This window comes from Chenopodium quinoa, unplaced genomic scaffold (genome assembly GCF_001683475.1).
Source record: "Chenopodium quinoa cultivar QQ74 unplaced genomic scaffold, ASM168347v1, whole genome shotgun sequence".
NCBI lineage: Eukaryota > Viridiplantae > Streptophyta > Magnoliopsida > Caryophyllales > Amaranthaceae > Chenopodium > Chenopodium quinoa.
Window position 1 is genome coordinate 9,268,929 of NW_018742418.1, and position 144,179 is coordinate 9,413,107.

General features: G+C 35.7%; 13 protein-coding genes and 1 pseudogene across 16 annotated transcripts; 4 read left to right on the forward strand and 10 right to left on the reverse strand.

Moving 5' to 3' along the window:
• Positions 1-4,388: 4,388 nt before the first annotated feature.
• On the reverse strand, positions 4,389-7,019 carry LOC110713283 (eukaryotic translation initiation factor 5A-like). Its single transcript, XM_021891743.1, has 5 exons — positions 6,782-7,019; positions 5,800-5,922; positions 5,665-5,721; positions 5,503-5,577; positions 4,389-4,752 (listed from the first exon to the last, which is right to left on the reverse strand). Exons 1-5 carry the CDS (start codon positions 6,902-6,904, stop codon positions 4,651-4,653), a joined length of 480 nt encoding a protein of 159 aa, XP_021747435.1. The 5' UTR covers positions 6,905-7,019; the 3' UTR covers positions 4,389-4,650.
• Positions 7,020-8,030: 1,011 nt separating this feature from the next.
• On the reverse strand, positions 8,031-16,707 carry LOC110713270 (mitotic checkpoint protein BUB3.3-like). Of its 2 annotated transcripts, none has more exons than XM_021891730.1 (9): positions 15,656-16,707; positions 15,429-15,559; positions 14,517-14,602; positions 11,034-11,301; positions 10,754-10,814; positions 9,538-9,618; positions 9,383-9,464; positions 9,123-9,223; positions 8,031-8,319 (listed from the first exon to the last, which is right to left on the reverse strand). In XM_021891730.1, exons 2-9 carry the CDS (start codon positions 15,472-15,474, stop codon positions 8,235-8,237), a joined length of 810 nt encoding a protein of 269 aa, XP_021747422.1. In that variant the 5' UTR covers positions 15,475-15,559; positions 15,656-16,707; the 3' UTR covers positions 8,031-8,234. The 2 variants fall into 2 exon arrangements, with proteins under 2 accessions (XP_021747422.1, XP_021747420.1); XM_021891728.1 differs by having other exon boundaries at positions 11,034-11,285; positions 15,656-16,704.
• Positions 16,708-18,186: 1,479 nt separating this feature from the next.
• Positions 18,187-21,085, reverse strand: LOC110713289 (eukaryotic translation initiation factor 5A-4-like). The gene is made up of 5 exons (XM_021891749.1): positions 20,761-21,085; positions 19,433-19,555; positions 19,282-19,338; positions 19,114-19,188; positions 18,187-18,541 (listed from the first exon to the last, which is right to left on the reverse strand). Exons 1-5 carry the CDS (start codon positions 20,881-20,883, stop codon positions 18,440-18,442), a joined length of 480 nt encoding a protein of 159 aa, XP_021747441.1. The 5' UTR covers positions 20,884-21,085; the 3' UTR covers positions 18,187-18,439.
• A 1,218-nt stretch (positions 21,086-22,303) lies between these two features.
• On the reverse strand, positions 22,304-25,003 carry LOC110713295 (cell division topological specificity factor homolog, chloroplastic-like). Its single transcript, XM_021891757.1, has 2 exons — positions 24,733-25,003; positions 22,304-23,245 (listed from the first exon to the last, which is right to left on the reverse strand). Exons 1-2 carry the CDS (start codon positions 24,826-24,828, stop codon positions 22,637-22,639), a joined length of 705 nt encoding a protein of 234 aa, XP_021747449.1. The 5' UTR covers positions 24,829-25,003; the 3' UTR covers positions 22,304-22,636.
• Positions 25,004-26,231: 1,228 nt separating this feature from the next.
• On the forward strand, positions 26,232-33,830 carry LOC110713304. Its single transcript, XM_021891764.1, has 7 exons — positions 26,232-26,746; positions 27,666-27,777; positions 28,682-28,841; positions 30,869-31,017; positions 31,234-31,385; positions 32,950-33,064; positions 33,351-33,830. Exons 1-7 carry the CDS (start codon positions 26,421-26,423, stop codon positions 33,489-33,491), a joined length of 1,155 nt encoding a protein of 384 aa, XP_021747456.1. The 5' UTR covers positions 26,232-26,420; the 3' UTR covers positions 33,492-33,830.
• Positions 33,831-34,201: 371 nt separating this feature from the next.
• Positions 34,202-36,802, reverse strand: LOC110713309 (uncharacterized protein At5g01610-like). The gene is made up of 3 exons (XM_021891769.1): positions 36,494-36,802; positions 34,825-34,879; positions 34,202-34,728 (listed from the first exon to the last, which is right to left on the reverse strand). Exons 1-3 carry the CDS (start codon positions 36,785-36,787, stop codon positions 34,349-34,351), a joined length of 729 nt encoding a protein of 242 aa, XP_021747461.1. The 5' UTR covers positions 36,788-36,802; the 3' UTR covers positions 34,202-34,348.
• Positions 36,803-38,410: 1,608 nt separating this feature from the next.
• LOC110713324 (EGF domain-specific O-linked N-acetylglucosamine transferase-like) lies at positions 38,411-42,752 on the reverse strand. Its single transcript, XM_021891782.1, has 3 exons — positions 42,036-42,752; positions 41,286-41,416; positions 38,411-39,855 (listed from the first exon to the last, which is right to left on the reverse strand). Exons 2-3 carry the CDS (start codon positions 41,392-41,394, stop codon positions 38,606-38,608), a joined length of 1,359 nt encoding a protein of 452 aa, XP_021747474.1. The 5' UTR covers positions 41,395-41,416; positions 42,036-42,752; the 3' UTR covers positions 38,411-38,605.
• A 91-nt stretch (positions 42,753-42,843) lies between these two features.
• LOC110713315 lies at positions 42,844-47,694 on the reverse strand (annotated as a pseudogene).
• Positions 47,695-52,906: 5,212 nt separating this feature from the next.
• LOC110713332 (ATP-dependent 6-phosphofructokinase 2-like) lies at positions 52,907-55,410 on the forward strand. The gene is made up of 2 exons (XM_021891792.1): positions 52,907-53,682; positions 54,253-55,410. Exons 1-2 carry the CDS (start codon positions 53,114-53,116, stop codon positions 55,106-55,108), a joined length of 1,425 nt encoding a protein of 474 aa, XP_021747484.1. The 5' UTR covers positions 52,907-53,113; the 3' UTR covers positions 55,109-55,410.
• Positions 55,411-56,813: 1,403 nt separating this feature from the next.
• On the forward strand, positions 56,814-59,900 carry LOC110714599. The gene is made up of 2 exons (XM_021893147.1): positions 56,814-57,021; positions 58,181-59,900. The coding sequence occupies exons 1-2, from the start codon at positions 56,814-56,816 to the stop codon at positions 59,404-59,406; spliced, it is 1,434 nt and encodes a 477-aa protein (XP_021748839.1). The 3' UTR covers positions 59,407-59,900.
• A 14,143-nt stretch (positions 59,901-74,043) lies between these two features.
• Positions 74,044-78,470, reverse strand: LOC110713341 (leucine-rich repeat receptor-like serine/threonine-protein kinase BAM1). The gene is made up of 2 exons (XM_021891798.1): positions 75,427-78,470; positions 74,044-74,768 (listed from the first exon to the last, which is right to left on the reverse strand). Exons 1-2 carry the CDS (start codon positions 78,023-78,025, stop codon positions 74,320-74,322), a joined length of 3,048 nt encoding a protein of 1,015 aa, XP_021747490.1. The 5' UTR covers positions 78,026-78,470; the 3' UTR covers positions 74,044-74,319.
• A 32,711-nt stretch (positions 78,471-111,181) lies between these two features.
• Positions 111,182-114,954, forward strand: LOC110714609 (transcription factor NAI1-like). The gene is made up of 5 exons (XM_021893158.1): positions 111,182-111,186; positions 112,526-112,568; positions 112,683-113,075; positions 113,978-114,352; positions 114,946-114,954. Exons 1-5 carry the CDS (start codon positions 111,182-111,184, stop codon positions 114,952-114,954), a joined length of 825 nt encoding a protein of 274 aa, XP_021748850.1.
• Positions 114,955-119,311: 4,357 nt separating this feature from the next.
• Positions 119,312-134,971, reverse strand: LOC110713348 (transcription factor bHLH25-like). 2 transcript variants are annotated; one of them, XM_021891813.1, is made up of 4 exons: positions 134,644-134,971; positions 134,258-134,549; positions 122,014-122,346; positions 119,312-119,863 (listed from the first exon to the last, which is right to left on the reverse strand). In XM_021891813.1, exons 2-4 carry the CDS (start codon positions 134,372-134,374, stop codon positions 119,801-119,803), a joined length of 513 nt encoding a protein of 170 aa, XP_021747505.1. In that variant the 5' UTR covers positions 134,375-134,549; positions 134,644-134,971; the 3' UTR covers positions 119,312-119,800. The 2 variants fall into 2 exon arrangements, with proteins under 2 accessions (XP_021747505.1, XP_021747498.1); XM_021891806.1 differs by having other exon boundaries at positions 122,014-122,349.
• Positions 134,972-136,205: 1,234 nt separating this feature from the next.
• On the reverse strand, positions 136,206-139,276 carry LOC110713360 (transcription factor bHLH19-like). 2 transcript variants are annotated; one of them, XM_021891825.1, is made up of 4 exons: positions 139,118-139,276; positions 138,952-139,014; positions 136,751-137,017; positions 136,206-136,574 (listed from the first exon to the last, which is right to left on the reverse strand). In XM_021891825.1, exons 2-4 carry the CDS (start codon positions 138,964-138,966, stop codon positions 136,497-136,499), a joined length of 360 nt encoding a protein of 119 aa, XP_021747517.1. In that variant the 5' UTR covers positions 138,967-139,014; positions 139,118-139,276; the 3' UTR covers positions 136,206-136,496. The 2 variants fall into 2 exon arrangements, with proteins under 2 accessions (XP_021747517.1, XP_021747514.1); XM_021891822.1 differs by having other exon boundaries at positions 138,952-139,021; positions 139,118-139,274.
• Between the last annotated feature and the right edge of the window lie 4,903 nt (positions 139,277-144,179).

A 144,179-nucleotide genomic window follows, 5' to 3' on the forward strand; every position in this document is an offset into this window, starting at 1 on the left:
GACAGCATGAAGGATGCATCAGGCAGAGCGGCGATTGATGATCTGGAACGGGCCCTTGAGTAGTGGCAATGGGCGTCACAGAGGGATTACTGATCTGTGGGCAGTGCTTTTATATAACATTTTGTACATTATCATAGTTGTTTGTAAAAGTTGACATTATCTTTTTAGTTTTTAAAATTATTATTTTAAGTTCTAATTAGTTTGCATGCAAGATATAAATTAGAATACGAAAATTAAATAGATGGAAAAAAAAATAGCAATAACAATACAAAGTCACATAGAAAAGGTAGGTGTACACGGGAAAAACTAAATGGCAACTAGATTGTTCCACTGCTGCACTCGGGCATGATACAACGCATCCCAACCCTCTACGCTTGTTCTATGAATGGTGTACCACTTCGGTATGATCGGTGGGATCGAAAAATCGGATGACAGGTCCAATCGGATGAAATGTCTGTATGACGGCCCCAGAAATCAAATAGCAACCTCTCTTACCGGTCTGGTGACGGTCTCACGCGAACACCAAGGCAGAACCGTGGTACATGGATAATAAGCTCGACTATGCAAACCAAGGCCGAAATGCATGACTGCACACTTGTAGATGTTTGCAACGGCAAAGAGATCAAGTGGCGCGTCGAACCAATGATTTTGACCGCAAGGTCCTCCTCCCCACCGGGTATGCTGCAGAGACCTATCCAAGTCTTGGCCATACACATGGCGATAAACACCTCGGTTTGAGGCGATTTCACTGTACATCAACTGACGCACTAAACCGTAGTTGTCTTCACCCATCTGAAACACATCAGCCACGACCCGAAATCCGCAGTTACCATCAGCGATTTCACTGTACTTGTTTGTCTTGTACGTTAAATCGATCAGAATCACAGATGGCCAAGACGAAATCATATCAGCACAATCAGGATGCACAAGGAACAAATGAGTCACCTCCGATGTGTCTTCATCAGATTCAAACCAGTACAGGTAACCACGTGCTTGTGCCTGGTGTAGAAGCTGCTGTATAAGGTTCCTTCCTTCTTACCGTTCAAACCTCAATTTCTGTCTGACGTTGTAGATGTGTCTTCGGTTTGGCTGGTCTTCAGGAAATTTCTCCAACATAGATGCTAATATTTTAGCAGGTTTCACTTAAGCATCATTCATTTCTTTTACAACTAGTTTCGCAGTAGGATTTAGACCACTTAACTGTCGATGACCCACTTCATATACTATCATCTCATGGTTGTGATACCCCCATTTACCGTAACTCTTCACTTCCCAACCGTCACGCCTTTGCTGTTGTCGAACCTTTACTCCGAACTGACACTCACAACCTTTCCGCTTTGTATCAAACTGAATCGCTTGACTGAAATCTCGTTCCTCCCTTTTGCGATAACGGTCACATCTCAAAATGCGATCCATTCTACCATCCCGTTGAGATTTATGAGTTGCTACTACTAAACAAAAACCTGATTTAATTGCAGCCTATTTTGCCCAATCAATCGCTTGTTGAGCATCTTCGAACAGACCATCATGTACAAAAATCCCACTATAATCATTTCTGTCTCCACCATAATCCTGCAACAATAACATATAAATATAATCACATAAGGATTAAATTAAATTAATACATTTGACACAAAATTAACACAAAAGTAATTTCTAAACTTTAAATTTCTAAATATCATTTCCATATTTAACGCATTATACACTTAATATCTAAATTTACACATAATTAACACAAAACTAACACTTAATTATATATAAAAGTATTCACACACATACAAATTAGAACATACATTTGTTTATTAAAACGTGCAATATGAACTTCAAAAAAGTAAATACAAAATAAATAAATAAAAGAATATACTAATAACGGAAATAAAAAAATATAAAAACATAAAAAAAAATTAACCAATTTGAAAAAAAAATATAAACATAAACAAAACAATATACCAAAAACAAAAAATATAACAAAAAATAATAAAATATAAACAACAAACAAAAAAATGAAAAAGATAAACAAAAAGTATTCACACACATACAAATTAAAACATAGATTTGTTTATTTTTGGAAATAATTAACACATATTAAAACATAATGTCAAACTAAACCATATTTTTGTTTTTTTTTTTTATAAATTATTCACACATATTTCAAACATAATTTCAACTAAAATTTTTTTTTTTTATAAAAAAATTATTAACACACATTAATTTCAAATTTATCAAAATTAAAAAAACACAAAAATCAAAAACAAAAACAAAACTCTAAATAAAATTAAAAATATATATATATATACACGTGGCTGTGGCGCCTGGCTAGGCGCCTTGGCCACGGTGCTGGCGTCCTGGTCAGGCGCCACAACCACGGGGTTGGCTTCCCTGCCAGGCGCCCCACCCACGACAGCGGCTTCCCGGCAGGACGCCAGCCGCCATTTCATATTTTTAAACGGCTACGTACCTCGTTTTCCGGCGACGATGGCGGCTCTCCGGTGCATCTCGCCGACGATGACGGTTCTTCGGTGTCCCTCGGCGATCCAGTGCTGCTCTACATTTTTGGTGAGAGAAAATTTCGTTTTTGGTAAAAATTAAAATAAGGGCAAGATTGTCAAAATTTTACAAAGTGTGGGTTTTAAGTAGAAAAATGTGGGCGATAAATAACAACTCCCATCCAAATTCGGTGTTTGTGAATTTCTAGAATTTCAATATGTGGAATTCTAATCCAACATTACGTTTGAGAAAATAGATCATTTTTTACTACAATTGTAAGGAAAAAAATTAAGTAGAAAAGCAAAAGCGAAGATTAAGAAAAGCAGAAACACTAAATTATATCAATCAACTAAATTCCCAAATTTACAAGACCTAATTTTATTTCTTAAATAAAAAAAAATAACGGCATATGGAGTCCAGCAAATCAAATTTAAGAATTGGAAAAATAAAAGAAACGATGAAAATCGAAGCAAAAGAAAAATGAAAAAGATTGGTAGTCAGAGAGGGAAGAGGAAAGAAAAAAATACAACAATCAAAAGTAAGAAGACGGTGAGGAGAGAGAACGATGAGTACTCCAACCGGTGGTAGGTGTGACAAGGAGAGATAGAACACAGGTGAGGAGAGAGAAACCGTGGATGAGGAGAGAGAAAGTATGGGTATAGAGGTTGTCGAAGAAAGAGAAGTGTAGAAGGTTAGATTAAAATTTAAAATGACAGGATTTGAGGTGTTATTTTAAAATTTTGATTTTGATCTTATTTTTAGATGGGTTGAAATTTAGCCCAAATCTAGAATTAAAAATCTTAGGTTTGTCAGACATGTTATTTTGGCCAAATGAAATCTGTATTCCCAAACAAGCCATATAGTGATTCCAATTGGAGATGAATTTAAAGTTCAAGATCTTTACGTTGAACCGATCAATAATTTGCACTACCCGTATAGCTAAGTTGGCTGTACTTGTCAACTGCCACACCTTTATGAGCTATTTTTTTCTTATAAAAAAAAAAAGAAGAAAAAAAAAATTCCAACTTTTAACAACGGTAAAAGATCCAAAGGGAGTTCCAATAACCTTATTTGCGTAGAATATTTCCACCAAAAGCATATATTTTCTCTGTTTTCTTTTAGTTGAAATATTTTGATTTTCATACTTATTAATGCATAGTTTTAAACTTTTAATCATTTATGTCTTTAATTATACATAAGTAAAAAAAAAAAAAAAAAAAAAACAATCTCTGTAGATTATATTGCAAAAATATAAATTAAAACGAATTTAACAAGATCTCAAACGACTATTTTGCTCAACACATAAATTAACAAAAGTGATCAAATAAATTAATGTGAATAGTGTAAATTTTCAAATATTGCAATTATTCCGTAAAAGAAAATGAAGTACTAGGATGATTTAATATACATGTACGTAGTATAATATTATGACATACTCCGTACTTCGTATAAGACTTACCATTTCATAGCATGGCCCCAAACATCACAACTTGGGACATTATACAATCCACAAATTCCTTAGTTTCCTCACATGGCATAAAAAAGCCCGTGTTTTTCTCCACTCCCCCACTTTTTTCATCAACAAATTCCCTTCATTCCCCCAAGAACCAATTTGCATCGCTATGTTCCTATTATTACAGTAGCTGCACTTGCGGTCCAACAAGTACTGCAATTTATCACTCCCACCTGCTCTACAATTAATCAGCAATTTGACATACAAGATCCAAAGCACGTGTCCTACCACACAAGAATTTACCAACTAAGTTTACTAACATCCACCAGAGATTTTACTGACGTTAACATCTATGCCAATAAGAACAGACACTTCAATCCAACAAGAACGATCCTGTTCGTGACAAAGGACATAGTGCTTTCACTCAGACCCATTCGTCAGAGGAAACTTGATTCACAAATTCATAAGATTTCATATAGATTAACCCAATACCGCAGTACCAATACATCTAATAGGAAACAGTTTGATGATGATAAGAAGTCGACATAAAGAGTGTTAAAAAGAAGAGCTAACATGAGGCTCCATGACAGAAGTCTTTACCAGCATATTCTTAAACACATGAAATCTGAGTAAAGCTAACAATATCAGTATTAATATATTTCATTCCACACTCTAATGCCTAAGGTAACTTGAACCGATCAGAAGTCAATTTACTTGGGTCCAATATCCTTGAGACCACAGATCTGTTCTTCTCCCATGGCACACTGCACACTCACAATCAGGTCTTTTCCCTCGGAAAATCCATCCTTGATCTGTAAAACATAGAGCAATGCATGTTATTAGCAATTGACTATTCCATGAAGATTTTGGAGGAAAAGGAAAAACACAGATCAAATCATATATACAAGCAAAACTGCTCATAAATTTAACAACCAAAGCCGCAAAGGCTGAATCTGATGATGAGCTTACCATAGACTTTAAAGCATAAAAAATTGTTATGTGATGCACATTGCCACAAAGATTATACATCTCAATTCACATGAAAGCAATCCATTTATTTCCACGACAAACCGTTCACTGGTTCACACCCAAAAACACTGAACCCCCTTGCCCCAAAGGGAAAAGGTAAATTACAAATAATTCAGAATAAAAGCAAAGAAAAGACTCCAGTTACTTAAGTTGCAATGGCAGCTTTCTTTCAAACAAACAAAAAAAAAAAAAAAAAAAAGTTGCAATAGCAGCTAGAGGCAGCTCGGGTCATTCAAAAAAATATTGACACCCAATAGGCAAATTGCAAGAACAATTGTAATGATAACCTCTGTCATGACAGCTCGTCTATAGAAATAAACCTAACAAGCCTAGCTACGTATTATACATGTTGAAAGAAGCTTAATTGTAATCAGAATCAGTATAGCCATTCATGAAAGTAGGTTCCCAAAACTGTGAAAAGTTTAAAGATTAAATGATAATACCTTGAAAAAAACAATCACAACATCACTTAATAAACAAATAACAAGGACAATGCAGACTAAGGCAAATAGCAGTATACAGTATACACAGACCTGCTTCAGCAGAGCTTCATCCGTTGGCAGCTTCAAGTCATCCTTAGTGTCTCCACTATCAGTCAGCAGGCTCACCTGAAATAGTACTTGTATTAGACAACAGGCACCCAAATATTAAAGGATCAAGCCAAACAAAATCACATTAGATACTAGTATACTCACAAAACCATCCTCGGTTATGTCAAGGAGCTGGTAATCAGTACGAGTGACATGGGGAACCTGCAAACCATTGGTAAATTCCATTTAGTTCAAGGAAAGGACATTACGACGAAGAAGAAGACATGGATTGGACCATACATCACAATTATGAGAAGATGGAACAATATCCTCAAGCTTCTTCCCATTGAAAATATCAATACCAACAAAGTTACATTTGGCATGGCCGTGCTTGCCGGTCTTAGAGGTGGATACTTCAACCACCTGCAATATCAAAACAAGATTGTGGTAAGTAATTTGATTTCAGTGAGCATTCTGACTTTTTCATTGCAAAAGTATTAACCTTGATGTTATATAATTACGGTTCTTGCTAATAAAAAGAGGCACTGGTACAAAAGAAACTCAAAGTCATCAAAAACTCTTTCAACTCACTCAGAAACAACCAAAATCATGACAATCCTTCTCCTCCTAAAAAAAAATTATAATGAACTACAATCCAACAATGCCTATTCGATAGGATTAGGGAAATAAAACAAAACATAATTTATTCAGGACTGCACATAAAAAAAAGCTCTAACAAATTATCAACAGCTACCCAGACATCGAAAACTTTGCAAGGAAAACGAAGGTTTAATTTATCTTCAATCAACATCATATAAAGTAACATAATAATTCACACAATAACAAACATTTTCACGTCATGTTTGTTTCTCCCAAAACAGCATGAAAATATGTAGCTATCTAATCGTATTTTCCAAACAAATCAAATTACATCCAGAAACATTGAAAATCCAGCTGAACAATAATCTTCGAAACTTACACATATAAGGGAAATCGATTTCTATGAAAAATAACATCTCATTAAAGAAAAAGAAAAAAAATCCAGTCATAATCATATTCAATAGGAATCCATAAAAATATTATCAGGAACACGAGACAGAAATCTGACTAAAAACGCTAAAAAAAGGCGAATCGCAACAGAAATTGAAAGCAATCGTTATCAATGCTAAATAATCTCACTAAAACCCTAAAATCCGAGCTAGAAACAAAGTCAAATGACAAATTTTCATTCTTTCAAAACAAAAATTAAAAAAAAAAAAAAAGCATGAAAATGGAGAAAAACCTTGCAAGGGCGATTCTTGATGACGATGTAACCATTCTTACGGATGGTACCAGCTTGCTGAGGGAAAGTCTTGGAGGCACCGGCATCGGCCTTGGACTCGAACTGGTGCTCTTCGTCAGACATGGTTATGGCGTCTTCCGAGGAGAGAGAAAATTTCAGAAAACCTAATTTTATTTTTTTAAATAAATAACAAGGGACGAGATGAGGTGCGCCGTCCGCGTTTATTGTAAGCAGGAGGAAGGAGTGTGGCCCTTATATTGGATATTTGATATTGGATATAGAGCCATTTTATTCAGGGGATTTTTTTTTAATTTTTTTATTATTGACTTTTTATACTTTTGAAATTTTTGAAACCAAAATTTAATCTCTCATTTATAACCTTTGTAGACTACGGAGTCATAACTCATAAGAGAATCAACGATAATATTATGACTTTGAGGTTGTATATTTGCTCGAGAATAAGAGAATTTTCTTTTCTTTCTTTCTTCATTCTCAAGCGTTAGATCTATATAGCGGGACTAGTTAACTTATGACTCTATAACACTTGCTAATTCAATAAAATTATTTTTATCTATTTAATTTTAATTTAAATGGAATTGAACACGTTCTTTGAATTTCACTTACCGAGTATAATTGTATGTGTATTTAGGTGTAAAGTAATATATATTCTTTTGTAGATAGATTAAAAATGTTTTTTGAGTTTATAAAATATGATCTTTGTAAAAACAAGATTATCGAAAATGAATAGCAGCTTTGTCTAGAGGGAATTTCTTTTATTTGCAGCTTGTCAAACAATAAAAGCTTTGACAAGGCCAATTAACTCTGCTGCATCTTCAATTCTTCATCCCATCATCATTGTAGCTTAGATGGGAATTCACATATGAAACAAGACTCCAGGAATCGACTGATATTCAATGGACAATGAAACTTGGCACAACCTCACAGCAAAACCCCTTCAAAAGATGAAAATCCTTAACCATTAACATCAGATAAAAGATGCAGTCAACAGTTATAAGACAAAAGGATGGCAATCAAGATGAGTCAATTGACCTTAGCTGGCCACTTGCAAGATTGTGGAGTAAATTCAGCAAGATGTGTAGGTTCACAGTCAACGAGTAGCGCATGAAAGTTATGTTTGCAGCATATGATATCAGACAGATTATAGTTGTTAAGATGTGCCTCATTTCCTTGTCAGAAAACCTCAGACCTTAGTAGATGCAGAAAATGAATAAGATGGAAAAAAGCCAGCAAAGAACAAAGCTGTTTCTTAAACAGAAAGCTGTTATTCTTCAATCTAATTGCAAATCATACAAATTATAATTAGCTAGGTAATAAGCAACTTTGAGTACATCGTAGTACAGAAAAGAGAGTGAGTCGCATTCAAAATATTAGTATTGATTACAATGCCTAGTTAAATAAAGAAAGAATCTACATTGTCATTTGGAATCCACCACTATCTCCGAACAGAGCTCCCAACTGCTGCAGATTTCAGATTACTTTCACCCAATTCTTGAATGAATATTTGAGGTTGGTTTTCTCTGGTAAAAGTAAAAGCATTTCAATTTAGTAAGTCTCCACAACCAAATAACTTGCTACATTAAGCAAACAAAACCAAAAATGATGAAAATTAAATGCAAGCAGAACAAGATTTACATTTTCCTAGAATTCAAAAGTTGAAGTTCAGAAGCTGAACAAATGCAGAATCTGGCATTCGTTAGTATTGTTTATGGCTCAGAATGCAAGTAAAACCCCACAAAAAAGAAAATGTTTTTTTAAGAGAAGCTAAACTTGCCAAATAAAACCTTACCCAACATATGATGATTAGCAAAGGGCCAGTAATATTACCACCTCTTACTTTCTTAGGAATATCATTGGCACTAGTGCACTACTCCTTAGTTCCTCAGTCCCTCCATCCCAAATTCATCTTCAGGCTTTTCATTTTGGAGTGTCCTAAAAATCTTCACCACTCTTTTTCCCCATTTATTTCTCCAGCACATCAATTGTTTTCAAAATTTCCCAATACTTTCTCTTACCTTTTCTCACTCTACCCACTTTCAATTATTAATTCTATATATAACTACTATTCTTAACCTCCGAGACAATTTCGAGTGAAGATAAATTTAGGACAGTGGGAATATTTTTTAAGCAACACATATTATACATAACCAATACTTACAGCAGCCCACACATATATCAGCCATTAGCACCATTTAAATTTTTACCATCATTTCATTTATACCATTCCTTGCGACATTGCAACTGTTATTGGAATCTTAAAGAGATGATAAGTTGACAACATACTCAAGGAAAGACATGTAAGGAGGGAGGGCAGAGATCTTACATTTCATTAGCTTCTTGGTATGTATAACATGAAGCAACTGCCAAAAGCTCCCCTGTATGGTTATATGATAACGAAGCCACACTATTTGGATATCTTGTAAGCTGCAAACACAATTCATATGAATTGCTTAGATTATGAGTATCATTTGACTGGTTTATCTGGAAAAAAGCACATAATCCATATGTCTCAAAGGGGGGGGGGGGGGGGACGTGAGAAAGAGAGGGAGTCAACTTATAAGCTTCAAGAGCAGAAGAATATACCTCTAACAATCTCTTTCTGTTTGAACCATCCCATGCAATGACATGACCCTCATTATCACCAGTGACAAAAACACCTGGAAGACTGTTAAATCACCTAATTATTTATAGAAGCTTCAACAACAGAAAAACATAAGCAACAATGGAAGAATACATACGATTGACTGAAGGCAATATCATTCACTGTTACAAGATGATACTTTCCTTTTGTTGATTTGGGAATACATCGAAACGTATACCTGTGAAGATTTCACAGTACAATAAGAATCATGAGACCAAAAATATTCAGCAACTTGAAAAGGCTACAGGCAAAAGGCAGCAAAGACTGGACTGCCCGGCAACTGTATGAAATGAGAGATCAAATAAGGATTATAAGAGCAGACTAGAACCACATCAACCGGCAATTAAATGTTAATTGTTTTATAATACTCCATATATGCAATCTATTATACACAAAAAAAATCACTTAAAATAATTATCATGGGAATATGTTAAATACAGACATATAACCCATGATATAAGCCTTATGTTCAAAAGCAAAAAGACAAAAACATTCTATATTTCCAAATGACATCCAGTAGTAACATGTAAGCATCAATGGCTAAGTTTCCAGGGTTCTGCTATATTTAGGCTCCATTTGTTTTGACAGAAAATTTTCTTAGGAAAAGGAATTTCCCGTTTTCTATCATTTGGTTTGTAAAGAAAGGAAAACATTCCCGAATGTGGAAAATAATTTTCCCAGTAGAGGAAAACATTTTTCTTTTTAAATGAAGTAATGCCAACTTTTTCTCCCTACCAATAGCTATTTTTTCCCCTTCCATCCATCTTCTACCTTCTATTCTTACATTCTTCTGTATTTATAAATTTTTTTGTAAGGAAACTAATTTTACAATTGTGTTTTCTATTGAAAATTGTTTTCCATGAAAAATCATTTTCTCAAAAAATGTTTCTAAAAAGAAAAATTGACAATGAAATCTACTGTATAAGAATAAATATAATGGCATTATTTGAAAACAGGTTTCCAATAGCTACTCTTAACTGTATTCCAATGAACTGAACAATGAGATCAAACTTTACTGATTATAGCATCTATGTTTAATCAGGTGGTTAGAGACTTGAAAACAGATTGAGCATATTTATCTACCGACTACCACAGATATGATCTTACATCAATTTGTGGTACATTAGCTTTTAACATATTGTTTCTAACATCAAGACAGAGCTGCAAATGCTCTAGATGCTGACCAATCTTCAAATGGCCAGTCATCATCAAAGTAGAGATCATAGAGAAAAACAAGGAGAATGGCTCCCTATATTGCATATTGTAACAAACATTCATGCAAAAAATTCCAGCTTTATACACGAGTAGATTACCCCTTCTCTTCTGAATGTGATTGTAGTGTCACATGACCATCAAGCGACCCAACCGCAAAGCCTAAATGCAAACCAAGGGTTCAGTTTAGAGTAAATATGTGATTTCATGATAAGATAGAGATAGAATGGCAGAAAGCAATTTGATAGTATTCCGACAAGGTGACTATTATCCTTCATTCAAACCAAAGATTAATTTGAAAAAGAAAAAAAAATATATTAAAGATGCATGAATTTTTTTTTGCCAAAACTAAATGACTCTAGAACAGCAAACAAAAGATACCTTTCTGGAATGCCATGGAGCGTAGACATCTTATCCTTTTATTCATTGATAAATCCTCTGCTTGGATTGCTTCATTCAGTTTCCGCAAGTCATATTTACGCACCGAAGAACCAATGGCTGCTAACAATTCAACTCCGCATAGTGAAATAGACTCCACATGTGAATTGGAGCCAACCAAAGCATGTGAAGCCTTTGCTAAGCGTGAGTCCCATGATACAACATTTCCATCCCAACCAGCTGTTATCACTTTCCCTAGAGATATAAGCAACTAATATTTAAGAGCTCGTTAGAACTTAAATGAAGGAATTAATTTAGTAATGATAGTGCTATTGCTTCAACAAAGCCGCCAAAATTCTCAAGCATGCTCATACCTATAGACTGTAAGATTGTTTGATTTAGTATCATGTCCAATAATTTCGTTCCTCTAAAACTTTTCAATGAAGAACACAGACTACATACTTCGTAATACAAAACACATTTCACAGCCTGCCTACAACAAGAACTTAAAGCTTTAAAGATGGTCCACAAATTGTATCAGGCTCATACTGTGTATATGGGCCAGCCCTCAGTTGAAGTATTAAATAATAATGCCACAAAGATGCCACCAAGTTCTTACAATCATCTAGCATTACACACATGTGCAATTCACTACAATTTCTTATGATACTAAAACTCTATTAGTGTTATCACAAGTCTGGCATTTCTATATAAAAGTTTTAAGATCATAGAGGGACGAACATGTTAGGTGAGCTGCCATGTAAAACTTGATGGTGAAGCAGCAATAAAGTTCATGGAGATGATTGATGACGAGTATCAGATAACAATACTTTGGAACCTCCCAGTTGTGATAAGGCAAAAGAGAGATGGACAAGCCAAGGTCAATGACATGGGTTTCGTGTGAACTTATTGGGTAAGTATTCTGGGATAGGTTGTACGCAATTCCATTTTCCAAAGAACGTCATAATGATTTATTGTTTCATTTAAATCTCATGAAAACATGTATTATGGTTCTGAGTTAGCTGATTGAGCACATTAAAAGTCCTGCTACTATTCCACTCCTAGCTATATGCCTCTTGACCCTCTTCTGTAGTACTCCCTCCGTATTTTATTACTTGCTCTACTTTCCTTTCGTAGTCGTATTTAATTACTTGCTCCATTTCCCTTTTTGGAAACTTAACAATATTTACTATTTTCCTCCTCACTAGTGGTCCCCTCATACCATATTTTAATATTTTACTTATTCTGTCTCCTCCCTACTTATGCTCACTTTTGCTTTTTTAGATTTTTTTTATTCTTCAACAAACCCCACTTCCATCACATTTTATTATTTTCTATTACTTTCTACTATTTCTCCCAAAACTCCGCGCATGAAGAAATAGAGCAAGTAATAAAATACGGAGGGAGTATCTATTTATTATGCTTTTGTCCTTTGATGCTTGGTTTCCCATTAGTTATGATGATTTAACTCTTTGTTGGGACCATTGCCTATTCATCTGGCCTTTATGCTTAATTAATTTTCATACTGAGCTCTTAGATGAGTAAAATATTGTTATTTGAGTTACAAATCGATTGGCCATTAATAGTATTATCTCAATACCTCACTTTCTGGAGTGGTCTTCTGCTTATACAAAAGTAAAAGAAAGGGGAGAGATAGCACATGTGTTAACGAGATCTTTTGGTACCACATTGCTTTTGATAACTGGACAGACCTGTAAATATGGGGTGCAAACTATTCTTTTTTGTCTAGTGCCATAATTTTAAGGCTGTGCTGTTCTCTAGGTTCTTGAAATGAATTGCAGGAAGACTAATCCATATCTGATACTAGGAGCAGAGTCATTTTCTTTGCTATCATAATCTGATTCTGGTACATTCACAGTCCAAATAATGGCTCCTTTTTTCCTACTTATGTTGAAGTATTTGTGACATTGATAAATCAGATAAGATGTTGACTTGGTGCAAATTGTTACTTCAGTTGTGCCAATTTCATACTTTATTAGCTGGAGTTGAAATAGCTGCTTTCTGATGTGGATTACAATCCTTCTCAATACCCTTCTTACTATCACATATCAGAAGTTTTAAGTACTATTAACTGTATGCAATAGGGCTAAGGCATTAATGTGCTATACTAGCTATACTAGATAAGACTTAAGAGATGTGTGTTGTGGGGAGGTTGAGATAAGGCAACAAACTCTTAAGGGGTCTAGGGCATCAAGATCATATAATTTATTTATAATTATAAAAAAAATTATTGATCCTTGAATAGTACAGTTCGGTGTCTATCATCATCCCATTATGAGCGGCAAGCCAGCAAGTGGGCTTGATACAGAATAAGAGGAAATTGCCTTCTAATCTTATTTGATTTTGGAATTTACTGCTTAATATCAACATTGCATCAACTTGACCGACTCTAGTGAAACTGCTTACCATAGTTTTCCTATCAAACTGTTTAGCAAAGGAAAGGGGGAGAACTGCCGAGCTGGAGAAGGAAAGGGTTAGGGTAGGGAAGAGAGTTGTTTACGAGCTTATAGGCAATAATTTGACAAGGGAAAGAGTATGTAATAAGCTAGAATGAGGTGTCATTCATAAATCAATTGGCACTACAGACCTAAGTGATCCAATATACATACCATTTAAGAGAAGCAAAGATGTTGTAAAGAGCATGATTTTAGATTTACAGGGAGTTTTCTATTTACTAAGCTGCTCACTTTAATGTGGTTATTATAAAATTATACATAATCTGATAACTTTATCCTCTGATTAATGCAAGAAAAAGGACTATCCTACGTTTCCAGGATAGAAGAATGTTAAAACTGCCCTCAATTTATAAATTAGTGACCATCACTACTCATTGTTGTTTAATTTCCGTTGTTTTATCTAGCTATGTCAAACCACTGTCATTTCGAATTGGTTTTGGGACTTCAGATTACTAAATTCTAGTATCACTGGTTTAATGTGGATTATGATATTATCACTGGTTTAATGTGCTTATTAATATGATTTTCACTTGTTACTGTGTCTGATCCTTATGGACCTATTTTGGAGTTTCTTCCACATTCTATTATAATGACATGTTAGTATGAGTGACTTATAGAGTTCCTTTTGCTGCAGTACAAGAGCCACAGCAAAGAGGTGTCTAAGAGCTGCATCAGATGTAGTTTTTTCTACTAGTGTATATGCTCCAAGTATATAACCTTTTTTATCACGCGTTTTACAATGACACAAAGAAGATAGCCTTTATCTAGAGTAATGGGCAAATAACACTCTGATTAACTAACCTTTCATTTAAGCTATTTTAACATTAAATCCACATAAAAGCATACAAGTATAAAATTTAACAATTACAAACTAAGAAGGAATTATGAAAACTTTTTGGTTCTACTGACTTAACACATAACGCCTAAATTATCATAAAACCATACCACAAAGCATTTGCCTCCTAAACTAATTTTTATCACATCAAGTGCTCTACCAAATACTACTCACCTGTTTCTGGAGAATACTCAATGCAAGTTGCTGAATCTTCATGTTTTCCAATGATGTCATAAACTCCAGAGTGTTGTAAGTCATACCTAAGAAAATCCAGTCGCAGCAAAGTAATAACCATGTTGTTCTCAAACATAGCATGAAAAGAGGTGTTGGCTTAAATAAATTAATACAAACAAGGGTGAAAATTATGTAGCCAACCGAAAATAAATCAATACACACAAGGGTGAATATACAATTTCCAATCTAACATTTCAGGTAATTTAGTACTTAACATATATAGTGTTCTAAGATTCTCCATATTTAACAAAAACATAGGCAAGCCAATACTACCCCATTAAAGGAGAGACACCAAAAGTCTTCCTTACATTTCAAGTGTTAGATTTCAACCCTTTTCTAAGTCTTTTCACGCATTTTCTAGGCTTGTGTTTGCTAGAAGAGTGTTATAATTCCAAAATAAAGCTCTTTAGTGAGTGATGATCAATGAGCGAGAATCAAAGCTTCCTACCCCTTGCTGTCTTGCTTTAATACTTGTATTATGCTGTAGGCCATTATGACTAGCCTTATTTTAGATCAAAATCCATACTTTATCTTCACATTATTTTCAAACAACCTAAACGAACCGCCTGCGCTTATTAGGGTGTAATATCACAACTCACATATCAAAAATCATTAGCAGGGGTACTAAGAGTACAATTCCACCTTAAGTTCCTCCTTATCTCTCCTACATTCTCTCCCTTTCTCATTGTCTTCCTTCGATTATCATTCTTTCTTACTTTTTTAGGTAAATTTCGACTGCTCCCATGAAGTGGGTAATAAATTGGATAATAATTACAATTTCATTAAGCAACCCTTGAATAATTTTATGCCCAAATTTCAACAAAAAACCAAATTTTCAGGGAAAAAAACTACCTGAAAATGGATCCATCAGAAGCAGCTGAGAAAGCAACAAACTCATTCTGAAAACAGCAATCAAGAACTGCAGCTTCTGTTTGAACTTCTAATCTAAGCTTACTGCTTTCCACATCCACCAACCTAATACTCTAAAAAAATTGAAGAAAAAATTAATTAAATTGAGTTAAATTCAAAAGAAAATTGTGAATAAAAAATTTATGAAGAAGCAAATAATAGTAACTTACAGAATCCCAAGAAGAAATGAGAAGATTGTTGGATTCTGGAGCAAATCGTACACGAGTGATTGCATCTTTAATGGGTTCCTCGAAATTCAAACAATTTCCACTCATTTCCCCCAAAATAAAATTCCCAAAATTGGGATTTTTGGTTTCTAAAAATTTGAGTAAAATTTAGGGGAATGTGGAATCAAGGATAGAAGGATTTGTTTGCCCTAGAAATTTTTTTTACTGTTGATTATGAAGAGACGAACTCCTGGTTTATATTTTTGAATTCCCGCTCAAAAGATCGAGTGAGAACTGAGAAGTGACGAAGTGGGAGCGCCCAAAGGGAGTAAAAGGATGGCAAATAGAGCCGAGCAAAACTACTATTCGTATCAACTTTAGATTTTTTTTTTTTTTTTTTTTTTTTTTTTTTTTTTTTTTGGTGAAGGTGAGGGGCAAGCCCCAAAGAAAACAAGCAAAAACAGGAAACGAAAAACAAAAACAAAAACACCAAAGCAGCCGAGACAACTCTCCAAGTCAATCCACTAAGGTCCTCCAATAAAACAGCAAGAAAATCTTTCGGGATCGCCTCTAGTAATTCAAAGTCTCGATCCAAACACACCCCATAGTTGGCTAATCAATCGCTCGCGCGGTTAGCTTGTTCGTAGCAATGACTAATTGTAACCTCCCATTCCCCTTGAGTTATAAGAGCTTTACAATGTTGGATAAATGCACATACGAAGAGTTGGCGGGAATTTCTTCTACCAACATTTTAACAACCACCTTAGAGTCAACACAGAGTTGTACTCTCCTGTGACCTCCCTCCCATGCTACTTGAAGGCCACGCTAAACAGCACGTAATTCAACCTTAGTACACGAACACTTGCCACGCTTCAATGCAAATTCTTAGTATAATTCACCTCTATGCCCTCTTATAAGCCCTCCTCCACCACCATCTCCAAGATTACCTTTAGTCACACCGTCAGTGTTTAACTTTACCCAACCCTCTCTTGGAAAAATTTACTTCACATACACTTCCTTGTGAGGTCTTCTTCCAGCTTGCCCTTGCTGTAGATCACGTTCCAGAGTCCTTTTAATCTCACCAAGACACCAATCCTTGCAAATATGATACTAACCTGATCAATGGGAATATTAGGCAAACTCTTAAAAATTCTTGTGTTTCTCCACTTCCAAAGCCACCAACACACCATTGAGAGCACCCTAGGCCACTCTTCACCCATCCCAACTTCCGCCGCATTAATATTACAAATATCACGAGTGTTTTTAATTTGGGTCACTGGGTTCAATTTTTCAAGCTCAATTGAGACTAGCCGAATTCGCTCTTGTTCGGATTTAAGTTATGCTAAAATATTTTTCCTATTCAAGTTAAACTATGAATTGGATTAGATTGGATATAGATGGGTCGAGTCAGTTTGATACATATATACTGATTTGTATGACTGTATCAAATTCAATAATTTCATAAATTAAATGCCTATTCAAATAACAATTTTTAAATGACAATATACTTTCTTTTTTTTTTAACCACTTATTGAACATGTGAACTAGTAATTTTATGTTGATTAAAAAAAAAAATCTAGATTCAATCTGTTGATGTAAATGATAAATTGGAAAATAAGTTAAAAGGGGTACAATTAAGGAATATATTGATATCTTACAATTCTTTTTTCTTATTTATTTGGATAGATAGTACTTCGTATTTATTTATTTTTTTAAAGAAAAATACACGAAAGTTAGAAAAGAAAAGTCTTCTTTCAAAACTGTAAATTTAGAAAGATTGTATGGTTTTTTGAGAAAGAGGGTTTAAGGGAGCATTCCTTCAAATTGAATGCTTGTAATGGAATACATCATTCACCCTCCATAATATATCTATAGTTTGTGGGTTTTCTTCTAATAATGATTCTCAGTCTTCTCAAGATAATTTTCTTGTTTGCCTTTCTTTTATCAGACTTGGGTTACTTGCTAAGTTCTCATTAATTTTTAGTAAATACAAAAATATAATCGCTCTCTAAATTTTAATGACAGGCATTAAAGCCAAGATTGATTTGGTGTAGTACTGTAGTTTAGGGTTACACTTATGTTGAAAACTAATTTTTATTTTTTTTTTATTTTTTTTGGTAAGAAGACACTAATGAAACTTAGTTAAACAATCCATTTACTTCATTACTTACTAAAAGGGTGACTAGTTATTTCTTTAGTGATAGTTTATTTAGTTTGAAAAGTTCATGTCAATAATTTTATCTAGGCAAAAATTTGTGCCATTGAATGCAATTTAGCCTTGTTCTTTTACAAAAGTTCATGTCCATAATTTGAGACAAAAACTCGATGTAATTAAGTTTTCTCCTTCCTTCATTTTTCAATCACAGGTAAAGATTAGCTAGCAACCAGCCAACCACTAAGGCATTTACCTTGAACATCGACTGGACTAAAAGTGCTCCGATCACAGATTTATCATAAAATCCAAAGCGTAGAAGCCCATCCATCTTATAGGCCTAGAGCTTAATCAAGGCTTCTAGCCAACAGAGAATCATTGATTGATAGAAAGCACAAGTTTCATATCAGGGCATCAAAAATATCAATACATTTTTAAAGTTGAAACAGCTTGCTTAATTTGATAACAATGGTCAACATAAAGAGTCAAACCTTAAGAGAGAGGAGCTAATATGAGGCCCCATGACATAAATCATTTTCAGCATAAACTCAAAATACATGATATCTCAGAAAAGCTAACACCACACATATTTCATGCTCTAATGCCTCAGGCAACTTGAATCGATCAGAAGTCAGTTACTTGGGTCCGATGTCCTTGAGGCCACAAATCTGCTCTTCTCCCATGGCACTCATCACACTCACAATCATATCTTTACCCTCGGCAAATCCTTCGGTGATCTACAAAAGCATTGCAATATTAATAATTAACCATTCCAAGGATCTTTTAGATAAAATAAAGAGAGTAATACGCTAAAAATTATGAAAGTAGTCCGTAAGGATTACAGCTGCATCAAAAAAAAAAAAAAAAAAATTCTTATGCCATAAAATTGGATGATTTGCTTGTCATAGGAGTTGGAAAATATATGATTGTGCATTATATGATGCACATAAACACAATCATTCTACAAATCAATTCACAAGACACGGCACTTCAACATAACTTTTCAGCTCATTGTGCAGAGTAGATACCAATGAGCATAAACAATCACCAAAATGAGAGTACTAAAAATTTATGTGACAACTAGATGTTGTGGTTTCAGCAAACAATGAACACAGTAATGAGAAGGATTGGAATCATTACTGACATTCACTCATGAATGTAGAGCACAAGCTCCAGACCTTTTGAAAAATGAAGGACTAAAGCTTATAACAAAAATATAATCATTGGCTTATTTTGATTTTTGAGAAACAAAAAGCAGGGACAACTCAAATTTAAACAAGCAGTAGCATACAAAGTACTGTATGCATACCTGTTTATGCAGAGCCTCATCAGTTGGAAGCTTCAAGTCATCCTTAGTGTCTCCATTATCAGTCAGCAGGCTAACCTGAAATGCTTTTGCATCAGACAATAGACAACCAAAAAATGAAGGCTCAAGCCAAACGAAACTACGGAGTACATTCAAATCTATTATACTTACAAAACCATCCTCAGTTATGTCAAGGAGCTGGTAATCGGTACGAGAGACATGGGGAACCTGCAAACCAATGATAAGACCCATTAAGTTTAAAGAAAGAGCAAAATGAAGGAGATACAGGGGATGAAAAAAAAAAAGTAAAATAGAACTGTACATCACAATTGTGGGAGGAAGGAACAATATCCTCAAGCTTCTTTCCAGTGAAGATGTCGATACCAACAAAGTTACATTTAGCATGCCCATGCTTGCCAGTCTTAGAAGTGGAAACTTCAACAACCTGCCATATCCAAACAATAATTGTGGTGAGAAAATTGATGTCCGTAAGCATCCCGACTTCTTCAAGTGCTATTTACAGTAAAAACTTTTACATTGAAGTCACTGTCAATGATTCAAAAACTGCACTTGCCAACAAGACAGCTAAAGACACACTCGAACACAAGAATCTGAATATCTTTGCTAGCAACCATCAACAAATTTACTACAGCATGACAAGTCCCATTAAACAGTCTGAAAACAACTTTTCCTAACAATTTATTAAAAATTTACTACAGCGTGACATAGTAAACTTATAGAGAAAAAGTAAGACAAATTGATTCAAGCATAATTGAACCATCTCAAGACAGCAAACTTATGTACACAATCAACAGTACATTAGTAAACTTTTCAATCAAAAACTAAAGTATCAATATCATAAATTGCACAGAAATAAAATCCACTTTCTAGCTATTAGCTATTTCAATACACAAACAAAATAGTTCAGCTACAAGAACATCAGAAAATACCCAATTCAGATCTACATATGATAGGCCAAGTAAATTACAGTAACGGACATAGTCAGATGACGTTACAAATGAAACTCTTGATAACTAAGACAGATTACATGCACTTCATTAGCAATTAGTTCAATCAGCAATGAATATGTTACTCCGACTCTTCATTTCACCTCACTGGTGTAATATTTTACCACGAGTCACTAAATAAGAAACTAATATAGCACACTTTAGTACTACTACATCTCCAAAAATTCAACATATCCCAACATAATCGTTCAAATGACTATACATCACATTCATCAGAATGCATCCAACAACAAAGGATATCTTACTAGCTATTAATTTATGCAACTTCATGTAAACGGCAACATTACGAACTCATATAATATCAAAATTAATCAATAAAAAAAATCAATGCAAAGTTATCTGACTAAACCCTAGAATGTAAGCTAAAAACGCAGTCAAATGATTCAATTTCATGTTAATACCATTATATATTAAAAGTCAACAAAACAACATCAATAACAACAAAGTATTGAAAACAATCGTCATTATCATTAATGCAAAACAACTTCACTAAAAACCCTAAAATCCGACCTAAAAAACGCACCCAAATCATTCAATCTGTCATGGTGATGCTACTGTTGAATCAATCGAAACCCCTAAAAAATCCGATTCAAAAAAACAAAAAAGGGGGTTATTGGATTACCTTGCAAGGGCGATTCTTGATGTTGATGTAGCCACCCTTGCGAATAGTACCAGCTTGCTGAGGGAAAGTTTTGGAGGCACCGGAATCAGCCTTGGATTCGAACTGGTGTTCTTCGTCAGACATAGCTAGTTCTTCTCCTTGTTCTTCGAAGAAACAAAAATGGAGGAGAGAGAAAATGGAGAAAACCTAGCAAAGGAAGAAAGAGGTGTGCGTGAAATGAAAGCTGAGAGAGAGAGAAAGAGAGAGAGTGTGTTTAAATAGGGATTCGCGTCAGTGTGCGGTGATTCTGGCGAAGTGGCGATGTAGTACGCTACTTGGAGTACTACGCTCATCTATTTTATTCGATAAGAACGAATTGAATTTGGCATTTAACTTTTGTAAACCCCTTTTTCCTCTTAAGGAAAATTTGGAATTTGATTATTCTTTTTTTGAGTTGAAAAATATAACAAAGTAGGTCAAAGATGCAAAAAGAATTTGATTACAAGTTGATATTCCCACTATTTCATGTGAATGAGAAAGGTTTATTTTGATTTTGGATAATATGTTTGAATATGATATACGTGTGTTTGATTGACCTTTCACAAATGAACTAAAACTAAAAATGAATAGAGTTTGATTAAAGTTATTCATCGAAAGTTGTGCAGTAAATTGAAAGAAAGTTGTGTGAACATTAGTACAGTAAATTGAAAGAAAGTTGTGCAGTACTCCGTAGACAGTTTGCTACATTACATTAAAGGTGGCTCTGGCCGAGCCTAAAATTGTAAGACTATGGCCCAAGCACGGCATGAGCCCATGGGCCTTGTGGGATGTCAGGTGTCCGCTCGCGTGCTCATCCATGACAAAGCACACGAGCTATCATCAACAAATCCAATAGTTCTTACGCTTTGTAAATTATGACATAACCTACATATGCAATGAAAAATAAAAGATGACAATTGATCATATAACTCATTTTGTTATTCCTCGTTGTGCATACTAGTAGTTAGTTCAATGTTTCTTTTATGTGTTGGGATATTTTGGTGTAACTTAGTGTTTATCTTAAACTTTGTATTATGATGCGATGTCTATTTTTTTTTTTTTTCACCCAGTTCATCCTTTTGGCTATTACGGGTTCGGAGATCAGTTCTGGGTGGTTAGATTCCAGTCCCCTCCTAATTGTTGTTGCGGGGGATCGAACACGCAATTCTCCCTACCGAGTGCAGTCCCAATCACCACTGCACCAACAGCCAATTGGTATGCGATGTCTAGTTGTACAATGTCTTTTCATGTTCTATTGTGTTTTAATTTTCTTTGTAGTAGTCTATGTATGTCCATAATAACATCATCTTCATTTTGTGTTAGAAAAAATTCAGTTGAATTATCAAAGGTAACACTACAAAATCACTTAATTCTAACAAAACTTTCAAAAGACGACCAATTACAAAGGAAAGGGAACCTTCTGCCTTGTAGAAGGTGTTGTTATGTATCGATTGAGGAATGACATCAACCAACAGCTAGCCTGTGATCTGCTCTCAATTAAGTTCAGTGTAACAGTGTGGAACCATTTATGCACGCCATCAACAACATTGCTAAACCAAGTAAGCAATTACCAGCTTATCAAGAGGGCAATACAAATTACAAAACTCAGTATCCACTAAAAACAGTCATTCCAAAATGATAGCCCAAAAAGGTTAATAGAAGTAAAGAGAAAAAAGATATCTTTCAACCAATTCGGAGAATACATCTTATATTTACAGAAAAGCAAGTTATCAAAATGACAAACCATCTGTAAGGACCCCTAATGCAGAAGCCACGAATTCTGGAGATCTAAGTTGGGGTCAAAAGTTGCCATCCCTGATACATGAAGCAACTAGTTACAGAGCTAACTTCTGTGAGCTCATGTCATTGGGTTTTCATTTGGGAGGTAGAAATCAAATCTGACATCAACAGAACCTGACGTGTCACCGTTATCTTTGTAATCAATATTCATTATTGATCCAGACTCATCGTCCTCCTGATACTCAGGCTTCACTCGCCTCACAGGCACAGTCACAGAACACACAGTCCCAAGATCAGAATCAGTTGAAACATCGAGCTGCACCTTCTCCTGAGAATCAATCTCCACATAATCTGACAATGCACTGACAATGCTCTTCACTATCTTCCGTTTAGCCTCATCACTAACAGCACATCGATCAGCAAACAAGATCATCTTTAACCTCTGCTTAGCAATCATTGCATTGGAGCTTCTCCTAGTTTTTGGTGGGGGGAAAATAATCTTCCAAGCTAAGTTTAAACGATCGAAGAAGCTCATATTAATAGCATTTAGTAAAAAAGTCTCGGCATCTTCACTGAAGGAGTTTACAGATGATTTATCATCTCCAGTGACCCCAAAAGTCAGATTGGACTGGCAGCGAAAATTGAAGTCATTAGACACACTGCTCAACTTTTTCGGTGCATAGTCAAAAATACTAAGCCCACCACTTGGGAAGCTAGAAATGTCTACCTGCATTGAAGAGAATAGAATTATGAATTAAGCTGCTGAGACTGGTAGTTTTAAATGGCTTGTTCTTTTTCAAGTACTCCAACAAAAGCCAGGTTTCACAATTTATTAGACAGTATCAATATTCATTATCAGTCCTGAGAAACATCACAGATTTAATTTAATAGTAGCATTTTACCATTACATGATATGACATACATCACTACTATCCAGCTCACACTGCAATCAGTACCTAGAGCAACAAGTAATGAAACTTATAATTACGCAATTTTCTCCTAGTAAACACAGATCATCTACACTTACATTGAGAAGTTACAGACTTATTGGAAACTTGCCCGCTTCCTAATTGGGCTGATTCAATTTGGAACAAGCTAAATTTTAGGCATGAAAAGAAAGAAAAAGAAAAGAGCAGAAAGAGAGGACTAGTCACTCATTCACACACCCACTTTTCTATAAAAGTGGGCAAAATTTAGGATAGATCAGCAAACTCTTTAAGGAACAAAACGCAAGAGAAGTACCAGTCAGCAAAACGCTTAGAAAAATCAAGGCAAAACGGCAGATGTTTGGCTTACAACAAAGAGAAGCTGAAAGTCATATACCTACAGCATCTTTCTGAGTACATTCTAAGATTAATGATACACTGTCTCAAATTCATCAATAGACTGTTGACCACATTGCCCAGCTAAGAAAAAAACATATAACACCCCTTTGTTGAGTTTTCTTACCCTGGAATCAAGATCTCCCAGAATAATTATCCAAGTCCACTAACCTCTAATATTAGTCCATTCCGGATTGAACTTATCAACACTTACTTAAATATTTCCCGACATTGTACTCTTTACCTTCGCTAACAAACCCTATCTGAGATGAAACTTACTACAAGTATAATACTTTCATGATAACTTCTGTTCTTGTTCTTTATTCCCAAAATCCCATAATCATCTACCACCGCAATCATTGCGTAACATTCATATTAGGCAGCTTATCACTCCATCAATAGCTACTTATCCAAAAATTAAATGCTTCATCCCCCAACACCACCTTCTACAAAGGCAATCGAATGAACTGAAACCAACAAAAACCCAAAATATATCATAGTGAATCGTAGTAAAGATGTTGATGAATCAGCATGATTCCCTCTCTCCATCCTCCTTTGCCACAAAACCCTCAAATCAAACTCCCTTTACTTAATACCAAAAGCTCAACCTTCAACCAAAACATTCTCAAAAACCCAAAATTATACCTAAATCACAAACACAACCTCAATACAGAATGCAAATCAAAAGCTAATACAAACCCTAATCAATTTCCAAATAACAAGCAAAACTCATAAGATCAATAAACCATGAAAATTCCAAAAACCCATCAAAATTCGCAAATTACAGTAACAGATGAAAACAAACCCATGCAAAAAATGATAAATAACGAAGAAAATTGCCAAGAAACATAACAAAAAGTGCGTAAAATTGGAGGGAAAAGGGGGAAATGACCTTAGAAGAAGAATGCGAGGAGGAACGAAAAGGAAGATGATGAGTTCGATGAGGTGCTAGTGTTGCGAAAACTCTCAGATCCCCTGAAATCGCCATCTAATTTTCTCTCTCTTCAGGAATTCACCGGCGCATTCACTCTTCTAGCTTGCTTGTTGAACGTTAAAGCTGAGACTTTGCAGAAAGAGAGGTTTTTGGCTTCTTCGCTTATTACGACAGCGTTTTGGGGTTGTAGACAAGCACGAGACCTACCATTAGGAGAAGTTTTATTGTATGGTCTACACTCTACAAACACAACAATATGATCAATGTTTCATTCCTAACAACAACAATTAGTTACCGTCCTTAGCTCCTTACCGACACTGATTAAGGTTTAGTGTTCTTGATTGGTAATTTAGCTCGTAAATTTGAGTCTATCCTTTATAAAATTGAATCCTTCCAATAATTAGTGTTACCGACTCATTGTTGAGCGTGTTCATTACGTGTTACTTCAAAGTGCAAACATTGACTATAAATTTTATTTTATTCTTATCGAAATGATGGGTCAACCAAATTAGAGAAATTCAATTTTACGCACATCAAAATTTATTATATACATTTACCTCACTATATACTTAATCTTAACTAAATTCACATTCGAACAAACTTAATTCAAGTGAAAAGACAACTTCATGGTTCCCTATCATTTATTATATTACTAGTGTGTTGCTAAAACTATTAGGAAAACTATTTTACCTAGGTATTATCAAACATTGACTAACTATATGAAATGGGAAAATATAGATGAAAGATTGAGCATTAAGATTGCAAACTCAAGTTAGAGAAGAGAAATCACACTGCCCAGAAAAATGTAGAGAAAGCAACAAGCACAATGTCATCAATAGCTCCAATCCCATGAGGATAAATAAATAGAGACAATTTACATTTGTCATTGACGAACTCAAGGGAGAGAATGTAAGAAGCAAATTGTTGTTTATGGAGAGACAAATCATTACCTAAAAGACCAAATTAAATTAAAGCGTCATATAAAGAAGAAATAACCTAATTTATCATTATTCACATGATGAGAGAAAACAAATCATTACAAAATGATAAGGTGCTGAACCAATAAAACCAACACAGTTTAAACTCTCTAAAATTGGCCATACAATCCATCACATTATTCAATTCCTTATATCCATTTATCGAATTTGAAGGGGGCCGCTCCAGTTTCTCAAAATGAGAAACAAAATTTGATTCTCAGGCAAAATAATAAATTTCAAGTAGCAATTTATGGCAAAATCGCTACTTGAACAGTTAAAAAAATTGCATTTATTTACGACTTTGCCATTGAGAAGCATAGTGTCATGTTGAGAAATTTAGAATTTCTCAACTGAAGGCACTTATTAATCTAAATGTTCCCACAAAATCGGCCATTAAACCGGTAACTAATTAATTTTTTTGCAAGGCGGTTCGTTACTCTGATTTAATTACTTGTGCTCGTATCTATAAAGTCACAAGTCAATCTGAGCACTTCAGTTGTATCGTATGTATTGTATACCTGTAGATTTTCCCACAAAAATGCCTAAACCCTGAGAAATTTCTGTTATAACAATAGGAACTGTAGCATTGACACCCAAAAACCCAACTCAAAAGGTTAGTTGAAGTTGATGAACAAAACCAGCATCAACAATTCAACACTATCACAGTGAATGGGGAGATGGGCAGTATACCGTCTCCTCCGGCGCCTAACCTCACTTTCAACCCCATCTTCCATTCCACCACCTTTCTCCTCTATCCGCTTCTCTCTTCTGTGTTCTTCTTCAGATCCCAATACCCTTCTATTTCAGCGTTTTAGGCCATTTTCTTCTGCCCCTTCTTCATCTTATGCTGCTCTTGCTCATGATTATGATTATGGCTTTCGTGATTTTTCCCAGAATTATGTAGATGATAATCAAGATTTTCAATCTCACCCAGATGGGGTTGAAGAAGGAGATGTTTCTAAGATTCCTGTTAAAGCTTTCTTTCTTTCTACTAGGTTTGCCCCCCTTTTTTTTTTTCCTTTTAAAGTTTTTTTTTTTTTTTTTTTTTTTTTTTTTTCCTTTTGGTACTAATGTAGGTTTTATCTATTTATTTTGATTTGTGGCCTTTTATTGGGTTTATTTGATATAGGTTTTGTGAAACATTATTGTATATTGTCCTGTAATATACTATAAGCTTTGGAGATTTTGAATCTAGAATAAGACTAATTTAATTAGCTGCTGGTAATTTCCACAGTGAGTTTTTTTTTTGGGGATTTTGTATAAGGTAAAATGATTGTGAAACTAGTTGCTGGTTGGACATTTTGCTTATTAACATTATCATGTTGTGTGCATTGTACCTCTGAAGACGCGGTCAATATCGCTGCTGTTGTTAATTGATAAGTCATTAACATGTTGAATTTGAGTATTGAGGATTGTTTGTTAATGGTTGGGAGCTCTTGTTGCTCCTTTTTCAGCTTGCTTCTTATAGGTATTTTAATTTGTAAAGTAAAAACTAACGTTTAGGAAACTTAGAATTTCTTTTCTTTGGTAATGTATCTGTTTTTAGTTTATTAATGGAGATAAATGTAGGATCCATATTTGATAGCAATACGAATACATGATGCAAAATAAAAAATTGTAATAAAAGTAGCAATAATGGTTCTTAGTTTGCCCAGAATTTTGATCTGTTGAGAGAGGAGGACATGCTGTTTGCATTGGGATGTAATTTCATTAAAGAGGAGAAAAATAGTTTATTGAAAGTTGTGCTACTCGTTGATAAAAGACGATATCCCTCTTTAATACTTTGTATGTTTTTTTATTCACTTCCACCCTGGTGTGTACTATTTGGAGCTTGATTTCCTCATGCTCACCTTGGCTTATTGCTATGTTCTGTGGTTTTTATCATTTAGCCTCTCAGAATCATGGTTTTGGCAGTATCAATTTGAGGAGCATGCAAGCAGAGAATTCAGGGAATGTCGTTCCACCAACTTCTCGCACCTCAAATTATGTGACGCTCAGATTTTTTGATATACCTTCAGAAATGATTGTAAGTCAACTTATGAAATATCTCCTTTTTTTTTCTTTCCCTCTTTTTTGGGGTTTCATTCTCCTGGAGCTGGCTTCTGTCTTTGTTTGTTCAAAGTAAATGCTATATGCTCTTCTTTGTGTATTTAGTGGTCATAACATCTTGATCAATTGAGCTATTTATACAAAGTGTTCTTCTATTTTTTATGAATCCGTCTTTGTTTAATATATTTGTTTGGAGATGGATTTCCCTTGTTATCTAGTCCACAGCTGTAGTGTTTCTAAGTCTGGCTAATAATCATGGTCTGATCTGAATAAATAATACGATCCTGTACATTATATCAGCACAATTAACCCTAGAAAATGTATTTTGTCTCTACTGCCTTTTACATTCCAATTCATTGCATTGGGCTTAACCACATGCAACTAAATCTGTCGCATCTCTTTGTCCGACTAAAAGAATGATGATTGAAGTCCCCTTTATTTTTTCTTGTGTATACAATGAGAGAATTAGTTAGAGATGACAAAAGCTAGCATCCTGCTGGAGATGGTAAACAAAGGAACAAAAAGCAATGTATCCTTAGGACGTTTAATTTTATGATTTGCTCAGATGTTGAATTGAGCTTCTAATGACCTTTTTTTGTCAGCTGAACTGTTAGCAAACTATTGGTGTCCCAGTTTGGTTGTTTATTTTAGAATGTTAAACAAAATATACTGTTAGCATCCACATAGTTGTAAGTTGGGCGACTTGCTCTAGTGAAAATTACATTTAACATATTCACATTACTCACGTCAGTTGGATCCAGTGAAATTATTTGTCAATGGAATGTGTCCTGATGGTAATTGCTTTGTGCTTTGTTAAATCTAGTCATGTTACTAGTTGCTTTGCCAAATATATGTTTATTTATGCTGGGCCTTTGATTCAGGGCATGAATGTAGAGAACAATGTGATTTGCAACCGCTACATGGTGGTTTTTCAATATGGATCTGCTGTCCTCTTCAATGTTGAGGATCATGAAGTTGATTTCTTCTTGAACATTGCTCGAAGACATGCTTCTGGATTGCTTTCAGAAATGAAGAAAGATGGTAATTTCTTTTGAGAAATTCATAGTTGTAGTCTTGTAGAACATCATGAACGAAATATAAGCAGTGGTCCTGTGGAGTATGGACTTTGATATATCAGCACATTTCTAAAAGAAATTTTAGTTTGGGTAAGTTACAGTGATTAACTATTGGTATGAGGGTTAGGTTTTCCAAAATTCATGAAGTTTTCCTACCTAATTGAAGTTTATGTAGTAACTAAAAAGTGGGACTAGTCTTGTTTAAGGGAATGGATGGATGTTGGAGCTGAAAATAAATTTAAGTTTGAATCTTTCTCTGGATTAGATATAGAGGGTGCACGTAGGATTGTGTGGGGCATTTCATTGTAAGGGCTTGAGAAAATTCTGATATCAGCATATCACGCTAATTTTTTTTATTATACTAATTTCGATCCAAACACAAATCATTAAAGTGAGTTCTGAATTTAATTATCTCTAAGTTGGGTTGGGTTGGGTTGGGTTGGATATCTTTGGGCTGGTATTACGCGCTATAAGAATTAAAAATAACAATAATAACCCGATTTGTGTTGTTAATACGTAGTAGTTTTTATTGAAGTGGGTTCAGATTCGCACATATGTATCATTGATATTTTTTTTTAATTTTTTTTTTAATGAGTGTATCCAATTGCAGCTTCCAATAGGGAATTCAAAGGAATCATATAGGAAACAGTTCTTATTAAACAAAAATGGTGATACTGTTTCTATGTTTTGGAAGCTAAAAGTGATCCTTTCAATTTGTTCTAACCTTGGATATATTTTTTTCTTTGTTATCGACAAAAGTAAAAAAAATTTATACCTCCGAGCTTAGCTCAAATGTCGCATGCCTATTTGTAGTGTATAGAAAAGCCTAAGGTGATAGAGGACATAGGGGTGAAATATTATTTTAAGCTAACCAAGGAGTTTTCAAAGAGAACCATAGGAGGTGCATAACTTTTTTTTCTAAAAAATTGCGCCTCATGCCTTCTCTTTGTATCTAGGGTCCTAGGCTTTAGTATCTTTATCTCCTCAATCCATCATGCAATGAGAATGAGGATAATTATTCTTTTTGATTAATTGATGTCATAATCTATGACTTTCAGGAAACAAAATTTGAGAATTGAGGACATTATCCCAACAAGTACTTCTAGACTTTTCTAGTTCAGCTTGGTTTAGGTTTTCAATTAGTTATCATATTTCCTTTGTTCCTTTGAGTTCCTCTGTAGCTATAGTCTGTGCTTCTCTGTAGCAATTGAAACCTTGGAAGGGAGTTATTGGAAAGTGATTCCCTTTTATTTTATTTTTTACTATAAAGACGTGTTTATTGTAAATTTGGTGGACCCATGTGGTAAAAGGGGATAGAAGAGAGTTTTTTTTTTCCTGTCATGAATGGAATAAAGTGAAATAGGGAAGAACTCAAAGGAACAGACTTTATCAAAAACAAAGAAAGACCTTTAATAAACGAAGGTGGTAGAGCTAGAATCCATTATTTATTCAAGGGTTTGATCGAGTAGATTTCCATCTGAAGATTCCTTGTTTATTATTTGCATCTGTTGACAGAAATTGTCCCTTGTTTCGCTGTTACCTGTTTGTATAATTTTGCATTGATTTGATTGAGATTATGATGTAAATTCTGTTTTGGTGATGACATTGAAAATAATTGTCCTTATAAGCATTTATCATTTTGGCTTTCTTTTAAAATATACTTCAGCTGGTCAATTAGCAGCTCTATGTCCAATCTTTCATGAAGTAAATGTCATCAATTCAAGTCAAAGGAATTGTTTGGCCTCTGATTTACAGATAGTTGACCAGATGACTTAGATGAATATAATTGCCTATTTGCCTTTAGTAAGTTATATATCAATGGATATAGACTATGTTGATATTTTCCCAGAATCCCCAATGAAAGATATGTATTATTGAATCTATCATAATTACTACCTACATTCCACGAAATTGAAAAGGTAGGTTTCCTTTTAGGATCTTTGTTTTGCTTTGGTTTTGTCTTTAATTCTAATGGGCTTCTGTATTCTGCAGACTATATGGTAAAGGAGAAGGCTACACTTGCTGAAGATATGCAGGGTGGTGCTGACTATATAGTTCTTAGACATCTTGACACTGATGGTATACGCATTATTGGAAGCGTGCTTGGTCAAAGCATTGCTTTAGACTATTATGTCTCTCAGGTGATTCTTCTATCTTTGCTATGCATACAGCTGTACATCCATACATATAAATAGTACTTCTCATTAACCCCCCACCTAGCAAAAATCCCTTTTGTACTATGCACTTGGCCATTTGTATGTTGTCATTTCTATGAGACACTGTTGTTTCAGTGAGATTTAACCTGGATTCTTAAAGAATTCAAACGGAACATATTGATTTTTTCTTGCATATTTCAGGTTGATGATATGGTCGAAGAATTTGCAGATATAAATCGTGCAATGGAGAAGACTGGAACATTTACAATGCGTAGAAAGAAGCTCTTTCAACTAGTTGGCAAAGCAAATTCAAATCTTGCTGATATCATCCTCAAAGTTGGTCTTTTTGATAGGTTTATTCTCAACTTATATTTTCTTACATTTGTATGACACGTTAAATTGTGGGTATGCTATGAGTATGCTGCAATTTTAGCGGTTAAATGTCTAAATTTTATTTTAACTGGACAGATTAATTAATGGACAAGCCATTAGAATCATTTAGTTTGTTCGTCACTCTTTTAGTTTGACCACACGACTGTTTGGCTGTTTGGTGGTGGAAGATATTAGTAATATGTGACAAAGATTTCAACCTCTCAGCTTTCTGTCTTTACTTAAATTATTGCCATAGTAAATTCAATGCTAGTTGAAAGCTAGAAGGCCTAACATGTGGTTGGGAACATTCTTAACAAAATCTGAAAACATTAAGTTGCTACGTGTGTCAAATGGAAACTCTTTACAATAGAACTGAGGAAATAGACCTTTTGGTTTGGAACATTTGTGACAAAATTCATAACATCACCCTCCAACTAAATGGGTTGGATTCAAAATTTTAAGGGGAAGAACTCAGAGGAGGCTTGAGAATTTTTGTGCTTCACTTGAGTATGGATTCTACTTCTTCTGACTTTTATTGTAATGAATTTCGATCTGAAAGTGGGAGGATATTTTGCTAGGATATCTGAGCTTCCCTTATACAGTAGTCAACAATGAATGTACTCTGTACTTCGTAAGATAGCCTATCTTTATCAGTAAGGTGTCACTAGGGAAGCTTAAAATACTTGCATTGTGTTATGTCATCGAGGAGAAGTGTAAATTTGAATGGGTTTGTTGCAAATTACTGCCTCTAGTCAACATAGGTGGCTTTTTGGGTTGATTGGGCACTTTTCTACTATAATCAAAGAAAAGGTAAGCAGCAGTTGAGTTCCAATTATGGAAATGGAATTGATAGTAGAAATCCAAGGTTGGATTTCTAAAAAAAGATAGTATAAACAGGATTGTACAGAATTTTTTTTTGAGGCTATGATACAATGTTACTACTATGTTTGGACTGAGGGAGTATGTGAACATATTGCTAGCAATCATGTTCCTGAAACACTAGTCCAAAAAGTTATTTGCTGAACATTACAGTATGCTATATTTAACAGAAACCAGGAATGGTACAGAGAGAAAAGTAGATTGTAAAACAATGGTCATGGTCTACACCTTACTAGTGAATGTATGCCAAATTGCCAATAATTACCCAGATAAGTGAATACTCATTCTCAAATCCTCATTTATTTAGAATGAATCCTCAGTGGAATCGTCAGGAGGACCTGCTTTAAGCTTTGTAAGAAAAACTAAACTACTAATTCTTACAGCTTTTAGCACTGTAGAATACAAGATTATTTTGTCTTTTAAAATAATAGAATCAAATGTCTAGGCATTGTATCCACTGTTAAAAGCTTTATAGAGTTTTTGCTTGTCCTGGACAAGATTGTATTGAAGTATAGCATGGATTTGTCCACTCAGATATGATTTTTGTCAAAAGGCTTCCATTTACACTATCAAACTGATTGTCGCCTACATTTAGTACATTTTTTTTATTCAGCTTATAAACCTGATGGAGCCATTCATTTTTGTTTCTGTTTTTATTTTTCTCAGATCAGAGATTGCTTGGAGAGAAGCGAAATATGCGGAAATAAATGAGTATCTTCGAGAAGAATACGAGGTCACTCAGCGTTTTGGAAATCTTGACATCAAGTTGAAATTTGTTGAGGTATGATGTTTACTTCCTTCATCAGGGAAACAGTTGGGTTAACAAATCAGCATAACTTGTACTGGACACTTGACAGTGGACATCAACTACAATTAGTTTTGAGATACAAGCGATTCATATAATTTACGTAGTAGGCAGTGTATTAAACCCCAAACTAGTCACAATTTTTTGGCTGGGTAACAAAATATTGATCAGACTTTAACCAATCATACTAGCTACATGTTGATAGAACTATTGTTTTGAATGGTTTGTTAAAAGTTTCTGCTTTCTTTCTGGGATATTGCAGCACAACATCCATTTCCTTCAAGAAGTCCTGCAGAATAGGAGATCAGATCTATTGGAGTGGTGCATCATCATCTTGTTGAGTATCGAGAACGTAATTTCAATTTGTGAGATTATACGGGATTCAGCAGCTGGTTCTGTGTGACCTGCTAGCAGAAGATAAATTTTTTGGCAGCAAGCAATTTTGCGAGGTTTTTAACTTGATTCTTTATTTGTTGTATCCAACTATACCAAAGGAAACCCTACATGTTTCAACCACTGGTGCAATATCAGTGAATCAGGATTATTATTAATAGATTATTCAATTGCTATTGTACATATGAATTAACAATCTCCTTTCTGATCGCCAGTCTTGTTGATTTTTCAGTTGAAAATTGAGACTATGATTTTCTCTGCTAGACTAGATGCAGAAGATCTCTGTTGCTGGATTAGTAAACTTGAGATTTGCTCGGGTTTCAGTAAAATTCACAAATTTAATAGAGTACGCCATTTTGGATGAAATTATATTACTTTTAAGCTCTATCTTATTTTAAAATTTCTTTTCAGCGGAAAACAGATTTGCAAAGAGAAACTAGGAAACTTATGTATGCAAGTAATGCAACTTGCATTTATTTTTCTGTCACAAGTACTCGCAAGTAAGGATAATATGGAAAAGTCTACCTTGTTTGTTGCCCTTAAATGGTGCTCACAGTAGCACATGCTTTGACATTGCATCCAGCAAGCTCTCCAATTTGAAGTTTCACTGATGTTATCCAGGATGCGATGATTTTCCTCTCAAGAGGATGGTCTCCTAGACTCGTAGTTGCATTTTTATCTTAACTTAATTTTTAAACAAAGGGAAAAGAAAAAGATTGTGATGAGGAATCCAGAACGAGATCATATAATTATATATATTGTGAAGCACCAACATTTCGTACAACGTGGGGATTGAAGAATTAGAGAATTATAGACCAAAATCATTTGCTTGGCCATACAATGGTTAAATTTAAGGAACCTACAAGCTTAAAAATCTTCTACTCTACGAGCAAAATGAGGGGAATCATAACCATCTCTAGGTCTAGATTTCTTCACTCCTGCGGTTATCCATACTTTGTCAGATTTGGTGCCCTCAACACCCATACTTACAACCTTAACCCACACCAAGACCTTGGTCTTCATTCCCTCAATGCCCATCATCTTGCCTCTCAGCAGGATAGCTTTGACTCGTGTAGCATACCTCATAACTGTTGAGTCCTTAAAACTCACCTCGCAAGGGTGGGGTAAGTATACTATTAGCTTTGCTTTTGTCTCGTCAAACTCAAAGCAAGTTATGTTCTCGGGAAAGAGGCCTGTTGGTAGGTTGTACTCTCTCAAAAGTTCAGGTAAGCTTTTTGAAGGCTTTCCTGCATAAACAAGGCAAAGGCCATATTAATGAGATAATAAATCAAACAGTGTCGATGAGTTAATTGTATCAAGAGCAAAGAGCATTTATGCATTACCCTTTAATTTGTTGAATAACCATTTTGCCTTCTCTTCTACTACATTTGAGACTGCCTGCAGAAACACAAAATTTCCAAACAGCATCAGTTAGCAGCATGAGAATGCTGAATTTTAATTAGACCATGCACAACAGGCATAAAAAGGAAAAAGCCATTAAAAGCAAAATGGATTATACTAAAATTTCCCCTTTTGACCAGTTCAGTAGGAGACTAGGAGGTGATGCATGGTGGTGATGGAAATGAATTTATATGTAAATCTATAAGGAGAGTCTTGTGCGTTGTGCCCATGCTATTGTAGATGGTAGTTCACCCCACCCAAAGTATCTCTTGTTCTTCATAAATTTTTTGTCATATCCATTGAGTGGTATACTGATAATGAAAATTTATCACCTAGAAAAAAATCTAGCCTCATACAGGGTGGTATAAATGTGTATCAAGTCTAATGAAAGCAGCTGTAGTTCTAATCAATCAGACTGATACAAACTACAAAGCTAATGTTTCTCTTGCTTCATTCAATCAACCTTGAATGATCAACAACACCATGACACAGTTGACCTACGTAACTTAAAAGGGCCATTTTACAATGTGCCATGGAAATTTAGAAATGTAAGACATGAGGATTAACAACCTTGTCCGTTGTAAACATTCATTTTCTGTTTCATTGCTGTGGGACACGTATCTTATGCAGGCTTGAAACACCATGACAAGTTAACAGAAGATGGTAGGCAATAGCTTTCATAAAAATTTCAAAATATACTGGTCCTACCCTGACTAGAATCAAGCTGAAATCTACCATTGTTTCAATTAAAGAGTTTAGGGTATTTTTCTAGGAGGAGAAAAAATCAGAATACAAAACATGTTTGGCATAGAGATTTTAGATGGAGGAAATGGATTAACCAATTGTTGGTTGGTATGAGAGGTATAGAAACACACTACATTTCGTAAGGGTAACCATAACCACCCTTTTGTTACCCTTCCCAATCCCGTGGATACCAAAAAGTTTCCCTCCTTAATCCCAAATTTGATACAAGGTATTCAATTTGTTATGTATACCAATTACCAAACAGCATATAATGGTAAATTACTAAATTGGTATCACTTAACATACTCTTTTTCCTTCTTCTTTTCCTATATTCATGATAAACATGCACTAAAATCAGTAGAAATTAATCAAAACTTCAGACCCGGCCTAAGTTCCTCTGATTTGCCAGTGTTTTTTTGAGCAAACACCATTTTGCATAAAAGTTAAATTTCATTTCTCAACATTTTAAAGCGTATTGAGAACTTCAAAGGGCAACAATGTAGACGAGACTCGATCCTTGGTCTTGGGTACCACCCGAATCACTTACCCACTTGGCCCCAAAGGTGAAAGAAGCCATTACATTGCTTAAAAAATACAACAAAATTCCCTTCAATTTCTTTTCTAATTTGAATATACATCTCCCACAGATCAAAGACTAAACCAAAATTAGCAATAATTACATAAAATGCAGTAAAAATTACTAAACTTTAATTCCATAATCACACATAATCTACGACAGATCTTACAAAACTAAAAACAAAATGCATCACAATTGCACAAATAATCAAGTAGTCAACCCACGAAATGCAATGTGTATTAAATAATTGAAGAACATAAAATTGAAGAGAGAAAGATGAAGGAACAAACAGAGAGTTCTTGGGAGATGTCAACGAGTTCTTCCTTGGCCTTCTTAGTAATCCAGAAGCTTCCTGCGGCAGACTTAATGCTCCCTACTTTGGTAAGTGCTTTCTCCATTGTTTCTCTCTCTAGAAATGGTTGAGGAACAAGAATCTTAGAGAGAGAAAGTAGAGTGAGAGTGTGGAGAGAGAAGTGAAGAAAAGCCTCTGGCTTGCCGGCTACTTGTTGTTTTGAAGAGAGAGGAAGACGAGTTGCACTGGAGAGTGTGGGGACAAACATTCCCAGCTGTTGCACACATTCCATGTTCCAAAATTTAAAAAATAAAGGAAGATGATATAATTTCTAAAAAGCTAATACAATCCGTTTCAACTTGTATTTACTTGACGTCTTGATCCATAGCCTTTAGCATAGAGGTGGTCTAAATTTAGGTCAGGGTGGACTTTAACATCAAATCTTATGTCCAAACCTGTAAAAAGTGACGGTTTTGTCGGGTCAAAATGGAATTTTTGGGCTTTAAACTAGCCGAGTTTAGATTTTTAACTTAAAAATTATTTTTTGCTTGCTTAGACCCGCCATTTTTTCGAATCGGATCAGTCCGGGCTAGCAGGTCGGGTCATAGATCATCTCTACGTTGGCATAATATCTAAGGAGAGGAGAGAAATTGTGGTTTGTCGCTGTTATTGTACATGATTTACTTTATTACCCCTACCCCCAAAGGTTGTCCTATATGCACTTTTAAGAGTGTAATTTAGAGAAGTTGTCTCCCAAAACCTTACCAAATATAGTATGAGTGAAGTATTATGCCATTTTCATTTTAAAAATGTTAATCATACACGTAAATAGCAACGGGGAAATTTACACTTTAAGGGAAAAAAAAAAACCCACACACAATCAAACTTATGACTCAAGAACCTAATACGCACAATCAACTTAGAATTGAAAGAAAAAACGTAAGTCTCTTCCCTGTGTTGTCTTTGATGTTTTCATTTATTATGTTGAGGTGTTGACTGTTGAGCCATTGATCAAACTTGACAAGAATGACAACATAAAATTAAATCGATTGTGTCATGAGAGTTTTACATACTTACAATATATGCTAGTATGCTACATATATTGCAAAATTCGAATTAAATAGAAAAATTATTGACAATAATTGGTACTCCGTATAGTCTAAGGTACTCCCCAATCGCTGAGATTAATTGTTTCCTACAATTGTGTTCATTTTCAACAATTTGATGGTTTTTTTCCTCTTAACTTTGCTTTGCATTGCACTTTTGAAAAAAGTGAGAAAAAGAGGAGGCGAAGTAACTTTTTAAAAGAGAGGATTTAATCAGCAAGGCATGATTCCAATTAGCTGCTTCAAAACACAAATTTCATCATCACGCAATCTCACATTGGCTACATATGATGTGCCAATAATAATACAGAATCACAGGTAAGCATTTTTCAACATGGTGGACTCACCTTATTATAAGCCCCTTGGACCTTGGTTTTAGATGCATTTTTTTCATCATAAAAATGATACTCGTACTCCTTTTATTTATTTATTTATTTTTAATATTATTACAAGTATTATTAATGACGAATTAAAATACGAAGGGAGTATAATCCCTCCTTCTCACATAAATAGTCACGCTGACTTAGTCTTACACAATGATGGATTTTAAATAATATACTAAAATTAAGGATGTAATAAAATGATTTTACATTTATATTTGCATGGTCTACAACACAAATTCACCCATCTTTGATCAAATTGAACTTCACACTTGCTTTTCTATGGTCAGTTGACCAATTTTGATAATTAAAAGTTTTTTTAATTAAGCATCAATAAAAATCATTAACATCCAATACTTCTAAAGGTTCAAATTAAAATAATTCTAATTTGTGATAATTTGTAGTAGCACTACACATATTAAAGAAATATAATCAACATTGATGAAATTTGACCTTGAAAAAAAAAACACATGAAATGAATGGGTGGTAAATGGTGAATGTTTGCATCATTAAAATCTCCCATGACAAAATTTTTATAAATTTGTAGCTAAAAATTCAATGGAAGAGAAGAACTTGTGTACTATAAATTGGCTTATGATCAGTTAATAATTTAGTCTAGCCACTTTAGTCTATAAACCTCTTAGCTTTTGAATATGCAATTTCTATATACGTCCTAAACCTATTTAAATCCAACGTAACATCTTGCCCCTTGAGGTATATGCTATCTAAAGCAGACCAATTTCCTCTAATAATTAAATTCGGATTTGTTACAATTGTATGATTTAACCCATATTTCTCAGCCAAGCTACTCTCCTTAGCCCTTATCATGTATTCTACATACTCAAATTTCAAACTATTTGCCAAATTCTTGAAGTATGAATCCGCCAACCACTCGTTGCCAAGTGGCACGATCTGGATGAGCACCGATCCCGGTCGAAGGAAGAGTGAGTGTGTTAGGGCAGCACCATGCACTCCTATCATTCCATGACTTCCGTTGATGAGTCTATATGCATCACACAAATATGTAAATTTTGTTGGTTGAAATAATACAACATCAAATCCTGCCTTGTCCGCGGCCTTAATTATTTCGTGTTGGTTCAAAATTACGCGACCCACTTTTCCTGCACGGCTCATAAACACAAGCCTAGGCTTGCCCTCCTTCAAAGGGGGTGGTGGTGTAGCATGACATTTGCTATAAGCAATCTCTAGCAAGGAACGAAACTCGAGAAATGATGACTTATGGAACGGGTGATCATTAGGTAGTATGGTCATCGGACCATGTGATATGAGTCCTACTGCGGCGGAGGGGAAGCAATGAGTGGATGTTTGGTTGGCAAGGTTCACAATACCATGTTTTGTGAAGGCTCTTAATAAGACCTCATACTTGCTATACCACCAATTGGTAAAATCCGCGATAACAAGAGTGACATCTTGGTCAGGGAAAAGGGTGCTGATGGTTACATAGAGAGGTATAATACCGTCGTTAAAATCATGGAAGAAGTTACCGGTATAACCACTAACACTGAATACTAAGGCCGGGGATTCATGATAGATCTCACAAGGTTTATCAATTGACGAAGTTGTAAGAGTAATTTCACTTACTAGTGACATGGTGAAATTCTCCCATTTTCGAGGGTATGGACGAACTTTCTCCATTATTGTAGGCTTAGTAGTTGAGTTTTGGGAGTGTTGTGATCCAATGCTGTAAAATGTTGTTGAATTAGAGTCTAGTATGGTTGGACGGTTGAGGAAACACCAATCATAGTTGTCATGGGTTCGGTCACATATGATAGGTTCACCTTGTAGTGATTGGATTAATGCCCATGAGCTTGGCAATGAACCGTTGCTTGTTTTTGATGCCAATGCCTCCTTCCCTAGAGTTGGAAAAAAAATGAAAATGAATCAATATCGATCAACAAGCTAAGTTATTAGGAGTTATGGAGTATCAACAAGTTTATATGCGTCACACAATTATGTAAATAACACATGATGAATGGCTGATAGTACGTGACCTAATAATAACAGATAATAGCTTAATATTTCTAATAATTACTCTGATTTAAATAGGATCTTATTTGAATATTAAATTTAGTCAACCCAACCCAAATTTAGCCAAACTAAAAAATAGCATATGAATTGAAATTGACTCAATATTGAATCAATTTTATTCTAATAATCAAACTGAGGCGAACCGAAATCAACCTGACCCAAGTCAATCATTCCAAAAATTAACCTAGTCAAACCTATTTAGAACCTAATACAAATTTTTCCAAACCGAATATGAATTGATCTGAAGATGACTTAACAGATCTTGACTCAAAATTAACCCAACTCGAATGGATGAGGGTTAAAAGGGTAACCATGATCTGAACTAGCCCAACTTATCATGAGTCGAATCAGATTCAATCCGATCACCTGAATTGTTACCCTTCAATAAGTAATGATTCAATAAGCTGCCACTTTGTAATTAATCACTTGCGCACATGGCACATTATATGCACACATTATATATTGCAATTGAGGTTAGAGATGTTGTGCACACTGCAATCACGATCTTTTGCATATTGTAAACGACACACCAATTGAGCTGTGCCGCCTGTCAGAATCATTTTCTAAATTAAATTGTCAGGATATTAAGGAGTAAATAAAGGCGAACTCTCGGAAGAATTTTTGTATATTGACAAATTAATTAATTGTCCAGCTTCGCTTTCCTAGTCAAATTTTTTGGCTAAGGAGAGTGACTAAATTAACTAATGACCATGTTCTCCAAACTCTAACTTCTACATCATGGCATACAATACGAAACTATATTGGATAATGTACCGATAGAAGTAGAATAATACGAGTACGGATTATCTCTTTCGTTAAATAAAAGTCGCATTTAATTTCTACATCAGTGTTTTTTTTGGTAATAATTAGTTAGCAATACATGGTCAATTAATCTTTGAACTTATATTGAACTTTATTGATGTATGTTTGTAGACAATACTTCAATTTTGTAAACTTTTATTGGTTGTTTAATTTATTTTTTCGGAAATTCACTTAATTATAAGTGGAGCAAAACAAAGTCTTACTAGATTTTCTAAACAAAATAAAAGTAAATTGACTTCAATCTCATTGTATTTTTTGACACAGACTTCAATCTCATTGTAGTGAACATTATTCTAACAAAGAAGATCTTCTATGCCATTTCTTGTACATAAATTGAAAACGAAAACTTGAAATTAAAGCTTTTTTTTTTTTATCTTGTAGTCATTGTAGCCATTTCAAAATAATTGTAGTCATTGTAAGTTTTGGTACATACCTTGGTTTGTTGGTGAGGTAATTCTAAATATGAGCAATAGAGAAATTTGGACGGCAACAACTAACATGAAGGCAAAACATAGTTTCTCTGTCCCTCGTGTTTGCTTCATTTATACCGATGGATTCACAATTCTGAAAGCAAAATTATCAAGCGGAAAATTTTCAACTTTTGAAGGGAAAAATGACGGATAAACAAGCTAATATTCTAGCTCATACATATTCAATGCCACAATAGTAATAAATAAGTAATACTCCGTAATATATTGATATTTAAATGACACACATACATACATACCTGATTAATCATCAAAAGTCAACATATGTTGCAAATTGAATGAAAGAAAACGTAAATGATGTAATTATATTTAATTTATATATGGTAATAAATCTGCTAGTGATATACCTTAAAAAAAAAAGGTAGGATTTGGATTCTAAAGATTTCTTTCCCTCTAAATTTACGATCGTGTGTAAGTGTGTTCATATCTAGTGTTTTCGAGATCAAGACTTTGATATTGTTGTTTTTGTTCACAACTAGTGTACAATAAAATAAAATATAAATAAAAAATAAAAAAGGTACCTAAAAATGCTACTACCAAGTTTATAATACATCATCTTCTTTATGCAAATTATTTAAAGCAAAGGATCATAGTATATCACAGTAAAATGCATTGGTAGCTTCAATTATAATACAAGCAATATAATTAAGTAAGATATACGAAGTATTACGTAGAAGTATATGTAGGAGAATTACCGAGTTTTTTTTATTTGTTGCAGAATTATTCATACACCTTTCGGTCGGACCTTATGATCAATTGATCACAAACAGAGAAGGCAATTTCGTTCGGAGAAAGCCAGCTAGTGCGTGCGCGCAAGCCGAAGGGAAGGGGACGGAGGCTAGGAGTGAAGAAGAATAGTTGTGGCCGTGTTTAAGGGATCTCTGAAATTTTATATGGATATAAATGTTCATAAACGAACAACTCAGAATGGACAGTACTAAGCTGGTGAATGTGATTGTTAGAATAAAAGGGGTTGGTGTGATATAAACTGCCTAAATTGTGCTAAATAAAAGGGGCAGTATAAATGATAGAGATTATGCTAACCTGCAAGCATTTAATAACTTATTCTAAATTGGTATACATGACAAAATGAGATCATCATGGCATGTAGTCGGCGTAGTTAATGTTTAATTTCTCTATTTAGGAACGGTTTTTCTAACGTGTGTCCATGGGCTAACAAAATCCCTATAATTATATGATGATGAAGAATATTTTCAATCTTAAAAAAAGTAGGTTTGAAAATTTATTTGGAAAATAATAAAATCTTCATTATTTACTCTACCACATTTTTCCCAAATATTTTATTCAATTATTTTAGTCAATATCCTAATACAACTATTTAGAAAAATGAAATAAAAAATAAAAAAATTAGCCTCACCCACATACTGGTTTACGTACAGTACTACACATAAAACACCACTGAGGATGCTCTAGTATTGCATTTCTCATACTACGTATAAGTAGTTATGCACAGTCGCAAAAAACTCTCAACATTCTATTGAAATTAGAATTTTATTAGTAGTTTAGTACGTATGGTTAACTATTCGTATAGTCGTATATACATCCAATGATCCAAATCTTATCTCTCTAAAAGTGAGACGACAGCTGACTTTCTAGCAACACTGCAAAGTCTCTGTCATTCATCAAATTCAAAAGCTAAATGAATCAATGTCTTTAAATAAACCTATGATCTTTATCTTCGTACCTTTATGTGGCTTATAACATATAGATACATACATGTAACCAAAATTAGCCTAGCTATATAACACCATAAGTATAACTAAACACCGGAGGCCTAATGAATTTCTTGATTTTAGGCCGACGTTTAACGTGCAAACCTTGATGCTCCATTAATCTCTTGGCCTTAGCATAAGCACTCCTCAAACATGACCTGAATCTTCCTATGTCGAGTCGAACGTCTTGGCTTCTCAAGTATATGCCATGTAACGCAGACCAATTTGTACTTGTTATGGAATTTGGGTCTCTAATCGTAATATGATCCTTACCATATTTTTCAACCAAACTACTTTGGTTGAATCTTGTATTCCATGTACTCTAATTTCATTCCTTTAGCTAGATTCCGGAAGTATGTCTTCGCTAACCAATCGCCTCCTAGGGGAACCACTTGGATGAAAGCGGCATCAGGCTGAAGGAAGAGGGAGTGCGTAAGGGCAGCTCCGTGTACTCCCATGATTGCGTGACTACCATTGATTAACCTATAAACATCGCATAGATAAGTGTAGGCTGAAGGCTCGAATATCACAACATCGAAGCCTTCCTCTTGAGCTGCCTTTATAACATTGTCTTGGTTTAGTATGACACGTCCAACTGCCCCTGCTCGACTCACCAACACGAGCCTTGGCTTGCTTTTGATCTTAGGCGGAGGCCACACTAGGCATTTTCGATATCCTTCCTCAAGCAAGGCATGGAAATCGATGAAGCTCTTTCGATGAGGTATTAGTGAAGGGTTAATAGTCATGGGTCCATGAGTTATGAGCCCCGCTACAACAGATGGGAAACAATGTGACACTGTTTGATTGTCAAGGTTGATTATAGGACGGCTCGAAAATTGAGGAAGTATGGCCTCATATTTGCCATACCACCATTCAGTATAATTGGTTATGACTAGGGTAACTTCTTGATCTGGAAAAAAGGTGTTAATAGTGATAAAAAGTGGTACAAATCCGTCGTTAAAATCATGGAAGAAGTTGCCGGTATAGCCACCAATGCTGAACACTAAAGCCGGGGTGTCGTGTACAATTGTACAAGGAGAGTGTGATAGTTTTGTGGTTAAGGTGATTTCACGTATGTTAGACATGGAGTTAATGTCCATTTTACGGGGGTAAGGGCGGACTTTTTCGACTATAGGCGGGTTCATTATTGAGGGTGTCAATGACCTACTAGAGACTGTTGCTCTTTTTGGCTCTAATATGGTAGGACTTCTAAAATGACACCAATCGTAAAGTCGATGGGATCGATCACAATGGATGGATGGTTCGATAAGGTTTGGATTGCTCGACAAATGCCGGCTAGACAACGATGACATCTTTGAACTCAGCTTACTAGCATCATGTTGGACGGGCAATTTAGATATTGGCAATGATGATAGGCTCCTCATTACCTTTGTTGGTCTCCATGTTTTGTGATCTGGAAAGGAACAAAGAAGTAATTAGTCTTAAAAGCATTAAGTATACAAGTTAAGGACAATAATAGTTAACAACATTACAGCAATATGCGGCATGCAAAATCAAAAAGGGCAAAAAAATAAAATTGTGATGCATTAATGTTATATTTTCAAATGCATTAATTGCATATAGAGGGTCGAAACTCCACATACGTCAACCTAAGGCTGTAATTAGTAGGATAAGTGTCCTTAATAGGCCATAATATATTATTTTGGGGTAAACTAAAGAATGTCTTATACATGAGGACGGAAAGACCGGAAAGGCAAGGGATCCCCACCTCTATAAAGTTGTCTTAAAATAGATAAGGGAAAAGTGAGTAGAATTTTTTTTTAAAAAAAAAACCAAATGAAAATAAAGAGTAAATTAAACTCAATACACTTATGTTAGAGATATGAGATCAAATCTTATTGAAAAATATATGTGATATATTTTTCATATTGATATTGTCGTGAGAATAATATATTTAGGTTTATTTAGGTTAAAAATATTATTTAGTGAATATATCTCTACTCCTCCTATTGACATATGGTTTTGGGATGGAATCTCAGCTCCTTTGGACTTGTGAAGTGGGTTCTCTCTTTTCTTTTCTCAATGTGAGACACTTACATGTGTTAATTGGTAAGATATACTTCAAGACTCCCCCTCACATGTAAGGTCCCTTTAACTAAGGATCACTTGATCCAATTCAATTGGCCTAGAATACTTAATGCCATTAAAGGTCCCAAACCTTCGCCTGACAATATACTCAAGGCAAATTCTTAGATCTTATATGCACCCTTGTGCATCTAAGACGGCTGCACCATTCATTAAACACCCCCATTTATCTACCAAACACACATATATATTATGTACTACTTGTATATACTACTTCATCTCCTCCCTCCAATCTTCTTCCTACCTTATTTCTTTCTTTATTTCTTAATTTTTACATATATTTTCTCTTTTCCTAATTCTTTACTTAATTCTTAATTTTAATTGAAATTTTCTCTCGCCTCTGTGTTTGGCATCATCTTCTTCTTTTGAGATTTTCTCTCTCCTCCATTTTTTATATTTTCTGTGATTCGTGTTGGATTTAATTGGAATCATGAAGAGATTGTTGATATGGGTTAGTTTATGTTATTGATTTTGTAATTTGGTTTTATTAAGTTATATTTTTTGAATTTGTGATTGATATTGCACATATAATTTTTTTTTTGATTTCTAATCTATCAAGTTATAGATTGATTATTATTTTTTTCTATGATGAACCAAGATTAGATTTAAGGTGGATTCAAATTTTTTGAGTTAAAATAATTACAATCAAACTTGTGCATAAACTCTGTAAAATAAATGAACACGTAGTACCTTAAAATTGAACGTTTGATACAAAATGAACATTTTTATTTATATTTTTGGTTAGTAATTATATACAATGAATTTGAACCTATATAAAAATATGGAAGATAGCTGCACAAGGGTACAACTAAGACTTATTGATATACTCCAACCATTAGAGGTCCCATACTGTGGGTCTGGCTCTGATACCATGTTAAATATGGGTTTGGGTCGCACCCGCAAACCAAGAGAGAGCCCACTTTACAAGTCCAAAGAAGGTTCCATCTCAAAACCATATAGCAATAGGAAGAGTAGCCCTTAGCCTTATAAAGTGTTTGACTCTCTCTTCTTTTTGCAATTTGGGTCGCACCGGCAAACCAAAAGAGAGCCCACTTTACAAGTCCAAAGGAGGTTCCATCCCAAAACCATATAACAATAGGAAGAATAGCCCTTAGCCTTATAAAGTTTTTGACTCCCTCTTTTTTTCGCAATGTGAGACACTTATACGTGTTATTTGATAGAATATAATTCAACTAACTTATTAAGTTACTATAAAAAATAAAGGTGCCGACATTTACTAAAATTGCTACCACAACAAAAAAAAGAGACTTATAGAAGAATCAAGAATGTAAGGTCGACGAAAATTTCCTCATTTCCAAAAAAAAAATTGCTTATGCTTTGATTAAAAAGCTCTCATAATTTTGATAAAAAAAAAACTGTTGTAATTTTGTCAAAACGGATGAAGTATTTGAATAGGCACCCGATTAACCCCCAACTTGCACGCACAAAAGAAATAGATAAAAGTAAATACACACAAACAGGGGAGCTGGACATCAGGACATGATCAGGTAAAACAATTTGGACAATAGATTTGTTACAGTAAAAAAGCACACGGAGCAATTATTATACCACTAATACATTATCAACGTGACAATTAATTTGAAACACGGATGTAGTAATACTAGCTTAGCAAGTAGTTACCTTGAAGAGGGCTAGAAGTTCTGATGATGAACATGAATCATATTTGGAACGCAAAGAATAAGATAACAATCCTGCATAATCTCTCCTCCTTTAACTTCATTCTTACTCCTCCCCTACTTGTCGGTGCCTACTTTGCATTGCAATGTGAAAAAGTTAGCATATATATTTTGTTCTACTTCTATTAAATAACATACACGAATCAAAAAATACTATATATAGACAAATTATATACAAATACAGAAAATAATTATACATTACCAGATGAAAATGTGTATGCAATGTAGTCTATATATGTACAAACTAGTTAAACTTCTAGCTTTGGAGATGATATGGATAATTATATATGTTTAATAGCTTTTCTTTAAAGGTACGAATAGAGAAGGCAATGATAATGGAGTATTCTCCAAAAATAAAAAAATTGAAGAGAGAAAATGATGAAAAACAGGGGAGAAAAACAGAGGAATTGTGAAAAGAGTAGAGTTGTGCTTAAGTATCAAACTTACTAAGAGAGTTATTAGTCATAATAAGTGGAAATTGGGTCCACTTTTGGTGTTTTGTTTTGGGGTGTGTTAGGTGGTTGATTTTTTATTAAATTAATAATGACAGTTCTATCCATCACTTTCTTTTGTAGTGTGAGTGGTTTTTTTTTTTTTTTTTTTTTTTTTTCCTCTTTTGTATTGAACTTGATACATGTTATGCTGTATGCATGGACATTATTATTTTAAGAGTACACTTTACATCTCATTTCTTGTAGAAATAATTTTAATACTATAATAGCTGCTCTTCCATAAAGGCTCAAGTTTGGTGGAGATGGTGGGTAACTCATCTCGTAACTTCGAGTTTTAAAACCTCAAAAAAAAAAACCAAAAAAAAAAAAAAAAAAAATCGAGTTCCAGTAGAAATAATAGGATAATAGATGTGATAAGAATTTAAAAGCTAATTTATAACGAAAACAAATAAAAAGGTAGATTTGAATTATTTTACTTCGTATGTGAAAAAGGTTTAGCCTACAAGGTTTGATCTAAGTTAGGGGTATGTTCTTCACATTGACTTAACTTATCAAATCTAATACCCTTAACTTTACGTTCTATGTACACTCAATTGGATATGACTATGCTAGATTAAACCATATTAATTACGAGTAGCCTAGAAACTTATTAATAATATCCCACAAGTCTCTTAAATTATTGTTACAAGCTAACAGCACAAGATACTTCCTTTATAACGTTTGTTGATCGAGATACATTAAGATTTATTGCTCGAATGAGTTTCTAGTTATTACCATATTTTCTATTAGTAAATTAAACTGATTAAAGTGTCAGAGAAAAATTGAAAGGCAAAGATTAGTGTAAGATCGAGTAAGTAAGACTAAGTTTTAAATGTAGATTAATTACTCAATTAAACTAATTTAATTAACTTAAGAAGTGGCGTGACTTGTGGAAATTGTCCAAAGGTGAAAACTGACAAGAAGGAAGAGATTCGGTAGTTGCACAACACCTAATTAACAGAAAAAGGGGGATGTAATTAGCATGTAAATGAGTAGCATGTGATTTGCTCTAACATTTATGCAATGTTGGTGTACTAGTATTGGTTATTTTTGGGTATTATCACCTTCTATATTCCACTTGTTTCCTCCTCCTTTCTCTCCTCACCTCACTCTATATATTATGGAAGATTCTTACTTTTAATGTGGGATTGATCCAACTACTTACATGTGTTTGCATTTCAACCCCATGCCACTTTGACAATACACTTGCTTATCCTGGACTATCAATATCATCAATATCCTGGACTATCAATGGTAATCGTTACTTCATATCCGTATTTTTAATTTCAACGTAATTCATTGTTAAATTGATACTGCATATCGAGTACTCCGTATAATTATAAAGCACTGAATTATGTCAAGGTATTTATACTGATTTTAAAAAGTATTCGTACAATTTCTTAATCCTTAATAATCTAGCAAAATTTTTTACAACTATGTACATCCACACTAATGATCCCAACATAATCTTGATGACTATAGTTCAGACTATGCAGGGGTGAAACCAAACTTGTTTGTTGAGGGGAGGGGGGGGGGGGGGTCAGACGATTATGTCAATTGTATTATATACTCAGCTCCTTGAGTACCATGGATCATACATTCATTGATTCATACCATGTGCATGGTGGTCCGAGAGTATAAAGATCGAAATTGTGCGATTAGGTTGATCACACCAAGTAAATTTGGAGGGTTTGATCAATTAATAGAAAAATCCTAAACTATAGTTGTGAATACATGGGCCTTTGGGAATTATGGCATGCATCAGTTCCAACCATGTCTAGCCACCTAAAATGTGGATGAGACACAATGCTTGTGTCATAAGAAGTACTTGTAGAAACTAGTATAGATTTCTATGAAGTTTAATGCCTTACTTAATCTAGTTCTATAATTTGAGGTTGAGGTAATGGAGTCGTAGCCAAGATCATTTATGATATTTTAAAGGCCTTGGGGCGAAAAAATATATTGGGGCCCTATATATCAACGAACATAATTGTATGAGATAAATTCTTTTTATTGCTTTTTGAACAAATTATCTAATTTTACCTGCGACATGTTGTATTACAAAAGTTACATCATATTATTAATTTTTTTTTTTTAAAAAAAAAAAAAATAGGTGTTGTAAAATTTAATATATATCATATATCACTAATAAATAAAGCCCGGGTCTCGCAGCCAGGCCATGAGACAGCGACACTTAAAATTCCAATTTTTCGCCAAGTGTTGCACCACGTAGGAGATAAATAGGTATTATTGTGACACATATGATGCCAAGTAAGCGATTTTTGGATAGATTTTTCAAGATAAAATTGTTACATATAGTTTTATTATCGATAAAATTTAATATTTCATATATATATAATTAATCATAACTTTTAATAAATATCCAATAATTCAATTCTATTACCATCATCAAATTCGTTTTAAAAAGTTCTTTTAAATAAGATCCATTTATAATATATTTAATCACAAAATTTTATACGTAGCTGGTCAAATCGTGTCACCAACTATTACAATATCAGAGTTACTTCTTTAGTGCTATAGGGGTTACTTGGTCAGTGTTATAGTGGTTACTCAATCATGTTGTATATAGGGGTTACTTAGTCAGTGTTAGAGGTTACTCAGTTAGCTTAGTATTACATGGATTACTCGATCAATTTTATAGAGGTTACTTTGTCCAGCCAGATGGTGTGGTTAGCTGCTTACAAAATACATTGTTATTTAATTTATTTAAAAAATATTAGAGAATTAGTAAAATAATTTTTAGTCAGTAAAAATAATTTTGGTTTGATAAAAATACTTTCACTTCAGTAAAAATAATTTAAATTCAATAACAATAATTTCAAGTCCATAATAACATAGATATCTATTTACAAACAATACTACAAAAAGTACATTATTCTATAAATAAGCGATATGATACGTATGTCTAAATATCCTGTATTATCAAAAGAGATTACATGACCGTATTATTGAACATTCAAGCCAAAAAGTTTATCCTGAAATTTTATCAACAATCCGAACATCGACATAGATATATGCTTACAAACAAAATAGCGGTGATCATTGGGCGAGCCGAAGCTAAAAAATTATGCCCACTTCTCGGGCCGGGCCAAGCTTCGAGCCGGAATTTTTGTGCCCAAACCCACCAAAATTTGGTCTTGCCATGCGGGCTTTTCGGGCCATTTTCGGCCTGGGCCTAAAAAATCAACTAAATATGCATAAAAATGCATTCCCAAACCCGCCAAAAAAAAAAATCGGGTCGGGCCCAACCCGATTTGGGGCAAAAAATTCTGCCCAAAATTGGGCTGGGCTAACTTTGATCACTTCTAAAACAAAACTACAAAAATTACACTATTATATGATATTGTAAGTCTAAATATACTGCATATTATCAAAAGGGATTAGATGACCATATTTCACATTCAAGTAAAAAGTTTATCCTAAAATTTTATTATCAATTTGGGCATCGCTCGGGCACAAAACTAGTATATATATAAAGGGGAGTTTTTTCCCGAGTTTTTAGAAAGCCATGTACAATAAAATTTTCTTAAAGCGCCATTTAAGATAATAAATTTTAGTAATAGCCAATCAAATAAGAGATTTGTAAATTCTTTTAGAATTAAATAATTCAAATGCCACATAAGCAAAATTGGCGAATGAGATTTTAAAGTTTAAATTAATGAAATATAATATATTATCTTTTGAAATTAGGAACTCTATCTGTTTAACCGGAAATTCACAATTTATTTTAAAATAAAATATTAACTGATATACTACATACAACAAATAAAATAACAAATTTTATCACGCAAATACAAAAAATATTTGTTTTAAAAAATACAAATAAATCGTGCATCGCACGGGTTTCATCTATTACTTACTATCTATTATCTCCGACAACTTTATGTAAATACAAATGTCTCATATACCAAAATTAAAATAACATTAAGATCGACCCTCTCCAGTAAATGAAATTCATCGCTAATATCTTCATGATCCAATACCTTAGCAATTTTACTATTATAACTAATAATTGTGGTGCAAACATATTTAAAATAATAGAGCAAATAAAAATGATAATTATATTGCTCTCCAGTACTTAAATGAAAATATATCAATAGAAATAATATTAAAATATGTTAATGTATCTTTCAAATTGGATAAAAATTCAAATGTTCAAACAATATATTCCCTCCGTTTCTGAAAGTTCGGCTCACTTTACAATTGCGCGTTTTCCAATGAACATGTTTGACCATGAATAATTCCGGTTGTGTATAAGTGAAGTTTGTAAAAAGTTGATATTTGGATTATTTATAATATGGGGAATCTCATATGATCTCACATGCTAATATATTATATTGTATAGCTCATAAAATGTAATCAAAGTTATTTTATTTTAACCACATAAATAGTAAGTGAGTTGAACTTTCAGGGAGCGGATGTAGTATATTGTATTTCCAATTTCAATGGGTACGGTCTTTGGTAGTACAAGTAAGAATAGTTATTTTAATAAGATAAAAAAGAAAAAAATTGTGTTCTTCAAAAAGAAAATGAAGAATAAATAAAAGAAAAGCTCAAGTATATATATATTTTTAAATTTTTTATAATGAGTCTTTAACCCATGATCTGCCAAAGAGAATATAGGTTACTCAACCACCAGGCCACATGGCAAAACATAAATAATGTTGCACCCAAAATGTATATAACCTTATTCTATAGACTAAAAAGCTAAGAGAAATTGGGCCCTCTCTATTCGTTGGCCTTGAGCAGGTGCCTCGGTTGCGAGGGATCAAATCTCATGGGACTCATTTAAGGGATTTCCCTTTTTTTCCCCCTTAAATGAGCCCCTTTCTTCTTACTAATTAAAAAAATAAAAATAAAAAAAAATAAAAAAAAAAAAATAAAAAAAACTAGTTCTATAATTTACAATAACTTAGGTACATCCATACTTAAAAGTTAAAATTAATCATCCTAACATAATTTGATAGCTAAAGTTATGATCTAGGGTGTGTTCTCTACATCTTAAATAAAAAATTTAATTTCAAATCTAATATCGTGTTCTCTTCACCTTAAAAAAAGATAATATTTAATTCTAATAGGCCCCAATAAACTAAAATCTCTCCAAAATACTCTTTTCCAAACAAAATCTAAATTCGATCTCTCTCAATCATAATTAAGAGGCTTCAAACTTCAGCTTTATTTTACTCCAAATTTCTCCTAACAAAACACCCCGACCGTACCTAAGCTACTCATAATTTATTATTTGAAATTAGTAATGTTCTATATATATATATGCAAAGTTGACTCCAAGAGCTAATACAAACTTTGCATTTTGTTTAACTTTTACGTAAACTTAATTTCTATATATTTCTATTAGAATACAAAATATTGTAATCTTTATAATTTTTATACTTCCTTCGTTTGCAGTTAAAATATGAGAAACGAACACGGAGGGAGTGATAAGTTTAGTTGTTTTTTTTTTTTTTAGACTTTTTTTCATAAAATAATAACCATCTAAAGTTCTTAACATTTAAAAAAAAAAAAAAAAAAGTGAAGACCGATAGTGTATTAGACTTGAGGAGTTGAGGTACTCCTTAATAAATAATCTTAATAAAAACTTAAGTTACGTACATATTTTGAGTGCTCTATTAGCCGCACCGCTAAAATCCATTTCCACCAAAATTAATACATCTAACAGCTATATAGGAAACATAAAAAGTTTACTAGGAATTTTGAGAAAAGAAAAATGGCAGAGGATAAGAAGAAAGACGTAGAAAATGAAGGCGGAGAGAATGAGGAAATTATTCCATTGGAAAAACTATCATTATCCGGAATAAAACTGAAGAAAGTACCTCATCTAAGAGATTACATACCAATTTCCCAACTAAAAACAGTGACTAACCCACTTGAAAACAACCCAAACTACCACCCTACTCAAGGCTTTTACATCTCTCCATCCTCAGACATCCTCCTCAAACAGATCTTGTACGACCTCTCCGACACCAATCAACACGGCTACGGCCAAGCGTACCACCGCGCAGGGCCTTCCAAGGTGGTCTACTTTGACCCTGATAATGTCAAGGCCGCCATTGTTACATGTGGAGGTCTCTGTCCCGGTCTTAACACTGTCATCCGGGAGCTTGTTGTTGGCTTGTCGGACTTTTATGGCGTCCATCAGATCTTCGGCATATGTTCTGGGTACAGGGGGTTTTATTCATGTCACCCTGTGCTTCTTACTTCAAAGATGGTTCATAATTGGCATAAGCAGGGTGGCACCGCCCTAGAAACTTCTAGGGGCGGTTTCGATCTTTGTAGGTAATATTGAGAAACGACTATAATTTTATATCATTATTACTCCTTTTGACCGTAGTGTTTTTCCTTACTCTGCTTTTTCCATGGTATAACTGGTTGTATCATCAACTGATGAACATGCCGCTTACCCAAATAAAACCAAGGTTTATTTTATAATTAGTTGTACCAGTATATTCTACTTCACATTAGTTTTCTACTCTTGACTTATTTTTTTAACTTTCATCCCGTGTGTGTGGTGCAACCGATTACATTATTTAGTACATTATCTCCGTATTTCCTTTTTATCTCATACATGTTCAAGGTACAGCCGATTACATTATTTATTACATTATCTCCATATTTTCTTTTTACCTCATACATGTTCAAGGTACAGCCGATTATATTATTTAGTACATTACCTCCATATTTCCTTTTTATCTCATACATGTTCAAGGTACAGCCGATTACATTATAACCATAATGATGCCTGCTCATCCTTTTAAAAGCCTAAAAACTCATCTATGAACTAAAATTAAGGCTTGTACCATACGAACTACTTATTATGTCTATGCTACTTTATTATTTGATTTACAGAATTGTTGATTCTATTCAACATCACGGGTTTAACCACGTGTACATCATTGGAGGAGATGGCACCATGCGTGGCGCAGTCAAGATATACGAGGAGATTTGCCACCGGAAACTCAGTGTTGTGGTGGCCGGAATACCAAAAACAGTGGACAACGATGTCGGAATCATTGACCAATCATTCGGGTTCCAAACGGCAGTGGAAACCGCTCAGCAAGCAATCAACGCGGCTCATGTAGAGGCCGAGAGTGCGGTTAATGGCATTGGGTTAGTCAAGCTGATGGGACGAAGCACGGGCCACATCGCGCTGCACGCAACCTTGAGCAGCCGCGATGTGGACTGCTGCTTAATCCCTGAAAACGAGTTCTTCTTAGAAGGAGAGGGTGGACTATTCGAGTTCCTAGAAAGGCGGTTGAAAGAAAACAAACATGCGGTTGTTGTCGTGGCCGAGGGTGCAGGACAGGAGTTGATACCTAGAACCGAGGAGGAGCAGCAGCAGGACGAGTCTGGGAACCCTGTGTTCAAAGATGTTGGGGTGTGGCTAAAGTCGGAACTTAATAATTGGTGGAAAAGAGATCATCCGGGGGAATTGGTTACTATTAAGTATATAGATCCGACGTATATGGTACGCGCGGTCCCAGCAAATGCAACTGATAACATGTATTGCACACTACTAGCACACTCAGCGATTCATGGAGCCATGGCAGGGTATACAGGATTCGTTGCCGGTCGAGTGAACGGATGTTATGCTTACATTCCGGTGAAGGAGGTGGCTGTGACAAGGAATGTGGTCAATATCAAGGATCATAAGTGGGCTTGGGTTAGGTCTGTCACGAATCAACCAGACTTTCAGAGGACCTGAAAAGAGCTCCTATATACTTTTGTAGCAGTAAGACAAATAATAACAACTGTTTTGTAGTTTTTTTCTTTTAAGTAAAAATGTAAGGTTCATCTTGTCAAAAAAAATAAAATAAAATAAAAAATAATGTAAGGTTCAATCTGATGAGTGTTATTAAAAAGAGAGAGTTGTAATGATATCATCATATAGTTTTTTTCTTTAAGTAAAATGTAAGGTTCATCTTGTCAAAAAATAAAAAAAAATAATGTAAGGTTCAATCTAATGAGTGTTATTAAAAAAGAGAGAGTTGTAATGATATCATCATATCGATAGTGTGATAGATTAGTTCAAAAAATTATGTAAGTTTTGATATTGACGACTAAATAAATTGATTCTAGTTATATAAATAGGATGAACCAAATTTCATATCTTCATAAAAATCAAGATTTGAACTACATTTACTAAGGAGAATTAGTTGAAGGAATGAGATGAAAGGAAATTGTGGTAATTTTTCTTCATAAATAAAAGGGATTAAGCACTATTGGGTTCATCTAAATTTGTATGAAACTATATACAAGTATATTATCTAAATTCATATTATGTTTAAAGCTTTGAACTTATTTAAACTTAAACTCCATATTATATTGTCGTTTTTTTTTTAACTTATTTTTTTAAAACTTATTTTTCTGATATGATATAAAATAAGTTAAATTTGGGTGAAACAAACAGGCTCTTAATTAAATTAGTGTTTTTAAAAATTTATTTAATACTTGATAGACTCAAAACCAATTTCAATCCAACCTAGACTAATCCCAAAGCAAAAAGACTATGATTAGTTGACTCAATTCGACTGAATTAAACAACCAATATTATTTTTGAAATATATTTTAGGACTTAAATTATTAGGCTGAATAGTATTCATAAGTATGATAATTTATACTAATTGATAACCAAAAATTTTGTAATTTGATAGTCTCTTTTGTAAGAGTTAATCTTTTCTTCTCATTATTTATGAGTCGAGCCAAGGATAGTTCAAACTTGAATCATTGGTATCTAAAGTTGACATAAGCTTAAGTCAAGCTCGTTCAATCCCAGCTTTGATTGAGCTAGTTTTCAATTACTTAGACAAAATATTCAGATAATGGAGGATTTAATTCGTTAGCCGTAACAACAAATGCTACTATACTACTTTCTATATAAATTACATAATGATTCGATTGATCTAAAGTCTCAAACAAGAATCTAATCTAACTCGACCCAATTCAATGCACGCGGTGATTCATAGAAATGAATCAAAATCCAATTGACTTGAACAATTAATTTAAACGTACATATACCAAACCTAAAATGACAAAATCCAAGATAATCTTACCTAAACCCGTCCAAATGACCCAATTTATAAGTCTACACATAGTACATAGAGCTAATAGAAATTAGGACTAATCCCTACCCCATTTTATAAAACACTTTTTTTTTAAAAAAAAGAAAAAAAGTAAAAGGAAACGTTACGAGTTTATTGTTAGTACTCCGTAATACTCCTTGTAACCAACTACCGTCCAATAATCGTAGAAAATAGGAACCCTGAGACGCTCAGCAATTTTCAAACCCCTCCCAAATTTCAAAACCTCCGTTGTTCATTCTCCAAATCCACAAATCATAGCGAAATTCATCAGCGATTAGCGGTTTAGTAAATTTTACTTATTGAATACGCTAGCTTAATTACGTACGCATGCTGTTTAAGCTTATTGATCCATCATCAGTTTTTATGATGAAGAAGCGATTTTCATCTGGTTCATGCAATGCAATGGTGATTCCTTTCATGATGGCTCTATCATTTAGCCTATTCTCCGTGCTTTACTTTTTCTATGGCGACTCTTCTTCCCGATTCAATCACTTCTCTTCCATATCGAAATCGCCTTCATTTGCAAGAAATCAAGGTATGTACTTGATTTCTTTCCTTTGCTATGGATTCCCTTCTTTGATTTCTTTCCTTTTTTTTTTGTGTCATGTAATAAATGAGTTTCGTTTTTTTTTAAAAAGGTTGTTTGTAACACTTCTTACACGTTTTCTAAACTTTTGGGTCAACTTAAAACTGAAGTTGTTACATATGATTTTAGAGTTGAGGTAACTTAAGCACGTAACAAAACAAAACAGTTGCTTGGTTTGAATTTGATTCATGTTGTAATTTTACTATAATTTACTCAATTTAGCATTAGATAGGTCCGGTTTAAATCATACTTACCTCCGTTTTTTTTAATTGACACGTATTCCTTTTTAGAAAGTTTTTTTTTAGTTGATACGTTTTCTTTTTGGGTAAGTTCTATATTTTGTATTTACTAGCTACCCCACTTGCTTTATCATGCTCTCTCACTCTCTCTCCTCTCTTCAATATGTGTGCTTAAATTAAACGTGTCAACTAAATAGAAACGGAAAAAGTATTTGTTGCTAGTGAATGTTTTACAACTTTAGGAGTATAAATAATAGGTCAATTTTAGTCGTACAATATTTTGAGTAAAGTCATTTTCTATTCAGTAAAATTAGACTATTCATTTTGGCCTATTTGGGTGACTTTGAGAGTAAAATTCTGAGGCACCTCATTGAAACAAAAAAAAAAAAAAAAACAAAAAAAAAAAAAAAAAACTCAATTTATAGAAAATAATATTACCTACATTTACATATTAGTTTAAACTTTTGGGTATTATTTGTGAGATTTTTTTATAGATGATTATTATTATAATTGACTATTGTGTTATATTTCTCTAAAAACTTTTATATTTCAATTATCAATAATTTAAAAAACTGAGCATGGGTCGGAAATAATTTAGTATTATTCTAAAGTTGCAACTAATATGTAACAGGTAGTAATCAACTAAAACACAAGACACACAGTTTTTGAAGAGTATTGCTTTACAATAAATACCATGTTAGAAATAAGCATTTAAAATACTTCCTAAAGTGATATTAATTTGGGAATAAATGTCAAAATCACGCGTCAATCGATATAATTAATGTTCATTTTAATTTAATATATCTATTTTTTGTTGTCTTATCCAACGTCCCCGAACGTTCATTAGCTTTTGCCGCTTTTTTGTGTAGATCAAAATCTAAAAAGAGAGAAGTCATCTGAAAGGGACCCACAATATTCCTTCCTTCAAGTTGAATCACAAATCAGCTGTGACCGGTCTCACTATCATTATGATCTTTGTTCAATCAACGGCCCAAATGTTTTGGACCCAATTTCCTCTTCTTTCTATGCTATTGGGCCAACCAGCCCAAGAAATTTTATGCAGAAAATAAGGCCTTACCCAAGAAAATGGGAGAACTTGACAATGTCTAGAATAAAGGAGGTAACCTTAATTTCTGGCCCAAAAGGCCCAAACTGCAACGTTATACACAACACTTCAGCAGTAGTATTCAGTGCAGGAGGATACACAGGAAACTTTTTCCATGATTTTAATGATGGGTTTCTTCCCCTCTTCATCACCGTCGGATCGATGTCTTTGTCCAATCAAGATGTTGTCCTTGTGATCACGAAGTCGCGTGATTGGTGGGTTAGTAAGTATAGTGATCTCCTTGGTGCATTTAGCAACTACCCAATTATTAATCTTGACAATGAAACTATTACACATTGTTTTAAATCTGTTTCATTGGGCCTAGTCTCACATGGGTTCATGACTATCAAACCAAGATTAATGCCCAAACCAACAACGATTCTAGATTTTCATTATTTCCTAAATAAGGCCTATGGAAAAGCCCAACAAACTGATTTTCCAATTCCGATGACTCGGCCCAAATTGATCTTGCTTAGTCGATCCAGTGGGGTGGGCCGAGTGATCTTAAACCAAGTTGAAATCAAGACGATAGCGGAGAACATGGGCTTCAACGTGTTCGTATTTGAGCCCAAGCCCGAGAATACATTGTTTGAGGCTCATGGGCTTATGAATGAGAGTCATGTAATGGTGGGGGTCCATGGGGCGGCGTTGACCCATTTTTTGTTTCTACGGCCGGGTTCGATTTTCATTCAAGTTGTACCCATAGTGATCGATGGGGTTGCAGAAATGTGTTTCGGAAAACCCGCTAAGGAAATGGGCTTGACATATTTGGAGTACAAAATAAGGGTTGAGGAGAGTAGCTTGGTAAATAGATACAACAAATCTGACCCAATTCTTACAAATCCAATGTCCTCTAACAAAAATTGGTGGGCCGATTTAGGTAAGGTATATTTGAAGGAGCAAAATGTTGAATTGGATTTGATTAGGTTTAAGGATTACTTGAAGTATGCATATATTAAGGCTAAGAGGTTCATGAACAAGGTTGGATAGCACTAGTACAAAATTACAAATTATAATAATATTTATACTCTAATACTTATTTAAACAATTATCAAATTGCCTTTCATTTTTTAATTTTCTTTGTTTTTATGGGTTAAATTTCTACTTTCATCTGTTCCTTTCTACTAGTCATCCTGATCTCCTCCAAAAATGAATTTCGGAAGTATTGCTGCTTTGACCCACTTCAAGAATCAATAGGTTTTAAAGGTTTGAGTTGAGACACTTGAGAGTGAGGGATAACTCAGGTGGTTAGAGCTTCCCTCTCGATTCCAAGGGATCTAGGATTTATTCTTATTCTACTATTGTGGCTCTCTAAACACCAAAAATAACAATAAAAAATAAAAAATAAAAAAAAAATTAAAGTTTAATATCTCGATAAAAATCAGAGATTGTTTTAAGAAAATTAAGTGATTGATATCCTTTTTATATGAGAATCGATTTCAGAATCACCTAGAATCGAGAGGGGAGTCCTAACCACCTGAGCTATCCCTCACTCTCAGAGTCATATGCTCATAGTACATACTCATAGTAGGATTGTTAAATACATTTATTAAGTGAACATTGAATAGAATTTTAAAAGAAGAAGGAAAGAAAAAGATTAGTTAAAAATTTATAAAAGTAATTAAAGCAAAAGACAACCTGCCTAGTACGCAACCGAGGCCCAGTTTGTCTTTACTGGAAGACGGTCTTGTGGAATTTGGATCGTCATAGATTGTTGGGTTAAACTTTGTGTAATAGAAAATGTTCCAAACCCCCCATTTTCCCAAATTTCTCTCAATATTTGTGGTATTACGGAGTATATAATGCTATCTAATGGTAATTTCAAAGTTGGAGATTATTGCGTGAATTTTTAAAAGAAAAGTGTATGAAATACGTACTGAAAATGTATGATTTAAATTATAAATATCACTATTATACACTAACACAAATATAATACATTAACTTGGAAAGAAATAAGATCGAAAAAAAAAACCTTGTCCACAATGAGACCCAAGTCATTTAAATTCATTATATGTACGAAGCACGTAAAGTTTTTACCTAAACATATATGTAACATCCACCACAATATCCAACTATATATTAAACGTAATAATGAGACTCGAACCGAGATGGGACTCCACCATCCTATGGAGCTCAGACTTGATTCTTCCCCGTGAAACTAGAATAATAGTTTCAAGAATCAAGAATATGTATCTTTTAGGTATTCATTCATGAATCACCAAAATAATTTAGTGAGTGGGCTCACAAATGTCTTAGGGTTGTACGTATATGAAGACACCCTTCCGTGCATGCAAAATTTAGTGCATGCTATTGCTAACAAAATCAAGATTCCCTTACCTTCCATCAATTTCTCTACGTTTTCTTTCGGTTTTTTGGTCGTCATATCTTTGATAACCAACAAAATAAAGGGATGTTCTGTTTTCTAGTCAGGATAATATTAATGATAACAAAATTAATAATAACAATAATGAAATTACTTCACTTGATTTTTTTACTTGCAATACTTTCACTTGTGTATCCATATTTATTTTCCCTTATCTTTCTTTAATCAAGTTTGATGATTTATTAGTAAAAAGAAATAGTTATTTTAGATCTTGTTTGATTGCCTCATTGCATGCATTCGTTGCTTTCAAAAAATTTATAACAATCGTGAAATGAGAAGTGATGTTGGTAAAAACTAAAGAGACACATAAAAAAGTATATACAAATATACAATAGTAGTGCTATAAAAAGCTACGGAAAATTTTTCTTGGTCTCCAATCATAAAGACAGAACAGTATAATTTCAGCATAGAAAGAAAATGTGTAAACATTCTGTTAGAAATTGAGCCCGTGAATTTTATGGCATGATTAAAGGACCAATCTTTTCAAATTGCATTTCATTTCATTTCATAACATGTCTTTCTTTTTCACTTCCCATCCATCATTCATGTTTTTTTAGCATCTTTTCCACTTGTTTCTATACGATGTTATCATGCCTACATTACATTTTGCTAAATATGATTCTTTTCTCTTTTTAATGATCATCAATTCCTTAAAATACTCAAATTATAAGTGAACAATTATTATTTTTTTGTTTTGAAGAAGATGGTAATATTAGATCAATTAATTTATATACTCACACTTTTTGCCATTTCTGTATAAATGTAACATTTTGACTTTTTATACTATCTACATATGAAGTATTGTACAAGTATAAGTTTTAACTACATTTTATTTACTAATTGTCCTTTCACAAAGTATACCCATGATAACTCAAGAAGACCTCAAATTGTCCTTTTTATTTTTTAAAGAAACCCCCAAATTGTCTATTTTTTTCTTCATAAATTTCCATTCCCACCTAGTACCACCTCTCAAGTGGTAATGGATGGTAATGCAAAGACATGAAGAAAACACAAGTAGTTTGAGGGATGAGATTGTGTTTCCATGGAGATTGTAGGTTGTTTTCAAAACTAAATTACATTTAAAAGTCATTACCATTATCATAATTTATTACCGACTATTAAATAGACCATCAGTGCTAAACTTTCAGACATACAGTAATTTTCAGGCATTTTATGTAAAGCTGATGAAAAGACAACACAATATTATGTGACCCCTTTATTTTTTGTTGTAACACGACTACATTCATATAGACCATGGAATAATAGTATAATACTAGTGACAATATGTCAATATATAGAGAATATATCTATAAACAAGAATATATATAATTGAAGTTTGGGATGAATGATGAATCCAAGGATGGGACTGTTTTGATTGGAAGAAAATTGAGGAGATTCATAGATTGGAATATGGATAGTATGATTGATCACTAGTGGGATAATGATTTTTGTAATGCATGTAAATACTTGCTCCATGCTTTTGCTTTTTTTTTTTTTTTTAAAGAAGAAAAAAAGTTAAAAAAAGAAAAACAAAAATAAGAAAAATTCTACTAGATTAGCTACAAAAAAGATGATATGTCAGATTTGGACTACTTTTGTTACACTTTACAGCCTTTATTATTTTGGTTTTTCTTTGATTGTGTAGTTTGTCCTATGCCCCCCCCCCCCCCCACACACACACTTTACTTAATATTGGATTTGTCAAAGGTTTGCACATGATATAGGACCCCTTTTGGCTCCTTTTTTTACCCGTTAATCCATTACCCAACATGTCTTTTTCCGTTCATCTTGACAAAGTTACAAATGCTTTCTCTAATTTCTGAGGGTGTTAATGAGCCTAGCTAATTCGTGAAATATTCAAGCTCAGCTCGAAATCTTTATGAGTCCATATAATAAATATTGGCTCAAAAATCTGGTAATATACTCAAAATAAGAGTAAAGTTAAAAATAAACATTGGTGAGAAGCTTAAAAAATGAAATAAACATAGTTGTAAAATAGGATAAGTTGTTAGTTTCAAAATCATGCTCATTTTACTATGAGTTATGATACTTGAAATTTTCAACTTGGTGAAGCTCGTAACTTGGCTCAAGATTGAATGGAAGTCTAATGAGCCTAGCTTAATCAACTCAAGCTTGGTCTTGGCTTAGCTCGCTTGATTATCAACTCGTAAATATCTCTATTGTAGGGTAAGCAATCATTTTAGTTAGCTTATAATAATTGGTAATGCAAATTCGATTAATTTCTTTGATGAGTAACAAGATTAGGTTTCAAAGCTTTAGAACGTATGGTGGAGGGATTTTTGTCAAGGATAAAACTTTCATAATATCGTCCCTTATGCAAGTTGATATATAGTTTAAGGTGACCTATAGTAATAAATTAGTGTTCAATATTAGGCTTGCCTTCAAATTTTTGAATCAGTTTTATGAGAACTAAATTTCAAACTAATTGATATTTATAAAACAAATAAAATTCATCAAACTTACAAAAAGGTTGTTAATTCTTTAGGGACAACTCAACTTTTATATGAACAATAATGAGATTTTTTAACAGATTTATAATTAGTATTGAATTATAGATAACCAATTTGACAATACACTTAAATATTTCAACCCAACAATTGCAATTAATTCAAAATAACAACTAATCGAATTAGCCCAATTAAGTAACTTGAATTGGACTAAACCTAATATCTTTGTCTTTGTCATTGTCATTGTCATAACCCTTTTTTGCACGACTTGCTTAACAAAAGCTATGTTTAAAAATTAAAAAGTAAATGTAAAAGTTGTATTTTTAAAGTTAAATTGACCATTTTTCTGATAAAATTACTTCATATAGTACAGAGCTTGTTACCTACTCTGCCTTCACATGTTACACACTACACTTCATTGACTGCAAAATAGGAATTAGACCAATTAGCCTTATAGTAACTTAGTAAGTACAGTAGATAAGTAAGAGTACTATATATAATATGATATATTTCATACTTATATTTCACAATCATGCATATATTTCATAACCTATGGTAATAATTATTTTCTTCAATCATTGAATTAATAAGACTAGGTGAATAATCTAGCTTAGCATACCATAGGTGAAAATATTATTAATGAGGTTTAAAGGACAAAAGGGAGGTACTAGGATTTGTTAGAATAGGGTCACGAATTCAACATAGAGATGATTGGAAAATTATAGAATGTTTTAGTTTGGGAAACTGATGTCAATATAATACTAATTAAGAGTTTAATTACTAATTTTGACTTCAAATGCATGTTATTGGTTTTTATTGTTCAAAAATTTCATGAAATAACTTGTGCATTAGCCAACTATTATAAGACATAAGATTTGCATTTATTCTTTGTGGAGAAATAAACTTTAACTTCAGATTCTTAGTTTCAAGAAAAGAACTCTTAAAGTTGCATAGTTAAAATTGGTGCACATAATTAAATCTCATGATCAATCTAGCTTATCTAACTAGTTTTATCTAATCTACCTTCAAAGAGGATTGAACACATACTCGTTGAGTTGTCACTCTTGTCTACGATAGGATTATAGGAACTATAAATGTTTCATTTGCGAGATATTAAAATCTCAGTAAAATCTGTTGTTGTTGCTTTCATTAATTACTGCCTACCAAACGTAGCGTCGAAAGAAAAACTTCTCTTTATAAATTATAACTCATTTATTGCATGTGGGTCACGTGGATGGCAAATTATAAACAATAGTTTATCAATCCAGCACTACTCCAGCAAATTAAACGGTATGCTCGACCAACATTCCTAGTTTTTCTTCTGTTTTATTTCAAAGATTATCCAATCTGCAATAAACATTAATAAAAGTCAAACATGTAAAACTAGCTACATCATTTACATTCAAAAAATAAGATCTAATGATGCTAATTATATCGAATTAAACACTCACTTGATTTATTAACTTTTGACTTTTCCTTTTAATACTACGTGATATTGCTTTATATCTTGGGTTTGATTTGCTTCAGAGTAGCTGAGCTTTTTGTAATATCTAGGAAATCAAGAAGCTATGGATGTCTCAAACTATGAAAGTAAGTGAAATAATTATATATTTGAGTGAAAGTAAGTGATTGAATTATTATTCTTCATGGATGAAGCTTTTATCTTTAGTTTTCAGATTCAAAAAAAAAAAAAAAAAAAAAAGAAAAAAAAAGAGTGTAATTAACATAATGAAAGATGTAAACTAATACACTGTATTATATCTACCAAACTAATATTGTAATACACAATATCAAGTACGGAGTACGAGTATTATTTTTAGTGATTAAAAAAAATAGTTTATTATTGGTATTTTTTAATACATGGAGAAATTTTTAATACACTATTGAAAATTGTATAAATTTAGGAATTTATGACAAAAACACGCGTGAATCAGTGTAATTAGTATTTATATTTTTATGATTTCTTAAATTTACACGATTTTCTAGTGTGTATTTAATGTTTATATGTAGCTCTAAGGGCTATGTATAGCATTTTCAATATTTATTGATTCTTCATTTTATTTCTCACTAATAATTACAGAATAGTAATTACGGAGTATTATTTTTATGGTAGGAAAGACAAGGGTTAAGCAAAATCATACATAGTGTATCATATTATATGTATACATAAATCAACGAACCTTATAGGCGAAACAACGATGTTGATTGTAGCCTTATGAATTTATGAATATATATGGAATAGTTAACATATGAATATGATTAATGTTGTGCGACAGCGGAAGCAAAGGTCGTAAACAAACAAGAAAACAATAAAGAAATTCAATGCAAACAATAAGAACAACACCAAGAATTTACGTGGTTCACTATCGATGTGATAGCTACGTCCACGGGCACCGAGATCGAATGATTTCACTATAAACTGCAAAGATTACAAAGATGATTCTTGTATTTCTCAAGAACGGCTTTCACTCTGTCTCTCTTAACCCTAATACTGATATTAGGGAGGTTTTATATTAATCCCTAATTAAAAGATACTTGGGCAAAAAGATAATAAAATAAGATAACCTAAAACCGCAAAATCCGCGTTCCGTATTTTTCCTTCTCCGCCCGGTCAGACCGGGCAAGGTCTGCCCGATCGGGCGCGAGAAGAAAACTCCATACGAATGCTTCAACGTATCCAACCCCCACCGCCCGGTCAGACCGGGCAAGGTCTGCCCGATCGGGCGAAGGCTCGCCCGGTCGGGCGAAGGCTCGCCCGGTCGGGCGCGAGAGCAGCTTCTTCAACGAATTTGCCAGGCACCTCTTCTTCTTCCGCCCGGTCAGACCGGGCAATGTCCGCCCGATCGGGCGGACAAAGCTACGAAGTACGAGTCACCTAATATACTTATCAACAATCTCCACCTTGACGAGAACTCGTAGTCAGCAAACGACCCCATCAAGACATAGTGAAAAAACATCTCAAGCCAAACCCGATGCAAGACTCATGCATAAGCCATACATCCCGATAAGTCTTCAACCAAGACCCATCACATACTCGTCTCCAAGTATAACAACTCATAATGCTCCACCTGCATCACAAGCCCCGGGCAAGCTCCACCTTAAGGCCAACACACCTACACCAGGAGCTCCCCAACTTCGCCCCTCAGGGCCTACTACATCACGTAGTAATCAATATTTAACAAGTCTAAGCAATGTTTAAACTTGCTAAACGGAACAGGCTTAGTGAAGAAATCAGCCGGGTTGTCAGCAGTCCCAATCTTCTTCACCTTAATCCTCTTGTCAGTACGTAAGAAATGATACCTGACATCAATGTGCTTCGTCCGATCATGGTGTACTTGATCTTTAGCTAAGCAAATCGCACTTAGACTATCACAATACACTGTAGCAAAATCCTGTGCAATACCCAGTTCACCTACTAGGCCTTTGAGCCAAATAGACTCCTTAGCTGCAGAAGTTAAAGCCATATACTCAGCTTCAGTAGTTGACAACGTAACTGATGACTGCAATGTAGACTTCCAACTAACCACAGAACCACCCAAAGTGAACACATAACCAGTCACAGACCTCCTGGTATCCACATCAGCTGCATAATCAGAATCACTGTACCCAGTGACCAAGCATTCCTTATCATTCCCGTACACAAGACCAATATCAGCTGTCCCTCTCAGGTAGCGAAAAATCCTTTTCACCCCTTGCCAGTGTTCCCTCCCAGGTCGAGCCATAAACCTGCTTACAACACTAACGGCATGCGCAATATCCGGCCTAGTACAGACCATAGCATACATCAAACAACCAACCGCATTTGCATATGGAACTCTAGACATATAAGACAACTCCTCCTCTGATTGAGGTGACATAGACAAAGACAACTTACAACTAACAGTAGTTGGCGTACTTATAGGCTTCGATTTTTCCATCCCAAAACGAGACAAAATCTTTTCAATGTAGCTTTTCTGAGTCAAGAAAAGCTTACCTCTAGCCCGATCCCTGTAGATCTCCATACCCAAAATCTTCCTAGCTGCACCCAAGTCTTTCATGTCAAACTCCGAGTTAAGCATCTCCTTTAATCTAGCAATATCAGATTTATTCTTTGTGGCAACCAACATGTCATCAACATATAACAAAAGATAAATCATGGAACCATTATCCAGCTTACTATGATACACACAGCAATCATATGAATTCCTGTCAAAACCTTGTGAAACCATAAAAGAATCAAACCTTTTGTACCACTGTCGGGGGGATTGCTTAAGTCCATACAATGACTTTAGCAATCTGCAGGCATAGTGTTCCTTTCCAGGAGCTTCGAATCCTTCGGGCTGCTTCATCAGAATCTCCTCCTCCAAATCGCCATGAAGGAAAGCCGTTTTAACATCCAACTGCTCCAGCTCAAGATCAAAATGTGCTACAATTGACAATAACACACGGATAGAAGTATGTCGAACCACAGGTGAGAATATCTCAACAAAATCAACCCCTTCTACCTGACTGAACCCCTTAGCAACTAGCCTAGCCTTAAAACGTATTTGCTCAGTTTCCGACAACCCTTCTTTCTTCTTGTAAATCCATTTACAACCCACAAGCTTCCTCCCTTCCGGTACCTTTACCAGTTCCCACACTCTGTTCTTGTAAAGAGACTGCATCTCTTCACCCATTGCGGCAAGCCATTGCGCAGACTCACTACAACTAATTGCTTGTTTATATGTGGCAGGTTCAAATGACTCTACATCATCAGCTACACTCAATGCATAACCTGTCATCGCATCAACACAGCAATTTCTTCCCTCCATCTCTTCAATCAATCTAACAGGCTTCTTGATAACTCGTTTAGGCATCTCAAGAATGGTGTCAGGTTGACTAGATGACCCCTGATTAGATTGCTCCACCTCATCCCCAGAGTTAGAATGAGTAGGAGTAATCTCAGGTTCAGGAGTACCCGGCACTGGAACATCAGCATCATCATCAATATATTGTACCCGAGGTAAATCAGCAATGGTAGACTGATGTACCTCAAGTACCCCATCTGTCTGTAATAAATTGTCTCCTTCCCTTCTCAAATCTGAAATCTCTGCATTTTTAATTGAATACATGGTGTTTTCATCGAAAGTAACATCCCTACTAAGAATGACCCGACCCTCCGAAGGTGAAAAAATTCTAAACCCCTTCACACCATCCCCGTACCCAACAAAACACCCCTTCTTGGCTCGTGGATCCAGCTTACCCTCAATAACATGATAATAAGCAACACAACCAAAAATCTTCAAATTCGAAAAATTAGGCAACTTACCACTCCAGATCTCAAACGGAATTTTGGAATCAATTCCAGAATGAGGACCCCTATTAATGACATAACAAGCTGTTAACACAGCTTCACTCCAGTACCTCCTCCCAAGCCCTGCATTAGAGAGCATGCATCGAACTCTCTCTAGCAGTGTCTGATTAACCCGTTCTGCTACACCGTTCTGCTGTGGTGTCTTCCTGACAGTATGATGCCGACCTATACCCTCATCTGCACAGAACTGATTAAACTCGTCTTTGCAAAACTCTAGCCCATTGTCCGTTCGTAGCTTCTTGATCTTCCTTCCTTGTCGATTTTCCACCAAAGCTTTCCATTGCTTGAAAACTTTGAAGGCCTCATCCTTTGACTTAAGCAACCTAAGCCATGTGTATCGGGACTTGTCATCAACAAATGACACAAAATAGTGGTAACCTCCCATACCTTCAACTCTAGATGGACCCCAGCAATCTGAATGGATGTAATCGAGCACTGCATCAGTAATGTGAGCACCCTTGCTGAACTTTGACCTGTGTTTCTTACCAAACACACAATGCTCACAAAATTCAAGGTTGGCAACCTTGACCCCGGATAGAAGACCCCTCTTGGACAATAGCTGCATCCCCTTCTCCCCCATATGACCAAGCCTCATGTGCCAAATCTTAGTCATCTCCTGGTGAGATACAGATGCGCAAACCGCAGAACTAGGCAGTGTAACACCCTCAAAAACATAGAGGGTGTTCCTTTTGATACCCTTAAGTACCAACTCAGAACCTCTGAAAATACACAACTCCCCATCTGAAAACACACCATTGTACCCCAATTCATCCAGGGTACCCAATGAAATCAGATTCTTTCCTAAAGCAGGAACATGCCGTACATTAGTCAAAGTTAACCTCCGCCCATCAACAGTCCTCAACCTCATGGAACCAATACCTGTGACCTTACATGGAGCATTGTTACCGACTATAACCATACCCCCATTGCGAGGTTCATATGTATCAAACCAATCTCGACGTGGACACATATGGAACGAACACCCCGAATCTAGAACCCAGTTATCAGATAAATCATCAGACCTAGCAGAACTGACTAATGCTAAATCTTCCTCTGAATTATAGCTCTCATTCGGTTTCTCTTCAACTACAGCAGCCTGGGACTTGTTTTTCCTCACCGGACAATTATTCCTAAAGTGACCCGGTTCTTTACAGTAATAACATGTTTTAGTAGTAGTTTTACTAGATCCATCCTTGCCGTTTCCAGCACCCGACCCAGCATTGTTCCCCTTGTTAAACCCCTTATTCTTTTTAGACTTTCCGGACTTAACAAACAACCCACTACCATTATCCCCATTATCACTCGTAGCTTTCATTCTGAGTTCCCTAGTATGAAGTGCTGCCTTCACTTCTTCTAAGGTTATAGAATCCTTACCAACAACAAAAGACTCTACAAAATTCTCAAAGCTAGACGGTAGAGATACAAGTAAAATCAACGCAGCATCCTCATCATCAATTTTAACATCTAAATTACGTAAATCAAGCAAAATAGAGTTAAGTTTTTCTAGATGTTCCCGTAAGGAAGTACCTGACTGCATCCGGAGGCTAAACAACCGCTGTTTCAGTAATAATTTGTTGGTCAACGACTTAGTCATATACAATGACTCCAGCTTCAGCCACAATCCAGCCGCCGTTTCCTGATCAGCCACCTCCGTGATGATTTGATCATCAAGACTAAGTAATATGGTAGAGTGTGCCTTCTCTTCCATAACTTCTAACTGCGAGTCAGTCGGTCCGTCTCCTGACTCCGAAGTAGTACTCTTTGGAGCCAACGGACGCCATATCTGCTGTTGTTTTAACAGAGCCTTCATCTTAATTTGCCATAGCCCGAAACTATTTTTCCCGGTAAACTTCTCAATTCTTATTGTTGAATCTCCTGCCATTGTTATCTTCAAGAAACTCTCCAAGGATTGAACCTGAGCTCTTGATACCAATTGTTGTGCGACAGCGGAAGCAAAGGTCGTAAACAAACAAGAAAACAATAAAGAAATTCAATGCAAACAATAAGAACAACACCAAGAATTTACGTGGTTCACTATCGATGTGATAGCTACGTCCACGGGCACCGAGATCGAATGATTTCACTATAAACTGCAAAGATTACAAAGATGATTCTTGTATTTCTCAAGAACGGCTTTCACTCTGTCTCTCTTAACCCTAATACTGATATTAGGGAGGTTTTATATTAATCCCTAATTAAAAGATACTTGGGCAAAAAGATAATAAAATAAGATAACCTAAAACCGCAAAATCCGCGTTCCGTATTTTTCCTTCTCCGCCCGGTCAGACCGGGCAAGGTCTGCCCGATCGGGCGCGAGAAGAAAACTCCATACGAATGCTTCAACGTATCCAACCCCCACCGCCCGGTCAGACCGGGCAAGGTCTGCCCGATCGGGCGAAGGCTCGCCCGGTCGGGCGAAGGCTCGCCCGGTCGGGCGCGAGAGCAGCTTCTTCAACGAATTTGCCAGGCACCTCTTCTTCTTCCGCCCGGTCAGACCGGGCAATGTCCGCCCGATCGGGCGGACAAAGCTACGAAGTACGAGTCACCTAATATACTTATCAACAATTAATATAGATTTTGTTGAAATTAGATTTAGGAACTTTGCTGCATGCTTTATTTACTATAAGTACGTACGTCTGCCAAAGGACTCCAACCTACCTACCCCTCCAAGACTTTAAAACAACATAAAAAAAATTTATCGATGGTGACCACGTTGAATTTAGATTTGCCATATATATTGACCTTGGAAGGACATAATTTCTCCTCAATTTTATATTTAAATGACTATATTTTGTTAATGATTGTAGTTAGACATTAACATATGGATGAACGAATGAATTTTGTAGGACCATTCATACCCTATGAGATCAAGGGAAGAGTGGGAGTCTAAAGGTTACTTGAGTCATTTATGGTGATCTTTGGTTGAGAAATGTTGGGGCAAAAGAGATATCTTAGCTTGAATACATATTTAACTAGTTCAAGGCTCTGCTTAGCAAGATATAGTTGAAGAAGCAGTTGTTAGCTGTGTACTTGTGTACGTAGTTGCTACCTAGATGTAGAGAACTATACATTTCCTTGTCAAGTAACAATTAGATATGAATATAAATTAAAGTATGTGTGTTCCGTAAATTATTTACTTATAGATTTCTTTAGCTATAAACTTTTTTCCTTCAATTTAACAACTATTTGCGCCGCCAATCACTATTCTAACCACTATAATGCCATTATATTTAAAGATAGATTAGATAGTGTTTAATTTGAAGAAACCACTATAAACTAGCTATTGCTGAACAAGGCTTAAATCTGTGATTAATGAAAGTGTTTGTTGAAAGTGGACTAGAAAAGAAGTTTAAATATATCCAAATGCTAGTCTTCCCAAACCCCCCCCCCCCCCAAAAAAAAAACCTATCAAAGGGTTGTTAGATTTGGTTAACTTTTGGTTGGATTTGTCATTGGATCGGGTCACATTTGACTCTAGTTGCCATAATAGGGTTGTAAAACGGGTTTATTTAGGCTATAACAGGTTTAGTTTCAAATATCAGCTTATTCACAGATCATTGTCGATCAATTCATAATCACGTTATGATGTATTTTTTGTTACATACTTCCTCCATTCTATTAATATTGCAACAAGGATGAAATTACGCATCCCAAAACACATTTTATATGCTAAATATCTATAGTTGTGTAATAATAAAAATTATAAAAAGTTGATATTGTGAAAGTATTTTATGAGACGAATCCAACAAGATTCTGCATGACTATATTTTGCTTGACGTATATATCATATTATATGGTCAAACAAGAATGATAAATAGTGCAAAAAGTCCATTGTTACAATATTAATATAACGGAGGAAGTATTTATCTTAGTCTATTAGACTATACATATTTACAGGTTGTTGTTGCTTTACTCTGTATTATTGAGTTAATATCATCTCCTTGTTGAGTTATTTTATATATCGTGTTATAAAAATCGGTTGCCACAAAAATCGAACTTTTAATGGGATCATATTGATGACTTGATTAGTCAACAAGATCAATAAGTAAAACTTAAAAGTATTAAGAATCAACAATCTTATAACAGATATAATAAGGTAACAAGCTCATTTTGGACACCTCTAATAACAGACTATATGGTAATAATCTTATAACACATCGGGTGAGATTAGATAGTAATAATAGCATTGTAAACGACTTGATTTGACCTTAAAAAAAAAAAACCAATTCAAATTTCGACTTTTATAGATACAACATTTAGCATGACTTAATTTTGAAATAGATCCGACCCGACCTCATTGAATCCGACCCAAGTAAAAATATAACATTGTTATACCATTGTAATAATCTTATACCATCTAATCCAATAACAAATTTTTTCAGTGCAGATTAAGTTAGATCAGTTTTTGACACCTCTAATTAAAACCAAGGTGAACTAAAAACAAATTTTATTACCATCTACCAACATTAGAGTTTGTATTTTCAACACTAAACCACACCTATATATGATCCGGCCATCCGGGTATGGGTGAATCATTAAAGGTTAAAAAAGTTTAATTAGCAATAATATTAACACTATAATTATTAGCATTACAATATAGTTGTCGTTGAGAAGAGGGCGACCAACTTTGAATATGGAGCAACTGATATCATACTCCCAAGGCATTTACACCTTTCTTTTGACCATCCCAGTATGTACTGGTCCTACTCTTTTAAATGACTTTAATATTAAAAGCATACCACTTTATTCAATCAAATTTTCTATTTTTTTTTTTTTTTTTTTGTAATTTTTATAAATAATTTGTTGTTATTTATTTTCCAAGCACCCCACTGTCTCGGTAATGGGTAGGCAATGGCGCACTGCCCTTGAATCTCAATCTCTATAATCACGGCAATCCAAGCCAGTGTCCTTAGGTACTATCACTTCTACACTAACTAAGTTTATTTAAAGCTCTAGGACCTATCCTTTCTTCTGCATTATTTAATTCTTTAACTGTTTCTTGTACTAGTTTGATGTCCCGTTAATACTATTTTCAAATGTCCGGAAAAAAATTTATCACATTGTTTGAAGCAAGGATGAAAACTTGTTTTACGAGTAGTTAAGTTGATCCATACTATTATAATTTGAAAAAATGACTATTAATTTCGAACGAATGAATTGGTGAGTATAGCTAATTTTCTATGCCCAATTGGCCTACACAGGCGAGCTCTGCTTAGTGGAGTGCCCAACAACTCCACTTTGAAGGATTAGACCGATCTTTAGACTCAAGGAGACAGGGCCATCATTATTTTCTCTCTCCTCCTGTGTATATTTTTTGTACACTGAGACTGAGACACTGAGTAAGCGCTCTGCATCAGAAACTTCAGAGTTACAGCAGAAAAACCAGCAGCATTGTGATGAAACCAGGAAGTAGTAGCCAAAAATAAAAAAATTGAAGACAAATGTTTTACGGAGTAGAAACCTTAATTTAATGGCTAAACCAACCAATACAAAACTGTACAACCCAGAAAAATCTTGAAGCAAACACATTTAAGACCTTAGTTAGCACAAACCAATCTCTCTAACAGTCTAACACTCCCAAACCCCCTTTTATCATTCTTTACCCACCCAAAAAAACATGCTAAAAACACTGAAAATCAAGCTAGCCAACTCTCAACTCTGATTACTTCGAGAGACGTAGCGAAAATTCTAGTAGTACTCGTGTAGAGGAGTAGAACACACTAAATACTAAGAAGATCTGGTGGTGGCGATTTAGGTGGTGGCTGGTCTTCCTTTGCAGGAGAATCTGTGGCATCTGTGGTAGTTTGTTGGGGTGATTCCAAGGGAGAGCCGTCGCCTTGCTTGGCAGATGCTGGTGGTTTTGGGATCTCCAGTAGTATTTGAACCACCTCTCGCATTGTGGGTCGTTCCACCGCCTGTTCTTCAACACACAACATGGCGACATAGAATACGTGCATCACCTCATGGAGTGGAACTGAAGGGAGTCTAGGGTCCAAGATTTTCAGGACTCCTTCCTTGTTCCCGTCAGTCATTTTCCTCACCCATTGAACTATATCAACCCCATCACCAAATTCACCAACTGGCTTCCTACCAGTTATGAGTTCTAAGAGAACCACTCCGAAGCTGTAAACATCACTTTTCTCATCAACCTTCAATGTGTAGGCATATTCTGCATCATTAACCATTAGTAATTAGCAACCAAAATACGCCAAACTATTGTTTCGTTTGGTTGTTATAGCTAATCAATAATAAATGATTAAACTCATTGAATAAGTAATAACAAGTACATATTGGAATATCAAGAATCTAAGAATCCATTTTGAAAAGATCAAAGATAAGTGGACTACTTTAGAGGCTTATCAAAGATAATCTTATATTATTTAATCAATTCGTCACTGACAAGACCCACTGAGACTAATTAGTACTCGTAGTATTTACAGAATTAAGTAAGTTTTGATTATTTTGGGGATTTCGTTACAAAGTAGATCACTGTGCAAAAGCATAATGAAAGCGACAGAATTGATATGAACTACCATTAGGTAAAGTGGGAAACGCATCATAAATGTATTTCCTTTGTAAATTTAAGTCAAAAAAAAGGCTATAGCAACAAACCAGCACTGAGAAAGACATCCAAACAAAATCACAATCAACAACTTAATTCTCCTACACCAGTCAAATATCAGGTACACAAAAATTCAAGTAATTTGACAAATAGTACTACCAAAAAGTATAAAACAGGCCAAATTTAGGCACCATAATCATCATTAAAAGTAGATTTAAGTATCTAAATTGCAAGGAAATGTAGATTAGATTAGAATTATTTATACCTGGGGCAATGTATCCATAGGAGCCAGCAATAGCAGACATGCATTCTGATGTGCCTGAATCTTGCAAGAACTTAGCAAGCCCAAAGTCAGCAACATGAGCCTCATAGCTGGAATCCAAAAGGATGTTGTTGGACTTGACATCGCGATGAACAATCAAAGGCGAGCAATCATGATGGAGATAGCAAAGCCCTTTGGCTGCCTCAATTGCGATCTTATACCTTGTATCCCAATGCAAATGACCGCCTTTCTTACCATGTATAACCTCACCTAAGCTTCCATTAGGCATGTACTCATACACCAACAGATTAGTCTCATGGTTTGAGCAGAACCCTAATAATCTAACAATGTGCCTATGTCTAATCTTCCCTAGAGTCTGAATCTCAGCATTAAACCCATGATCATGAGATGAACCCCTACTCATTGCAGGAAGTCTCTTAACAGCGACTTGATCACCATTCGGCATATTTCCTTTGTAAACAATCCCTGCACCACCTTTCCCAATAATGTTATCTTCCTTCAAGCAATCCAAAACATCATCTGCCGTGAAGTCTAACCGCTGGAAGGCGGTCAGCTTCCACGCTCTAGACTCGCTCGCTTTCTTAAGCGAACGAGCCTTGATGATCGCAGCAATTGCAAAGATTATCGAACACAACAAAAGACCAATGACCAAGAGCAGCTTCAATGAAGCAGATAAGCCTTTACCATGACTTTGGTGTGAAGAACCAACAACCCCATTTTTACAAGGACCCAAATAAGGTCCACATAAATCAGGATTACCCAAAAATGAAGTGTAATTAAAGTAGCTAAATTGCCCAGTTTCAGGTACCAAACCAGTGAAATTATTGTATGAAAAATCAACCGAAGTTAAACTTTGCATATTAGAAATTGAACCAGGAATGCTACCACTCAAATGATTTCTCGATATATTCAAATAATTCAATATCCTCATACCAGTAATCTCCTTCGGAATCTCGCCAGTGAGCTGATTCCGACTGAGATCGACGAATGTAAGCAGCTTACACTTACTAATCTCAGCCGGAATTTCACCGGTAAACTTATTACTACTAAAATCAATTTTAGAAAGCTGTTGCAAATTCCCAATCTCCGGTGGAATACTCCCACTAAACTTATTCCCATCAAGCAATAACTTCTGAACACCGGAGAAGTTACCGATACTAGCCGGTAACTTCCCGGAAAGCTGATTATTCGATATCGAAATTTGACCTAGACTCTCCGCTACTGAACTCCCCGTCTCAGGGAAACCTCCGGTAAGAAGATTGTCCTGCAACTCAACTTGGGTTAACTTAGGAAGACCAAACAAGCCCTTTGGAATTGACCCGTTTAAGAAATTTTCACCCATTCTAACCCGGGTCAATGAACTACAGCTACCCAAACTCTCAGGAATCGGACCAAGTAAGAAATTACCCAATGTAATTAGGGTTTCTAATCTCTCTCCTCTGCATAAATTTGGGGGTAAACTCCCAGTAAGCTTGTTAGAAGAAAGATCTAGAAGCTGTAATTTTCCATTAGTACCCAACTTTTCTGGGATACTTCCTGTAAAATTGTTTTCCCATAGTTGAAGAACCTCCAACTCCGGTAAATCTCCGACAAAATCCGGCACGGCCCCGTGCAATTTGTTCCGAAACAGATTCAACAGAGTTAGATTCTTCAAGAGAGAGAAAGAAACAGGGATCTCACCGGAAAACAGATTGTTCGATAAATCCATTGATTTCAAACTATTTAAGGATCCCAACTCATTTGGGAGTGACCCAGAAAGAGTATTCACCTGAAGAAACAACGTATCAAGCTTCTGGAGTCTTCCCAACTCCGCCGGAAGTTCGCCGGATAATCCACAGTTAGCACCGTCGAATCGAACTAACTCCGTCAAGTTCCCGATCTCCGGCGGAACCCCACCGGAGTAAGCATTAAAGTACCCAATGTAAAGCTCTTTTAACGAGGTTAAGTTACCGATTTCCGGCGGTATTTTCCCTTCAAGCTCGTTGCCGGAAACTGCAAGGTACTGAAGCTTCTCCCATTGGCCGTAATCCGGCGGAATCTCGCCGGAAAAGTAGTTACCACCCAAGTGAAGATGCCGGAGCTCCGACATCTCAACGGCGGACAACGGCAAAGGCCCGGTGAGATTGTTGTTGTAAACATCGAGAACATTGAGGTTTTTAAGGGAAGAGAGAGAAGAAGGGAAGGTTTCATTGAAGTTATTGTTGGATAAATTAAGGTACCGTAGTTCAGTGAGGAGAGAGAGAGACGGCGGAATAGGGCCGGATAAGGCGTTAGATGCTACAGTGAGGTTTTGAAGGTTGGTTAAGAAGCCGATATCAGGGGAGAGGATTCCGGTGAGGTTTAACCCAGAAAGGTTGAGAGAAATGACGTTGGAATGGTGGGTGGTGGTGGAAGAGCAAGTGATGAATGGCCAAGTACAGTGGTGAGTGGTGGTGTTCCAGGAGGAGAGAGAAGCTTGTGGATCGTCTGTAATGGCGGATTTAATACCCAGTAAAGCTTTGTGTTCTGGTAATGTTTTGCCATTGATGAAATGGAAGTGGAAATGAAGAAGAAGGAAGAGAAGAAGAAGAGGGGTTCGCATTATTTTATTTCTGGGTTGTTGTTGTTGGAGTTTTTGTCGGTTGATTTTAATGGCGGAAGAAGAAGAAGAAGGGGGGATTTGCAGGTAGAGAGAGAGAGTGAGGTAGGAGGAGGAAGGGAGGGAGATGGAGCTAGAAGTAGAAGTGGGGTTTTTAAGTGAGTAATTCCAATTTCTGTTGCTTTTTTTGGATTTTGAAATATTTTTTTTTTGGGGGGGGGGGGGTGATTTTTTATTTTATTTCGGTTTTGGGGTTGTTTGTTTGTCGTTTAGTTGGGGTTGTTTGTAATTTTCTCACTATGCCTTCTACCCACATGGAGCATGCATAATTTGCTTCTTACCTAAAAGTTTTCCAATGATTTTTTTTTTTCCTTACGCCCTTCGTTTCATAATATGATTATATGAGTAGTTTAAACGTTTTTTAGACTTATAGTTTAAAGAAAAAATTAGAAAAAATAATCTTAATTTTAGACCATTCACATTAAATTATGCTAATTTTGAATTATTTTTAAATTATTCGAATTTAAAAGGGTCAATAGCTTTTGTTGATCTCATATGACCATTTACTAGATGAAAAGGTTTATTTTTAGTTTGACCTCTAAGATCACCTTTTTTGGAAGTCTTCCCTTTCCCCTTTCCAAAAATTTCCCTTCCTTTCCCCTTCTTCTAGTAGCCCTCCTTTCCTGCCCTCCCCCTCCCTGCACCCAACCACTGATAAAGTTATTCTTCCTTTTTTTCTCCTCTTCGTTTCGGTGTAGAGGAGAAAGGTTTCAATGGTGCGAGATAAGGAGGGGGAGGGTTATCGGCAATGGGGGAAGATAAGGGGCTTCAGTGGTGAAGGAAGAAGATGAGGGTGGTTTTCGATGGTGGAGAGGGGGAAGGGGGGGTTATCGGCGTTGAGGGAAGGGAGGGTGTTCGGTGGTGGATGAAGGAAACGAGGGCAGTTTCGGTGGTGGGGTAGGGAAGTAGGAGGGTTATCGGCGTTGAAGCAAGGGATGGGGTTCGGTGGTGGATGAAGGGAAGTAGGGTGGTTTCGGTGGTGGGGTAGGGAAGGGAGAGGGGGTGGTTGGCGGTGGTGGTTGGCTGGGAAAAAGAAGTTTAATTTCTTTTATATTTGATTTTATTTTAGACCAGTTACGTGTTGACTCATGTTAAGTTTGGTGATCGGTTGGGACATACGAAAGCAAATAACTTCTAATGTTGGGATTAATTTAAGCAAATGGCTTAAGTAGGGATTATTTTTGCCAAGTTTTCTTTAGTTTTGATTGATTTGATGAGGCATTTTAAGGTTGCGACTGCATGCCTTTGTCACTTATAGACTTTATCACCCGTCACGTTTACTACAAGGTCTACGATATTTTTGTAAAAGTGGATTAATCGAAACTTAGCACGTATTGGTATCATTCATCAAGTAATAGTCAAATTATTTTAATATATTTGTCATTCCACTTTCAAAAGTTAGGACTCAACTCCTCTGTACCAAACACTCGTAATAAAACATAATGTTCCTTAGCTCTTAGTATTCAAGCCGATATCGAGCTGTTCACGGATCGGAAAAAGCTTGACTAATTATTTTTAGTTTACTTGTTTTCTATATTAAATTTTTAGTTTTGCGAGTTTATTGTTTGATAATGAAATTACTTATTATTGTGTAATATGATAACATGTAGGATAAATATATATGTTTACATACTCATTAGTAGAAAAACTTAAATGAACACGGCCAAATGCGCACCGAGTTTTAAAAACCGGTGCGAAAAAAATAGGCGGGATTGAGGGAAAGAGTTTTCGCACCGGTTCTAACCAAACCGGTGCGAAAAATTAGTTAATCGCACCGGTTCTAACCAAATCGGTGCGAAAAATGAGTTAATCGCACCGGTTGGTTCGAACTGGTGCGAAAGCTATTGTTAAATGAAAAAAAAAAAAAAACCCAGTCTGTATATATATTCTTTCTTTCTCTTTCATTTCCATGATCTTTCCTCCACTCTCATCTGCCTCTCTCTCCTCATTTGAAGCGTACTCGAAGTTCTCCATTAAAGGGGTTTTTGAGCTTTCTCTCAGCACTTTCCTCAAACTCCTTCTCTCTCCTTCTCCATAACCGCCACTTTCCCCTCTTCCTTCTTATCTTTCTCCTCTCTCCTCTCTCCTCTCTCCTCAAACAAACCCTAATCTACTGAAGAAATCGGCCTTGAACGACCTGCTGCCCTCCTTCGAAAATCGGCGTCAATTCGAACCAAGGACAACCATCATCGCCGCCGCCGTCTATTTCTTGAATCTACAATATTGGAGGTTAGGGTTTTTGGGTGCGTCTATTTTGAATCAGTTCGATGTGCGTGCGTCTTCAACAACAACAGATTCGAATCCATTTCGAACCAAAAATTAGAAATTTGAGGTTAGGGTTTCTGGGTTATTTAGCTTTGCGTTATATTTTGGTCTTTGGTCCAATTATTCATGTTAAATGCTTTGAAATTTTGGGTTTAATTAATGTAACATTGTTCAAAATTTGTGGAAGATGGCTGGAGAAACTGATACCAAGTAACAACACTTTTAATGAAGATAAGAAGCCTGCTCTTGATCAAGCTACTCATATCAATCTCAAGGTTAAAGGTCAGGTAATTATTTTTAATTTTTTTTTGGTGATTCTTTTGATTTTTCTGTGAATTTTATTTTGCTTTTTTAGAATTTTTGTGTCAATTTTGTATTCTCTTAGGTTAAAGGATTTTTGTGTTAATTTTCTATGAAATTGTTGCTGGTTTGGATGATTCGATGAAATTAATTATGCAATTTTGATGTTTTTGAATCATTTTATGACAATGCATGCATATTTAAAAAGAGTGTTAATGTTGTGAAAATTGATTCTGAGCTGTGGTGTCTAGACTTGATACAATTTAAAATTCTATTTTTATTGTTGAGTAAGTGTCATGCAAGAAGAATTTTTTGGTTTGTACAACTTTTGTTCTTTTGATTGTAGTAATTGTATTATGATTCTGTAAGAACTTGAAGTGCATCTAATGTCCAGTCACACACACACACACACACTCCAATTCTACCCGCTTCAAGTCATGATGCTAATTTACCAGTTTGAAGGCTCGGGATATACAATCTTGGCTGCTTATTTTTGTTTTATTTTTACCCTTGTACATATGCAATGAGAGTAAAGTGATTCAAATTTCTCTGCAACTGCATGTTTGATGGTTTTTTGTTTAAAATAATATTGAATTAATTTGACTTTTTAATTTTTTCCACAGGTGTTTGGTCAAAGTTGTTCTGAAAGTCTGCCTTCGTGGCTTCTTCCCATAACAGAATCAGTTATTTTTATTGGAAACATGCAGTCTTTAAACAATTCCGAGATCAGTTGTCAAGAAACTACATTCCAATGTGGGCTATGTGGCTGAACTTGTTGAAGGATCTAGAAATAAGGCACAAAGAAATGGTAAAGAATGGGCCTGAGATAGCTGTGTGTTTCTTATAGAACATTACTCTCTTCTGTTGTGGTTGTTTTTTAGGTCATATTACAGTCTAAGATTAATTGATTAAGGATTCCTACTTGAATTTTTCTTTGGATGTTAAGAGAAAGGATTCTAGTAGTTTGTTATTTCTTTGTGATCCTTTTTTTTTCCTCTATAGGAATTAGAGCAACAAGATAGAACTGAGGAGTATCAGAAAGAAAATGATAAGAAGATGCACACTTAGTTTCACGAGAACAGCCAACACAGCAAAAAGGACCAACAGCAGTAGCAGCCACCAGCAGAACCAGCAAGGTTACAGTATAAAGATGTTGAAGTGCTGGTTAATTGTAATATTACAGTCTTTTTAAATGAAAATATGTAACTTTATATATATGTTAGTGTTTCTATATCAATTTAAGTGAAAAAATTGCAAAAATAAATAAAACAAAAATATTATTATTTTGGGGCATTTTTGGCACCGGTTTTGAAACAGATCGGTGCTAAAAGTTTTTTTTTTTTATTTTTTTGGGCCGATTTTCGCACCGGTTCACAGCAAGAACCGGTGCGAAATCTAAGAATTTGGCACCGGTTTTGAACCGGTGCAAAATCTCCTGGTTTTTGGCATCCCTCAAATCTGGACCGATTCAAAACCGGTGCTAAATGGGGGTTTTGAACCGATGCTCATTATCATTTTTCCCCTAGTGACTACTTATGTTAATTATTATGTGTAACTTTTAAAATTTTCATACCTCACAAATAATACCCTAAAGTTGCACATAATAATAAATGAAAGAATAATCGAGCCTATCACAAGCTTTTCCAGGTGAGCTTAGCATGACCCAGATAAGCTTGTTAAATACTCGAGTCAGACTCAAACCCAAGATAAACCACCACGAACCGAGTTGTGATGAAGACAAGCTTGACATGTTCACGAATAGGCTAGACTCTTTAATCATTACCACCGGCCCCTGTTAGTTGAGACGAACTACTACAAGAGGGTGGTGAATTGTAGTAGGTTCCTAAGTGCTTACTTTTCGCGGAAATTAAAACAAAACTTATAGGAACTTGAAACACACACAGCGATATTTACGAGGAAACCTTCCAGGGACTAACTGGAAGTAAAACCTCGACCAATAGGGAATCTAAGTACACAACCAATTCACTATAACACTCCTAGTTACAACCTTACTATAATAATCTCACAAGTTCCAACTTGAACTTGCTACACGATAGGACCCTGTCCCTGACTTAAGTTCCGATCAGCATTCCTAGAGTACTAGCCTCACAGCTTCACACACGAAGCTCATTCATCGTGTATTAGAATTAAACTCACACACCCAAATCCCAAAACAATACAAAAGTTTAACTCTAATATGTGACTGGAAAGCTACACATAAAATCCGAAACTAATTTAATACGATAAAGCTCTTAACTTTGGCAAACTTACTCTTAAGCGCTTCTAAGGTTTTCGCGCATAAAACTCACACTTTGCTCAGAATATGAGGTCTCTTATTTATAGGAGACGTTCATACACTAAGTAGTGTTTTTGTCAAAAAGATAAACATTGATCAAATTCGAATATAAATCCTTTTAACAATCCGAGTAGAATTGCATCATTTAAGAAAATCATTTGCAAAACCTAATAAAGATGAAGTTTAGAAAAAGATAAATAAGTTGTAAAACAAATTTTAATAAGATAAAATCATAATTAAATCTTTTTGATCATAAACATAAAGTTATCTTTTGTAAAACTTCCGGTTTTATTAGCTTGTCAAGTTTTATCACGTTTCTAATAAGTTTCATGCATATTAGTATATCACATATTTATAACAATCCTATAATAATAAACTTATTATCATTAACCTTAGTATAAAGTCTTCAAGTTTATCTACAGAATGTTGATCTCGAACTCTGCATTGTACACTAGTACTTGAGTTCTTCGCAAACCAGGTTTGGAATCCCGCTATCACTTTTTCTTCAGCAAGATGCTGGAACTCGCAGCCCAAGTTACACTGGAAGTTGTTGTCTTCAATGCAACCCAAGCTAGTCTATTTAGCTTGCTGTCCTGCTCTGGTTAGGAAGCTCCTCTCTGTGTTCCTGTTGAGGATCACTGGTCTATTCCTTATGGAACACTTCTTTTATTCTTTCTAACTTTCCTCTGCTTTTCTTTTATATATTATTCCTAGTTCTGATTACTCTTCCACTTCTTGAGTCTACTTCACCGGCAAACTATTCCAACACTAGAGAAAACTCATTAGATGAAGTTTGCTTTTCTCATCATCAATAAAACTCTTCAAATGTTAACACAACCCCTAGTTCTAGGTTTCAACTTGATATGAAAATACCTATCCAAAAAAAAAAAATTATAATACTTGCTATGAAAGTATCAAGGTTATAGTTGAACTCCGTTATTTTATTACCTTAAAGGAGGGGGAAAATGTTAACATACTTACTAACCAAAATTACTCTATTTATTGTGATTTAAATTTGGAGAAATTGACAGCACCACCCTAATGCAGCGGTTGAATAACCGTTGCCTAATGCCTATCGCAACAGTTTTTGTATCTATGGCAACCGTTTGTAGGCGTTGCCTAAGGGCATTTTTCTTGTAGTGACACTAGCAGTCTTTACTATGACCGGTCTTCTTTAAAAGGTCCTAACTATCTATTAATTCAGGGCGAATTAACTTTAAGGGGAGTCTATTTAAAAAGAATGTCTCAAGTTGACACCGCCATGAGTTAATCGATAGTGTTGGGACCTATTAAAAAAGAATGTTCATGATTAAAACTGATATGGCCAATTTTTCCTTTAAATTTAGATCGAATTTGAGAATTTCAATTGTATTTGAACATATTTTGGCTCACTTCGCGTTGTATGTGGGCAAATGTGCTCATAGAATTCGACTTTTTGTTAGTATGACTGTATGAGTACCTTTGCATTGCCTACCATGAGGCAAAGAGGCATCATCACACTAACAAACACATCAACATTTATAAGTTATTACAATCACATCCTAACTTGTAAATTATTACTCTTTGCTAGCTCATTGAAAATTGAGGACGGTTGTGAATTGTGATGGAGCTCTCTATTCCTGCAATAATGTATCAAAATTTCTATGATTTGCGGCTTCGATTGATCGGTTGATGAAAAATTTCTATGAACTACAATACTCTTAGTTCAAAAATAGTCGCGTTTGCTAATTTACAATGTTATTAAAATTGTCGGCATATTTTTCTTAGATAGTAATAAAACATTGGAATTTGTTTAATTAAAAATGATACAATGTTTTGTAATTACTAATATTGTGTATAAATGAGTTCGATTTGTTATCCCTTAATAACTAACATAACACGTGTTTGTAGTACTTGTGATTTGTATTCATATACTCGTATTTGTAATTATATGAAGAATTAGAGTAATGAGATAAAATATTGGAAAATTGACACAACCCCAAATTCCAGATTTTAATTGTACTTTGAATTAATTGTTTTGAAGCACAAATGACTAATATCAAACTATTTTCTTTTTAAGCAAATTAATCCGACTAAATTGTACCGAACCAACTGGCTCAATAACTTGGCTCACCATAACTTGAACTAAACCCACCTCGAAAATGCTTTCATTTAAATTATTTCCCATCTTAATGAATAATAGTTGTGAAGATGAAATAGGCGTCCACCAACCGCACAAAATCACCAATCTCGTGTGATATAAAAAGAAGGTAAGAAAATCACATATGAACCATTAGATTAGATCATCTACTGAAAAGCTAAGTCAGTCAAATTGGTAAAAAAAATATATTAAATGACATAATTATTGGTGAAATTGCGGTGTGACAATGCTAGCTAGTACCGTTAATCAAAGTGAAGCAAGGACGTGTTCATAATTTTACGACAAAAGACTCACTTTCTAAACACCTTTTACATGCTTTAATAAAGCTTATTTTGGTAATAAGATTATTGCAATGTAGATAACGAAATGTTATAATGGAGCATCCAATGTCCCCCTAATTTTAATTGTATTTCAACTTTATTAGCTTTCCTTTATGGCATGATTGAGTACATAAGCTTCATATTCATCAAAACTATGCATAAAAATAGTAATTAGTTAAAGGGAGAGAACTTTTATCAAGTCATATCGAATATTTGGTATCAAATTTATCTAAATGGATGATTTTAGATATTATGTAACCATCTTTAATTTTTAACCCCAAATTGAAAATATTATTATTATCATATTCTTTTAATTATATAGAATTAATGATCAATTATAATATACTGTGTACTAGGTTTATCTTTTAGTTTTTAATTAATTGAATCATGGAAAAAAATAATAATAAGTACAATAATTTTCATATTCGTGATCCCATATTAAATAACTCTACAAATTTTATCGTCATCACAGCATACATATGTGAGTATTACTTTAATCTCATCTAAATGGGTTATGTTACATACTTGCATGCGATGTATGTATGTCCGTCTTTGTCATCTTAGTCGCTATATATATGATTATATGAAGTAACATTTGTAAGCAATACCATGCCATATAATTGGTCAATGTTCTATATAGACTAATGAAAAAATTAAATTGTGTTATTTTACATGTAAATTCTTCTTTTGTTACAAATAATTGCAACAATTAGACTTTTATATTAGTACATAATAACTTAAGCCGTAAATTTCACGAATACCAATTTTTAAAAAACCTTTTTGTTGGGTGCATGAAAAATCCTAAAAAGCATGGAACAATAAAAGTATACACTTAAAATAGTATTTGAGATGAAATACATTATTACATTACCAACAATTTTTAAAAAGACTAAACAATAATAGTCCTGCCGCGAAACACGATACATTCATCACCCCAAATGTTTAGTGGAGAATTGTCCTGATCAATTTCAACAAGCAAGTAGATATTATACACGTACATCACTGGGGCATGCATGCATAGTTTGCGTTATTTATATAGACAGATTAGGAGAAATGTAATGCACTAGTCAAGCTCCCTTGGGCCATGGATACTAACTATAGATTATGGACGTCCTTATCAATCATAATTTGATGCAAAAATGTCTTCCATTACAATTGGATTCTCTTAAATTGGAATAATTATTTTGCCTCCTCACAACTACTTGTAAGTATGGGCATTAATAGAACACGAGGCAGAAACTTCAAGCTATTTCGAGCTTCCCTTTTAGAGTACGTCCAACTTTCCATAGTAATGTTTGGTCTTAATTTTTATAATTAAGCCTCTCACCATAAATATATTTTAAAATTAACTATTATTTAAGTTAGTTGTTAGTTAAATTAAAATTAATTTTGTGCTATTCACGAACTTCTCTAAGTCGAACTAGCTTGTTGTGCTTGCCTCATGAAATTTTAATTTAGCTCGAACAATTCAAATTACGTAGTCTCAAATGCTTAATAACACCTATACTTGCAATAAGATTTTTTTAACTCCCCAAGAATACTTATAGGGCGTTTGGTTCGGATAATAGAAACAGAATGGAAAGGAAACAAATGAAAGGGGGGAAAGAAATCATTTAACTATTACCTTTTTATTTGTTTGGTTTAACTATGGAAAAGTAATTAGTTACTTTACTCCCTTTGTTTGTGTTAGAGGAGGGTGAGGATATTTGGTACCCTAAGTTTTTGAGAGGTAACAAAAAAGGTAATGGTAATTGTTACCAAACCTTCTAACCAACATTCGATAACGATATTGGTTAAATCGAATCCGTTTCCAATCCAAAAAATTCACTAAGCAAATATGCTCTTAGCCTTCAACTAAGCTTTAAACAGTACTCCTACGTAGCTGTAGAGCCCTTGACTAGGGGCAATAGCACTACTTGGTGAATGGCGATCACTATTGCACGGACAAAGTTACGTACTATACAGGCCTACAGCCTAATAAGCTGCATGAGCATCTGATATTTTGTCGAATATTCTCTTTTTATCATTGCTCTATTCGATTTGAAACTAGAGCAACACCATAAACCTATACGATTGTTTGATTTAATTTATTTTAGATTTAATCCAATCCGTACCGACGAATTTGACTAATATTGATCATATGTCGTTGACAATTACAAAATTGGGTTGAATTAATACACTCAAAACAAAACAAAAAATTGATTGAGTATATGTATAAATCGATATTGGGCAACCATAAGCTTAAGTTTTTAGCTGAGTTGGTCCTCTAACGTGGTATTAAAAGCCAGTGTGACACAAAGGTCACGATTTCAAATCTCATCCACCTCCACTTTCAAGTGAAATATTTCGTAATCTTGAGCTTTAATCATAAGCCTAATCTTAACGATTATACTTACTTTCTCTATTTTTATATACTTGCAACACATTTTTCTGACACATTTATATGGAAGGAAGTGATTAGAAAAGATTTATAGACAAAAATTAGTGTAAGAAAAGTTAACTATAACAATTTCTTTCTTTCTTCTGATCAATGGTGCATTGTAAGTAATTTATCCGTTAACCTATTCTAATAATACCACTTAAAATTATGCACTAAAACGGAATGTTGCAACTTGCAAGAAAGCAGTGAAAGTATAATTTAGGTGAATACTCCGTAATTCTTTCTTTCACAAAAACACATTGATTTTACGATGAAATTTGATAAATTTGTATGTGTTTCGGTAAGAAAACAATGGGACCTTCGGTAGGCCCAATTTAGGTGGAGAAGACGAGTCTCGGTCCAAGTAATGCTGGAGCCAGGGTTTCCTGCACAGCAAAGAACACGTAAACTGGCATCGGGGGTTGTGCCGAGGAAGGCCCCTCCGATGCCAAAGTCAATACGGTACTTTAGAGAGAGAAAGGAAGCTATGAAAGATAATTTGTGCTTGAGGCTGGTTGTAGATAGGTGTAAAAAAGGATGAGGATTAGCTTTTATACCTTTGCTCAATGAGGAGGCTTGGGTCCTTGAAGCCAAGTGGGCTTGTCACTTGGACTGGACCTTGGACTGACTTGACATTTGGGCCGGAGATTTGAACCTTCCCTTTTGGGCTTGAATTGAGTTATTTGGACTGGGTCCAATTAGATGGATTGAATTGGACCCAAACAAATTGCCCCCCAGACCCGATTCGGATGAAAGACGGGTTGGGTTTGGCTTGTGAATTTGAAAGGACAAATGACGACAACTTGAAGCTTGGAGGGACGAATTTAAACAGTTAATGATGTTTAACTGCCATTTAAGGAGATTTAATTAGGGAAGCTTGTGGGTTTAATGGGTAGTTAACTTGGGACGTGTGCTAATACGTGTTTAACTTGGAATTTGTGGGGTTTTTGGCGGCTTAGTGCTCCCGAAATTCTTAATTTCTGGAGCCCATATACAAAAGCGCCCTTTCCACTTTCCTAATCATTTTCTCACAACACACAAATTCTCCCAAAGATTACTGAACCCGCCGCGAACCCTAGCTTTTCTTCGCCCCGAATCCTCTGCAATTACATTGTCGAATCTGAGCGTTGCTGTTGTTACCTGAAGACCGGCAAATTCCGAATCTTTTTAAGGTAACTTTTCCCGAAACTTGCTCAGATTTCATTGATTTTTGACACTTCTCCTTATTCTCGATTCTACCCTTTCTAATCAAAATGGTGAGAGTGAATGCCGAGGGAGAGAGGAATGAAAATGAGGCGATTAACCTTCCTTTAACTGATTTAGGAGCTCGGCGCAATCGCCCTTTGCAGCGCATGCCCCCACTAAGTCTTAGTCGAACCTCCAGATTACCCCGGCTATCCAAGCAAATGGACAGTAGCTTAGGAGCCCCTTTAGCCGCAGTACCTTTGAGTTCCGTGCCCTACCAGGGTTTTGAGGAACCGACCACCTCCACCAGCGGCGGTCTTCATGGCCACAAGAGGTTATGGGAGGGTGCCAAAGAATGGCACAACCCCTCTTGAGAACAGCGGATTGATAATTGTTGCCCCTTGTGATTGGTGGGTAAAGGGAAGTGCCACCCATAGATTTGCCGAGCAAATAGAGATATTCTACGACATTTTGGAGGAGGATGGGTACTGGTGTCAGATGCCAGTAGCCGAGGATAGGATTCACTGACCCCCCGAGTTATCTCAGGGTGTATACTAGACAGCTGCAATTCGGACTTAGGTTTCCACTGCACCCATTCATTGTCCAATTGCTGAATGCTTACAACATCTCCCTCTGCCAATTAACGCCAGTCAGTATCAGGAGGGTGATAACATATTTGTGGGTTTGCCTCTTTTATGGGTATCTACCGAGCCTCCAGGTCTTTCGGAAGCTACACAAGCTGGTGTCGAACCAGCAATCAAATGAGCACCATGGACCTGGATGGTGGAGAATTGAAACCCAAAGGGGTTACTTGTCCACTTGGCCGGACACCTCTGACAAGGATTGGAGGGGTTAGTGGATCTGGGTTCGGGCTCCTATGGAGGAGGATCACCCGAACTTCTATGGCGGGCCGAGGCATTTAAGGAGGCCCGACCTTAAAATGAGTGTTCTCGAGCCGGATGAGTTCACAGCCGAGGAACAGGAGCTGATGAAGCTCTTTAAGAGGGACTCTACTGCAAGGGGGGCTAGCCGATCTAACGGGCTACCTGAAGTTTGGCTCCCTTGTTATCATTACATCTTCCAAGAGAGGATGCTTGCAGCTGTCTGCCTCAGCCGAAAGTACCAGGATGGTAAGGGTCTCGGTTGGGGCCGAATAAGTTAATTTCTTTACAGCTTTATTATTTTATTTTCTTTGATTTCCCTTATGCATGTACTAATCAATTGTTCCTCTGATGGCACAGTGCTGCACGAAGGGAATTGCGGCTTGAACTACGGGCTGCTGGGAATCAACGCATCTAGAGTTGTGACAAGGCGTGATCCTGTGATCACTCCTCCAAACCGAACATCGCTGTCACTGCGAAGTTCTCAGCTGGACATTGTACCACCAGCTGATTACTTGTCTCAGAAGCCTTGGTACAAGAAACGGGACCCATTTTACTTGCTGAGTCCTAATGAGCAGTCTCTAGCTGCTGCAGCTGAGTGGAGAGCTAGTAATTCTGAGTCTGTAGCTGCAACACCTGCTAAGGAGCCAGGGCTGCTGTCTGCTTCAGACGAAGAACTTTTGAAGACTTCGGTAAGTCCTTCAAGCTCTCCTTACTGAATTTCCTTTTACTTTTGTACTTAGAATTTCTGAATTTCAAATTGTGAGTCTCGGCTTAGGCCTCTCTTCTTCTTTTTTTTTTTTTTTTTTTTTTTTTTTTTTTTGCTGATTTGCTATTATTTTGTTGCCCCCTACTCTTCTGCTGCAGTCTGACGAGGAGGAGAAGAGGGATTGCTCAGCTCCGGCTCCCCCCTCCTGCCGAGAATCTTGAAGAAATGGCCCTTGGAGGAAGAAAGAGGAGGGCTGTTGTATGGCCAGGAGAATTTACTCTGGTGGAGTCTGCTGAGGAAAGGTCCCGGTTGGAAGAAGTTCCAGCTGAGAATATTAAGGAAAAGACTCCACCCCCCAGCCTTAAGAAGAGGAAGTTCAACAGAGGATTCGTTCTGCTGAAGTTAGAAATGTTCGGCAAGGAGCCGAGGAATTCTCGTCTGCTGTTCGGCGGGAGACTGATGCGTTCTTTGCGCAGCCTTCCGCTGAAGACGAGGTACATACACTGTCAGGAAGGCCTGATAGTTTGAATGATGATGAGGAGAAGGTGGAGGTTCCTAGTGCTGTTGACGTTCCTTCGTCAGCTGGGGTCTCTTTCAGGACCTTCCAATCCGCCGAGATGGGGTATCAGTCCCCACCACTTGTGGTAGTGCCTGAAGCTACCAGGAATCTGCTGCACCGCCACAGAGCCGAGATAATGGGGCTCTTTGGGGACCTCTCTAGCGCTTCTGAGCTGGAGAGGAACGAGAGACTGTCCAACTTAGCAGCTGCTGGGGCTGCTGAAGTATATTTATGGGTGCCAGATCCTTTTGCTGAGAATAGAAGGTTGTTGACACTGGTAATAATCTTGTTATTTTCTGCATTTCCTTCTTTTATTTCTCTGTCTTTGCTTATTTATTCCCTTGCTTCCTCTCTAAAGCCAATTTTATTTTATTTTATTTTTTTATTTTAGGCTTTGCACAACCATGTCCTAGCTGCTGGCTTTTATGCTGAGTTGCAGTATAGGGCAGAAGAGGCTGATAGTCGAGCTAGGCTTTTTGAGCCTAATTTCCAAAAGGCCAAGGAAGATTCTTCTGCGGCTATTGCCAGGGCTGCTGAAATGGAAGGGCAGCTGAAAGAATTCTGTCTCAGCTTTGAGAAGACCATAATTCCATGGCTTGACGAAGGCCATGCCTTGCTTCAGGAATATGGGGTTACTGATATTCCGGGTTTCAAGGCTCGGATTGAGAAGAAGAATAAGGCTGAGGCAGAAGCTCGTTAAGCCCTGGCTGAGGAACTTGAGCTTGAAAAGGCTAATCGCCAAGCTGAGGTTCAGAGCCTGGTCAACAACCGTGATAATAAGGATGCAGAATTGGAGGTTGCTAACTCCACTCTGCAAGATCTGAGAGTAAGGGAAGCAGCGCAGCGAAAAGAGATTGCCCAATTGAAGAGAGAAGCTGAAAAAGCCAATGCAGATCTCTCGGCTGCGAATGCTCAGCTGGAAGTCCGAGTTTTTTACACGGGAGCAGTATGAAGAAGGCTATGACAACGGTTTCAATGTTGCTCGGCGCCTAGCCTTTCATGTCAACCCCAAAATTAACTGGGACCAAGTGGAAGAGTGGGCAGCTGTGCCCAATCATCCCACTGTCAGGACTCCTCATCTAGCTGAGTCTGCGTTCTTGGCTCGGTTTGCTGAAGCTGAGGCTGAAGAGGAGAGAGTTGAAGCTCCTGCAGGTCCTTCCAATGCCGAAGCATAGAAATTCGGGCAGTCGTCTGCAGAATCATGCGGGTCATCTTGTACTTAATTGTAATACGCCGCATCTGCTTTTTGCCTTTCTTTTGCTTCAGCTTTCCCTTTAATGTACCTTTTAATTTGTTTAAGTACATTTTCTCGGCTGCTGTGTTTCCGCTTGTGGGCGACTGCCGATTTCTAGGACTTTTGTTTTTTGCTTTTCATCGTTTGTAATCCTCAACTCTCAACACTTATGAAATACTTTTTGATTGACTGTTCTTTGTACTTTAGCTTGCTTTCCTGAATTTCTTCAAAATTTCGCTAAGTATAGAACTTCGGCTTGCATTTCTTACAAGGCTGAGGATTAACTTTATTTCGTAGCTCACTTGTCTTTTCTTGCGCTCTTTTTGCCTTACTTGCTTTTGTTCGGATTTTTCAACTTGTGAAAACTTTTCCAAGTGCCAAGCTTCGGCCAAGAACTTGCTAAGTGAGTGCTTCTTGCCTCACCAGAATTCCGAAGATGGCGTCTTCTGAGTTCTGGGATAATTGCTTTTTCTTTTGTTTCTACTTTGTTTCCAAAAGCTCTGATTTCTTGCTCAAGAGCGCTAGACTCTGAGAGCAATACTCTTGTGATACTTTGAATTCATCCGAGGGAACGACCATCCGAAATACCATGCCGGGGCGGCGATTTATCCGAAGTACGAGGCATCACTATGCAATACTTCGGAAATGCAATCACCACTCGGAACTGATTTATCTGAAGTACAAGGCATCACTATGCAGTACTTCGGGGCTTTATCAGTTCCTATTTTTTAGGCTATATTTCAGATGCGCCTGTGGCCTCTTTGCCCAAAGGAACAGATTCATCCGAAGTACAAGGCATCACTATGCATTACTTCGGGCTTTTATCTTTTATCCTCATCTCGACAGGTTTTACGACTTGCCGAAGCACAATGCGTCATTATGCAATAGTTCGAACAAAAACCTTAAATTATTGCAAAAACCGTAGAAAAAAGAATAATTGAAATGCGCTTGAATTGGAATAAATGGTGGCTCAAAGGCCCTTTTCATTAATGATTGCTAATGTACTTACATAGATTGCTATCCCCCCGAGGGATTACACATGGAATTTTTTGAGTACATTAGCGTTCTAATGGTTTTTCAGTTCGGTGCCATCCAACTGCCGAAGTCGGTATGTGCCTCGCTGAAGCTCATCATAGATTTCATAGGGTCCCTCCCAAGTTGTTGAGAGTTTTCCATGGGTTCGGCCTTTTTGCACAGCAGCAGCATTCCGAAAAACCAAGTCTCCGATTTTGAGGAGCCTTTGGTGGACTTTTTGGTTGTAAGATTTGCTGATTCTATGCTTGTATGCAGCCATTCTATCTCGAGCAGAATCTCTGATCTCATCTAGGAAATCAAGGGACTCTTTCGTGAGTTGCTCATTTTCCTCGGCTGAGAAGAGACTAACTCTTAAACTTTCTGAGCCAATTTCCACTGGAAGCACAGCTTTGGATCCATACACCAATTCAAAAGGTGAATGCCTCGTTCCTTCTTTTTTAGTTGTCCGAAGTGACTAGAGGACTCCAGGAAGTTCCTCTATCCACTTGGATTTTTGATCTTCAACTCTCTTCTTGAGAGCGTTGAGGATTTGTTTATTTGCAGCTTCGGCTTAACTGTTGCTCTGCGGATGACAAACCGCGGAATATGCCAGTTTGATGCCGAACTGATCTGTGTATCGGCGCAGCGGCAGGTTGTCAAATTGTCTGCCATGGTCGAAAACAAAGACTTTCGGTATGCCGAACCGAGTTATTATATTTTTCCAGATGAACTTCCTGACAGTTTGCTCGGTAATGATCGAAGCAGCTTCGGCTTCGATCCATTTGCTGAAATAGTCAATGCTGACTATCAGCCACTTTTTCTGGTATGGAGCCTCGGGAAAAGGCCCTAAAATATCCAACCCCCATTGTGCAAACGGGAGAGGATTGAGAATTGGCTGAAGATCTCGAGATGGCCGATGAATAACTGGTGCGAACTTTTGACATTTCTCGCATTTCCGGACCATGTTTTTTGCATTCCAGATCATTGTTGGCCAAAGTATCCAGCCTTTAGAGCCTTATGGGCCAAGGTTCTTCCCCCTATGTGGTTTCCGCAGATGCCGAGGTGTATTTTCCGAAGGATGTAATCAGCATTTGTTGGACCCACACATTTCAGTAGCGGTGAAGAAAAGGATTTCTTTAGGAGTTTGCCGCCGAAGACAATGAACCTTGGGCTAATTCTTTTTATCTTGGAGGCTAACTTCCGGTCCTCGGGGAGTTCATCCCTGAGTTTGTAAGCTAGGATGGGGTCCATCCAGCTCGGCTTCGGTGCAGCGCAGCAGATGGTAACTGCTTCGGCTACACTTTTCTCTCGGCGCACTTCTACGTAAACAGAACGGCTCAACTCAGTCAAGGTTGAACTCGCAAGTTTGGAGAGTGCGTCGGCTTGTGCATTTTGACCCCTTGGGATCAGTTCAATTTCAAAGGATCTCAACTTCGCAATAACTGTTTTGATCTTTGCGAGGTAGACTATCATTGAAGGCTCTTTAGCTTCATATTCACCTCTGATATGATTTTCGACAAGCTGAGAATCTGTCTTTAGGCAGACGTGCTCGGCTTCCAAAGATATGCACAATTCTAAGCCAGCGATTGCAGCTTCGTATTCGGCCTCGTTGTTAGAGGCTTTGAATGAAAATTTCAGTGCATATTCCAAGGATTTGCCTTCGGGAGAGGCTATGACGAACCCTGCCCCCGAACCATTCACGGTGGAGGATCCATCCGTGAATACGGTCCAAACTCTCTTTATCTCGTCGAGTGTCTCTTGATAAGAACACTCGGCTAGGAAGTCTTCCAAGGCTTACGCCTTGATAGCTGCCTTCGGCTGGTAACTGATACTGAAATTGGTGAGCTCAAAGGCCCACTTCGTTAGTCTACCGGATTTTTCCACCTTGCCGAGGACTTTTTCCAGCGGCTGATCAGTTAGGACTACTATTTGATGGGAATCAAAATAGGGTCTCAACTTCCGAGCGGCTACCACTACTGCGTATGCAACTTTTTTGGAGTAGGGGGTAGCGTTTTTCGGCATGCGTCAGAGTATGACTGACGAAATAGATCGGCTGCTGAACTTTTTCTTCTTTCCTCGGCAATACCACGCTTACGGTGGCTGGGCTAACCGCCACATATAAGTACAGGATTTCTCCTTCAGCTGGAGTTGCAAGCGTTGGGAGTTGAGCTAGGTGCTCACGGAGTTGCTGGAAGGCTTGCTTTTGCTCGTCTCCCCAGATGAGTTCTTTTGACTTCGGGAGTTTGAGCGCTTGGAAGAAAGGCAGTCCTTTGTCCGAGGCTTTTGAGATGAACCTGGATAAGGCATCCATTTTGCCGGCTAAGCGTTGAATATCCCTTTTTGTCTTCGGCTCGGGGAGATCCAGAGCCGCTTGTACTTTGGTAGGTTGGCATCAATCCCCCTTGTACTAACCATGAAGCCGAGAAACTTGCCTGACTTCACGCCGAAGACACACTTATTCGGATTCAATTTCATTTGGTGTTTACGAAGGGTGGCAAAGGTTTCGGCCAAGTCCGTAACATGGTCTTCGTTTTCTTTGCTTTTGACGATAGAGTCGTCCACATAAACTTCCATGTTATGGCCTTTTTGCTCGACGAACACCTGATCAACCAGCCTTTGGTATGTTGCCTCCGCATTTTTCAATCCGAAGGGCATCATCTTGTAATTGTACATCCCGGAACTCGTGATGAAAGCCATTTTGGCTCGGTCATCGGGGTGCATGAAGATCTGATGGTATCCGGAAAATGCGTCCATGAAGCCGAGCAAGGCATGACCGCTTGTCGAGTCGACTAACTGATCTATCCTCGGCAAAGGATAGAAGTCTTTCGGGCACACGTTATTCAGATCTGTGAAATCAACGCACATTCTCCAGCTACCATTTGCCTTGAACCATCACCACATTAGCCAGCCATTCCGGATATTGACAAGGTTCTATGAACCTAGCATCCAAGAGCTTTTTGACCTCGGCTGCGATGTTCTGGTTCTTTTCGGCGGAGTAATTCCGCTTTTTCTGTTTAATGGGTCGACTTGCTGTGTCGACATTAAGCTTGTGAGAGATGAGACTCGGATCAATCCCGGGCATTTCTGCTGTCGAGAATGCGAACACATCTTTGCGGGCCCGAAGGAGCAAAATAAGATCAGCACGAACGTTTGGTTCTAGCCCAAGTCCGATGCTGAGGCACTTTTAAGGATTTCCTTCGGCCAATTCTATTGATTATGTCTGATTGTCTAGTTCCATGGCTTTGGCACTGGACTCCTCGGATTCCGGCCTGCTGTCAATATCAGCAGGCTTCCCAGACATCGGCTGATCCTCTAAGTCTTTCGGCTCAGACGAAGAACTAGCCTTTTCACCCCCTGAAGATATTTCTTTTGCCAGGGTCTCCTGGGCCGGAGAACTTAAGCCTTTAGGCCTTTTCGCGCTACGGTCCTTTTCCTTTTCATCCTCATCGTCCTGGTCGCTGCGGCGGCCTTTGGACGGGTTGAGGTGGTTACATCTACAGGCCTCTTTTTGGTTGCCCTTTATTTTTTCGGAGCGTCCCTCGTCCGAAACATATATCATCGTTTGATGGTACGTCGAGACGACTCCTTGAATGCCGTGAATGAGGGGTCTCCCTATGATCACGTTATATGCAGAGGGCGTATCCATGACCAAGAATTCGGCCATGATGCTCCGCACTGCTCGTCCTTTGCTGATAGTGAAGGGGAAAAGGATCTTCCCATCCGGATATGATGAAAAGCCATTGAATCCAGATACCGGGTAGGGTACCGGAGTCAGGTGTTTAGCTTCCATCTTCAGCTGATCAAATGTTCCTCGGAAGAGGATATTTGCCCCGCTGCCGCCGTCGACGAGGGTTCGCCAGACGTTGTGGTTTGCGATGCCCATCACTATTACTAATGGGTCATCATGGGGATACACCACCCCCTCGCAGTCTGCGGCTGTGAACAGAATGTTCGGCACCGGAGACTGGGGTATTTGAAGCTCAGCATGATTTACTTGATGGGTTAAACCCTTCAAGTGGCGTTTGGCTGCGCTCCGGGAGGTTCCTCCGGAAATGACAAGGATGTCAAGGGTGTCCTTGTCTGGTTTCTTGTCTTTCTTCCGGAGAAAGTCCAGATCCTGCCGAGAATCTCTCTCGGGTTTCTTCTGCTCGCGGCGGTCCGCGAGGTATTTTTTCAAGTACCCTTTTCGAACCAGGTCTTCAATCTGATCCTTCAGCTGAAGGCAGTCCTCGGTGTGGTGTCCAGGAGATTCGTGGAATTCGCACCATCGGTCCTTGCCCTTTTGCTGATGCCACGGAGGCAGCTGCCGAGGCTTCTTGAACCTCCCCTCATCCTTTGTCGCGCTGAAAATCTTAGCGCGGGGAAGAGCAAGGGGAGTATATGAGTCGTATCTCCCTACGTAAGGGTCAAACTTCTCTTTCTTCGGCTCGGCAGCCGGGGACGATTCTGAGGCCTTAGCCTTCCCTTTCCTCGGTTTCGTGCCTTCGGGCAGTTGCCCTTTGGATCACCCAGCCCCTGATTGAGACTGAGATTTCACCTTGTTCCACTCCTCGGCTCGGAAGAATTTATCCGAGGCGTCCAAGGTTCCTCCAAGGTTTGCGGGGGATGCATGACCATGAAGTCAAGGAACTTTCCCGCTTGTAGACCGTTCCGCTGTGCAAATACGGCAAGGCCCTGGTCCAGGTTTGTGATTCTGGATGACTCGTTGCTGAAGCGAGTCAGGTAGTCGCGGAGGCTTTCGTCCTCGGCTTGCTGCAGACTCATAAGTTCTGTAGTAGTCTTCTCTCGGCGATTAGCCATAGAAAACTTGCTCTTAAACTTTTTACAGAGATCCTGCCAACCAGAAATAGAGCCTTCTTTCACCCCTTGGTGATCCACGATTGTGCAACACCTTTGAGGGTTGTTGGGAAATACTTACACCAGGTGGCCTCAGACCTTGGGTATAGATACATGTGCCCCTCGTAAGAGGCGATGTGATCCTTCGAGTCCGAGGTACCGTCGTAAGTAATGTGCGTCGGTATTTTCACCGTCGGCACATGCTCTTCCAATATCCAGCTTTGGAAGGGCGAGCTTGCCGGGACCATGACGGCCTTCCATTTGTGCCTGGCCGAAGGGACCTCGCTTATCCCTCTTAGAAAGGTGGAAGTGGTTTTTGTCCCCGGCTGAGACAACTCAGGGTGCGCCCCGGTCTCGTCTGGGAAGATGAGGCGACTATGCACGCTCACCTCCCTTGAGCCTAAGCGTTCGTGGACGCTTCGGCGAGCAGATTCTGGACACCCGGAGGTTGCGTTGTTGCTCCGGAAACTCATAGAGTTTTGAGCTCCGGGCTGATCGAAGAACTGAGGGTTCTTCTTCCTTTCCTTGTGGGAGTTCCGAGTGTCCCTCTGCCACTTCGGTTCGAGCCCCTGATTGGGTGGAACTTGTCCACTCTTCTCTTGACCGATCCTCCTTTTTCAGGTTTTTCGGCTGAAGAAACTGAGACTCGGCGGGCGAGAACTGGAATGAAGCCCCTTGGGCTTTGAGGAACTCCATGCAGACTGCTACTGCCCTGGCCACTTTTTCCGTGGAGGGCCCCGAAGGAGGGGTCTCTCTCGGCTATGACCTAGAGTGCACGCTGTTGCGTGGCGGGGAGTTCCTCGCGTTGGACCCACTCGGCCTCGGCGAAGCTACCGGCTGCCGAGTATGATGCGAGGGCGAGTTCCTAGAAGCTTCCCTTTCTTGGGGACTAGGACCTTTTGAGGCCTTCCTTTCCTGCGATATGGGGGCCTCGGGGGAAGAAGAGGCTGGCTCCGGTGATGAAGGGGAAACCGGCTGGCGTTCCCTCACCGTGATCATACCTCCACTCCTTCTCGAGGGGGTAGGATTGCCCCTCTTCATAGCATTCTTGATGCTTTTTCCATTCTTAATCATGTTTTTGCTAGGAGTGATGAGATTTTGGCGTGATTTTTTGTATCTTCCCCACAGACGGCGCCAAATTGTTTCGATAAGAAAACAATGGGACCTTCGGTAGGCCCAATTTAGGTGGAGAAGACGAGTCTCGGTCCAAGAAATGCTGGAGCCGAGGGTTTCCTGCACAGCAAAGAACACGTAAACTGACATCGGGGGTTGTGTCGAGGAAGGCCCCTCCGATGCCGAAGTCAATACAGTACTTTAGAGAGAGAAAGGAAGCTATGCAAGATAATTTGTGCTTGAGGCTGGTTGTAGATAGGTGTAAAAAAGGATGAGGATTAGCTTTTATACCTTTGCTCAATGAGGAGGCTTGGGTCCTTGAAACCAAGTGGACTTGTTACTTTGACTGGACCTTGGACTAACTTGATATTTGGGCCGGAGAGTTGAACCTTGTCTTTTGGGCTTGAATTGAGTTATTTGAATTGGGCCCAATTAGATGGATTGAACTGGACCCAAACAGTATGTATTCAGACTCTCAAGCATTCGACTCGACGTGAAATAGACAACAAAGACTATAATGGATCAAACAATGAATTAAATTATATTAACGAAGGACCTTGTTTGATTGGTTAGATTCTACCAACGTAACGTTCCTCGATATCTCATCCATGTCAAAAAATTCAACAACTCCGTACCGTAGAGTCAAGCTCTTGATTGCCCAAGACATCATTAGACATTAGTGCTGAGCCTTTGCTTTTACAGGCTTGGTCCCTTTGTGGTCTATCTTTTCTGTAACAAATTTGTATATTCACAATGTCATCTCATAGCTTTTCGTTTTTTGGGTTAAAATACAACGTATATTAGTTCTTTACTACGAAGTACTTCGTAACATGGTTGACTTGTTTTACTCAAAAGTATACTATACAGACTCGTACATGATACTAGCATCATATTTTATATACTAGCATCATATTTTATTTACTCAGAAGCTTTCTTTTAATTTATTTTATTTTTTTATATTGAGGAAAATAACTTAAATAAATAATTATTGTTATTAAAAATGTTTATTATCCATTTTGTAATCGATCATAATCTTTTCACTATTAATTAAAATTCGCCAAACAAAATATTTGAACAAATACATGAATCATAACAAGATTAATCGAAGGTTGAATATATAAATCGAAGGTTGTTTCATTTGTTTGATGATAATGTTAGGGAGTTTTCATTAAAAGTTTTCGTCATGTAAAATTAGATTTGAAGTTTAATTTACAGTAAATAAATAAGATGGATATGAAGGAGAGAACCCCACTAATAAAGTCTTAAACAAAATTTCATATAAAAATCAATTGACAATAAGAGAAGTAGTCCATTTGAGTTATATAGTGCAAATTCATTACTTAATCGTTTAATGTGAGACACATAATAATGCTCACACACTTACATTATTAACTGTACAAAGTATAAAATTTTAGATTAATACAAAAGCTAGGGGCCGGGGTTGGGTAAGGGCTTGTTTTGTTCACCTTATTTTTGCTTATCTTAACTAATCTGATATGATTTGGTCCGATCTTATCTGATCTGATTGTCTGATTTGACCAAACTTTGACCGTAAATGTACGATAATCTATAAGGAAAAAATATATCAAGTGGAGTCTTGTTAGATTTGTAATAATGTGTATTTTATTAATATGTAATTTTCATAATTTTTTTCATTACGAAATTAAAGATATTTAGTGATAAAAAACTGCACATAAAACGATGATCTGATATGAATTTATTTTTTCTAATCTGATCTGATCTGAATTTATTTTTTCTGAAATAAGTAAAAATAAGTTGAACTAAACAAGGCCTAAGACCCTTGCTAGTTTCATTAATACTAAATTTCGTAGTCAAAACTATAGAGCAGTAGAGGATATCATAAGGTTTCCTTAAGCAACCACCGGCGCCCATTTTCATCTACCTCCCACCGGCCACCAGGCCACCACCTTGCACATCGTGGGACCTACCCAATTTCCAATCCTTTCTTTAATAACATGGATCATATAAACTAATTTAATACAAGCATTAGTTAACTCGATGACACATAGTATAATCAACTACGATGGCAATACCATCAAATCATTAGAACTAATCAAGTCATTATTTCATCTCTTGTTTGCTCAACTAATTAAGCCACGCCACCAAACAAGCAATATGAAATACCTAGATTATACTAGCTAGTAGCTTCACACAAAATAAATCATTAACAGCTTGCAAACTTCTCTACTACCGTGGCTAAAACACAAGAATTAGGCCAATAAGGATTACTGGGGTTCCTAGTACGTACTAGTTAGTTCCTCCATAACACTTGTAAATTATTACACGTAAGAATTTAACATTTTAGACCGTAACTAGTCAAATGTAACACTTAAGGACCGAGGCGGTAACTTTTGATAGCCACATATAGCTGTTCAAAATATGTTGATCATTGTTATACAAATAATGACATTATCTAAGCAAGTAATACAAAAAAAGTACGGAGTACTAATGTATGTATACTACAAAGAGTAAAATACAGTTGGGTAACATGCATATATACTGGGTTGTTGTAAGGATAGTGACCTAAGCAATAATGAAGTAAGAGATATAACTTATACTTATATTAGAAGGCTGAGTGCCTGAGTTTGAGCAGAATTTGAAGATGGGCCGGGGTATCATTATCATCATAATAATAAGTGAAGGAAGCCGGTGAATTGGGTAACAGGGCAACTATTTGTGTGGGTGTTAGTACTGTTCTATAAATGTTGGCAGTGACAGATGAATATTTATGCACCAACTCTGAAATTATATATATAGCTTATTCATTGACTTGGTGTTACTGCTCTACTATATATTATAAGATTCATACATGTATGATCAGTCTACTTCACCAATTTAATACCACTAGAGCCTTGATTAGGTGAGTTCTATTTTAATGCATGTAAGCTACGTATGTACATCCAAAAGAACGGTATACTTAACCTGTTTAACAATATTATGTGCTTTATTTATGTCGTGGGCTCGATCGTTGCTCTTTCTCTCCTCCATCTTAAATCCCAGCCTTCATTGTTATTTCATCCGTTTGAGATATATTGTCATATGAGGATGGAAACAAGAAAATTAAGTGAGAGAGACAATAATATAAAGCACGTAAATTACCCATAAATATAACTAAACAAATAATTAATTAAGAACTTGAAAAATGCTAAAAAAAAAAAGTTATGTTATTTATATGCGGTGTCAAAGAAAACATGATATTTTCTTGTTGAAAAATAATACAATATTTATGAATTATTTACAAAGTAATTCTTAAAACAATAATTTTAATGAATGGATTACGTTTATATTAGATAGTGTTTTGTTTAATGGTACTGTATAATTTCCGAATTAAAGGATAAGCAAAATATTTTTTATGTAACTAACACCATGATCTTGTAATGTATCCTTACAGTTTTCGACCGTTCCACATGTGCAATTTTCTAAATTCAGTAGAGAATAAAGAAAAATCATCAAAAGACAAGAGCTAGCATGCCAAATTAGGTACTATTTAAAATGTGAAAATTGTACGACCAAACATTTCATAGATCTCCTAAGTAATGTCATGACAAAAAATCACTAAAATGTCGGACTAGCATTATAAATCTATAATGAATTGATGATGCCATTGATATGTAGAAAAGTTTGATTTGATTTTATTATTAGCAATTTAATCTAAAAATAGATTTGGTTGTTAGTACAGTATCATTTTAAATATTAGTATCTTTGTTCATATAAATCATAATATTTTTCCCATTACATATTATTTGAAATCGATTCATAATTTAGTTCACAAAGTATGGGTGAGGCTTAATTAGTTTTATTATGGGTACATTTGTACTTCTACTCATACTATCATACATGGTTGATTAGTCTATTATATCAAGATTTACTTGCACCCAAGCTAAGTGCACATAGAGATAGATGTACTCAGAGGTAAATAAAGCTTGCTTCCTCATTTTTTTTTCTTATCAAATGAGCAGATTATTAATTTCCTTGAACACACCCAACTCTAGATGCATTTAAGAATTTTCAACGTTAAATACATCGTAAAGCAGGGCAACAATTATCTTATTCGAAATACAAATTTAATTGCTCACAAGTACTCTGAGTCAGTCTATAAGTAAAAAGTTTAGCCAGTTAATTGAGTGAAATAAATTCCAAAACAGAAATACACATGAAATATTTCATATCCAGTCAAAAGTAGAGTCCTTATCAAATTTAGACAGTTCTATTATCATAAAGGTATTCAACTAAAATTTACATATCCACAAGTATGTGAAATGAAAACAAAATTTAAATTACTAAAAAAATTTACTTGAGAAGAGTGGAGTAATAAAGTTAGATTTGACTATAAGTTGACAAAACTCAAGGTGATTAAGAATTAGTGAAATTGTATTCATATTTAATTCTTAAATAAAGATATAAATGACCTTGCACAAACCATTATCCAATATAAACATATCGTAAACCTGATTTGACAGCTCTTACAGTAGAGGAGAGAAGTTGAATATCAGGTGTTTAGAAATGAGCAAATCCAATTGAAATAACTGCTCAAGACTGAAGCTAAGAGGCCCATCTGACAAAGAAACAGTGTAGGGCTTGTTTCATGGTCACACAATGTGCTAGATAATTGGACCCATAAAGTGGTCCAACTCAGTCAGGATTTAATAGTTGCAATGTATATGGGCTGTAGCCTGTAGGGGACCATCCCATCCCTAGCCCATCTTCAAGCTCTTTCAGCTTTCGAAGAATTAGTGGGAGCTTGGACTTTCTTTCGTCCCATTCACTATTTCACTTCTTCACTTAACTCCATTTTACCTCTCTTCGATAGGAATGAATGGAGTATAATATCTTCTGTTAAAAACGAAACTGCAGGAACAAAAATATTAAGAACAATGTTATCGGGAATAAGACTGAGTCGCAGACTATGTCGCTTTCTTTAGAACATTCACGATATTGCCTCTAATTTGTGCAAACAGATTGAACCACAACCGGATGCTCCCTAAGATAAAAAAGTCTCTCGAAATAAAAGTATACCGATGGATTTGCACAGAACCGCCGGACTAACTAAACACCAAAACTATAAGAAAACTGCTCAAATTCTGTATTTAGGAGGAAGAAGATTAGAAAATAATTTTTTTGTTTTTTGAAATGCTGAAGAATGATGTATATATAGGCCAACTGATTTGAACGTTTCAAGCAAAAAATTAAAACAACATTGAAGCAGCAACCGTTTTAGCACAATTAGGTGAGATTAAAATCTACTTAAAACGGTAAGATTGTAAAACGGAATAAATTAATATGGCAGTAGTCAAAACCGTCAGCAACAATCAAGGCTTTAATTACGGAATTGTTAAGGCAATATTCCGTAATTAAACCTTGTTTAAAAACTGTATAAAAATTAAACTTGTTTAATAAACCTGACCCAGCCCAACTCAGCTCGATTCCGCACGCGTATGTGTTAGGTTGATTCGATAGGTAAGTCTTCCCTCTCCACAAAATGTGGGTAGCCCTTGGGCCACACCGAAGTATGCCACACTCTACATTATAAAGAAAGAAAAACTTTCATTTCCCACCAATGTGGGACTTTGTTATTTTCACAAAATTCACACCCAAAATACATTTTGTTTCAACATCTTCTTATGTAACGAGGGTGATTGAAACAGTCGAATGTAAGCTAAGGCTTTTATCTCAAATCCATTTCAATTGGGTGCTATGCACTTGAGCACGTGAGGAACTTATTGCGATATGATACATAGTAAAGTAACGATGAAGAATAGAAGAAGACTGTACAAATTCAATCATTTGGTTTAGAAAATTTTGGTTATTTCACTTAATAGATTTTTAAAGGGACAGAACGAGTATATATATGCTAACGTAGTTGATTGATATAAAATTTTTAAAGATGTATTGTTTTCAAAACCTCTACGAAGTATATTATTAACCACGAGCTTTTGGATCTTTGAAAATACCCTTTAGAACTTCATGTAAAATCAAATTAAATAAAGAGGGAACTCAGCTAAACATTACAAAAATTGAAAAGTTTAAATTATCAAAACTGATTGGAATTTTGGGACCAAGCCAACATCAATAATTGTTTCTAGTTACCAATCGATCAGTCTCTTAGCTTCTAGAAACCTTATTGGTCCTTTTCAATTAAGTTTGGGCACCAAATGGCTCTTTTAAGTTCCAAATTCCATTTTGGTTGTAAGAATACTTATTTTGTTTTGGGGTGGTTGGCATGCACTAGTTAGTACTCACTGTTCAGTACTCTTATTTCTTGATTTCTTCCATCTTTTTTTGTTAGGCGCGTTAAGGTAAAATTGTTTTTAAAAATGTGTAGTTGGGAGAAGTTGATGAAATACTGTTGGTAGGGTCAAATACAGTTGGATGTGATAGTAAAATTGCGATCTTGTATGACTATTTGCCATATTAGACAATTTAATTCAAAGGTAAAATAATTAGAAAGAAAATTAGGATAAATTTTTATGTATAAAGGGAGTATAATTTATGACTTTGGATAGAAAGAACACCCTTTCTATATGGAGTGAATTAAAGGGGAAAACTTAAAAATAAAAAAAGCCAAAATCTTAACAAATTAAAAAGATTGCAAAGCCATCAAACAAGGTTAACTAGACAAAATTAACTTATAAATTATCATATACTATAATGTACCTTTGAGTTATTGGGCGAGCTATTATAATAATAATAATAATGAAAGTACCAATAAAGTGTTGGTTTAGTAGTAAACAAAAAACCTTTTAAGTTTTAACTTTAAGGTTGTGAGATTAATCCCCACGCTAGAAGTATTTTGTGGGCGAGGACCCCCTCACCTTCTCCCCCTGTTATAACGTGTCTATACCGCTAATTTGACCCGGATTAACTAGTGAGAGGGTTCAGATTAGTAAAACAATTATTCGATTGGAGGAAGTTATTGGTCCATACCAAACCAATATTGACATTTCATGCAGTTTAATAATAAAATAAAAATAAAAATTCAGATGTACCTCTATCTTTCTCTCTCCTCGTCACATTATTTTAATGCAATTCGCTAGTAGTTTGTGCAAAAACATTGGTTGCAATAAATATGACAATGGAGGTAATATAATTCCTTTGTATATAAGTGAATACATATAACGGGAAGAGTGCTTCCTCTTAATATACGAGTATATGAAAAAAAAAACCTTTTATAACATTGGGTTGGCAACGTATCACATATGCAATATCAAAATTCAAAATCTATAAATCAACTTTTGTTAAGATATATGATGAAGATTTTGATTAGCATAATCAGTTGGCAAAAGATAGAGTATATTGAAAAATAAAAACCTTTCATAACATTGGGTTGGCAACGTATCACATATGCAATATCAAAATTCAAAATCTATAAATCAACTTTTGTTAAGATATATGATGAAGATTTTGATTAGCATAATTAGTTGGCAAAAGATAGAGTTATGTTAAGTTGTTATCATAGCTAATATTCTTTACATAATTATCTTGTACACTGTTGTATATTTCGGTCAAGAGCCATGAATACAAGCTAAGCAATTATTCTCCATTATTATTTCACAAAGTTCAACTATAAATTAAAAAATTCAAGGTATATATTTTCATTCAAACCCAATTAGAAGTAAATTGATCCTTTGGTAATTAATCGACAACATGAAGTATGTGTGATCTTGGACGTTACTATAATTTGTGAAAGTAACTAATTTTCTGAACGTAACGAATACTCAGTTTAACCTTGCATAATATAAGGAAATAAATTGAGCAATTTGATATGGGATCTTTCGTGTGAGGTCTTATTCTATTAGTTTCATATAATAATTTATACAAATTGCATAAAACTTCCAAACGAATGAATATGAAAAATTGAAAAGTTTTAGCATCATTTCAGGTTGATTTCGAACTACGTGATCTATCTTCAATGTGGAACCAATTGTTTTTTTTGTTTTGTTTCATAAATAGTGATAGATCAAAGAATTCTTTTTGTAAACAACTTAAGTTCGACAAATTGCCAGCTCTCCTAACATTTTTGTCTCATATATAGTTATATATAGTCTCTATCACAAAGAGGCAAAAAGAACAATAATTGGGTTCATCTTCAGAAATTATTGCATATTATGTAAAAAATTTCCATAAAATTTTGGCAACTATGTTAGCTTAAATTAGTTCAAAATTCCGTTTTATTAGCTGTATATTTTTTGTGCTATTGTCTTTTTGGGGAGTTTACTTATCTTTTCTCAATAATCATTGTTCACGAGTTTTTGCTTTAGAAGTGTAGCATCCATATTTGGGATGTAGGGTCAATCTTTAACCATTTCAAATGATTGAGAAAATATGTGTTATGGAGCAGTCGAAAACAGATGATTTAGTGTGGTCGGATATTCGATCAAGTCTATCCTACATCATGCACATTGCACTAAAAAACTACTCGTATTAGTTGTTAGAAAAATAATATGGGACCAAGAGTTGTGGCAATAACAAACACTATCCTAGTATTTTGTTTCTTTGATATTGCAACATTAAGGGATCTCACACAACTATATTTAAATAGTAATCAATATGCAATAGTGTATGTGGTTAAAGAACAGTACTAAAGTACAAAAGTCATAAGGTCTAAGACATATACGCAAACCCAAACAATTCAGAAAGTGCTCAATATACTTATAATAAACCTGTAGACACCTAATCGTATTTCTCCAAAAATAAAATACCCAATAATTGAAATATACAACTTGTCTTAATTAGTTGGTTCAATTCAAATTTGGAAATGGACTAAAGAAGTCAATAGACCTTTCAAATAGAGGCTAAACAAACCTTAAAACCTAGTCCAAAATCAATTCCAACAGGCAACCTTACTAGGCCCAACATGCTCAAATGATGGAGCCTCAATATATGTCCTTGATAAACATAACTCGTTTATTAGGGGGTAAAATCATAATATTACCAATAAAAATTGTGTATTTATTTACAATTTTATCCTTTGATAAACAATCATCATTTATCTAGGAGATAAACTTGGATTTTCTCTGCTCAAATCTAGTCCAAGTAACTTGAATTTGGCATATATATCCTCTATTTCAAATTAGTTGACACAATAATTTTATCAAGTTTGCCAATATAAATCCAATCGAAAATATCTTCAAATAAGCACACGTTGAAACGGATTTATCATGATCTCGCGTAACTATATTTTTTCTTATTTATAATTCATAACTATATTTTTTCATATTTATAATTCATAAATGTTAGTCATAGGAATGGATATTGGACGTCAAAACATTTAACAAATTTAAAACGGTGGAAGTAAGATTTTTATGTGGGCAACATTCACTCCATACTTCATTCAAAAAAAGATTAAATTTTTTTTTCGAAAACCAAAATAATATTATTAAAACAAGGTAACAAAGAATGCAAGAACAAAAATGCGAACAAATAAATTATAAATCCATGCAACCAATTGGTTGTTGGTGCAGTGATGATTGCGACTGCACTTGGTAGAAAGGACCGTGTGTTTGACCCCCCGCAATAACAATTGAGAGGGGATTGAAAGCTAACCACCCAAAACTAATTCCCAAATTCAAATTAGTCCAAAGAGTGAATTGGGTGGAACAACAAAAGAAAATAAAATTATAAATCCATGCTTAAGAGAATTATAAATTAAACGTGGTTTACTAAAAATAAAAGAATAAGGGCCAACTAAAGACTTTGCAAATAATACTTAGGCCCAAATGTGAATTGGGTTATATTATTGAAATTTAAGAAGGGTCCGAAATTGAGGCTTGTGTCATATTCATCATTGGGTTTGGGTAGTAGCATCAAACAACTCATTAATCAACATAGTACGTCAACGGTCAACAACAACAACAACAACAACAACAACGAGCCAAGGTAGCATGAGGCCGGACATGCAGCCATTGTTTAAAAGTAACCGGCGAGGTAGTGGCTGCATGGCAGCGGCGGCAGCAGCCTAGCCAAACCGGGCCTAATGGAATATGCGTGAGGGAGGAGGGAGATCGATCGAGACCGAGAGAGAGCTTCAAGTAATACGCCGCTTATATGCAATTAGAGGAGCTTGAGTTGATCAACTTCAAGATGGTAGTGAATTATCAAAAATCAAGAAAAACGAAGATGAACTCCAATTTGAATATTAAACCCCCTAACTCACTTTATTTTGTAAGTACAGTTAAGTGAAAAAAAAAAAATTAATTTTGATAAAGGTCTTGTATATCACAAAATTATACAAATACGCGCGGCAAAGGGATATAGGGTTGTCAGCATTGAGAGGATGTTAGCTATCTAGTTTAGTCGACAATTTCATGAGAGGTGGTACATATAGCCGAGGTTTAGCAATGTTAAATTAGTTAGTTAAGATTGACCCTTCTTAAACATAACCCGACCCTAATCCAATGCAACCCTAAAATAGGTTTTGAAGAACCTTTTGGGACTTGAAACTTAATTACTTCTTCGATTTCATTTTACTTGACATATTTTGACTTTCTCCACTATTCACATAAGCTACTTTGATTTCATTTTGTGAATTATTCTTATGAGAAAACATAATATAGTGGGTTTTGTTTGATTCGTCTCAATGTTTACTTTCCAAATATCTCATTTTTATAGTTTTTGTTGTACATATATAGTTAAAGATATTTTTATTTGAATTGTGCATAATTGGCAGACGCACATATAAGAAATGTGTCATCTAAAATGAAAAGGAGGAAATATTATTTAAGTCCTAGCTAAGGCTTCTAAAACCTGAAAAATTGCGAGTTAACCTTTATATGAATCAATTTTTTTATATAAACAATGTAAAATCCAAAAAATTATATATGTATAAATCCATCATTTTATATTAAAACAATGTAAAATAAAACGAGGAAGTATATTTATCGTAAGAATTTATATTTAAATATGATTATACATGATATACATACTACTCATAACAATTGACATATGAACAAGCAAGCTTGGTGGAATTGGTGGGAAACTAACTCACCTTATCACTTTGAGGTCATGATTAATACGACTTGTACGAGCCCCATCAATCACATTTGCTTGAAAATAGGAAGATTCCTTTACCCCCTCTTTACTCTCAATCGTTGATCTGTGGAGTTGGATGGTTCAATACGGTCCATCATCATGCCTTAAAAAAACCTTACAATACATGCATACTACGTATAAACAATACTCGAAAGGTTTGTATCTTTTTACTTGACTTGAATCCTAAATTTACCCACTTGAATAATTTTTTAATCTAAAATTCAGTGACATTCAACGCGACCAACCATTTTATCGGGTCAGGTTCAGTTCTTTGAAGTGAAGTTTCACTATTTGGGGTCAGTGTGTTTTTCATTTTATTTATCTTATAATTTAACGTGTTTAGAAAATTAAAATAATTTCTGGTAAGGTAATTTTTATTTTTATTTTTTAAGAAATAAGTTAAAAAACAATTTCCAATAAATTTAAGTAAGTTAAGATAATTTAGGTAGTTAAAATAAATTCAAACAAACAAGTTGCAAATCTTGCAATTGAGCTAAAACTGATTTAATCTGAACACCAAAATAAAAGGCGTACAATCAACAACTTTTTTCTCTGTACCCCACGTCATAAATATAAATAAATAAATTGTAATGCGTATAAATAAATACGGAGTAGATAAACTAAAATAAAATAAATAAAGAATCACAATTTACTCGTACCCTTGCGAACGGTCAAGCAAGGACGACTTTCTACCAGGGGCGGAGCCATGTAGGAACAAGGGGGGACGGTTGTCCCCCCATTTTTCCAAAAAAAAATTTAATTTATGTTAGCTTAAATAAATGCTGTAAATAAGAATAAATACCTTACATGTATACCTTATATAACAAAGACAACATTTGGTCTGGTGGTTGATGGGCTTGAGTAAAGCTTGTATTTCTCTTTGATCCTAGGTTCGATTCTTTACCCGATCATTTTTTTTGTTTCTTTTTGTTATTTTTGGACTTTATTTTTATTTCATTTTATAGTTTATACAAAGTGCTCCTATTTAACTTCTTTTTCTTGTTTTTGGATTTTGCCATTTTTTTTTTTACTGGTTTTTAAATTTCATTATATAGTATGTAATTTATATATACAAAGTATTATAAGTCTTCAAACCTCTAATTACTCTCATTTAACTGTTTAATCAAGTATCGCCTTGTTGATAGTGATTACTAATGTGTTATTAAACTATTTGTAATGAACACATGTCTCCGTATTTTTTTATCTCTCTAATTATGTGTGCCTAAATTCTATTTTTTTTATAGCTTGTTTGGAACTAAGTTTCCAATTTTATTTTTAGTCAAAGAAAGTTTATTTATTTATTATTATTTTTTTTTTAAAATGTAACCCAAATCCCTTTACATCTACTATCAATTTGTGTAAATGCTTATCATTTGATAAATCATATTTATCGATTATTAAGGATTACATACCTTAAAATTGGGGTTTACAAGCATAAAAAAAAAATTTGGTTAATAAATTTCTTAATATGCAATTAATTTTTTAACAACTCCTCTTTCACCATATAAGAATAATTGTCATATCTCATAAGCGATTTCAAATATATATTAAACAATTTATGTGATCAATTTCTTTTTTCTTATAATTATTGTCGATTATTAAACATCTAAAAATTGTCCCCCCGGATTACAAATCCTGGCTCCGCCACTGCTTTCTACAACACGCTTATTTACTTATCTGGGCATAACAACCCGTCTATGTAAGCAGTAACCCACATGTTTTATTTTTTAAGTCGATATAATTTAATAATCAAATCCAAAGTGCATTTTAGGACTACTTTATAATTAAATCATCCATAATTTCATTTCCATTCAACATCCTAATTTGACATCTTTTTCAAGGTAAGCATCATTTCCAACCCTTATGTAATTTCAAACTTCAATGGTTGTTGAATTAAATTATTTACTTGATTAATTATTATTATTATTTTTTGAATAGTACTTGATTAATTACTTGAAGTTATGAATCAGTAGTATTAAATCCCTAAATCCCTTCAACATGACATTTTAATACGGAGTAGTAATTAAATTTATATATGATTTCAATTTATTGCGCATGTGTATCTTGAAAAACGATAATTTTGTTAACTTTCTTAGCAATTTTATTTTCATATATTTTTGTAGCAAATTCATGGAAATGTCTTCCGGAGAATGGTTATCTGATCTTGTAAGTATTTTTAACCTACTTTGATTAAACCAACTAGAGTAATATGTTCCACAATAAACATTTAGGGATTTTCATCATATAGAATACTCCATAATGATTTTTATTTATTTGCAGGAGAACGAAGATCCAACATCAATAATGCATCATTGTCAAATGATGATGAGCTCCGATGTATTTGAATTCGAAGATATTTTTCAAGCACCAGATTTGATCTTGGACACCAAAATAAAGAGTAACAATTTCGAGCCTGTTATGGAGGCGACGAATAAGATCACACCGAGTATTGATTGTGATTGGAGTTCATCTGGGAAGCTCATATGTTTTGGGAGCTCGGACTTTGAAACAAAGCCTGAACTTAGTAATGGTAATAACAAGAGGGTTATGTTGACTTCTAATGAGCATGTAGTTGCGGAGAGGAGGCGAAGGGAGAAAATGACTCAAGGGTTTATTGCTCTCTCTGCCCTAATTCCTGGTCTCAAGAAGTTACACATTCATATACTAATTAAAGTAGTTTAATTGTTAATTTGGATTGGAAATTTTTTGAGGGAAAATAAATTCATTTATTCAATTATTATGACTAATACAGGTGATCGTGAAATACTTTTGTTCTTTTAGTTTGGCATTCAATTGAGGGCAACCGTAGATATAATTTAATCAATCACCGCTTCAACCATGTATTATACACACTCATCATTATATTAATAACTATAAGATGTTGTATTTCGTCAAAAAAAAAAATTTACAAGATGTTGTAGATTTTCTTTTGTATTTTAGGCTAATATATTTCGGTTTGATTTGTTGTGAGAAATTAGTCATTGATAGGATTAATTAGGAAAAATATGTAAATAAATAATTTTAGGAATATAAAGGTTCTTACACTATTCTTGTGAATTCAAAAACACTAATAAAGGCGAATAAGTAAACAAACAGTTTTAGAATATAAAAATTTGTACACTATTCATAAAAGTTATACTTGAAATTTTTAAAAGGTAGGGATTGATATTCACTCTCTAATACTTGCATCTGTTAGTTAATGATAATTTTAGAGTTTAGTAATTAATGGAGTAAGTTGTTTTTTATTTTTAATTTTTGTAAAGAGAAAATGAATTAGTAGCTAAGTTAAGTTATGAATTATGTTCAAGTACATTTAACTTAATTAAGTATATTTAACTTAATGAATTAAGTTAAATTACTTAAGTTATTAAGAGTAATTAATTAAGTTAAAGTAATTAATGAATTAAGTTGACAAATAGCCGGATTAACCAATATGCTTTTATTATATATATATATATATATATGTATATATATATATATATATATATTTAACTCACACTTATTATATATCATACCAAAGATAAATATCTCAATTAGAATGATATACGAGTATAATATATTGTGAAACAATGCAGACAGACAAAGCATCAATCCTGGGTGAAACAGTTGAGTACCTAAAACAACTTGAAGATCGAGCCAAAGTTTTGGAAGAACAGACTTCGAAGAGAACAATGGAGTCTGTTTGTCTTGTTAACAAGATACAAACGCAAACTTTTGATGATGCTGCTAATTCTTTTTCATATTCCAACAAAATTATGAGTCCTGATGATAACTTGGAAATTGAGGCCAAGGTTGTAAACAACAATATCTTCATTAGGGTTCACTCTCTTAAGAATCATGGCCTCATTCACCATATACTTGAGGAAATTGGAAAGCTTAATTTAACCACTTTAAATTGCCAAACCATGCCATTTGGAAGCTATGCCATTAATATCACAATTCTTGCTAAGGTATGCCACTCATTTATTTTATCAACTTCACCATGATATATTTTTGTCTAAATTAAGATTTATTATAGGAAAAATTGGTTTTAATAATCCCAACTTTGATTGATTTTCTTTAAATAATCCCTACTTTTTATTATTATGGAATAACCCAAACTTATATAGGTATCTTCCTAAAGTAATCCGAAGTGCTATTTTGTTGCTTTTGCTGATCCCTTTTGGGACTATTATGCAAAACAAAAATAAAAGTTCGGATTATTATAAGAAGACACCTATAAAAGTTGGGATTATTTCAGAATAATCAAAATTAGGGATTATTTAAATAAATCGGTCAAAATTGAGATTATTAAAACCAATTTTTTCTTTATATTACTCATGTTAGGATTATTATAAATGTTGGTATAGAGTACTCCATTCATTTTAGAATGATTGACTAATTGACCCCCACATTTGTACTCTTGTTTATATATAGGAATGCTTGAAAAAAGTAATTGTAAGAAAAAGTGAAAATGGTAAGAGAATGCATGCCATTAAAAAAAGTATGTGGTTTTATGAAAAAGTCTATAACTGTCAAACTGATAACGCCATGTTCTTGTCAGCTGAAGTGAGTTAAATTAAACTGAAGCGAAACTAATTTACTGAACTAATTTGAATTTAATTGAACTGAACTAAATTAAGATGAACTGATTTGAACTAAATTGAACCGAAAATAAGTCCAAAAGAACATAGTCTATATAAGTTAAATAGAGCTAACTATGAAAAGTAAGATAATTATAACAGGGATTGCCTAAAGAAGAATAAAAAGTAAATACAAGTCAAACTTTTTGAAACGGCCCCGATTAAAAAGTTAGTCGATTTTATGCTAGCAGAGCGAGGGAGTATGTAGGTATAAATGATACATATAATAAGCATTGAACTAAGATCATACTCCATAAAAGGGTAATCTTTATAGTTTAGGATATTAATTGTGAAAAACTATTCTATCAATGTCATTAATATGAATTTGTAATTTGCATAGCTTTAATTTTCTAATTTTTTTTTTTTTTTTTTTTTTTTGTTTTATAGTGGTTCGTTAGATGCATGTATCAATTACTAATCCTTATCTGAATTGATAGGGTATTAAAACTAATCCATAATTCAACCATCAATTTAAAATTTTAATTGGTTCAGTTATTAGTCCTCTAGCATGTGTAATAGTGAAATATTTGAGGGAGTATAGAATAGAGTTAATAGGCTAATTTAAGGAGGACCTAATAATTAGGACATTATTTGGCAATAAACAATAATTAATAAAATACATATGTGAGTTAGTGGAAGTGCCAGGCCATTAGATCGTTCATCTAAAGTTAGGGATTACAACTTTGAAATAAGTATTCATAAAAGGAGATATTCTATATAATAAGATTAATGAATGGACTAAAAAGGAAGGCAGAACCATCAACAGAAAATGGATGGAATAACTCTGGCATTCCGGTGACTGTTTGGGAAGAAATAATGTACTTATACTACATATTATTTCATCCTAAGTCTCAAGTAATATGATTCCTAAAGTACCCTACTTATCCATGAATTATACGAGTATTTAATAATGCACCATTAGTTTCTAGAGATTAATTATTAGAACGTGCTGTTCAGCATGCATTAGTTTAATCTTGATTTATGAAATACAGAGAGTAGTCCAGATCTAATTACTATATTGATCCCTAAATTTGAAATATGTAATAATGTTCATATTAAAATGAAGGCATTAAGTATGGGAAGATAAAAGATTAATATGGTACAAAGTGAAGAGGTCAAAATGAAGTAGTCCAACGAAAATTGAAGTTGATGCTATAAAACTAAACGCTTTCTAGTTTTGGGGTCCTCTTAATTAAGCCCTATGCATCTGACTCTGCGCACACAAATACACCATATATTACTACCTTGACCAACAACATGAAATCAATATCATCATTTATCATTATTTGCAAGTTGGATTATCAAATTGCAAATTGCTAGACAAAAAAGGATGATATTATATATTTAGGGTTATATATAATAAGCTAAAAATGGAAAAATAAATAAAAATATAATTTAATTACATTGATTTGTGCGTGATTTTATCATACATTTCTAAATTAATACGGAGTATCAAAATAGGAAAGATATAAAATGCTTATTCTTAGCCCTTAAAACTACATATAGCATTACCCGATAAAAAAATACCTTAAGCATTGAAATTATTCAGCTTTTTTTAAAAAATGATAACCCTAAGCATTGCATATAAAAAGTAAAAGAATATGCTTTATCATACTTGGTATAAGCTATCTCTTGAACAACTATATATTGGTCATCTTTGATAAATGGCTTTTTGGTTAACTTTTGGCTTTTGGTTTTTTTACGTGGTTGAACTACCAAAAAAAGTGTTTGGTAATTGGTTTTTCATTCAGCGAAAAAACTGCTATGAGTGGCTTTTTTTTTGTTGGCTTTTGGCTTGTTGGTCCACAAATTATCTAATAAACAGCCAACAACCACCAACTAAATTTACCAAACATTTTTATAAACAACCAATTTCAAAAGGCAGTATAAATAGCCAACATTTCAACTGGTTAAACAAGTCAAATGATCCAGCCAACCGCCAACAACTATTTGTCAAAGTATCTAGACTGTTACTTTTTTAAGGATCTTAAATTTCAAAATTTTATAAATTGTCAATCCTGTCATACATATTTGAGAATTGAAGTTTGACACATGGTAAGTATGACGTTTAATTTACCAACAATTTGTCATGACACATAAATTTCAGGCAAGTGATGATTTTAACATGAGCACGCAGGCACTGGTGAAACTTTTGGGAAATGCTGCACTCCAACATATCATTTCCCAAAATGTCTAAAATATAAAGCATGCGTATGGAAAACCAAAACCATGCCATTGTCGTTCAGAGTCACTTAAATTCCAAGGTTTGTGTGTGTTCTTTTCTTGTTTACCCTTTTGTCAAGAAAAAGAAAAAAAAATTACAAGATTTGATTTTCTGTAAATTGGAATATATATATATATATATATATATATATATATATATATATATATATATATATATATATATATATATATATATATATATATATATATATATATAATTTACCACGTGCTAGAATTAATAAAAAAAATCTCAGCACAATAAACATTTTTGGGAAGAAATAAAGAGGCATTATGTGAAGACAATTTGACTTTTCAAACAACATTGCATGCACTTATTAATGTGCCCAGGCTTTTGTTTTTGTAATTTTTTACTGTAATATTTTTGTACTTTTCTCGTTCTTGAAACTTTTATATGGCGTTTTATACTATTGTTTCCTCCAAAAGATCTAATCGTATGCCTAACACCGATGATACATACATTTTTATTTTTGGTTTGAAAACAAACACCGATGATACTTTATTAAGATCCTATTTGGTAATTAGCTGGTAATTGATTAATATAACTGATTAGTTTAATTAATTAATATAATAATGGTTTTATTAGCTGTTAATAGTTAGTTGTTTAATTTATGAGACTACTAAAAAGATAAATGTTCTATAAGCTAATTTTAACTTTAAAGCTTTTGTTTTTAGCTTTTTCAAAAAGAGTTTTTTAAGTCGATAAAGCTCTTTTATAAATTTTTTTTTTACCAAATACTAAAATTAACTTTTTGATAATGGTCAAATCTCTAATAGATTCAAAAAGCTAAAAACTCTAAAAAAAAAACTCTTACCAAAGAAACTTAAGTATAATTAAATTGGCGGCAATATAATAAGTACGTAAAATTTGCTAATTTGGATTAAATGAACTAAAATTTAAGAGCTAGTGGCCTAGTGCCTAGTGAGATAAAATTTTAATTTTGTTTATACTAGTATATATAATTACTCCTAAATAAGTAAAGGATGCTTCTTGGAAAGTGGTACTTTGTTTGCTTGGGATTAATTTGCTTCCCCCTTCTTAAATTAAGACCACTATCAGCAGTGAGGAAAAAAAAAACCTCTCAATCTCTCTCTACCCACTTTCTCACTCCTCCCATACAATTTCTCTCATCAAATGTTTTTTTCACTACATCAATGAGGAGTAAAAAAAAACCTCTCATCACTTTTTCCTCCACTATTTACTATACCCCACCATAATACACATCATCTTTTTATTTTATCTTTATTTTGAAATAATGTTTATACTACATATTTAATTTTCCAATACAATTAAAATATGTGAAAATAATTTATTTTTTAATTACGTTTAAAAATAATTTAATAAAAATGTATAATTTAATAACAATTTATAAGTTTTATATTTACTTTTCAATTACGTTTAAAAATAATATAATAAAAATTTATAATTTTTATATTTATTTTTCAATTACGTTTCAATTATAACTTAATAAGATTGTTATTTATTTGTCAATTACGTTTTAATTATAATTAATAATATTTTTTTTATTTTTCAATTACGTTTTATTTATAATTTAACATTTGAATTAGTAGTATTTATGGGTTTTTTGAAAGTATATCAAAATATATCAAAATGCATGTCTATTTATAGAGAAAAAAAAATCTATCCGTTGGTGAATTTTGTTTTTTTTTTTTTTTTTTTTTTTATAATTACAACGGTTATATTTACCTTACAAAAATATAACCGTTGTAATAAAAGCAAAAAAATCTGATTGGTTGGAAGGACAAAGCCTGACGCGTGTCGCATCCCCATTGGCTGGGTCTGACGCGCGTCAGGCCAGCTGCCCCCTTATTTTTTTCCCTTTTTGCCCCTCAAAATGGCGTCGTTTCGCCCTTCTTTAAGGCAAAACGACGTCGTTTTGCAAGCCAGAAAGGAAAAAAAAAGGGAAAGCGGCGTGTACATGTGGGGCCCACCGGTTACTGTTCACGAGTATTTCCCCTCAACTCTTGTGCGTTTTTCATAGCTCTCAACGGTGAGGGTTTTTTCCCTCACTAACGTAATGCTCGGGTATTTTTTTTACACCTTTATTTTTACTTGTGAGGGCTTTTTTCCTCACTGCCGGGAGTGCTCTAAGGACCTGTGATACATATTTTTTTTTTTCAACGAAATTTGACGAGTAGTATAATTGTTAAGTTAAATAAAAGGAAAATGCTTTATGTAGGCCTAAGGGATATGTATAAGAAGTTAAAAGAAAAAATTATTAATGAAATATATTCATCAATTACATTGATTTACGCGTGATTTTGTCATGCATTCCTAAACTTATACCAAAAATGGAAAGATATTAAATGCTTAATTGTATTCCTAAGGGCTGTGTATAGCATTACTAAATTAAATATTCCACTTAATGAAAAAGTACTCCATATCAATTAAGTACGAGAAAGGATTCCTCCATTTAGATTTGCCAAAGGCCTATATGTACTTATACTGGTACAACAAATCCATTGTTTGACAAAAGTATGCATGTACGTAGTACTTCGTAAGATGCAGCTAGCTTAGAGAACCATCCTTAGTTTTTGCACAAGCTCCTTTGCTGTGATTCCGAAGTTTTCATTCATCTGCATAAATAAAACAATAACTCCAACGAATCATAAATTGATTGAACCAAGTACTCCGTACAATTTAATTTTTACCCCATAAACCATAAAAAAAAAATCATCAAAGTTAATTTTAAATGTAATATCTTGTTTAATTAATTACCTAAGCTAGTTACTTTTTTACTCTTAACAATTGCCAATTATTAATTTTTTTTTAAACATTGCCAATTATTATTTCACTTTACTTTTATCATTCCTTATATCACTAAAAATTCTACACCGCGTTTTCTGTGTGGCTGACCACATTATGTGGCCGACTGACACACACTAAACCACTAATCGGGTAACCCCTGACCGACTGAGTAACCCCTAACCGAGTAACCCTTGACTGACCGAGTAACTCCTGACCGACTGAGTAACCCCTGACCAATTAATTCCGACAACACAATATGGTCAGTCACATATGAAACTTTGTGAAAATTATATGATAGTCATCCTTAAAATGACTACCATAGTACCATCATACTAATTTTTCATTGGCTGATATTTTATTTATTTTTATGTCAAAATTAATTACCAATGTTTTTCTTAATTCTAATTTATTTTTTAATATTTTCATAATTAATTTATGAATTATTTTGTAATTTAAGTAATAATCAAAACTTAATTTCCTAAATTAATATATATATAATGATAATTATAAAAAAATCAAAAACTATTTCAAAATTAATAAATGAATATTAAAATTTAGATAAACAATTTATATTTAAATTTGACATTAAAATTTAATAAAAAATCAGCCAATAAAAATTTAGTATAATTATAGCCATTTTAACGATAACTACAATACAATCATACAACACTTACATCACTATGATCCATAAAAAACTACGTTCTACATAATTAAAACAATAGTTGTAAACAACTTTTTCTTTTCTACTTAAAAAGTAAAAATAGGGATCCGCATTTCACTTACTAATTATTTTAGTAAATAAAAAGATAAACAAATGAGGGATAGTATAAAATTTGACCTTTGAAACACTATTAATCTATTATAAATTTGATGTGTCAGTTTTCATAGGGAGGATAATCATAGAATATATCAACGTACGAAGTACTTGTATAAGATAAGAATTCCAAATATTTTTTATTGTAACTTGTCAAATTGTATGTGATCCAACATTAGTTCGGAGTATTTGCTGGCGAAAATGTAACAATTTATGTCGGTATATCAATGAAGAGGGTGATTAACTAATATCATAATGATGGTGGTTTTTAAATAATATTCCCTTCGTTTTATTATGAACATATATGATTTGACTGTTTTCATTAATTACACATAACTATGTTTATTTTTACTAATTTATTATAAATAATAATTATTATTTTTACACAAATTCTTATATGTGACTGGTCACACGGTGTGACCAAATAATGTAGGGATTACTTCGTTAGTTTTATAGGGGTTACTCGATTGGTGTTACAGGGGTTACTCGATTAGTATTACAATGATTACTCGATCGGTATTATAAGGGTCACTTTGTTATAATCTATGACTATTCCACCATTGACAAAACAGTTATCTGGTTATGCTATTTTGGGCTTTGCTCTAATCGAAGCTATCACATTGTTTGCCTATCCTCCTTCCAAGAGGCAAAGGTTGCTTGCTAACTCTCAGCCATGGAAGATTCAAAATCATCTCAGGCATGGGTTCTCCCAGCCAATTGAGATAGTTGGATTTTTCAAGTTTCATGATATTAACAATTTTATAATTTTTACTAAAGTTTTATTATGTTTATTAAAAGATAAACTCATGCATTGATGTGTATATCATGTTTGATATTGCAAGTTATTTTGAATCAAAAAAGTAATTGGAAATTTTAAGATACATGATGATGTACTTATTGATAGTCAAATAGGTGCTTCAAAGTTCAAAGGGTAATTTTTTCGACACCCAATCACTTTTGCTCTTTAATATCCCTCCAAATGATAAAAATAAAGGGGGGGGGGGGGGTGAGGGGGAGGGAGTGGGGAAAATATACAATAATTACTTTTATGTGCACCTAATAATTCTAGAGATATACAATGTATAATAGAGAGACGAAAATATTATGTTATCAACTAGATCGAGTAATAAAAGCGAGACAAAAAATTATGATTCAAATAGTTACCTTGGCGATTGTAGTGATATCCATGTCATGATTCCCAAAAGAAAGAAAGCTGGTACCATTAATAGACAAGTTAACCTTCTCCATTTCGTTCAATATCGTTTCTAGTAATCCATGTTGGTTCTTACAATAAATTCTAAGCAACACGTCCTTGTTGCTTACTTTAGCTTCTATTTCTGGAAATTGCAAATCAACGGTTTCTTTGTTTTTATGTTTCCTCTTCACTAGCATTGCTGATTCAACATTTTGAGGCTTTGCTTTTTCTTCAAGGTCTTTAACACGTTCTTGGAGCTGTTTCACGTACTTAATTGCTTCTTCAAGCACAGATCTTTTATCCTTCTAGAACAAAAAATGTGTCATTTTAATTGGGATCATTCATATTTATGATTATATAGATCCAAATTAAAGTAGAAGTTAATAATCTATAGTACTCATATGCTTAGACCAATCTATACTACTCATATTCTTAGACCATTAAGGCATTAACTAGGGTTAATTGTGATTAGGGGATTTTGCTCCCACCAATCACCATCTGACAAGTGGATCAATCAGGTTCCGCCATGTGTCCGTCACATGGGCCAATAGGAGCCTGCCACGTGTCAAGCAATGATCCGTCCACCTTGGACCTGTTACGACACGACATGTGTCCTTCCCATAACACCTGGGATAACCGGCCACCCAGGCCCAACTTCCGAGGGAAGCCCAATCAACCCTAGGTTAACCTAAACCTAGGATTGGCACGTTTCCCAAGGTTATAAATACCTCCCTTAATCCTCATTAAGAGGGATTAGATTGATTACACAGAGATTTACACAGAGTTACAAGCAGATTACGCTAAAACTCACATCAAACACTCTCACCTAGAGAGACCCACTCACTTTAATTTCCGCATTAATTACTCCTTAATCAAGTACTAACTTGACCGTTGGAGGCGGAGCTCCCACCACCAGGAGTCTCCGTTGTTTTGCAGGTACAGACGTCCGGTTCCAGTCTCGGAATTGTAACTCTCCCGCAGGACATCAGAAAACCCCGAAACATTTGGCGCCGTCTGTGGGGAGAGTACTTCTGAGATGGCATCCAAGTCTGTACCGACTCCTGAAGAGAGGCGTCCCCTAGACGACCCTCAAGTTCAGTCGGACCACGATACTGAGAGTGAATTTGAAGTTGAAGCTCACACAGCTTCAGACGGGACCCTAAGGGCCCGACGTACCCGTCAGACCAAAAGGAGGGAACGGGAACATCTTCATACAGGAAGCGAGCCAGCAGACGCACCGCCTGTTCGGCAACAGCCGACTGATGGGTCTGCTCCCATCACAAGGAACGAACTCATGACCTTCATGAGGGACTTCAAGGGAGAGATTCAAGAGTTGATCAACAAGAAGCCGCCTGCTCTGGTCAAGGAGCAGTCGGCTAAGAAACCCTCCACTTCGCTGAAGAGGAAGCCAGTTCAAGGGCGAGAGGCGACTCCTCATCCTAAATCTAGGAAGCGGGAGCCACCTGCCCTTGATTTCACCAAATTCCGTTTTCCTACAGGAAATAGGAAACCTGTTCGTCATATTCAGGCGGACGGGTCGAAGCAAACATTCACAGACGCTCGGCTACTGCTAGAGCAGAAGAAGAGTGACCGATTGTCAGAGTCGGCCTCTACTTCAAACTTCCAAGACAGTCTGCGAAATACCTCAATGAGGCATACGCAGTCGTATCATGAGAGTCAGTCAGGCGGTACCTCCCGTCAGTCCGGCTTTCATAGCGACCAGGCGGTACCAAACTTACCGTTTGTGCCGCAACAACAGTATTTTTTGCAGCCACCTCCGTTTGGTGGACATGCAGCAAAAAACGTCCAACCTATGGACTGGCAGCTACGGTTGCTTAGACTTGGTGAACAGCCGTCGGCCTTCTCCAAGGAAATTACTGAAGCCGCTCAGCCGACCAAAGTGAAAAATGTATTAGTAGGTGCCTATGACGGCACTACTAACCCAGAAGACCATCTGATGGCATTCACCAACCTGATGTACCTTCAAGGGTTAGATGATCCCACTTGGTGCAAGTGTTTCCCAGCGACTCTCAAAGGAATCGCACAACAATGGTTCGGCAACCTGCCGACTGGTTGTGTAAATAACTTCAGGACGCTTGCTTACTTATTCACCTCCAACTTCGCCATGAACATCCCGGCGAAGAAGACGACCCTTGATTTAGGAACAATTCAGCAGGGCGAGAAGGAGGGGCTTCGTTCTTACATCAGGCGTTTTAACCTGATGAGAATACAGATTCAAGGGTTACCGGATGAGGTAGCCTATACTGACTTTTTCAGAGGTCTCAAGGACGGGTCGACCTTCAAATTTGACTTGGTCCGAAAGAGGGTGGCGACTCTTCAAGAGGCCTTGATTGAAGCGGAAGCCTATATACAGGCGACTGATCTTTGTACGGTAAAACAGTCGGACGGGAAAAGGTTCGACAAAAGAGAAGGACGACAGAAACACTCGTCAAACAAAGATGAGAAGAGAAAAGAGGTCTGGGCGGCTGATTCCTCTAAACAGCCGGCCCAGAAAAAGAAAAAAGAATTCAAACCATACTCCCCAAAGTATGCGTTTAACAAGGATAACCAGTTTATCCTAAAAGAAATCAAGGGACGGATCTCAATTGAGAAGCCGGTCCCCATGAAGGGTTCTGCAAACAGCCGGAACCAAGAAAAATTCTGTGCTTATCATGATGATGTTGGTCATCACACCAATGACTGCATCAGTCTCATGCGGTATCTGGACCGCCTGGCTGAGCAAGGTGATCTTGACACTTATGTCAAGAAATCTACGGGGAACACTTCCTCAAAAAAGCAGTCGGCCAAAAAGAAACAACAGGCCAACAGCTCCGATACAGATGATGCAGTCGTCTACATCATCGCAGGCGGCTTCTCAGGAGGCGGCCCCACTATTAGGGGCAACAAAGACAATATCAGATGGTTAGATGTAAATTCCGTTCACCAAGAACGGCCGTCCAAATATTCATTTCCTGAGATTGTCATCACTGAAGAAGATCTAGGAGGGGTAAGAGGGCCGCATGACGACCCTATCGTTATTGAATGTAAAGTGGCCAACCAGAGAGTTGGCCGAATCCTCATAGATACCGGAAGCTCCTCAGATATCATCAGTAGCAAATGTCTGTCGAAACTAAAATATCAGACTGATTGCATACATCCGGCCTCCCACCCTTTAGTAGGGTTTGGAGGAGGAGTCGTCCACCCACTGGGACGAGTGGATTTACCCATCCGCCTGGGCGAAAAAGGGGAAGGACGACACATGGTAGTCCGGTTCCTGGTAGTAGAAGAACTCTCGGCCTACAACATGATTCTGGGACGACCAACCCTGAATAATTCCAAGGCTTTTATAATCCCATCTCTTATGTTTCTCAAGTTCGAGAGGGATAATGGAACAGTCGGCTCCCTAAGGGGAGATCAGAAGATGGCCCGAGAGTGCTATCTCTCGGATGTCAAGCCCACTGTTATGGCCACTGGGTCAAGTGGTGAAAAAACAGACCTTGACAATGTCAAGGAGAGTGCGCCTGTTCAAGAAGCAGGCAGCAAGAAGAGAAAGGCATCCCAGACAGGGGCCGCAAGAAAAGAAAGAAAATAGCAATCATTGGCAGAGGAGCGGTCGGATGAGTTCCGCCCTCAGCCGGCTGGTGAGCATACGGACCTGATCTTAGACGACTCACGTCCTGATCGAACAGTCAAAGTTGGGACGACTGCTCTGAGAGACCTTGGTGACGACTTTCACAAACTATTGAAAGAATACAAGGACATCTTTGCATTCGAAGTCCATGAAATGCCAGGCATTAGTCCTGATCTGGCGGTACATAAACTGGCCGTGGATCCAAAAAAGAAGCCGGTACGGCAGAAGAAACGGATCCATGGCGAAGAAAGAAGTCAGGCGGAAGCCGCCGAAGTTAAAAAATTACTTGATGCAGGGTTCATTCGGCAATGTTACTTCCCAGACTGGGTTGCAAATGTGGTGCTTGTTAAAAAGCCGAATGGCACCTGGCGAATGTGTGTAGACTACACAGACTTAAACAAGGCGTGCCCCAAAGACAGTTACCCTCTGCCTAAAATTGATAACCTGGTCGACTCAACAGCCGGCCATGCTTTGATGAGCTTTATGGACGCCTACTCTGGTTTCCATCAAATTCCTTTGTGGAAGAAAGATCAGGAGAAGACGGCCTTCGTCACTAATCAGGGGTTATACTGTTACACGGTCATGCCGTTTGGTCTTAAGAATGCCCCGGCTACCTTCCAGCGAATGATAAACACTGTGTTCTTTGATCAGATTGGGAGAAACGTCGAGGCATACATTGATGATATGATTGTCAAGACTAAACTTCAGAAAGATCATCTGTCAGACCTCCGAGAAACTTTCGCCACACTCAGGCGGCACCATGCCATGCTCAATCCCAAGAAATGTGTCTTTGGAGTTGAGTCTGGGAAATTTCTCGGATTCCTTATCAATCAGAGAGGAATAGAGGCGAACCCTGAGAAGGTGCAGGCGGTCATTGACATGCAGTCGCCTCGTACCATCCGAGAGGTTCAGAAGTTAACAGGTTGTCTGGCGGCCTTGGGAAGATTTCTAAGCCGATCAGGCGACAAATGTTTATACTTTTTCCAGGCAATTAAGAAAAAGGCAAGGTTTGAATGGGGGCCGGATGCTGAGGCCGCCTTCCAGAAATTGAAAGTTCACTTGCATTCCTTGCCGAGGCTGGTCAGCGCTTTGCCCAAAGAAGTACTCTACATGTACCTGGCCGTCTCTGATCATGCGTTAAGCGCTGTTCTCCTTGCTGAAAGTGACGGCTGTCAGCTCCCGGTCTACTTTGTCAGTCATGTACTGAAAAATGCCGAGTTGAGGTATCCCCTAGTGGAGAAATTTGGTCTTGCACTCTTCATGGTTGTTAAAAAATTGAACCCTACTTTTTGGCACATGCAGTCGTCGTGTATACAAACCAACCTATCAAGCGGCCACTGACCATCATGGAGTCGTCAGGCCGAATGATCAAATGGGCCATAGAAATACAGAGCCTCGAAGTTACTTTCGAGCCTAGAAAAGCAGTGAAGGGGCAAGCCTTTGCTGACTTTATTGTTGAGATGACTCGTCCTCCTGACTCTCAAGTTCCAGACCAAGTCTGGAAGGTATATGTGGACGGAAGCTCTACTTCAAATGGTTGTGGAGCAGGCGTCATATGTCAGTCGCCAGAGGGCGACAGGTACGAGTATGCTTTACGCTTCAGTTTTCAGGCCTCAAACAATGAGGCAGAATATGAAGCTTTACTAGCCGGGATCCGCATGTGCAAGGCGGCAGGGGCAAGAAAAATAGACGCCTGTTCCGATTCACAATTGATAGTGAGTCAATACAATGACGAATACGAAGCAACCCATCTGGCCATGATCAAGTATTTACAGGCGGTCCGACAAGCAGTCGGCTCCCTTGAGGATTTCCATCTGATCCAAGTGCCGAGATCAGAAAACAACCAGGCGGATGCACTGTCAAAATTAGCATCATCCGCCTCCTCTGATACTCCTCGAACTGTTTTTTGGGAAGTAATGGAGAAGAGAAGCATCGAGGAAGACCCTATTGGAATCCTAGACAGAAGCTCAACCTGGATGCATTCAATCAGGGCATATCTGACAAACGGTACACTGCCGGATGATCATCAACAGGCGGCAGCACTGAAAAAACGAGCCACCAGTTTTGAAATAATAAAGGGAGAACTTCACAAAAAGGGGTACCTTCAACCCTTCTTAAAGTGTGTTACTCCAGAAAAGGGACGAGAGATACTAGACGATCTTCACTCTGGTTACTGTGCTTCTCATATAGGCGGTAGGACGCTTGCTCAACGGGCAAGGCGGCAGGGCTACTTTTGGCCTACTTTAGAAGCAGATGCAATGGAGATGGTGAAAAAATGTGACAAGTGCCAAAGGTTTGGCAAGCTAATTCACCGTCCGGCTACTGACCTCACTACCATTCGTAGCCCACTACCGTTTGCTAAGTGGGGCATGGACATTCTGGGTCCATATACGCCTGCTACAGGCGGAAGGAGGTACATACTTGTTGCCGTCGACTACTTCACTAAATGGGTAGAGGCGGAGGCTGTAAAGAGAATCAAGACGAAGGATGTAATTTCATTCATTTGGAAAAATGTCATCACTCGGTTCGGGGTTCCCATGTCTATGGTTTTTGATAATGGTCCCCAATTTGAGACGCCTGTTCTCAAAATCTGGTTGGGTGACCAAGGAATTGCACACTACTTTGCATCTGTCGGCCGTCCACAAGCAAACGACTAGGTAGAAGCCTTTAATAAAATCATCTCAGACGGTCTCAAGAAAAAGATTGAACGAGCAGGCGGCCTATGGGCGGATGAATTATCACATGTTCTCTGGGCCATTAGGACGACTGAAAAAAGGGGCGACTGGAGAAACTCCATTCCTCCTAACTTATGGTGCGGAAGCTGTTCTTCCAATAGAACACTACGAGCCGACTCTTCGAGTAATGCTATATGACGAAGAGGCAAACTGGGAAGCCATGCGCCTGACATTAGACTCACTACCTTCAGAGGGGCATGCCGTCTGTACCTTTACAGTCGGCTACTCTCCATTGAGTATTTCACTCTATCTTCAGAGGGGCATGCCGTCTGTACCTTTACAGTCGGCTACTCTCCATTGAGTATTTTACTATCTTCAGAGGGGCATGCCGTCTGTACCTTTACAGTCGGCTACTCTCCATTGAGTATTTTACTCACAATAGGGGCATGTCGTCTGGACATATAGTCGACTACTCTCTATAAAAAAATGGCCGACTGGTTCCAAACACATAGTCACCCCCCTAATACTTAGCTAAAAAGATTAGGGCCTGGCCGACCCTGTGCCTAACAGGCGGCTACCCTCCTTTTACTTAGCACCTACGTTCACCAAGAACTTACCAAGGCCACAGGCCGAATGATCAGACCAGGCGCCAAGCCAACTGATCAAATCTTCAAAACTAATACGACCTGTCCCAACATCATAGCAAGCGTCCGGCGGCATCCCTCCGGATGAAATTCGTCGCAGAGAGCAGCTCCCTTTTGGGTGGAACATTGCTCTATAAACTAATTACACGGCACCTATACGACTGTCCCCAAGGGCAACCACGTAGCCGTTTTTGAGACAAGGATAACTCTATCACTAACCAAACTAGTGGTAGTAGTTGACGTCTGAGTCAGATGACCGCCTGTATTACTTGGGATAAATGCAGGGGGTACCTCTTGAGTTAATAGCCTACAAAGATTGGCGAATCAAGGGGTCTAGCCGGCCTCCGCCGCCTGGTACATCTACTTCTCAAGCAAGAGTGACGGCGACTGAGTAACACCAACGTTAACTCATAGTCACTCCCTCAAACTTGGTATGGAACTTAAAAGGTTTGAGTAGACCGCCTATTTTTTGGCAAACAGCGGCACTCAAACCCCTATTCCTACTAGGTAACCTCTTGAGTTAATAGCCAACAAACATTGGCGAATCAAAAGGATCAGCCGGCCTCCGCCGCCTGGTACCTTTACTACTCAAGCAGGAGTGACGGCGATTGAGTAACTCCAAAGTTAACTCATAGTCACTTCTTCATCCTTAGTATGGAGCCTAAAAGGTATGAGTCGTCCGCCTGTTTTTCGCAAACAGGGACTCTCAACCACTACTCCTGCTAGGTTAACAACTTATGAGTTAAAAGCCAACAAACATTGGCGAATAAAGGGGAACAACCGGTACCCACCGCTTGATACCTCTACTAAGTTCCTTGGCAACTAAGTAACAATCATGTTCACTTGGTCAGACCACTTTCCTACTTGGTTAAATTTACAAATGACAAAACTGCCTGCCTAAAAAGGATCCAGTCTTTAAAATAGTTCGAATACCAATTAGATAAATGGCCGACTGATCGTCTATCCTGGAAACAAACAACCAGTCGTCCAGGGGCATAGGCGGCGTGACTAACGTGACTAACTATCCGTACCTGTCTGCAACTATCGGCCATGTAAAACAGTCGGTCTAGTGAACAATTGGATATTACAATATTCAATACTTAGACAAATTTGAAGCAAAACAAATATTCATTAAAGTGAAGCCGGTCATTAAAGACCGGCAAAATATTCAGAGCCCCGGCCCCCTGGCTGAGTAAATACAAAACAAACGGCACGTAGGCCGTGGAAAGAATACATAAAGCTTAAGAAGGGGGCATATCTTCAATATTAGCAGCTGCCGCCTGGTCATCACTCTTCTTGCTGGACTCGGCTTCAGCTACATCCTTTTTTGATACATTACCCCCAAGCGGCACAAGCGACACTACCGGCTCCTCCTCCTCCAACGCTTCCTCCAACGCCTCTTCCTCAGCAGCCGCCAAGATCTCTTGATTATATGTATCAGAACACTGGCGGTATGTTTTTTCCCATGAGGCAAAGTCGGCATTGGGGAAGAGGTGGCCCCAAGTCATGCGCTGGATTTGAGCAGAGTCTTCCATCATCTCCCGGACCAGCTCTTTCTTTTCTTGCTCGGCCTATTCCGAGAGCTCCTGGGTAAGACTCTTCTCCTGGGTCACCAGGCGTTCCTTTACGTTGGCCAAGGATTTCTCCAAGGCTTCGTATGAGTACATATTTAGGCGAAGAGGTTTCAGCTCGGCCTTGAGATTGGTGATGGTCGCCTCCAGTTCGCCATTCCTCTTATGGGCCGCCTCTAACTGAGCCCGAACAGCGGCGGTAGCCTGCGCCTGATAATAAAGAATATCAATGGTCAGAACTTCATTTTGTGCAATTTGAAACATTGCCTTATCACAGTCAGAGGCGGCCATAGCTTTTGCAGCCTTTACCTCTTTGTTCTTCCGGTCAAGCGGCTTGCGAAGGCCGTTCACTCGGAGCAGGGCCTAAGTAAAAAGGAAATGGCGTCAGTTTCCAAACAAAAAAGAAAACAGGCGTCCAGAAATTCAAATACTCAAAAATATGCTAAGTATACCTCAGCAAGGACCCATGCAATCCCGTCTAGGTCAAGGGTGCCGACACCCCTGACCGCCTCCCTTTCAGCTGGAGGAACGGCCCTGATCATAGACTTGGCCACCTCTACCAAGTCAGGCTCCTGAGGGCCGGCTGCATCAAGCATAAACAAACGGATTAGACCTAGTAAAAAAGGGAGCAAGTCTAAAATTTACAAGGACAACTTCATACTTCTAGGCGGCCCAGTTGGAGTTTTAGAAGAAGTGGCCGACTGTTTCTCAGCCGCCACATGTTTCCTGGCAGAACCAGGAGAGCTCGCAACAGTCGTCCTCCGGGCCTTGGGGTCCGGCTGTTGGGAAGAAGAAGCCCTTGGAGCACCCGTCTAAAAAAAAAAAAAAAAAAAAAAAAGTCAGTATATGCATAAACACAACTCCAAAAAAAAAGGGTGAAAGGTTCGAAGCCCTCCAAGGTGCCCCCTTCTTGGGAGAGTCGGTTGAAGCTTGTTGCATGATGGAGGCCCGCAACATGGCCGCCGCAGTCTTGGAGGCGGTAATTTTGCTCATAGCGTCCGCTGCAAAAACAAATAGCAAAGTTAATAAGTCATAATAAGAAATGTATGGAACAACAGAGTATTCGACAGGCCGACTACCTCTTGAGCACCGACTGCTGAGGCCACAGGCGGCCAAAAAGTACTCGTCATAGAGCCATTTGAAGCTCGGGACGCAGTGCAGGGGTACTTGCTCTCGTACCCCTGAAGTAGAGTCGACCCTTGACTCTACTTTAAGGAGTCCTTTATCCAGGATCTCTTTCTTAGCCTTGGGGGGAACAGGCGGCATGCTGCGGCCGCCTGCAAGAAAGGGCAGATTCCTGTTCCACCTATTGAAGCGCTTGTTCAGCTCAGTGTCTGAACTCTCAATGATGAGGAAGGTGCTCCGCCAGTCCTTCCACTTGTTTGCTTTACCTCTCGTCATGAGGTAGCCCCTGTGGCTTGTCAATTGATACCAGCCGGTACCGCCTGCCTTAGGGGTCCGGCTGAGATAGTTCATATGGGCGAAAGCCTCGAAGCTCGGCTTCACCCCGTGCAGTTAGCACCCGGCCACATAGCCGAGTACATTGACCCAGGAGTTCGGGGCTAACTGCCATAACCCCAACTCATACCCATCCAAGATCCGCTGAACAGCCGGATTCAATGGGAAGCGCAGCCCAGCCTTGATGGCCGCCTCGTAGCAGCCAAAGCAGGCGCTATCATAACTGGTACCAGCCGGCCAGACGACTGTGTCTTCTAGATCCGGCACAAACACTAAAAAGTCGGGGCCCATTGTGTGGTTTGCGATAAAGCTCTCCACTTTCTCTTGCATGACTGTGATCCGGCCCCGAGGTACCGTGCAGTAGTAGGGGGTATTTTGCTCTCGGTAAGAGGCGAATGGCTCCGCCCAATTGTCCCCCTTCTCAACTGCGTGAGAAAGCCTCGCCTCTTGCAGGCGGCTGTTTTTCTCTTCTGTGTCCAGAGAAGCATGGCCAGAAGAGCTAGACTCGGAATCGCCCTCTGACGAGTCCGAAGAGGACGACTCCTCCCCTCTCCCGGAGGGGCCCGCCTCCTCTCTTTGAAAAGGAGCAGAATTGTTAATTGTTAAATGGGAAGGGGTCACTAAGACTCCTCCCTCAGAATTGCCGGCTTTCAGGCCGCCTTGTTTCACTTCCACATCTGGCGCCTGGTCAGATGTTTCACTAATCGGCACCCTGTGGGAGGAGCCGTCTGAATTTGAGATCCTAGCAGTCTTTTTCGTTCTGGCCATCCTGCTCTGCATAGACACAGATACAGTCGGACTTTGTATAAAGGGCAAAGATAGGTCCGGAAAAGGGCAGGCGACACTCCTAGTCCTAGATTCAGCCGTCCCCGGTGACCGACTGATCACTAACCTAGGTCGTGTCGTGTGCTTCCGTGGTGCCATTTCAAAAAAGTAAAAAAGAAAATTAAGAGTAAGAGAACCGACAGTTACTTGAACGAGTGACGATTGATGAAGTTCTGAAAATCCTTTGCAGTCGGCTTGTCAGAACAGGCGGTAGGCAGAAAGGGTCCAAAATGTCAGAGCAAGTTCAGGGGTCCGAATGTTCTCAAACAGTTCTCAAGTGTGAAAATGACTCAAGTCAACACTCCTTTATATAGGCGAAGTGAGAAGGCGAAGGGTCACTTCCAGAATTCAAAATTTGGGCGGGAGAATCTCTCGGCCCTTCGCCGAGTGACACCTGTAGCATGCCGTCGCCTGTTACAGTTCGACACCTGTCACAGGTAACACGTGACCAGTCACGTGCCACCTGTGAGGGGCAAATGATTAGGGGATTTTGCTCCCACCAATCACCATCTGACAAGTGGATCAATCAGGTTCCGCCATGTGTCCGTCACATGGGCCAATAGGAGCCTGCCACGTGTCAAGCAATGATCCGTCCACCTTGGACCTGTTACGACACGACATGTGTCCTTCCCATAACACCTGGGATAACCGGCCACCCAGGCCCAACTTCCGAGGGAAGCCCAATCAACCCTAGGTTAACCTAAACCTAGGATTGGCATGTTTCCCAAGGTTATAAATACCTCCCTTAATCCTCATTAAGAGGGATTAGATTGATTACACAGAGATTTACACAGAGTTACAAGCAGATTACGCTAAAACTCACATCAAACACTCTCACCTAGAGAGACCCACTCACTTTAATTTCCGCATTAATTACTCCTTAATCAAGTACTAACTTGACCGTTGGAGGCGGAGCTCCCACCACCAGGAGTCTCCGTTGTTTTGCAGGTACAGGCGTCCGGTTCCAGTCTCGGAATTGTAACTCTCCCGCAGGACATCAGAAAACCCCGAAACAAATTGTACATCTTCAGATTATTGCACTAGCTCCCTTTTGTGTCGAGAGTTTACTTTGAATAGATGGAGGTACTTTAAACATCAAAAAGAGATTAACGAGTAATTTTACCAAAAATAGATGCTATTAACGCTTTTGATTCGTTGTTATTAGTTGACATTATTATTATTAGACTCCCTCTATCACAGAATAACTGATAACATATTTTATGACAAAATATATTTTTATTATGTTAGTAAAAAATTATAGTCAAAGTTAATATATAAATAGTGAAAAAAGTCTAACGTCTCAATTATTTTAGGACGGAGGGAGTATTCAATTAAATGGTGAATAAGGTGTTACAAACTTCCAAGTTATTACTATGAAATACAATCAATTGAAAATTCAAATTAGTTACCTTTTCAAAGCAAGGAATGACTTTTGCGAGAGCAATGAATCTTTGGCTAAGTTTGTCTCTTCTACGTCGTTCCGCAATAGCATGGTATTGACTCAACAAACTAGAGTTTAAAGCCATGGATCCAGTTCTGTTGTTACACCCACGGCTTTCTTTCGCCTCAGGGACCTCAAAGCCACCACGATGTAGAGTTCCGTCGACACCGATTTCGCCAAAGTCTTGATCATCAGTCGTGCAAGAAGATAAGGCTCTCTAAAGACGGAGTCGGGCTGTATTGAAAGGACTCCATTTATCCCTAAAATTGACCGAGATTATTAGAAAACAGAAAATGAACCATTTTTAACTAGCATAGCTAATATATAAATCAAATAAATTGTTGATAATCTTACCAATTTAGTATCAATGAATTGAAAATTGTACCAATCTAAGTTTGCTACTTATAATTAAGGAATCCACCGCTTTAATAATCGATTTTTTTTGTACTGAATTAAACCAATAAACAAAAGATGGCATGGATAGCGTGAGCATAAAAGATAATAATATCAGTGTCATTATTAGAATCATTGACGATTATACAATAAGATCATCCGGTTGTGTATTTTGATAACGTGTGTTAGTAATTGGTCTCACGCAACTACTCCCCGTAAATAAATACAAAAAAATACTTGGTTTAGTGGTAATAACTGTATCTAATAACTATAGGTTTGGAAAATTACTCTCCACCTACCACATGTGAATTGGATCAAGATTCCCTTGCCCTCACTCTTAAAAGGTTTGCACTCTTGCTTGTTAATTCGAGTAGGGTTGACATGTGACAGGTTCCAATTTAATAAAATGTCTTTTCCCTTTAAAAAAGCTACTCGTAATTTATAACACAATACTAAAACAGACACCATGTGACACATGTTACTTCCTGGCCTGAAGCTAGTTTTTTCCATTAATTTTTTTTGCCTACGACATTAGCTACTTATAGTAAAATTTACAATCTATAATTGTATACACTTTCCTACAAAAAGATATACTAGTAACGGTGATTCACTTCAAAATTCCTAAAAAAATATAAAATTGTGATTCACATATTTTACATATCTTTAATTGTACAAAATATTATTCAAAATCTATTACTTTGTATAATTTTTGTTACCACCAATTTTACAAGTACAAATCAAAATAAAGACAAAAGTAAAAATAAAAAATACAATATAGCTTAGAAACATAAAGATTGAGCATAGAAAAAGAAAATAAATAAATGGGTAAAAATGTGTACACCGGAGACCAAAGGAGTAACATATATCACAAATTTTCATATGTGGCCGGTCACATGGTGTGGCAGGGGTTACTCGGTCGGTGTTTTGGTATATGTCAGCTTGTCGCACAGTGTGGCCAGTTTTACAAAAAGTGCATATACTTGTACAATTTAAAATAGTAGAATTTACAAAAAAGGAAAATTATTTAATTACAAAAGACAAGGGTTGACGTGCTATACTGGGCTTTGGGTCCATGGATCATGCTTGATGTGCTAGCCCACAGGCCAAAATTGAACTCGAATAGGCCTTAAAATAGGCAGAGGGTCGAGCCCATATCACATAAACCGAGCCTGGACCTTGTGTTCCCCTTGACAACAACGGGCTGGACTGGTTTTAACGTGGGCTAGGCTAGGCGGCGGGCATCTTTAGGTTTGCCCTGTTTGCAACATATTAGTCTCGTGCATGTTGCATTATTATTCCTCAAGATTCGTGCTTGTAAATCGTTCATTCTATATGCAAGTGAATGCAACATATAGAAACGATGTTATTATGATTGATCAACTGTTATATCATGAACAAACATACCTTACAACACCATGTTCCCACTAGTTATAGGTAAAAAAAATCTAGATAAGATGTGATGAGAAACGCTCTAAATTTGCTATTAGGGGTATTATTATTTCAAAGGCGTTAAAATAAATAAATAAAAAGTAACATGTGTAAAATTTTATCATTGACTTTCAGAAGTATTACACAAGGACATACATAGTATATATGTAGCACGCACAAATTGGTTTCAATTCTAAACTTTCAAAGTGTTGCTTATTTTTTGTAGTAACACTTTTAAGTCTCAACCATTATGTTACATTGGTTGGATGTTAAACATAACCATTGCATACGAAATTATATACTACGTAGTATATTTGTTGACAATGAAATAGCCACACTTTTACAAAGCTACAATGATGCGTCAACCTTTATTTGGTCCTTAGAGTTTAGGGGCTAGCGACGAGGAGAGCCGAGCGAAGAGTTTTAATAAGATCTTTCATCTTGTGGTTGAACCCCCTTTCCATCTACATAAATCAAAATCAAAATAGCTAAGCTAGATTTTGTCTAGTTTTTCAAACCAAGTAAAGAACAGTAATAATCATTGATTGATGATATTTTCCTTTATATATAAGTGGTATATTGTTGCATTAATAGTTAATATAATTTTGTAACAAAAGGAAATGGAAGAAGGTTTGATTACCTGTGCAACGATTGTAATGTCCATGGCCTTATTGTCAAAGGGAATAGTGCTACAATTAACAACCCTCAAATCGTACTTCTCTACCTCTTTAAGTATTGTCGTCAAAATCCCTTTCCTTTTCTCACAAAAGACGTTCAAGAGGATCTTCTCGTCGAATACCTTTAACAAGATTTCTGGAAGTATAATATCAAGATTGGCAGTATTGCTAACATCGCCGCTGGTGGCTGTGTCATCTTCATCATTTTGTTCTTTACTACGTATCACAAACTATATATATATATGAAACATGAGGAAAAGTGTACAAAAAGTGTAGTAAGAAGAAATTTCACATTATATCATCTAAAAACATCTTGCAAATTTTTGGGGTATAATGTATTTATAGAGCTCAGATAATCAGAATAATTATATGGATAGAAATACCCCGTATTAAATACCCCGTGTTAGATTAGTGGTCATTGATTTGAGATCCCCTTTATGTAAAAGGATATTGCTAACGAGCTTTTCGGGGCATTAGATTACTAATTAATAGTAGTATATTACTAAAAATAATATATTATTAAAAATAGGAAAGCATGTCAAAATCACGAGTAGATCAGTGTAATTAATGTTTATTTTACTTTGATATTTCCACTTTAAATTCTCTTATTTAACGCCCCTAATATAAGTGTAATTATTCGGCCTAAATCCTAAATGGATCTTGTTAACGAACGCTCCTGGGCGTTAGATAAGCATTTAAAAATTACTTGAAGTGGTATTAATTTGGGATTGCTTGACAAAATCACGCGTCGATCGATGTAATTAATGTTCATTTTAATCTAATATTTCTAGTTTTAGTTATCTTATCCAATGCACCTGAGACGTTCGTTAATTATTGCCACATTAAATTGACCAAATATGCAAGTTCTACTCCATAAGAAAGTGATTATCCAAATATTTTTTGTTTATCAATATATATATAATATTTGCTAAATATTGTTTGAACATGCTAATATTAAATCAATTCCAGTAGACATAAAAGATCTTTCCATAAGGCCAAAAATAACACCAGTTATTTAGGTAATGACCAACTAAAGTATATGTCATTACCAAACACACAAACATATTTGATACAAAAATCGAACAGTTTTACGGGACAAACCAAGGAGTTGTGACGGAAAAAAAAAACGGCGGGCTCTCTTCTCCAATTTAATTTGCCTAGCATAATCCATCGTTATACCAATCCACTAACATTATAGGCCAACAATCGAGAATTTATCTTCGTTTTCTTAAATCTAAGAATTCATATACTTGTTGAGTAATCAAATTGGAACCCTTAATGCAAAAAAATTCGAAAAAACCAAATAACCACTAAATCTATGACATATGAGCAGCGATTAATAGAAGAAACACGTTGTAACAAAACGAATTAATGTGTATTATGATTATTGATCAAGAGATATAAGATGGGTGTTTAATTTTGGTTGAACAATGTGAAGAACATCATGAACAATGAAGAACAGTACATGAAGAACATGATGAGCAATTTTTTTTTTTTTTGAAACCTGATGAACAATTTTTTAATTTTGATTTAATTTTATTTTGATTATTAACAAGTAGTAATTAAATTAGAAAATAACAAAAAAAAAAAAAAATCGGAAAATATTAAAAAATAATTTCTCGAAATTAAAAATATATTTAAAATAATTAAAAAAATAATTTTTAATTAAAATTACTAATTAAAAATAAATCAAAAAACAAATAATCTCAATCATCCATTTTAAAAAATTGTGGTAGTCAAAAGTCATGACTACATTAGAATTTTCAGTTAAGAAAGTATGATACATACTATCAAAGTTATTTCATTTTATTTTTCAAAATATCAATATTAAAAATTAGTACTCTACGTAGCAAACTAGCAACTACAGGAAGTGGCGATCAAGGACATGGATGACTGAGACTGTTATTCAATTCCACGAATTGAATGTTAAAAAGTAAAAGTCATTTCACAATTTCACAATGGAGAAGAGATAAATAATGGAAAGCATTAACTTCACATACAAACAACAGCTCATACGACCCTCCTGCCGTATGCTTTGTATTATTATGTCGATTATTTAATTACATTGTTAACATGACTATAAAGTTCGAATTATTTAGAAAAAACTTTTTTGCAAACTAAAAATCTATACAATCCAACAAAAACAAAAACAAATAAAACTTACTCGGCATGCTTCCATTATAAATCTTTAGGTAAATATTTAACTAGTCTTCACACTTTCTCTTTTCTGCAAGCTTTAAAGCCAGATTGAAAATCAATAAAGAGTTGTTATATTAAAATTAAAATGGAAATCACTATACAATGAAGGAAAAAGGAGAAAATAATTGTACCTGCGGAAGCTAAAAAATATGAATAGATGTTGTGTAGAGTTGGGAGGAAGCAAGACTTAATATTTGATTATGAACACTTTATTGAAGAAGCTTAGTTTCTTTTTATAAGTGGATCGGAATTTTTTATTTGCCTTTTTTTTAAAATTGTAAACCTTATCCGACGAATAAAACTTAAGGAAACAAAAAAAAAAAATAGTTATTCTATTGTTTAAAAACTACTCCGTATTATTATTTATGAAAGTAGCATTAGTTGTGAAGTCTTGTTGGACTCAGTCTCATTTTTTAGAAAATTACCATATAATAACTTTTACAAATATATAATTAAATATCTTAACAATCAAATAGAATTTTTCTTTTTTAATTTGAAGATGTGTAAAAGAAAAAAAATGAAAATAAAATAAAATGGAGGTAGTATATAGTTAATAATATACATCGTAGTATATGTTAAATTTACAGTATTTTACAATCACATTATTTCTAATTTTAAAACTTAAAAATTCCACTTTCAAATTTATCTTGGTAAATGTTGTTAAACAAAAAAGAAGTTTATGAAATGCAGGGAACATAAAAGTTATAAAATTATAAATTACTCATTTCGTATCAGATCACAACGTTCAACTTAAATATTTAATAGAGTATGCAACATATTTTTAGGTCCCAACCATCAGTTTAACCTTTTAGTTGAATTGATCCTCTAACATGGTATTAGAGATGATTGAGGCTAAATAATGTATTTTATACTCTATCAATATTCTATATAGAAGTTCTTCTAATTTATAAAGGATGGTTTCTTTTGAAGTTATTAAGTTTTACGTATCACGCACCAATATATTGCAAAATAAATACATATAAAAGGTTATGTTTGTTGTGCGTGGCAAGTGTTTTAATTTTGAACAAAAGGATGAGATTCTATACTTGCCTCCTCCAATATTTTTTATTTATTTATTTTTTATCAAGATCCGCAAATGATACATAACTTTTATTATCCTACTTTTCTTAATGTTACATTATCTACTTTGTATTAAAGTTTTCCTTTTTTCTTTTACTTAACCAAGTACTAACTGTACTATATTTATTTATTTTATATCCATTCATTTTTTTTAATCATATATTTGTAATACATTATTTACTTTTAATTCATAAAAACAACACAAATTTACAAATTTTGCTAGAAACAAAAAAGTTATGATAAATGATTCAGATAATATAAGTATAACAGAGAAAATTACGAGTAATTTTTAGGAGTACTTAAAAAAGAAAGTGTTGAAAGGGAGAAAATTACGATTAAGCACACTTTTATGTTTTATCATGTTTTAGGAGAATGATGATGTAAAGGAGTTAGCATGTAGAACTGTCTCGCGTCCCCTCTCGAGGCTCTTCTAGAAACCCCCGTGCAACGCAAGGGCAATCTCTTTTAGTTTTGCTTTATTTTTCTAAATTTGTTTATTTATTTTAATTTTATTTCCTTTTTGCTCTGATTTTTTTATTTATAAATAAAGGGTATTAAACACTCACCAACTCGTCATATCAATGTCTTTGTCTACTTCTACATACATTGCAACAAGCCACAATGTTACAAAATAGATAGTCCTCATCTTTTGAAGTGCCCTAATAAGACGATTCTAACAAAGTATTTCTATGATTATATTTAATTTTATGAATAATTCAATAACATTAGCCAAATGATATATATGAATAGCACAAAATTCGAATTAGGAGGTTAAAAAGTACTACAAAATCAGCACGTTTTCTGTATGTATGACTGACCGACACACACCAAAACACTGACCGGGTAACCCCTAACCAACTGAGTAACCTATGACCAATCGAGTAACTCTCTTGACCGACCGAGTAACCCCTGTCCGACCCTTAATTGAGTAACTCCTGATCGATCGAGTAACCCCTTTCCGATCAAGTAACTCTCTTGACTGATCGAGTAACCCCTGATGATCAAGTAACTCTTATAACCCCTGACCAACTGAGTAACCCCTGACCAAGTAATCCTAATCACCTGGTGCGGCCAACCACATATGAAACTTTAAAAAAAAAAAAAAAAAAACTTCCTCCATTTCTCTAGGCTAATATTACAATAACAATTACCATTATTTTAAAAAGTTTCTCAAATATTATTGCAATATTATCATATATATGGACATGTTTCTCTCAATCTCTCTTCTCATTGCATTACTCCCTATCCTTATTTCTCTTTATCTCTCTTTTCATCTTAAATTTTGTATTTTTCTCTTTGTTGCAATATTAGAAATGCGCAGAAATTATCTCTCTGCGGGCAGAGTTGTGAGCAAATTAGATCATGCACCTTGTCCATGCTGGCTATGGACTACTATGGTTACCCTCCCCACCACCCTAAAAGAAAATCTACTTTTTATTTTAAGATTTATTTTTTTTTAAAAAAAAAAATTAGGTTTTAAATTTCCATTTCAAAATTGTAAAGTAGCTTTATATTTGCGAATTTCAAAGGGAGAAAAAGCAATTTAAAGTATATATATGTCATTGTAGTGAAAGAAAATTCACCTGTTTAGCTAGAGATTAATGAAAGACAATTTATGAATTTCAAAGCAATTGTGGAGTCGATATGGTTGTTCCAATAGATCTAATAGTAGGGAGATAAATTGAAAAACAAAGAAAGGTAACTTTTGATTTATTTTAGTTTTTTGTAATTTTTTTTAAATTTCGTGTTATTTAATTAAATGAGGTTGAAGATATGATGTTCATCTAATTATGATGAATGATATTGCTATATTTTTTAAAAATAGAATTTTACGTGTTCTTTGAGCCCGAGATATATGTTCTTTTGCGTGATTGTGTTTGAGTCGTATGTTCTTTTATTCTATGTTTTTTTATCATTTTTTTTAACGTTACATAATTATGTTATCTAATGTATGTAGATTTAAAATGTTTTTTGTACTTGAATGATATGTACTTTTGGGTTCATGTTCACTTGCTTAAATAATTACTCCCTTCATCTCTAATTTTTATTTTACCCCATTGCAAATATATGGGTCAAATCCTAAAAACTTTGACCACAAATAATTCTCGTTAATGTATAAGAAATAATTTAGTTATGCGAAATCTTGTTGGATTCGTGTCATTGTATATTTTATTAATATCAACTTTTTATACTACCTCCGTTTCATATTATTTGCAGCGATTAGACATTTTATACTCACATTTTATATCAAATCGTTGGAAATAATATGAAATGAAGGTAGTAATTTTTATGAAAATGTAGATACAAGCGTGTTAGACGTTTCTTGGAGACCATAAATTAGGGATGGAAGGAGTATTATGTTCTTTTGGGGATCATGTTCTTTAGTTTTATTTTTTACTACCTCCATTTTTTTAAAGTTCAACTTAATTACCATATATGTAACACCCCCAAATCTCCCTCTACAAAAATACCAGTATAATACGTATAATTATACCGTAGAGATAGACTTAGGCATATTACCGCCGCGTGATTACGCAAGGCTACCAAAACTACTAACCAAAACCAATACCTTGCAGCGGAAACTCAAACTCTTTCTTTATTAATAATAGATATAAATAGAACCACTGTCATGAGTACTCATAAATAAACAAGGACCAACATTCCTAATCTAGGTGAAGAACAACCCGAGAGTCCCATATGCTCAAATATTGACTCCACATGAAAATAGTCAACACTGGTTACCAATAAGGTAAATAGGATGAACCAAAACAAATAGGAAATACGGATTAGCAAAATAAGCTAAGTACGATAAGTGCAAGATAAGTAAACTCAATTTATTTGCAAACATGTTTTTAAAAACCAATCCCAATGTTAATCCAATAATTCCAAACTTATAATTTCAAAACCAATTCCAATAATTCAATATTTCAAATAATTCATTAATAAAAACCAATTCCTCTTTTAAAATCCAATTCCTCACCCAAGTATACACACACCCCCCCAAGCTAGTTTCCTACTATTTCAAGGCTATTCTTGAGGAAAGACTTGGTCATGCGAAGTCCAAAATCTTATCAACCAAATTCGCATAGTGGGATTGCTATCAACATGCTTGTAAAACTTTAAAAATAATAATAAATCAATAAATCCTTTTCAAATTCAAGAATTCCAATATAATTCAAAACTCCTTTTATTTAACTCCTCATGCTTTTAAAATCAAACCCTTTAAACATAATAAATAATTTTAATTATTCAAAACATGATATGAAAAATCAATCCTCCAATTTATTTATCAAAACCAATTATTTAAAACATGCTTTTATTTCATAAATCATAATTCAATCATCATAAAAATCATATAAAACATGCTTATTCAATCCAATCAATTTCAAAGGTATCTAGCCACCTAAACGTATCTTTGATCCTTGCTAGCAACAAAAGGAACTTTCAAGAACTTCGATCAAACACACCCTACAAATAAATATAACCTTAATTAATATAAGGTTAACAAATAATCACAACAATTAAATTAAAAACCCCCAACTATATGTACATGAACCTTTTAAATTATTTTTCATAACTTGAATTAAAAATCTGATTTTATTTAATTAAAACTACTCATAATAATTTTATAAATTTCCCATAATAATAATAATTAATTAAATAAGAGAAGAGAAGAAGAAGAGGTAGAAAACCAAGGGAAAGGGGAGAAGAAGATGGCGGCAAGGGCGGAAATTGGTGGCTGTCGTGGCTGTGGTCGGCGGCAAGTGGCAGCCGGAGGTGGTGGTTGTGGTGTTTGGTGGTGGTGGTTGGTGCAAGAACAAGTGGAAAGGAAGAGAATTAGAGAGAAATTAAGAGAGAATTAGAGAGTTTTGGTGTGAGTGTTTAGCCATGAATCAAGGGGTATTTATAGGCTAGCTCATGCAAGAATTATGGTAGGAGAATGTAGGAAAAATTATGGTAAAAAGAATTAAGAAAACTACTTGGAGAAGAGAGTTTAAGAATTATGGAAAGTTTAATAATAAGGTGACTAAGAATAATAAAATTAAGAAAAGTATGTTGTCATGAAAAATAATATGGAAAAAGGAGTTTGCTTGGGGAATAATCAAGGATGAT

Coding starts and splice junctions, on each gene's coding strand:
- LOC110713283 (XM_021891743.1), bottom strand. CDS start 6,904: ATGTCTGACGAAGAGCACCAGTTCGAGTCCAAGGCCGATGCCGGTGCC. Junction 5,722..5,799: donor CATCTTCTCATAATTGTGAT/GTATGGTCCAAT, acceptor AATGGTTTGCAG/GTTCCCCATGTCACTCGTAC. Junction 5,578..5,664: donor ACATAACCGAGGATGGTTTT/GTGAGTATACTA, acceptor GTACTATTTCAG/GTGAGCCTGCTGACTGATAG.
- LOC110713270 (XM_021891728.1), bottom strand. CDS start 15,760: ATGAGTGGAAATTGTTTGAATTTCGAGGAACCCATTAAAGATGCAATC. Junction 9,465..9,537: donor GATATTGCCTTCAGTCAATC/GTATGTATTCTT, acceptor GTGATTTAACAG/TCTTCCAGGTGTTTTTGTCA. Junction 8,320..9,122: donor TACCAAGAAGCTAATGAAAT/GTAAGATCTCTG, acceptor TACTTTTACCAG/AGAAAACCAACCTCAAATAT.
- LOC110713289 (XM_021891749.1), bottom strand. CDS start 20,883: ATGTCTGACGAAGAACACCAGTTCGAATCCAAGGCTGATTCCGGTGCC. Junction 19,189..19,281: donor ACATAACTGAGGATGGTTTT/GTAAGTATAATA, acceptor AAAGCATTTCAG/GTTAGCCTGCTGACTGATAA. Junction 18,542..19,113: donor ATGAGGCTCTGCATAAACAG/GTATGCATACAG, acceptor ATGCTTTTGTAG/ATCACCGAAGGATTTGCCGA.
- LOC110713295 (XM_021891757.1), bottom strand. CDS start 24,828: ATGGCGATTTCAGGGGATCTGAGAGTTTTCGCAACACTAGCACCTCAT. Junction 23,246..24,732: donor CCTCGCATTCTTCTTCTAAG/GTCATTTCCCCC, acceptor TCTTCAATGCAG/GTAGACATTTCTAGCTTCCC.
- LOC110713304 (XM_021891764.1), top strand. CDS start 26,421: ATGGGGAGATGGGCAGTATACCGTCTCCTCCGGCGCCTAACCTCACTT. Junction 28,842..30,868: donor TTCAGAAATGAAGAAAGATG/GTAATTTCTTTT, acceptor TGTATTCTGCAG/ACTATATGGTAAAGGAGAAG. Junction 33,065..33,350: donor TCAAGTTGAAATTTGTTGAG/GTATGATGTTTA, acceptor GGGATATTGCAG/CACAACATCCATTTCCTTCA.
- LOC110713309 (XM_021891769.1), bottom strand. CDS start 36,787: ATGGAATGTGTGCAACAGCTGGGAATGTTTGTCCCCACACTCTCCAGT. Junction 34,880..36,493: donor ACATCTCCCAAGAACTCTCT/GTTTGTTCCTTC, acceptor GTGTTTCTGCAG/GCAGTCTCAAATGTAGTAGA. Junction 34,729..34,824: donor GTTATTCAACAAATTAAAGG/GTAATGCATAAA, acceptor TTGTTTATGCAG/GAAAGCCTTCAAAAAGCTTA.
- LOC110713324 (XM_021891782.1), bottom strand. CDS start 41,394: ATGAAGCAAACACGAGGGACAGAGAAACTATGTTTTGCCTTCATGTTA. Junction 39,856..41,285: donor TACCTCACCAACAAACCAAG/GTATGTACCAAA, acceptor TTCCAACTCTAG/GGAAGGAGGCATTGGCATCA.
- LOC110713332 (XM_021891792.1), top strand. CDS start 53,114: ATGGCAGAGGATAAGAAGAAAGACGTAGAAAATGAAGGCGGAGAGAAT. Junction 53,683..54,252: donor GGCGGTTTCGATCTTTGTAG/GTAATATTGAGA, acceptor TTTGATTTACAG/AATTGTTGATTCTATTCAAC.
- LOC110714599 (XM_021893147.1), top strand. CDS start 56,814: ATGCTGTTTAAGCTTATTGATCCATCATCAGTTTTTATGATGAAGAAG. Junction 57,022..58,180: donor TTCATTTGCAAGAAATCAAG/GTATGTACTTGA, acceptor TTTTTTGTGTAG/ATCAAAATCTAAAAAGAGAG.
- LOC110713341 (XM_021891798.1), bottom strand. CDS start 78,025: ATGCGAACCCCTCTTCTTCTTCTCTTCCTTCTTCTTCATTTCCACTTC. Junction 74,769..75,426: donor CTATGGATACATTGCCCCAG/GTATAAATAATT, acceptor TTAATGATGCAG/AATATGCCTACACATTGAAG.
- LOC110714609 (XM_021893158.1), top strand. Junction 112,569..112,682: donor GAGAATGGTTATCTGATCTT/GTAAGTATTTTT, acceptor ATTTATTTGCAG/GAGAACGAAGATCCAACATC. Junction 113,076..113,977: donor ACATTCATATACTAATTAAA/GTAGTTTAATTG, acceptor GAAACAATGCAG/ACAGACAAAGCATCAATCCT.
- LOC110713348 (XM_021891806.1), bottom strand. CDS start 134,374: ATGGCTTTAAACTCTAGTTTGTTGAGTCAATACCATGCTATTGCGGAA. Junction 122,350..134,257: donor TCATTCCTTGCTTTGAAAAG/GTAACTAATTTG, acceptor TTTTTGTTCTAG/AAGGATAAAAGATCTGTGCT. Junction 119,864..122,013: donor ATATCACTACAATCGCCAAG/GTAACTATTTGA, acceptor TTATTTATGCAG/ATGAATGAAAACTTCGGAAT.
- LOC110713360 (XM_021891825.1), bottom strand. Junction 136,575..136,750: donor ACATTACAATCGTTGCACAG/GTAATCAAACCT, acceptor TGATTTATGTAG/ATGGAAAGGGGGTTCAACCA.